Here is a 144,179-nt window from a genome sequence, read left to right on the forward strand (position 1 = left end):
AAATCAGTGGATCTTTAATTGTCCAGATCCAGAGTAGATTTAAAAATTCAATTTTGATCTTTTATTGTCTTGTGAACTTTTTTGCACTATGTGCTTTTACATTACCAAGTTTCCCTGTTGGTTTTTTTTGGGGGGGGGGGGAGGGAGCTGGTTTTTGTTGGGGTTTTTTTGGTAGAAAGTAGAACAGGATGTTAAAGAAGGCTTCAAGCAAGAATTCTAAAGAGAAGAGGAGAGAAAGAGAGGTGGGGGGTTTCAGCAATAACATTTATTCTAACAAATTGTCTTTGTTTAGCACTGAAGAAAACGGAAAGCAATTTTTTCAGTCATACAATGTTATTAAATGTTATTAAAAGAGGAAAAAAAACCCCACACTTCATTGATACTCTGAACTCTTCAAATAAATACTTCACTTGTGATGGCAATGTTTTCTAGATGTGCAAATAAGGGGCTAATTACTAACTTGTTAGATTTTTTTCTGTTTTTCCTACAATATTTAGGTTACTAGTTGCCTCCTCAAAAAGATTTATCAGAAGTTATTTCCAAATGACATTTCAAGTCTATTGAGAGGCATTCAACATTAGTTTAAGGTGAACACCACAAACAAAATGTGAACCAAATTAACCGAGTTCAGCAAGTTCATCCTGTTTTTCTGATTCCCTCCAACAAGCACATAAGTGATTGAAATCCACCTCCCTGAAGGCGGTGAAACATACATGCCTGAGCCTTTTAAATAGGCATTAGAGAGATTAATCGTATTTGATACAGGGTAGGAGACTCATTGACATCGGAAGGGCAGAAAGTTCTCCAAACCCTATGCTATATATTTTACATGCCAGCAATTAAACAAGGGCCAGGAATATTCCTGCAGTGGCTTTTACAAAGTGCTGGCTGATATATTTTATACTAAATTGAGGTTCAACAGTCTTATGTTTAGGTAATATTCTAATAAAATTAATAAAAATAATATTTTTTCTTGTCTTCAAGAATTAAATTGTTACTAACTTCCTCACATTCACTTTGTGATTATAAAATAATTGCTCTAGTCTAACAGAAGAAGGGAAATTAAAAGATTCAACTGAGTAATTGCTACTTACCAGTGTTGTTATTCAAGTTTTGACCAAGTATCGAACATTGCCAAAGGGCATTCATAAATAATATTTTGTTCCTTTTAACCTTGTGTTAAAATAAAATAAAATTAAAAAAATAGATAAACTGTTCATAATGGAAATTACAGGTTGCTCTCCAACAAAATTTGTGACCTGTTTTGTTACATAACAAATCCTTTTATCCTGTCAATACGATGGGCCATAGCAAGTGCATGAGACAAGGGAAATCATGAATCAAGTTAAGTGGATGATACATATTGTAACTGCTCTTGAAACAGATACCCAGTCTATAATTTTAAATATCTTGTTCTTTAACATTGTACGCTACAAGATTAGTGCCTTAACAGCAGGTGTCAGAAGGCAGCTACCATCTCTTGCACATGTGCTGACCATTTGTTTTAAGAAATGGAAGATAGGCATCCACCTACTCATGAAATTTCAGAAATATCCTCTGATTTTGTATCTTTATAAAAATATTTAACTGGGAACAGAAAGAAATAAAGCTGTGTTACATCAGTCTCTGTTCCACAAGGAAACAGGTTGGATAGATATTGAATGTCTAACAGCACATGAAGGAAAAACAAAAAGGCAAGTAAAGTTTTTTACACAGCATTCATTGAGATAGAACTCCTTCTGAAATGCATTCCATTGTAATTTCAAATATGAGAACAATAACAGGAACAGCTATAGAGTTCTAGCCTATACACTCTGAGATTCAGCTAATTTACACGAAGAGGGCCCATGGATTCCTTTTTTCTTATTTCAGTCTGTTTTCTGCTTTCTCATGCTTAGCATATGAAAAAACCAGATTTCTTTAACAATTCCTTACCTTCAAATATTCATATAGAACTTTAAAGAATTTCTGACAATTAATTATAGCAATTCTGTTTTATCCTGCATAAAAAGGAATTTGACATCAACATCAAACAGCTGACAGAATCAGTAAGAAAATGTAGACTCCAGCTTCCAGTTCTGCCTCTAGTCAGAAAACACTGTTTTTTAAACAATAATAGTAATTACTACTTAATAACTAACAACATTTGCTTATTAAGAAAAAAATTCTTTACTGTTTTTGCAATCCAGTTAATGGACAGAATAGTATCAGTTCCCTATTATTCCAGAATTTATGGCTAGACTATGTGAAAATCGGCACCATACTTTACTGAACAAGAAAAATCATGTTGCTTGAAAGTTAAAAGTGATGTTGTCAGAAAAAGCAAACTTTTCTTCTGTTGTAGTTAGTGCTATCACAAGAGCTACAGTGTTGGCTGTCATGAAGCAGACATACCTCATCCAAATTTTAAAACACAAATCCCTTCCAGATTGTGCTATATAACGAGCTGTATTGGTAATTTACTAGATGGATAAAATAGAATAATTACTAACAGTAAAGGAGGACAGATATTTTTCAGTAAATATTTCTATATTGGAAAGCAGAGGTAATAATGCAGCCATAAAATGTAAAGTGAGTGAAACACTATTGACTCCAACCACAACAAACAGTAATATTTAGCACCAGTTACTACAACTGAGGAGTTCAAAATAAGCAACTCCAGATAATACTCCTCTAGGAACTTAAAGCATATTGCCATAAAATTATCTGCATCACAAATGCCCTTTTTCCAGTATATTCTGAAGATCTGGAGATGTTCCAGACTAAAGCCACGCTTTGAAAATACATAACAAACTGTATTTTTTTCATATGGAAACTTATAGATCTGCAGATAGAACAGCATCCCAGACAAAATCATAGAATGGCTAATATAAAACTCAATCAATGAGAATTAAAAGAATGCAGTACTATTAATGGTATTCTACATTTATAGAAAATTAAAGTATATTGGCCACATTTTGCTATGTTTACAACATTGTGTGATGGAAATAATGATGTTGGTGCAGTATATTTCTGTAATACACTTGACTTGAGACCACATGGTATCTTGAGTGATAAAGCTTGAACAATTTAACATTCACATATTAAACAGATTAAAAACTTCTGAAATAATAAGGTTCAGAACACAATTCTAAATCAGAATTATTGTTAACCAGCTGCATCTAAAGTAGAATCCCACTGAGATTTTTGAGTTCTTTTGGGCTCTGTATATCTTAATCTTTTTATCAATGGCTTAGAAACAGATAAATACAGAGTAAAACCACATGTACAAAAGTCACCGATTTTGTTGATGACCAAATGCCTAGGGAGCAGTAAATAAAGGAGGAGGACAGGTCACTGTTGTAACTCTATGCCAGCCAAAACCAGCACATTCTTCCCTATAGCCTGTAAGCAAACCACACACATTTCAAATCTAAACCCACAAATCAATGGCAAGAATATAAGCCATGATAATGCAATGGCAGATTTTATCCTGAAAGCTGTGATCCTGAAACGGTCTGAGGATGACAAAGGCTAATAAACTAAGAGTAACTTCCCAGTACAACTTTGTAACCCAAAGGGTTAATATGATCCTCAGATTATAAACACGGAAATACTCCGCAGGATAAAAAAGACAAACCCGATGTTTGACAAAGTTATAACTCCTGCTGTAATTCTGGCCACAGTTCTGGTATCCATATGTTAAGAAGGATACTAACACCCTTGAAAAAGATTCAGAAAAGAACCACTGAATGACTGGTGGACTGGAAAATATGCAAAAGAGGAAAAATGGTTAAGATCCGTCTAGCTTATTATAGAGACCAGAAGGGAGAGACGCAATCCCCTGCCATACGCATCCATAAGAGAAAGAGAACTTTGACAATAGATAGACCTTCAGTCTAGCAAGTAATATATTTAAAAGGTCTTTTGGAAAATAGATACTTAAAAATAAAGTAAAATAAAATTAACAAGGCAGTATTGCCATAGATGATAGATGTTCAGCCATTAAAACCAATTACAATTGCAGTGCTTATTCAGTGAATTTTTAATACAAAACACTGTTAGCATTGCATCTAGAAAGCTGGAGACCATTACTGTTAACAGCACCCTCTCCCAGGAAAGTGAGTCTCATACCAACGTAACTTCAAGGGGTATTAATTTCTGAGCTATGTGACAGCAATTTGTAGACTTCAGGGCCCACAGAGACTCCTGGAACTGCACCTTCCCATTTTTTACCGGAGGAATTTTTAACATAGATCCCTATTTTATCCTTTTTATGCTCTTCGTGTGTAAACAGTTTGTCTTGTCATGAATACGCAAAGTTATCCAGCCACGATTACCCATCCTGAACAAGGACATTTTTGCTATCTCTTGCCCTTACGATTGCTGCAGAACGTAGCAGCATGATCAAAGTAAAGTAATTCTATGGAAAACTGTAACTTCTACAACTCACTGACTGAGGATTTTACAAGGTGCTATAATATAGAGAGGGAGACAATTTGGCATATCCGGCCATGCAAAAAACTATATATATTAAAATAAATAGAAAACTTTGATTTGAATTCATACGACTTCATGTAACTTACCAAAATATTTAACACTATCAACTCTACCAGACAGAGCAGGTCAGAAGTGAGCATTGATAATTTCTGCTTGGATAATAAGGCCTGTTTTCTGATGCTTGCTGAAGATAAACTAAATCTGTAGGGTCCTTCATTTCTGTAAAAGGCAAAGTCTATTCTGGCCATTATTTTGCTTTCAGTTTTCTGGCAAAAGGATCCAGCAGTGCAGAACGGCAGATTAGAAAACCATTTCCAGTTAATTCCAGTTTCCTGATCTACAAAAGGAGGACAATGAATATAGCACCTGTCAGAAGAAGGACTCTGATTGGCAGCATCAGATCAAATCCTTTAGGGTACTGAATACAGGCAAAACAGATACGTGCTAAGGGAGCACATTGTTGCTATTTCTTAAAATGAATGCAATAAGGAGTAAGAACTTGCTTTTGCTGATTTGGTTTAAAAAGTTGGGGGTTTTCTTAACAGCTGTGGGATCTCCATGTGTAGGAGTGGTTGGACTTGATGATCTTAAAGGTCTTTTCCAAAGTAAGCGATTCTATGGTTCTACATTTTCCTGCCAGTCAGATTCATCCACTTGAACCAGCAATATCCTGTAATCATCTGCTGCATCTCTTGCCACCTTTGAGAATGTGAAGCTATACATACCATCAGCCCACACAAAACACCAGCTGGCTGAGAAGATACTAGGTGGAAAGATGGTTTCTCAATTATTACAGCATGTACGGCATATGATAGAAAACAAAGCCATCATGAAAATAATCTGCATCAGAGTTTGAGAAGTGAGAGAAATTGCTTCTTCTCCATCTTTCTACACATGCAGACAGAGCTTCTCCCTTTTTTTCCTCTCCCAGATTATAATGCAAAAACGTTATATTTCATTTCATGGCCTCATACAGCTAAAAACAAATCCAAAGCCCTAATAGATAAAAGTGTGTAACACCTCTGGACTAAACTTGGCTGCTATGAAAGTACAGTCTGTTCCTCTCTCTATAAAATATTTTTCAAACTCGACTTTAGGGCAGCAACTTTCCTGATACGCTCTAAACTAAGTGGAATTCTCACCTGTCCAACAGTTCTGCTCCAATTACAGTAAGGTTAAACCTGAATATTTACAAGTGTATACAATATTTTGCCCTGATTATTGCAAGACCAGTCCTGAATGGAACTATTTTTCATTTGCTTGGCTCTTGCTTTTGAGGAAAAAGATTTTGAAACCTGTATTTTAGGTTTTCAATTTTCAGATTGCATCATACAGAAGATCACCTTTTCAAGCGTTGCCTCAATGCTCTGAAGGCTCCAAGCATTTTTCCCCAGTGAAACTTGTGATTCATATGTAATGACTTGCCTCCAGGAGTGAATGGTTTAAGTACATGCTCATACATCATGAAACATGGAGTGTCTGATCAGCTAACTCTTGGGAGAAGGGATGTTGACTCTTCTTATGCCTAGAATTGAGCTTAATGGCATCCCCTCTTGGTTTCAAGAAGCTTGGAGATTTCTCAGCAACCACCAGTTCTTCACTCACACTTCTTAGCTATTTCTGAACATTTTTGTTATTTCTTAGTGCCCAGGATCAGGCCTCATAGATTTTAAACTCTTTACCAAAAAGCTCGCTGTCTGCCACTTGTATAAAATCATGTATAGGTCAAAGGAAGCTTTGCTCCTCGTGCCACCCCAAGGTTTCGCAAAAGCGATACTGCAGTGTCATTTCCTGCAAGAGCACACCCAAAAGCTTTCAGTGCTACACCTCCAAGAAATGTTGCTCTCGCTGAGAATCTTGATCAGAACGATGAATTCTGGTTGTCTACATGCACTTGTTTTCTAGTGTTTGAATAGCTGCAGCTGTAGCAGTAGTTGCTGAAATACATGAAACTTTAGGTACCTCTGGATCAATCTGGGTACTTCATTAAAAAAGGTCAAGGTGTCTGAGTAGATATAGCAGCAAATTAACACTTAGCAGTTGTGGACCCTGCTCCTTCTCGTGCCACAGGCAGACACAGCTTTTTTGCAAAATGTCCCACCCCACCACCAGCTTTGCTTTGATGTGAAGCCGAGCTATTAGGAGCGGCACCTCCTGCAAAGCTCCCTGAGACCTCGCCGCAAACATCAAAGTGTAAGTACTAGATATTCATTAATTATTTTATATATCTGAAAGTAAACATACCCATTTAAATTGAACAAGTGTATAAAGGAAGGATAACGAAAATAGCGGAGTGGAATCTACCTTCAGAAAACATCTAGTTTATAGCTGGGACAAGATCCAAGCTCGCTGGAACGAACGGGTAGGGGCCAGTGCCTGCCTCGGACGTTTGTACTACAAGGACTGCAGAGGCAAACGCAGCAGCCATTATTTCCTCAGCAACAGTGCAAATGTAGTCCCAGCTTCATCCAGGGCTAGATTTGCCTGATTTTCTCTCTCTTTGGGATGTCATCATGGAAATGGTCTTGATTACTTAATGTTCCTTAAAATGGTACTAGCTTAGCTAATCAATGTTATTCTGTTGTTAAGCAGGATATTTTTCCTTTCTGAAACAATATTGATTACCTAATTACTGCCATTAAAAGCACCCAAAACCCAACACGCATTTAAGCCAGAGATGGCACGGCTGCTATTAAAGCTCTCACCAGTAATACTATTCTATTTCTACTCAGTTTGCAGAGCTTCCCTATTTTTTAACGTCTTCAACTCTCTCACTATCCTAATATTTAGCAACTTTCTCCCCTCCCCCAGCTTCCAGCAGCAGACTGTAAAATTAATGACAAGCGACAGGATCCAACAGCTTGCTCCAGAAAGCAGTGATACAAGAGAAAAAGAAAGGGATATGGCAGCGGATATGGATGCAGCACCTGTTTCTAATTTTTAAAAGTTAAAACTTAATTCCACCTCATTCAAACTTATTTTAGAAAGCAATTGACAACAGGAAAAATTACAAAATTGGCAGGAAACTAAGACTTGGGTGTTGAGAATTAAGAACTTCAAACTGTGAATTAGAATATATATGTGTATCTATATATTGCTATCGCATCATTAGGAGAATTTGGCTCTACAGCTGTATTTATGATTATTGAAGGATTCTTCTGTTTATATTTAGCCATAAAATTGCACATACTTAAAAACTCTGATACCTTTCTAAAAAGGCAGCAGCCAACCTGTCTGTCTCTGTAGTCACAGGGTGTTTTAACCTGGTACTCTGAATGCTTTTTTGGGATTTGTCCTAGGTGAAAAATCACTCCCTTTTCCTGATTTTTCACTGTGAGTTATGTGTGCTTTGTGAATCATGAATTGTACATACGACTGCATATGTGTTTATGCATATTCTCTCTGTGTGTTCTGTAATGTATAAGCATTACACATATATTCTTTTACAATATTTATATATAGACAATGAAGTTTAGCATCGTTTTTAGTTAATGTATAGCATATATTATAAACAGGATTCACACTTCAGATACAGTATGCATAACATATATACTGTATAACATCAGAGGACTTTTTTAAGCCCCAGCTGTGCAGATGATGCCATATAGGTAGCCCACATCAGCCTCATGAAAGCCAGTAATGTTTAAAACAGGGAAGGGTGATGGTCTGTGAAGAAGCTAGAGCAATACGGTGTTTAGGCTGCAACATCACCACAAAAGGTAAGTATTATTTATACTTTCTTGGTGAGGTGTGACATGCCTTCAAGGGTGTTCAAATTCACGGTGAGAAATGTCAGAAAGAACATGAAGTATGGAAAAATAGAGCCATAGAAACAGTTTTTCCTCCTATGTGGCATACGATGTAGAAGGTGGAGTGAATTCCTGGATGCACCTCAGAGCATACCAGCCAGGGCCCCAGTGGTACAGATACATGGCAACTGACGGTCCTCATCCATCCAGCTACAAAATTCCAGAGCTGCACGAAGTTTTTGTGCCTGAAGGAGACAGAAAGCCCTGCCTACACCATTCTTATTTTGCTGTCTCAGCCTCACACACTTCAGCAAGAGGGACAGATGAGACAGACGTATTCAGGCTTGTAAGCAGTCTGAACATAGACCTGAATGACAAGGTGGACCACAAAAATACAGCGAAACAGGCAAAAAGGGAACAAAAATGGAAAATTTGTAGCCAGGCAGTGTTAGTAGTTACAGGACTCATCCTAACAAGCCTCGACAACAGCTTTCTGTATATTCAGTGGAACTGCTTAGTTGATAAGCAATGTGAAGGTCAGCAAATTGAATTAAATTTTACTTAAATTCCATTAAATGCAAATAAGTTCTTTTGATTTTTGAGTTTTGCTTCTGCTAGAAGACCAGGTTAAGTAAAAACATTGATCTAGCGTAACATGACACTGTTCTCCTATGATAACCCTAAAAATGCTCACATTACTACTGACACCAAACAAGCCAGAGAACCAACCGGGTACCAGAAAAGGGAACAGGAGGAAAGGAGGACAACGAAAGAGGAAACTGTTACATTTATTTCTCCTTGGTAAAGTTTTTCTTGCAAGGAGTGGACTTAAAATCACGTTGCTTTTTGCTGTGTGACCTGTCATAAAGAACCACATACATGTTCCTGCTCACAAGCAGCATCAGCATGCTGGTCACAATTTATTTCAAAAACAAATGAGGTCCAAAAATATCCTCCTCTCTAAACAGGTTGTGTGTGTGTGCGCGCACGCGTGCCTGCATGTGTGATTTATGCAAAAATCCTGTCAAAATATTCTGGTTCATCAAAAGTCTAATTTACATATATTTTTGGGACACTGTAGAGGCTGATTAACATGACGTATCGCAATTCGAAAGGAATGTTGACTGAAGCATTTTAGGAGCCTGGAATGCAAGAGCATGAGGTAGATAAGCATATGGAGCTCAGTGAATGAAACAGGAGGCTGCCTATTCTGCTATGATTTATGTTCCTCAACTTGTGAGAACTTGATGGCTTTCTGTGATAAGAGATTTTGTTTAGAAAAATCTAGTTCAATGAAAAAATTATTACAGAGCTTTCTTTATTCAGCTTTGATATGCCCAGTTATGTCTTCTATCACCTTTTACAGACACGAGGATATGGGCTTTATTAAAGAGGAAAGGAGTCAGTGTTATAGCTGTATTTATAAATAGTAAGTTAAAATATTTAATCAAAAGCATTTTGAAATTATTTTTTATCGCTTGGAGTTAGAGAAACCATAGCAACACTCATCCTGCAAAATAAAATTGAATGACATTTTATATTAGGTCTTTTAAATTTCTGCTATAACTTACCCATGCATCTGAAACTAGATTAATTTTACATTTTCTCATTATTTATTTAATTCCTTTTATTTAATTGGGTACTGACATTTCTCCAGAGTCTCACAATATGAGAGAATCACATAATTGTTCCCTAACTGCTTTCTGTATCACCAAAACAATGTAAACACCACTCTCTTGCCAAGTCCAAATCTCCAACTAGTGGAAATGTTTGCTACTAACATCCTGAAAGGAAATCACCTCATGCATTATTCACACTCTCATAGCTCTGCTTAGTAACTTTACAACAAAAAACAGTACTTTACTGCAATGAATTATTCCTCCTCACCCCCAGCAACATCCACTACAGTTAATTATCGGTTTGCACGGGTTGATAGTCCAGAGCACAGGAGACAAAGAAGAAAGTACTCACCATCCCAGTGCCAAATTATCAGCTGACAGGAGACAGAATTTCACATTATTATAACATAATAGGTTGCTTATTGTTTTATAAACAGGTTTTTATGCTGTTTGGTTTTGGTTTTTTTGTTTTTTGGGGTTGGGGGTTTTTTTGTTGTTTTTTTTTATGCCAGATATTTAATAACTGGTGAGGTCCAGCCATCCTTCCTGGGAATGAGAATTGGTAAACAGGAATAATTCTAATAGGACAGAAAAAATATTTTTTGATCAGTTAAGAGTTACTATTCCTCGGGGGATCCCTGGGACAGAGCTCTGTGTTTCTTCATTTCTGTCAGGATATAATTTTAAAATGACCTTTATTAAAACAGCTTGTGATGCCTTAAATTCTTTTTCACCTGTACAAACCCTTGAGGCATACCCAAGCAGAGGCTCTCTACCCCCACTTAGGCAGTCATTCACAAACGTTTGGGTTGAAAAGCCAGGTGGCTTTTGTAGCATTTCCTGAGACAGTCCTAACACGGATGCTTAATTTAGATATAGACGTACCTGAATGTTAAGCACTGATCCTACCTAAAGTAAGCACTATGATTAGTTGCAAATCAGTGCAGAGAGATAACCTTGCTAACATGGTCCAAGGGAAGATGCATTCAGCCTAAGCTGGCCTTCATGTCTAATAGAGAAGGGTTGGATCTTTGCAAGAAGCAGCTGGTGGCAGGAGCTACTGTCCATTTTTATGTGATCAACCATTAGTGATCATTTCTGTTGCTTAACGTAGAATTCAGTATTACCTAGGATGCTGCAGGATGCTCGCTGTGCCCTCAGGCTTCCACTGCAGAAGGACCCATGTCTCCCATAGGTGCTGCATTACATCATCCCCATGTCTACCTTGAACTAGAAGACTAAGCTCCCATTCTAGCCAATAATGATCTAGTCAATACGGTCAGCAGAGCCTAGAAAACTATTTAGCTGATCAGACAAGATACTTATTTTTAGGATTAATCTAGAGCTGAATCCCACATTTGGCTCCTGGTTATAAGTTAAGCTATCATATAGGTAGCCCAAAGGAACTTCCAGGCTAAGCAGGGAGACATATAATGATTTTAATTACCAGCTTAGGCAGTGCTAGATGGCAGATGAACCATATCACAGTCTGGGACTTCGATGTGTTTTTTTAATTCCCACTTTAGCAAGTTTTGGATATACCCATCAGGCAAGATAAAGGAGTGGGACTTGCTGTTCATTCCCATACGTGTACAGGTTATAAACCTACTTGCAAAGTGGCATCATCTAGGGCAAAATGATCAAGATGTGTTGGAAACACTTAATATTTCTTTTTTAATAATTTGCAGCCAATCTACATCAGGTAGTGACAGAATCTGAGAGTAAAAGGAGGGAGTCATAAGCCTCGAGTTGTCTGAGGCTGACTTTCTGACAGGATCTGCTGAGAAAGAAGCAGACCTTTACTTGCTAAAGGATAGTATAGTGGTTAGTTTCTGGGTGTGATATGAACTTAATATTTCTAACAGCTGCTGGAGTGTTTCCTTAGACTATGCAGATTTATTTCTCCATGAATACAAGTCTCCATGTCTCCATCTCACAGAGGCATAGCAAGGTTGAGTACCGGTTGGCACTCGTTGCAGATGGATGGCAGTGCTCTTCCTATCTGGGGTAGACAGGAGATGAAGTTCCCTGATAAATTATTAAGCTCGCAGGATAGCACTCTTCTTTATCCCCCAGTTTACAGGAAGGCACCCTGGAGGTCCCACTGGCCAGCTCACAGGTGCTCGCTGTCACCACTGGGGGTCTCACCCACCACCTTTTTGAAGAAGATGAGGACAGTGATCCTTGCTGCTGCACAAGGATGGAAGAACAAATTCAAGCACCAATGGCAGCTTATGAAAAGATAGGAACAGATCTGCAAGTTTCAGGGAGAAACACAACTACCTGACATCCAGCCCCCCTCCCAGAAAAAGGTTGGCATGTGGACAAGACTAACGTGGGGTTTGAAACTTCCCTGCGGAAAATTTTGGCCATTATTGAAGCTGCATTACCAAAAATTATTTCTAATGAGAGATGTAGCTCAGAACAGTGAAAACCTGTTCTCCCTCCAACAGGTTAATTCTCTTCCTTTGTATGTAAATCATTTTGGTTTCACGCTTTGCATGGCACTGTGAATGCATGTGGAATATTCCCTGTTCCACTTAAGAGTGCATATTGATACTACTGATCATGCAATCAGTTAATTAGCTCTGAAGGGGTTAACACAGATGAAGGAAAGTTCTGACAGCAGACAATGCCTGAAACCACACATTTTCATGGCATTACCTTGCAAAAAGGCATCACACTGAAATAGCATAAGAAAAATTAAACAGGAGAGTAGTAGCCAGGGGAGTCTTAAAGTTAATCCAGCGTATTGCTGTAAAAGGGCTCGCCATCTGGATCCTAGTTTGCTACAATATTGAAGCTTCATGGCATTTTCTTCCCTTCATCTTCATTTTCAGCTATCATTCATAAGAGAGCTGAAAAACCTGTGCAGTACTTCAGCGTTGCAGCGCGTGTGCGATACAAGATGCTTTCAGAAATCCCTGTCGAAGTGTGTAAACAGGTAACGGTCTTCCACAACTCCGCAGCTGTCTGTGTGTCAGCAGCCTCTGACAGACTGACAGCCGTGGAGCAGCAGCAATAGTAGAAGTGCTGGAGCTCCACAAGTACCCAAAAGCAGACTGCTCTCACTTTCCAGGCAGAAGGGTAGATGCTGTGTCGCCTGTGCCAATCACTTCAGATTCAAGTAACTCCACTAAGCTTTTCTGAGCTGTTTCGAATCCCCCTCCTTACCCCTGGTAAAGACAAGCAACAGCTAAAGGGACCTCTTTGCATAAAATACCTCAAAACACTAGAGGGCCGGTTGGCTTCCTAAGCATAGTGCTGGTGCTGAGAGACCGTAACTTAACAAAATGCTGAGAGACTGGGGATGCCGGCTTTGACTAGCAAGGCAGAAGAGGAACGCATCAGCGATTGCATTTTACACGTTCGACAAATCTGCTTTGAAGGGGCACACGGGCGAGGTGGCCAAGAGTGCGAAATGAATTATCTCTCACCGGCTCCGATGCGTTGGTGGAGGTCGGCAAGGAGCCTGGCACATGTTAGAGCAGAAGAAGAGACCTTATATGTCTTAAAGAGAATTAAACAGAGAGGTTTGGGAGGGTGGTTTTTGCTGGGGTTTTTTGTTGTTTGGTTGGTGTGGGGTTTTGTGTTGTTGTTTTTTGTGGTGTTTTTTTTTTTTCTCCTAGGCTTTGGTAAGGGGAAAGATAAAAGGTGTTTGCTCTCAGATACCTGCAGTTGTCACTGTACACAGGCAGGTTTTCATTCCCAGTGAGTGAAAAGACAAATTCTCCATTTTGGCTACTTTTCCTGGAGTAAACCCAAGCTTTAAAGGAACAGAGCCAGGTCCTCAGGTCACAGAAATTCAAACAGCACCAAGGGAAAGCGGGATTTTACACCAGCTTGCACCCATGTAAACAACTTCTGTTCATGTAAACAACTTCCTACCAATTTCAGGAGGGTAGTCTGACTTCCTCGCCCTGGAAGCAGAATCTGACCCATCAAATTGTTTTTCCTTCTGTGTACTGAAATGTATTTTATGCCTGCAGTCCCTGCATATCACGAGCCACAGCACGCTATGACTAGCCGGGGAGGGGCAGGGGGGAACAACAACAGAAAGTTTACACCCAAGCACCAGGCTGATTCAGCTGTCATTAAAAATGAAGATAGATGGAAGGGACAAATAGGTTTTCCCCATCCCTTGAGGAGGAGACACTAAGTGACAGCCCACCGCAGCTGAGGGCTGGAGCAGCGGGGAAGAGCACCTCGTCAGCCAGGCTGACCTTGCCACCAGTGAGCAGCATGGTCCAGCCCCAGCAAGGACAGGCTGCCCAGGAGGTGCTCCTGGAGGCTAGGAAGCTTAAATTCACTTTGAGCATTCACAAATAGCTCCCACTGTCACACTTCTGACAGGCAGATACTCTGCAGCTCCCGGCACTTCCCAGATACTGGGAGGATTTTTAAGGAAATAATCACAACCAACCTCAAGAGGCTTTCTGAGGTGTTTTTACATGACACAGTTCCTGTCTGGGTGTTTTATTCTGCTGTGCAGTTACAGAGATCTGCAGTATGACCCATTAATAGGATGGGTTTTAGTAACAGAGAAGTCATTGAGATCTACAGGCAGCTAGGATTATTTAAGCCTTTTAGATGAATTATCTCTAGACACACATGCACATGCACACATGCTGCCTCTGTATTTTCAAGACCATTCTACTTCTACCTGCAGGGGAGGACCATCTCTGCTGCTTGTACAATTTTGATAAATTACAAACAGGGGAATTTTCCTAGGGGGAGATTAGTCAAATCACTTTCCATTGCTAAAGCACACTGATCTTGCAGTGGGCTTCTCTGTCCTTAGCAACATCCCGAAATAAGTTTTCATTCTTATACAATCAGCAAATACAGGATGTACCAAGTTAAAATTTAATCATCATAACATTAGCAATGTCTTGGATATGCTCGGAAGAAGCTGTGTAGCACTAGGGAAATAACGTCCCATGAGAGAGCAGTACCTGAGCTGTACTTCTTTTTCATTGCTGATGACCTGTTAGCAAAAGAATCCACAAGTATAAGCAACAGATCTAGTTGGCTGTGAGTAAATAAGAGGAACAGTCAGCTATTTACTGCAGTGCACGCTTATCTGTATTATGTTTATTTGAGGAAACACTTTTATGTGGCTTATCACAATACCTCAACCTGCAGAATTCTTTGATCGAAGATCCCATCCCCTTGAAAAGTCAGAATTATCATAAAAATCTTTGAAGCAAAAATCCAAACACTATGAATATTCATTCTCTTCACAGCTGTTACATTTATGGAAATGCAATAACAGCAAACTTCTTGGATTTGGCAAAGAGTTTTTACCAGATGAATACATGCCAGTAAAAGAACTTAAGTGAAATTAAAAGCCTGGCTCACTCTTCCTTCTGAAAAGAAGTGTGCTGCAGTCCAGAGCATTTTGAAAGTTAATGGAAGAGTCTTTTTTCAAATTTCAAAACATGTATGCAAATTTCAGCTGGCAGTGCATGCACAGACCATATTTAATAAACACATCCATTTGAAAGCAATGTTCCATGTCCCCAGTTAAACAGTCAATGATTGGAAATTTTGCCCTGATAGAAATAACAGCAGCCTATTTGCTTGTGATACGAAATGCAGTCAGAGTTGTCATCTTCCCTGAAAGTTTAATCCAGTCATATAATTTTACCTCTTAACTAACAATCTCCATGGTCAACCGAGAGAGGAGGAAAAACAAAAACAAAAAAACAAAAAAAAAAGGTACCTGTCCATTTATTTCTATTGCTGTGATTTGCTAAAGCCCTGCTCCAGCAGCTCTCAGTGGAAAACTGCATAGACCAGGAATGTCTGCAAGTGAGATGCACAGACAGAAACATTGAGCACAAGACGTAAGGTAAAGAAGACTGCAACATACCTTCAGCAGCGTGCTCCTTCCTTCCCAGCCAGCCAGTTCTCAAGAATGTACACTACTGATGGGACTAGGAAAGTAATTGTAAATGGACTACTAATAAGTAGATTCAGGAAACCAGATGTGACAGCAGGGTGTCACTAGGTCCTTTTTAAACTTGCCTCCAGTGCTGTCTCCTAGTTCTTCCAGACAGAATTAGACAGTTGCTGCTAGGATCTGAGCTGAAGAAGCAAGGGTGCTTTTTGACTGCAGTTGCTAATGCTCCACTTTCAGGAAAGCGCAGAAGTATGTGTGTGCCTGCACTAACTGCACACACTCATCAGCCTGCTACAAGCAGGGAGATGTGATATGCATACTGAAAGAGCTGTGCAGGGAGGAGTAGTTCAGAAGCACACCCAAGCCTTTTCTGCTAGTAATTGCACCCTACTGACCTCGCTGGGCTGGATCACTGCTGTATAATTCATCAATAAGTCAATCGGTCAATAAGCAATGGATCTGAAATAGTGCAGAACGGGAGGGGAGAGGAGGGGACAAATGCAGCTTCAAGCCTTCAAACAACAAACTTTCAAGATGATAGCTGTTTTACATTTCTCTGCCCTTAATGTTCCCACTGCAAATGTCCATAGGTAAATGCAATTGGATCTCATTTTCATTAATAATCTGAAAGAGGATTTCTTTAGCCACGATAAAGCACATTTTTAACAGGATTCCTTAATGAGAACTATTATTATTCCAGGAGTTATAGGGGTACCAACAGATCCCAGTGTGAAGATGGCCCCACAGAGCAAGGTGGTGTACTGACCCTAAAAAATAGAACTTAGAATCAGATTGGATATGAAAAGAGTCAGCTTGGATATGAAAAAGGCAATAAAAAAGTATCTTTACTTTTCATGGGAGAAAATGAGCTTCATAGAGGGAAGAGGTATGCCCAAGGTCACACGTGGAATTTGAACCCAGATCTCCTACATCCTATCCCAGTTTCTTACAAATAAACCCAGACTCCTCCTGTAGGCTCAAATCACCAAAACATGAAGCAGCCCAGGCTGCCACTAACAGCAGTCATCGGTATGAATCAAAGTGGCAACAGTCCATCTTCTGTCTTCATGTCTTCTTTTTAAATGCATCATTTTCATATGAATTTGACCATGTAAACTTGACAGGTAATTCTGATGGAATGTGCTCCACCTTTCTCCCGGAAAAGTGAGCTGTCACAATAACTAGCCCACATTTTAAGCAAAGCTGTAGGTTTAAAATTGCTTTGGATGGTCAAGCCTTACTCTATATATTGAAAGATCCTCTTCTAGATCCCGCAGTGGGGCACTGGCTTCAGAATGGGTTGGAGTGGGGAGGGCAAACATATAACGAGTAATCAGCACTGGGGTCTAGCAACCCTGGAGTGGTTCTAGAGAACATTCATCCCAGAACTGACTGTATCCTGCTTTATTTGTGAGGTGTGACAAGATCACAGCTCAAGGTGGTGTGGCTGCAGGCCATAAAGATAAACAGTAGGACCTGAAAAATCTTCAGAGACTCCACCAGAGTAGCAGCATGTCTGCAGGGAATATTTTCTGAGTTAAGGGAAGAGTTTCTTTTTGGCTGTTGTTATTTACAGACTACTGGACAGAACAAACAGCCTCGAGTCCGTTGTGTTTGAAGCTTTAATGAACAAACAATACCAGACAGACACACTGCAGTAGAGCTTGCAAAATGTAGTAATATTGGAAAAAAACACACTTAAAAATACATTAAAGCCCCCTCACCTCTTTTTTATAAATGTTTTACTCTTAAATACTATTATATTATCTCAGTATCATCTTAGTTAGGGTCTACATTGACATTAATGAGAAGTCTCCATCAGGGAGAAGAATCTGATCCCTGAAAAACAGCTTTGGAAACCCAACAGGAATAGTTCTGCAGAGTGTTTTCAGGGATGCTAAACATGGCTAATTTAATTTGATTCTCTATCAGACTTAGCTGCAAGAAAACATTTCAGTTCTTACCCTGCATCGGACCTGGACATAATGGGCATTTCTGGTTGTTTATATTATTTTTACTCCAGAAAAGGAAGTACCTAAGAAAGCTCCATAACTACAAACAATTAATCAAACAGGCAATACACAAAAGTAGGGAGCGTAAGAGGACTAGTCCTGGGAGCAAAATCACTGCTTATTGAGGAGTGAGCTTTTATAGATACCTGAAATGCTGACATTATATAAAGTTGTTCTTATCTATAGACTAGCATTTACTAAAGACTCTAGAGATGCAAATAAGTGTTGGAAAGAACGAAATGGACAATTCCATAGGTGAGGAAAGACCAGCACAGAAGCATTTGGGACACGTGGGAATGATGCAAGGAGCTAGGATCATATTGTGAATATTGTGGGTGGAATAACAGATGCTTACAACTACTTTGGTACGTGCTACATGGATAGAAGTACGTCTACATGGAACACGGTGGATCTCTCTGTCCTCCAACCTGCCCAGAAGTCACATGAAGGGTGGAAGCCTCGTCCTCCTTCTGAGCTGACTGGCATCTCCAGGAAAATCCGTTCCCAATTAGTGCTGCTAGTCCTGCCTGAACTCAAGATCTGACTTAAATTTATGTGGATTTGTCAGCATAGTACCATGCTTAGGGCAGCAAATGCTGCTTCTCAGTAGCGTAGACTCACCCAGGCTCAGTGCCAGGCTAAACACATCATGAATCATTGTTTTTCTGGTTATTGTTACATCTTTATTGTTACAGCTTAAAAAAAAAAAAGAAAGAAAAAAGGAATAAAGGAGAAAAAAAATCCAAGAATGGGTTTTATTGCATGTTAACTTGGGTTCAGAAAGGATTCTAGGAGTTCTGGGATTTTTGCCAAATCTTTAAGAATCTGACAATACTTACAAGTCATATTAAAGACTAAATAAACTACTAGTGATTTGGAAAAAAACAATCACCAAACAAATCTAAACATTCATTGAATCAAGATCTCTTTACAGAATAAGCAAATCCTCTAAATTTTTTTTTTCTGCAAGATAGGCACTTTTTATGGAAAAAAACCCAAATATCCTCCTACTCTAGAACAAAACCAAGTATAATGCAAATTGTGCTGTGATATGGAAAGCTCACCATAGAATATTTAGCAAACCAGTGAAAACAGCAACTCCCTACAATCTTTCTCCAAAGGATGATGCATTTTCACTTGAAAATACATTATCTGTGATGAGTAAAAGAAAAACCATTTGTTCTCATTGTTTTTAAATAAAAAAACCAAATGCATCAAAAAGCCGAATCATTTGGTGCAGGTTTTCTTTTCAAAACTTATTTCTTTTGGGTGCTTAATTTAGAAATTTTTTGAAACATGAATTTACAGAAACAGCACTTGCCCTGGAAATCAAGTTATTTCAAAATGGTATAAATAGGGCACCCAAAGACAATAGTGGTGTTGAAAATCTTAACTTTTATACTTATTATGTTGGATGATTTCAAGATATTTAAAAAGATAAACACCATTCTATCCTAAATCAACTGATTTTTCTCAAATTTCCTTAATAAATAAGGTCTAGAATTTATATAGGAAGCAAAATAACAAGGTTTCTCCACTCCTGATTTTTAAATAGCATTAGGCTAAATCAATCCTCAGATAAGAACGTTAAGAAAAATGCTTGACCATAAAATAAGTTAATAATTTTAAAAAGAGCAAATTAAAGGTGGCTAGCACTGTTTAATGCCAACCTATTTGTAAATTAATCTACAGTGGGTTCATGAGAAATGACGAAAGGTGTTGTTTAACAGTCATTCAGGGCTTATTTTGTTTCATTTGGAAGATTCAAGGCTAAGGTAGACTTGGAAGATTGTATAGGAATAAACCATTTTCAAAAGACTGAATAAGGAATAAGACAAACCCTTGGAGTTCCTGGAAGTAGGGCTCATATGAAATCAGTATAAGTCTCCTAAAATCCAAAGTCTATTGTTTCCCAAAACTCAGAAACTAATATAAAAAGTGGGGGTGAAAGGCAGCAGTGACCATTTCTATTCCTAATGAATTAATTATATGTGTACATAACGTTCCTGCCTTTCATGTGCACAGAGTCCTGAGGCCACATACAGACACACAGAATTCAACAGAGGATTGCCCATATGGGTAGCCTTGCAGCTACCCAGGTACTGGTATATTGACAGAGAACAGGCTTTCTAGAAAATAGCATTCAGGGAAGAAATTTAAAACAAAAAGTTTGAAGATAAAATTAGGAATTATCTTTTCTTTTTTTTTTTTAAATAGTTATTCCCTAATTGATTATTCCATGGGTTGTGCTAATACCATCTTAGTATAAATCAAAAGAACTAATGTTTCTGAAAAGAATGTGACAAGCAGACAATCTCCAGTTTAAAATATTTTTTGAATGGTGTTGTGGTTTAACCCCAGCCAGCAAGTAAGTACCATGCAGCTGCTTGCTCACTCCCCCTCTCCCCTGGTGGTATGGGGAGGAGACTTGCAGGGCAGGGGGGGAAGTTAAAACCCACTGAACAATTTCATGATTGAAATAAAGTAAAAAATAATGCTAATACTACTAATAATTATTATAATGGAAAGAGGAATAACAAAACCAGAATGATAAATACAACTCAAAGAAAGAAAAAAGACATAAACCAAAATACGTGATGTACAATACAATTTCTCATCACTCACTGATGCTCAGCCAGTCCCTGAGAAAGGATCGTGCCCCTCCAGCTAACTCCCCCCTGTTTATATACTGAGCATGATCTCATATGGTATGGAACACCCCTTTGGCCAGTAGGCCAACTGTCCTGGCTCTGCCCCCTCCCAATTTCTTGCTCCCTTCCAACCTTCTCACCAGCAGGGCATGAGAAGCTGAGAAGTCTTTGACTTAGTACAAACACTACTTAGTAATCACTAAAAACATCAGTGTGTTATCAACATTGTTCTCATCCTAAATCCAAAACACAGCACTGTACCAGCTACTAGGAAGAAAATTAACACCCTCCCAGCCAAAACCAGGACAAATGGCCTTATCTTTAATCATTCCCTACTATCCAGTCTCTTTTTGTCTGTACTGTAGCTCTTTCTCCCTTCCATTCTTTCAACTCCATTGAAAATCCCAGACATCAGGTTTCATTAGTACCCATCAGTGGAACCACAGATGTTCAACAAAAAACCCAAAAGGTTAAGGCCCCCCAGCTAGCAATGTCTCCTTCTTCAACAACAAATCAATGCTTGTCTATACAAACACATTTTTTAATATTAATCAAATACAGAACACATAAAGGAGCCCTGACGCCTTCAGTAGGTCTCAGACGGTCATTTTCTGCAAAGCAATCATTTCCAGAGCCAAAAAGCACAGGACAGGGCCCAGAGTGACAGCAGTCGCTTTAGGTGATAAAGCACCTGGAAGTCACATCTCCCTTAAGGGTGAGAGAAAAACTGTTCTACATGGTACTACCCTTCCTATGTTTGTGTGTATAGATACGTGTATGCATAATATTAATGATCAGTTACAAACATTCCAGAAAGTCAGAGATGACTATATATAGCTATATTTACATATATATATGTTTGTATATGTGTATATATATATATATTTATTCAATATGTATGTGTGTGTTTATGTATGTGTGTGTGTATATATATATATATAACATATGAGTGTATGTGTTCAAATACACTTCTGCACTGACGTTTTGTTAACTTGCCTGACAGCAATATGGAAATATTATTGCCTGAGAATAGATGGTATTTAGGAACTTAAAGCCCATATCTTGATACTATATTGCTGTTAGCATTCCACATTTCACATTCTAAAGATATTGACTTTTTTCTCCTCATACTTTCAGAGCGAGGGTATATGAATGTCATTTGAGCGAGGCTGTGTATTTAACCTAGAAGACACTTTTTTTCTCTAACACTGAACATTAATAATTTACCCTCTAAGATATTAGAATAGCATCAAATTCCACTCATATTTTTACAAGATTTGTATGTGACAGCTGGTCTTCCAGGTTCTTTTTGTGAGCAAAGTTCTTTGACTGTGGTCTATACATAAGAAACTGTGCTTTCTTAAGTTATGAATACTAAGTGTTTTTAATACTATATTTGAGTTTTCAGTAACATTTGTATTTATGAAAATTAGTGCCTGACAACGACCTGTGAATTGGAATTCACACCAAAAGTCAAACATTAAAAAAAAAAAAAAAAAAAAGTGGATAGAATGTGATGTGACTGCTTGATTATTTTGTGATTTTTTCTCTCTGCTTATGATCTATTTTGCAGTCTCCATTTTAAAGTCAAGATGAAAGTCAATTCAGACTGAAGTCACAAGGAGAAAGAGGCTGTAATTTAGAGGATGGATTCTGATCTCGTTCACAACCAGCTCTACAGCAGTATAATTCTTCAGCCTTCCTATATGACACTGTGTCTTCAACAAGAAAGATCAAGTCCCGTTTATCACTAATGAAGGCGGGTCATAGTTCTAACATAGTTGCCCATTTACAAATATCTTTCACATGTTCCTCGTTGTGATTTTGAAGTCATGTCTCTGAAATACCAACTGCAAGAGATTTTGTTTTCCCCATTTGTCCTAGCTAACATGTGCATCAGCATATGTTTTCCTTAGTAAGGCAGCCATTAGAGGCATAAATGTCAGACATGAAGAAGATACTGGGCCATGCATTCTGTTTAACAGCAATGCGCACACCCATCTGTCCCTTCAATCTCTCTGTGAACCTGTTACTGTGCTTCTGAGAAGGAAACCGGACTGCATTGGGCTGTGAAATTCCATGTGTCTAGATATTTAATTAAAAAGGTACAGATAGGAAGGACGTGAGGAGTTTTGGTGTATGTGCAAACTTCCAAAAAAGTCTTTCAAAAAGCTTCATTGATTTGGGAACAGAGATCCCACTGGCATCTAAGGAGATGTGCTCCTGAGTCATGTGGGCTCTGTAACATGCATATCTTCATTACCCATGCTTAAACTAATTATTCAACAGAGATTAAATTTGAACCCTGGCCAAAGTACATGATCTTTCAAAAAATTTTTATTCCATGTGTATCATTCAAACAACAGATTTTAAACCCTTTCTCTCAAGTACCTTTGTGAGAAGGAAAATGTATGTACAAGTTTACCTCCTTATCCATAATAGTCAGAAAGCACTGCTGTCTCCAGTCCCACTACATGAGATAAAAGCAAGCAGATTTTAGTGAACAACCACCTTTACTGCCAATTCTAACTTTTCACTGGAGGTGAATGTGTATGTTTGGAGGGGGGAGTTTCTCCTGACCCAATCTAACTTGAAAAAGTTGGATGAGATCACAACCCCAGGCTTTAAGTAATTCAATATGCTACAGAGCTAAAATCACTTGATCTGTCTCTGCCTTGAACTATAAATAAAAGGTTGACCATACTTATTCTCTAACTTCGTTTCTCAGTAGTGTTCCATGACTCTTTAATCTAATGGGCATTTTCATCCCAAGGGAAAAAAAACATGTAAGCAGAACCTCCTCTCACAAAGCAATAATCACACTCATGGACACTGTTGTTGGAACAGAAATATGGAAATGCTGGCATTGAAACTCATGATATGAAGCCTATCAATCCTATTGCCACAGGCCAAAAAGCAGCAGTAGAATATTTCATATATTGAGAAGGGTCAGTATGGCATACTATTGTAAACTGGGCTGTTTCACTGCAATTGAGTCATTTCATATTCACCATCGTTTATGTATTCAAACAGCACAAATATTCCCAGCATGAACGGGTAACTGTAACATGCTATTTTATTGCTGGGCATTCTAGATTTGGGTTCAGCAAAATATTTTTATGCCCTTGCTTTCCTTTAAGTGAGATATTCCCATTGCCTTCAGTGGAAGAGGGGAGTATCAACAGGAAGCGTAACTGAGCTGGTGTAAATACTGCTGGGTTAGAGGAAAGAGGCAGCCACAGCATAGTTAGTGAGGTGCTAATTGGATAATGTGGTGAGAAACAAAGCTAAGCACAGAGGAAGGGCAAGAGGCTTAGATAACTGGAACAAATGTGAGTGCTGAGCTCTAGGAACAGATATAAGAGGGAAAAAATGGACTCAAAGTTTGTTTGATGTAGTAAATCATTACACTGGAAGAGTCAAAGGAGACAGAACAGAATGAAGGCTGTAGACTAGTGCGGAAACTCCCAGGCTGGACTTGGCTGATGACTCCTTCATTAAAGCCCAGAGAGGAACAACTACGTGGCTTTTCTGAAAAGCAAGCTGAGAAAACCAAGCCTAGTTTTTTTGCTGCCTAAAACGTGAGACTCGTATATGAACCGTTTGATGCACCTTACTAAATAATGCCCCTTTGTTATGTCATTGGTATCAATAATCGCTATTATAAAGATGCCAGAGAGAGTCCAGTCCCTTCTGTTTAGACGTGATGCTTAGACTCCCTGGCTAGGCTTCAGACTCCTGTCTATCAAGAAACTGGGTGGTCAGAGTGCTACCATGCAGAGCATAAAGCCAGTCCCAGTATGCCCATGGCATGCAGCCTAGCAGGTGGGAGGCAGGCTTGGAGTAAAGTTTTCCAGAAGTGGCTCTTGGTGGGGCTTATACTCCCTGTCATGCAGAGATTTCTTCCTTTCTTTTAACTTTGGAATACAAATAGAGATCTCAGTCAAAAAACACTTTTTTTTAAAAAAAGGAAAATATTAAAATATTATGTAAGTTTTTTGTTGTTGTTTTTTTCCTCCTGAGAGTTTGGTAAGACTGTGGATTGTCTCCTGAGAAGAAACATGGAGGCTTCACTGGTCTGAGACACTTCAAACTGAGCTGGAAAGGCATGACCAGGAGGGTTTCTTCAGCCCCAGGGGAAAGACTGGGTAAATGGGTAGGTACTGCCAATCTCCAGTTCCTGTAAATTTATTTCAAAATATCCATGTACATGAAGATTCATGCCCTGTTGCTAGGCAGCAAATCTGCACATTCCTGGTTCTCCCTCGTCTCAGGAGGGACCAGAGCAATGCCCTGTTTGCCATCAAGGAACTCCAGAGATCAATTAGCTTTCTGGTCTGCCCTGGGTGTAGTTTTACAACGCTCACAGTTACAAGCATATCCATGAAATCAGACACTTGTTCCTGTTTGTTTCTACTTGGCAAACAGAGCTTGGCTGAGAGGAAGGAAAAACAAGCTAAAGAAGTGTTGACAGGGGAAGGTTTTTCTTCTCCTTAAGGATGCCACAGTATCTGTCCCTCAAACTACATTTTTTTTCCCCTATGAATCGTAAAAGGAGGTTGTTAAAAGTTATTTTGTACATAGGATGAGGGCTGCTGTTGGATGTACTATGCAGTAGGAGCACAGGCAGTGTAGTGTTGAAAATTCTTCTGGCAAGGAGGTGGAAAGAGCAGCCAGGGTCCTATCCCATTTCCACAGGGAGCAGAGGATACATGCTGGCTCTGCCCAACAAGATCCATCACTGGACTCTCATGTTTCAGGTCCTTACCATTGCGTCTCAGGCTGGGACTGCTTCTTCAGGGTAAGAGTTCTAAGACTTTCACTCAATAACTACATGGAAAAGGGATAGTGCTTTGTCATACTTTCTGGAGGAGCTGCCAAAACGGTATCCTTACTGTTACTATTTGATGCGTGCCCTTTTTCTGAGAAATGTTGAGAAGAAACTCAAATTGGCCCCAGCAAGTATTCATGAATGACCCCAAATTCACCTCTATGTCACCAGGACTCATCCTCTGCATGGCTTTTCATGAAACTGCCTTCTGAGAGGTTTTTAAGGGTCTTTCCCTAACAATGAAAAGCACCAACAAGAGCTCGCTCTCTTTATCTGGGAAAAGGAAACAGAGAGAGGTATAAAAACAAGGTGGCTTGCAGAAGAAATAAAATAATCTCATAAATTTCAAAATATTGCCAGCTTGGTCTGAAGTTCCCAGAAAAGCTCTTAGGTCAGTGATCACAAATAGCAGCATTTGCATCCATAAAAACTGGCAAAGATAAAAAGGAGAATTTTTTTTTTTCATAAGAATAGGAATTAAGGAAGACTGATTTTCCACAACTTTTGTCTGGTGGTCAATTGCTAGACCTGATTGGAGGGTATTTTCCACAGCTGGTCATTTACAGGGGCTCTTGCTCATTTTGATATTTGCTGTTCAATAACACATGAGCTGATGCTGAAGCCTTTCCCTCGGTCAGGTATGTATAGGGACCATTTCTAAAATTTCTTTTCCCTATTCACATATCCATCTTTACAAAACTTGTAATGTCTTCATTATCTTTAATCCCTTCTAAACCACTATCAAATCTGGCTAAAAATAAGCCAATGGAATTCACAGCCCGCAACAAACATAGATGTTTGTACATGTGCACAAATATACTATTTGCAGAGTAAGAAAACATTGAGGAAGCATTAGAGAAGAAGGAGGAGGTGACAAAGACTGCATGTCAACTTACTTGTACACTTACCCATGAAAGTGAGGATGTCCAGGTCTGAGACTGATCTTACGAGAGGCTGAGGATCCATCAGGCTATGAAGGGCTTAGAAGATTTCAGAAATAGGGCGGGGAATGATAGAAAACACAGCAGGTCTTAACAGCAGTTTCTACCAAACAAGAAAACATGGTCCTGACACATATACACAGAGTAGCAGTCCATAACATTGAAAAAATATTAAAATATTTCATCAGACACAGAAATTTCATAGTAGCTACCTGTATATGGTGCAGACAGGAGACTCAGACACTTACAGTTTGTATTTGTCTTATAACAGTGTACATGACTGAAAAGTTTAAAGGTTTCTTTCCAGAAGAGAAAAATGGACGGGAGCCTTCATATGGCAAAATTCCCATGTTATACCTGAGCCAGTGGAATCTTATGACCCAGGGAATAGTCAAAGCTGGGAAATCTATACAGCCATCCACTCCTACACCTGGATGCTGTGTCACTGCTTGTTGCTGTTCCTCTCTGTGCCTAAAGCGCTGGAGGGAAGGGGGAAACAGGTAGAAGGATAAATCCAGTCAGTGGTATTTGCCTTGTGGGCTACAAGTGTGGGAAGGAGTGTGAAGCAACATAAGCATTTCCACATCTGGGAAGACAGAATCCCTTCTAAGATCTGGGAGTGATATAATAGCATCGGACAACAAGGGGATATGTTACATCCAGGTTGCCAGAAATGAAGGTTTTGGCTGCTTTATGCCCAGAAAGATGCACGGTATGTCCTATATAAAGTTGTGTCCTGCCTGGCTGCACCATGTGCTTAGGGCTGAGTCTTCTTCAAGCCCATGCTTGCTTGCCTTTGCAGATGGGATAGTTACTACAGAAGACCTTGTAAGCATGGTTTATTGAAAGGGTTTTACTAGGCATAAGAAATGTTCATATATATCATGCACTGTAGCACCTTTTTCTTCTGCGCTATGTTTGTTTTTCATTAGGGGTTGAATCTCTATGGCTTCATGTCAGAAGCTTAACTTGATGTTACTACTACACTAATGCCTGAAGATCTCAGCTATGGTATACAGGTTTTGTAGCGGGATATTCCTATAATTTATTTTACTTAACTAAGGTACCTAGGAGCTCTCAAAGCTCTGTAGCTTCCCTCTACAGCCAACAGAAAGAGATAGGTTCCTTCAGAGGCTGATTTGGAGTGAATAAATCACACATTTGTCAGGACCTCAGCTGGAGTGCTCTAAATTCTTCCCTGAGAGAAAAGAAGTTTCTGAAAAATTTGGAGTCTTGTCAGAATAGAGGGGGAAGGGCTCAAAACGCCACTGCCTGGCTGGATAAAAAAAAAAAATAAATAAATCAAACAAACAGAAAAAAACACAAAAGAAAAAAAAACCACACCACCAAAAAAACACCTTCCACAAGCATGGAATTTCAGTGACGAATCAAACCATTTCTGCTTAGCTCCCTGAATGTTTTGACTCCAAACCAACCTATTTAGTTCCAATTTATGTATTTGCAGTGTCTTGCAGGAACCATGGTTCAGGCACTTCACATCCCTAATTTCATTCTTGGGATGAACACCCTGACATAATGCTTCATATTTCTCAGTCTTGGTAGGAGGAGGTAATGCATCAAATATGAGCTGAACATCTGTCATGCATTAGGGGGGATGAAGTCCTGGAGATATTCCTGGCTATATAACACAAAGAGAACAAAAGTCACAGGAACTAAAGTTCCTATGACAGATAAGGCTGCATTTATTTAACTTAATTTTAGAGATCTGCAGTGTAGATGGCCACATTTGAACTAGTCTTCTAGACTATTTATAGCCAATAGGACAGAAACAAGCACTTCTAGAGTGCGATTCATTTCATTGTAGACATCTATAACTGGTCAGGTGATTCCTCTATTTCTCATTATTGATTATAAGGAAAAACAAGGGGACTGAACTGAATGACTACACAGTAGGGACATAATCAGGTGAAGTGACTCTCATTCATTGGGACAACATTCACAGAATAATTTCTTTTTCAGAATTGTTCTGCCTGGGAATAATTTTGTAAAGGAAAAGCAAATAACATTCTTTTCAGGAAGAAGTGCATCTAATCATAGACCAACTTTTTCCATTAGAAAGAGTTTTAATAGAAAAAATTCAGCCAGCCCTATTCCTTAGTCTTATACATCTATAAGTGAAAACATGAGGATTTTCTCTTTTTTTTCTCTCTCTAACTGCCAAGCCTACAAACACACAGTTGGGTATGAGATGAGAGTCATGCTGTGTTCTTTCCAGATTGTGCAGCATTATTAGTATTATTAGAAATAAAGGGGATTCTATTTATTTTGTAATTGTACCAGATGACCTTTATTAATAATGCACAATGGGTCAAATATTCTCAGTGTAGGACAGAGCTATATAATCTGCGCCATTGGTTTGGTGGCTGACTTGTCTGTTGATCCCTAGCCCATGGGAAAGACTCTTTTCCTTCACGTGGGTAACCACCTCCATATGGCTATCCTCAGTATTTCCCCAGTTTCTGGGGCAGCGAGTATTTGACATGCCATTAAGAAGTTCTGTCATCTTACATAAGCCATTCATTTTCATTGTGGTGTATGTCTGAAGAAAGCTAGCTGTCTGAAGGCTAATTTGAGGATAAATCTAGCAGAATTTATTGTATAGCTATTTTATTCTAATCTATATCTATTCTATTATATATTTGAAGGCAAACTGGTTTTTTATAAGAAAAATGTTTCCTATTTCATAATGGTGATCCAAAGCAAAATTTCCCAGGATTTAATGCCATTCTTCCTCTTTACATTAGAATCACTTACATTACTTACATTAGAAGTAATCAATTTCTAAATGTCCCTTATTATAAATTCTCATAAATGTTAAGGTTATTCAAATTCAGATTAAATAAGATCCAAAGAGGTGGTCATTGCAATTCAAAAGAAGAGGCCTGCATCCTGTGTACTTCTGTTTCTTCTTAAATCTATAACTATTTATCAAATTTCAGAACCCTAGGCCCTTTTCAGGGATAATGAGCCTCCCTTGCATTAGGGAAATACACTTCAGTATTGTACCTTTCCCCAAGATTTTATTGCAGCACGTGATGAGAAGCAGTATAAGGCAAAATGATCTTAGGAGCTGGAGTGACAAGCTGTGAGTCTACTCAATTTCTGGTATCAGAAGCAGTCCCTATCTAAAATAATTGCAATGTCATAAAGTCACAATTATACTGATGTGATTTATAGTTCTCAAGCCAGAGATTTCATGACACCTCAACCCCTCCGTTTCTGCAGGTTTTTTTCCTAAACATTGATTTTGGGTTAAAGCACTAAACAAATCCTGAAAGAATCACTAAATAAATCTGACATGAGACTTCTCTTTATTAATATATAAATCAATAAGCATAAAGAAGCACATTCAATAAGAACAGGAAAAGTGTTATAAAGCAGATATCTTAATTACAACCTCAATTAAAATTATCCGTCAGCTCTGGATGACCTCTTGCATGTAAATCACTAGATTAACTCTATCCTTCTGTAACTCAGAAAGGACACAAGTCCTTAAAATTACCAGTAATGAGACTGGTATTTTCCATAATCTCTCTGACATACTATCTGGAAGGGAAGGCCATAGAACTGGAAGGGACATCTGAACCATTAAGTTCAGCATCCTGATACTGCAGTAACCATGCTGTACAAACCCTTCATAAAATTAAGATGTGTCATAAAACTAGCTAGGTTTCACCCATATGAGAAAGCTTTTCAGCCTCTCATGGCTCTGTTTCATGTCAGGCTATGTCTATTTATTTTTGTTTCAGACCAGTATTGAGACCTTGATCTTAAATCACTTGCCTCCCCTTGTTTTTATTCCTCTGATACGTTGAAATGATTTTCCCAACCTGAAATCAGCCAATACGGCTGTTATATCAAATATCTCTTTCTCTTGTGTTGTTAATTTTATCATCACAGGGACCTGTAAGAACAGGCTTTTTGTCTTTGAGACCCTCTCCACAGGGTTTAGATTCTCCCTGTTCATGTTTATTAGTATCCTTTCATCATTTGTTCACAGTCACATGCAAAGCTGGTCTAGTCAAGTCTTGGACTCTTTTTTATTCTTTCCTTCATTAATCTTTACTAGGAGATTTTGTTGGACATGTTGATCTAGGTGTTGCAATAAACACTTTTTATAGAATACTCACAGTGAATAAATGAAGAGACACTTGTGGCTACAGGTATTGTGGCACAGTATTAACCCTGCGGGTTTAGAACACCACACAAACAGCTGTGAAGGCATCTTCCTCTTTCCAGAGCTCAAAAATATTCAGTGCACCTGAAGACTGCCAGGTTAAAAGTATTATACTGTTGATTCATGCCATTTAAACTTTATTTCTACTTTTGTAATGAAGTGTATGCATGCTTGTAGGAGATAAGCCAGGATTCAGAATACAAACTTATTTATGCATTTATGTGCAGGAGTATCTCAGAACTCCAGTGTTTTAGGAGCTATATGAACTAAGAAAAACAGACCAAAAAAAAAAAAAAAAAAAGAAGCTCAGACAGCAATGTTTCTAATTATCTGAGTATGGCAATCACAAGGAAACGGTACGACAAAAACAAGTAGTATGCCATCCTCTGTGCTCTGCTCATTTGCTCTTTAACAGATCTTAAAGTTTGATGCAGACATCATTCTAATAAAAGACTGGAGGAGCATAATAAAATTGATTTTATGACCATAATGAGCCATATAGAAAAAAGCACAGGAGTATTTCTGGGGAGTCACTTTTCTCTTCCCCAGCTTTGCAGACCGAAGGGCTGGAAATTTGGTTCAGTTACACCCTTGCACTATGCTCATTGCTACATGAAAATCACACACAGACTTGTGTGTTACGTGCAGTTGTTTAAGTCCTTTGAACTGAGGATGCTACTTTATACATTGTGCAGCCCTATCATTTATTAATATTGTATGAAACCCACTGGGAGCTCTTAGCACTCAGTGTTGCTTGTATTATTACGTAGTCTTCTTTACTGAACTGCTTTTTCCTTGCTGCTTGACTTTTCTCATCATTCTTGTAATTAAAATCTCTTGATTCTATTTGGCATTTCACCATCTGCACACAAGGAAATACCTTGGAAATGGCCTGCCTGTGACTTCACACTGTCCACTAATTAAACTGGGGTTTAATCGGAAATTCTTAATCACCCTTAATTTTCTGACTACAAGGTGGTTGTGTCTGCATTCATTTCCCCAGTGACTTCTTAAAGGATGGATGTACAAATGAAAACTGACTGTATAAATGAGATTGCAGGGTTCCATATTTATTCCTTCGCAGTGATTCTTGATCAGATTTGCTCCATTTACAAAAATAGTCATTATTTTTCTAGCTGCTACTTGGGCAGATTTTACCTGGAATCCAGCAGTCAAGCTGTGTCCTTTGCAGATGCACTTTCCAAACAGAAAACTTGGAAGCAAGCAAAACAAAGCAAAACAAAACCTCTTCAAGAGAACATGTGGAGAAAAAAAAATCCCCTTTGTGCTGTTTTTTGTGTTAACATGGAAATTTTTGTCAAAAAACTTCTGGATTTGAGCAGAAACACCCTGCAATTTTTCTCTTGGATTTTTGGAGACTGAAAACTTAAAAAGCTGAAAAGTGGCGCTGAAAAATGTTGTCATAAAAACTTTTTTTATCACATTATCACATGAAAAGACATTTTTCTCAAGTACCTCATTTTTACTTACAAGATTTAGAGTTTAATCCACTGAAGTGAGGGTAACTTTATACTGTACTAAGAAAGCTCCTTGACAGACAATTTGATCAGGGTGGAATCTTACTGTAGCTGCTTTAATGTTACAGACAAGGGAAAATTATAAACGGAATAGTACATTGGATATGTTCTTGGTTGAGAGGTATCAGTATCAGGAGAAAGCACTACATACGTGGGTTGTCTCCTCAGCTGTGTGATGCTGAATAAATAATTTTAATTCTATTCCCACTGTTTTCCCCTTTCTGCCCTGTCTTCATCTTGTATTTTGGACTGTGAGCTCCTCAATGTGAGTAGTTTCTTTTAGCTTGTTTACACATTCGGTTTATTATAAAGAGACACAATTAATTTTTCAAGTTCTTAGTAACTGCTGTTTAGCAAATCATTATTATTTTCTATTTCCATTTCTTTCTAGAACTGCATTTCAAAAGGCTATAAAGAAAATAAAATTCTAGGAATGTTTAAACCACTCTGTAATTGATTAGTTTGTCTGTCTATACTCTTCTGGCTCATTTGTCCATGTAAGAACTCTTGGTATATTTAAAAGTTTTTTGCCAGCTCTTTCCAGCACATTGCATGATCAATGTATAGGCAAATCATTCTCCACTTTTTCAGTACTCACTGTTTTCATAAATGATGTGAATGCATTAAAGTCCTCTTGAGAGTTTCAGAGATTCTGTCGTGAAAAGACATTTTTCAGCCTTCCCATCTCTTCTTTGTAATGGAGCCTTCTCTGATGCCACCAGATGAAAGAAATGCATTTCCCTCTCCTGACCTTTACTTCAGGCCTGAGATACCGGCTGTTATATTCCAGCTAATTCTTGTTGTCTTTCCACCTGCCAGTGGGAAAATGCTGAAACCCACCCCTCTGTGTTACACACAACATGACATTAAAGGCACAGTAAATACCAGCAATCTGATTGCTGTGGCTCAGCTTCCATCCTTCAGTCCCAAAGTTCCTGCATTTGAAACTCTGGCAGTGGTAGTGTAAAACCTTCAGGTAATAAATTTGAGCAACTAAGACTCAAGGATAAGAGGGAGATAATGTTCTTAGGATTCAGACTTGGATTCAGTCCCCTGCCATGCCCAAAATTTCATTTTGTGAGACCGAGACTCACAGAGGGGCCAGGACAGGTGCTTGTGTCTAGCTGGTTAAATAAGTAATCATAGAACCATAAAACCATAGAATAGCTCAGGTTGGAAGGGACCTTGAAAAATCATCCAGTCAAAACTTTCACGGTAAAGGCAGCCTAGATAAGATTATATATCACCCTTTCCAATTGCATCTTGAAAACCTCCAATGATAGGGACTCCACCATGTCCCTGGACATCTTATTCCAGTGAATGATTGTTTGTACTGTAAAAAATTTCTTTCTTATGTTGAGAATAAACTTCTCCTGGTACAACTTGTACTCATTGCCCCTTGTCTTCTCCATGTGGTTCTTTGTGAAGAGAGAGACTTCATCCTCTTTGTGGCTGCCCTTTACGTACTGGAATACTGTGATGAGGTCCCCTTGAGCCTTCTCCTCTCCATGGAGAAAAGACCTAACTCCTTCAGTCTTCCCTCACAGGCACCCATCCTAGCTGTATCTTCTCTGTACCAGGCAGTCACCCTGTACCAGGGTCTAAATACATCCCTAATTACAAAGGGCTTGTATATACTACTCTAGAGATGAAAGAGTTCATTTAAACTCTGGTCCTAGCTGCTGTGCCTGGCAAGGCACTTATACCATGCAGGAGCCTTGCACCTCAACCACACCCGAGATACCTCTGCCTTAATCTCCTTCCATTCTGGTCTGTTCTTCAGGGTTATCAATTATTGACTATGGATTAGCAGTTTGAGGTCAGGAGCCCTGTTATGTGGGGCACGACCTTTAAGAGCTGCTTCCCATGGTGCCCTGAGCTGTCAGGGGGGAGGAAGGTGTTTAAGGAATGCTCGTTTCATTACCACATTGCTGTAGGTGGTGGGGGAAAGTATGTGCATTGATACAGCCTTATATCAGCACATTTAATGGGGGGCAGCTGGAAAAACGAAAAAAGAAAGCAAGTTCAAAACCAGTGGGAAGTATACAGATGTCAGAAAAATTCTGCCCTCATTCTGTCCCCGGACAGGGAGGAGATGTGAAATGTGGGTAACACAGCTTATTGCACATGTCAGTGGTAGAATTAACACTGAACTGCACATCATAAAGCTACGGCTCATTGGCAGGATACTCAAAGAATACTGGTGGCTTTATTGATGTCATTGTTCTCCTCCTCCTATTTCCCCAATGTCTAAACCCAGGAATATCTCATTAAACCAAGTCTTTTCAGGGAACACCAGGGAGCATGGGAGTATAAAAAATTGCTAGTAAAACAAGAACTGCCAACTGAAACCATCAAGATCATTATCAGGAAAGGCTTCAAATACTGCAAGTGTAACAGGGACGGTTCTGAGTGCTAATGAGCATCCAGACAGGACAGGCATTTTCTTACCCCCTGAGGCAGGGTCAAAACTAAACTGACAAACTCAGTGTGCCTCAGCACTGGAGGAAGAATACTCCTGAAAAGGTCCATAAGTGTCAGAGAAAGAAAATCTTTAAAACGACACATAAACCAGACAACTCAGATAAAGGCAGGTCTGGGCTGTGAATACACACACATGCAAGCACATATATGTATATGTATGTATATATACGCAAACACGCTATAAGTTTGCACATAATGTTTCATGTAATACACATGAAGAAAGACCACACTTTATAACCTAAGAGTTTAGGGTAATTATATGAAAAGAGTAAAAATAAAAAGTACCTTCTCTCCCACTGCTGACAGCCTACTTATAACTTCTCCTTCTGTATTTTCAATACTTACTGATTGCATTATCATACTGTGGGAATCATCTGCCCAGATGTGGCTGTTCGCTGTGTTTACATCAGTATAGCAGTCCCAGCCATCAGATCTCCACGTCACAGGGTCTTCCCACTCTTACTGCAACAACTGCTCTGGGGAAGGACTCAACTCAGCAAACCAAAAACCCTGTTCATCTCCCACTACAGCAAAGGCTCCTCTCTCCCCTTTACCCTATACCTATTCAAGGTCCTGCTGCTGTGGCTTTTGCCATCTGGCATTCCCACTTGGTGACTAAAGCTGTTGACTGCTGGCCATTATTTCTCATGATGGTCTTTCGTCATGAAGCTACAAGGCATGTATGTCCTTAGGAAGGTCTTCCCAGTGCTGGGGGAAGACACTTTGGGGCAGTTGTGTGTCAGCACTACCTTCTTTTTAGCTTCCCACTTCTCTTCCCCCTACACACACACTCTGATATGGGATTCATAGTGGGGCATGGTACACTACAATCTCTCTAAGCATCTTCTACACTCTTCACCCTGTTCCATCACCCTCTACTTTCCTCTCTGCAGCTCATGTAGGCTGGGATCAGCAGTGACTGCTTTACCTGCACTGAAGTCACAGGTGCTGTCACTTCCTTTGTACCCCAGGCCCTTTAAATTCTCCCATCCTAATCGTAAAGACACAAGGAAAACATACAGACACGTGACTGACCTAGCACTTCTGCCAGGAATATGTACCACTACCCAAACGTATTGACTGACCCACAGGCTTCTAAGGATCAAATAGTCCTGTTCAAATCAAAAAGGATTATTCACACACTTTAGATTTCCAAAGCTTTTTGTATGCTATTAATGATTAGGATAGTGTTCCTGATTCTTGTGACTTAAAATGCAGCTTACCCCCAAAGTTTATGGCATGCTAAAATGATTTGCTGGGGTTAGGGGGAGGCAAACAAAATCAACAACAACAAAAAAAACCCAACAAACAAAAAACAACAACAAAAAAAACCCTACACCCTAAGAAAAAAGGAAAAGAAAAAATACAAACAAGATTTGAGAATTGAATGCAGTGAACATGTACTTTAATATTTTTATTTAGTATTCACCCAGTTCCCATACCAACAAGGGAAAATAGCTACTTTCACTACAAAATGTAGTGTACAAACACCAGCTTTCCCGGTACTTGAAGAATAGATTTTATTCTGGAGAATAATGAAGGTCTGTTAGAACTATTAGCTATACTTGAGCTTACTTTTCTCAAACACTACTTCAGATAAAAGGATAAATTCTAAATAGTAAATTCTTCTATTAGCCAGTATCTTCCCAGCTGATAATTCACACAAATCTGCTTGTCAAAACTACCATAACTTCTCTTTATCTGAAGAGTACTGGCATAAACGTCAGAAACATACCCCTCAAAACCTTTGCTTTTACCATCCATTTTATAAACTATTATCATCTTCTATAAAGAGTAAGTGTTATTCCTGTAATTTCTTGTAAGACAGTCTTCCCATTTGCAGGAGAAAGCGTGGTATCTTTGAAAAATGTTTACTATATGTGCTTGTCTAAATGCTAAATTATTGTTGAAACCTCTTTATACTGCTCCAATAAGTTTGGCAATGATAACACAGATGCTTTCTACACTTGCCTTATTAAGATGTAAGATCTGGCTGAAATGGGTATAATTTCCAGTTATTTTATTGCTCTTTTGTTAAATCCTAATTATTCTTATTGTAAAATAGAAGTCAGGTCATGCTTTTATAACAGCGAATGGTGAGTTGAAATCGGAGGATATTTTTCCAAGGAGTGAGCTTGCTCACAAGAATCACTTTAGTCTCATGTGTGATTAATTTGTGTCTCAAAGTAGCCAGCAAAAATGCATTTTATTTCAATTTTATGATGAAATCACAGGCTGAAATGTATTCCCCATGTTTCTTATGACACTCAACATTTAGATACCGTGAGCAACAAGGGGACTGGCAGATTTGCACAACATGGATATGGAAAACATGTTGACAAAGCAAAGTTTTCAATATTTTTACTTGAAACCTGCACTGCAACAGCTGCAGCTATCAGCCAGAAATCTTGTGGAACCCACTCTAAGTGTTCATGTATTATTTGTGCCTGTCATGTTCCATCAGATGTTTTATCTGATGTTGTTGATGCACCAAATGTTGTGTACTTAAGATTGGGATCATGTCTTCATATGTCTCCTGCTCTTTTTCTTAGTACTTCTTAACACATACAGAAATCCATGAGTCTTTATTTTGTCATGTAACTGCTTGATTTTTACTAAACTTGCCTTCCCACGCAGAAGTTTTGATATGTGTTTCTCTGCTGGATTAAGGTCACTGTTTTTCTGTCTTTTGATATAGTTGATATCACTTTTTCAAGCATGGCTCTTCTTTCAGTCAAAAAAGGCTGACCTCTCTATTTTGACAGACCTGTTCTTGCATCTAAGAACTTCAAATAGTGGAAGAGTACTCCTGCCAATGAGAGGAAATTGGAATACAATCTAAATCCTGCAGAGGACTGAAAGTGCACAATAAACAGGCATGAAGCATCCCTTGATGTCCCCTCCAAGAGCGCACTTCATGGGCATCAGTCAGACTTCCCTCAACCCACAGAGCCCTAACGGTGGTAAATAAATGTGCCATTACGCTGTGAGAAGCAGAAGCTCAGAGCTATTAAGTAGCTGCACAGGAACTCTGCCCCTGTGTTAAAAACTGAAGCTGTGCTTCCACATGGCAGTCAGTGGCTTCAGCTTTCCTCTCCAATACAGCAGGATAAGGTGCTTTAGCTGACACTAGTCCACAAGGTGGATGCCACGTAGAATTAAAAAGACTGCTAGCAAGGTATAAAATTCCCATCCCAGAAACTCAGAGTACTTCTCCACAGTTTTGAGGAGCAGAGGAAGCAGGGAATGACTGGGAGTTTTAATGGACGATGCTGACAGCACCTACTGAGAGGGGAAGCAATGCTCTGAATCTGAATGCCACTGCAGAGTGAACAGTCTTGGTATCAAATGATTAACAAACCAGAGTGCAAATGTGCACAGTAACAAAAAGTTGCTTACCTGGTGAGTATCTCATCAGGAGACACATGGTTATGCTGTGACAAAAGGGCTGGGATTTCTTAATCTCTCCTGTTTCTCCCTCCTCTTTACCCCTCATCTCCTTTTACCTCAAAAGTCCTTTTTGGTTCTTCTATTCTCCCTGCCTCAAGAAAAAGTACATAGATATTCCCGGGGTGTAATTAAGAGAACCTCTGAATCTTAGAAAGTGTTCTAGAGATAAAATATTTGCTTTTCAATCAGGTTTTCACAGTTTTTTTAAAAAAAAAATAACTAGTGTGGAAACATCATCATTTACCCAGAAAGAGTGGTGAGGAATACGAAAGACCTACCTGAGTTGACTTCTGATGTGTGAAAAACTGCAGATAGTCCTGTCCATTGGATAACAAGTACCGCACAGGGAAACAGACCCCTCACAGAACCATTCCCCACAACAAGCTGTTAAAATGCCAAAGCAGATGCCCACCTCAGAGGAGACGCCAAACCTGTCTCAGCTCCTTCCTGAAGATCGAAGAGCCACCAGGAGCAATAAGGCAGCATTGAGCCAGGACTGCGTGAACTCAGCTCAGTGTAAAAAGTGTTCAAAGAACACAACAGTCCAAGCAGATGTCGTGGAATTAAGAAATTACCAGCCTGATCCAAAGTGGTTTAAAGTCGATACAAACCTCTGTAGTGACTTGAAAGGCCTGAGGACAAAGCCTTCAATGTATAATTTCTGCTGGAGGTATTTGAAGATTTAGGAGCTCTGTAGGGAAGGCAAGGCTGAAAAGGATCTCTTAGGTCATCAAATCCAGTCACACATTATTTCCGATATCTCATCCTCTACTCCCTTTCATTACCGTATCCGTCTCTATCTGTGAATGTCAGAACAAAGGTGCAACAGCCCAATATTTCTCTGATGAACAGGAAAAGGCACAAGAGATAATAGAACTGGTTTCTTTAAAACCTGAAGTTACATATTTAACCTACAGTGAAACTGAAAACAAGATGCTTATAATCACTCCTGCGAGGCTCATTGTATTCGTACTAAGCCCCTACTGACAGCTGGGAAACCTGGAAAAAGAAGCCATTTACACTGAATTTACTGATTGAAACTTTGTAAATAATTACACAACTCAGGATGCAAAAGACAGGAGACAAAAAAGATCAATCTTTCTTTGATATGTCAGTGCTGCACAGTTAAAGACATGGAAAGCAAAGGAAAACGTGTCCAAAGTCAGCTGATTTGACTCTGAACTCAGAAAAGGGAATAGGACTGCTGAGTAAGAAGGAGCTATTTTTAGTCTTTTTTTTCACCGTAGAACCTTAAGTTAAAGGACTTGAGCAAAGTTTAGGAGCATATAAGTGTTATTTTCAGCTTTGTGTCTTCGCATTTAAAAAAAAAAAACAACGGCTAATATATGTTATATAATGTATTTATTAGCAGAGAAATCTAATCCTTCTTCTAAGAACAAAGGCATAATTTAACACATCTTACTTCAAAAAGAATATATCTTGTATGGAGTTGGGTGGAGGTTTTTTAAAACCTCTTTTCTCCAGAAGGTTTCCTTTTTCTATAACTCTCTTCTTTGGAAAGATACTACTGTCCTGATAGAAGGCAAATGGAAGATTCATAATGGATCATTTATAGAACCACATTTTCTTCTTCTCTTTGCAGTTGGATATGAAACTTCATTTCCTAAATTTTCTTGGACAATTCTCGGGAAGGTATTTTGTTTGTCACTTTTATCATGCAGATATCTGGCACTTAAAATTCATCTTCTGATGGTGAGTTACAAGACTGTATCCTGTCACTGAAGCAATGAAGCTCTGAGAGTTAGATTTTCAGTGCATGACTACTAATTTTAAATTTTCCCATTAACAATGTATTTTTTTTTTTATCCAGGCATTTTGGCAAATGTTCTTGTAACGTTTTGGGGAGTCACCAGATGGCACTAAAACATTGTAAGGTACCAAAAATCATTACATTTCTTGCCAACAGATGCATTACTTTGCAATAATACCATTTTCTCTCTACTTCAGCTGCAGCTTGGACTAATATCTCCTTTACATTCCACAGAACTAGAAACATTGGCACATGCTCACTGAGGCAGAAAGCACCAAGATGAATTTAAAGACACATCATCAAAGCCATTACACCCCCAAGAATATTATTATAATAATTTTAACCTTGAGGTTCCTTTTCTGGAAATCTGAGTCTATCAAAGAAAATTTTACACGGCCTGCTTACTATATCAGTAGAGATTCAACCTGTTCCTAATGTTCCTAAGAAAGCTCTAGCCCTTTCCTTGTTGCCATCAGTTTCCAATCTATCTTTCCCTCATCTCCACTGTGCAAGGGAAATACTGAATACTTAAGATACTGCTATCATATTTAATATGAAGATGTAGTCTGCTTTATATGTATAGTTCTCAGTAACTGACAAAGAATTTCTCTGTCCCAGTTTCCTGTATTCAACAGTGACCAAAATCCCCTACTGAAAGATGGATATAAGAAAAATTAAAATAATTTAAGTTCTATTTAGAGATCTTAGAATATCCTAGAAATCTTTGGGAAAACATTACATTTTAGATTTATCTAATGTAATTTAGTATATCTATCCTATGCTGTAATTTGCTTACTGTTTTGCAAACCCTTTCACTGGCATATAAATTTAATTCTTAATCTGCCTGGATTCATATGGTACTCTCCCCATGTTAAGAAAACAGAATATTTACATCATTTTCTTATTCTCCAAATTGATGTAACTGGCCATAGTTGTTTTTTTTAACCAATGACTGAAACCTTGACAAATGAGTTTTACAAATATTGAAAGAATCTGTCCAGGTCTACTTCAGAGGAAACTACTCAAGCCAAGGTACTATATCACGTGTATAGTCCTCCTAGGGCAACTCAGAGAACAAATGCAGTAGTATAAGTCATATTAAAATTTAGAGGAAAAAAAATCTAAAAGCCTAAAAAACTTTACTGAATTACAGACTCAATGAAATCACCATTATGCTTGGAAGGAAGAATGTCCTATTCATCTATTTACTTTTTAAAGATAGAGACAATTAAGAATACAAAGAGCTTTCATGGAAATTTTGACAAAAAAAAAAGTACACCCTTTTGAAAGCTATGGGCAGAATGGTTCAGTTCCACTTGGCCTGCTGAAGAAGACTCCCAGCCAAGTAACATTGATTTTGATAAAATATTTGCTTTACCTTCTCCCCTTCTGAGCATGGCAGGAAGGACAGAGCAGAAAGTAGAACAAGCACAGTAGTTCAGCCTAAAGTTCCTGTTTTGATAGTCTAAAGTGGAGAGAAGTTTTTTTGAGTTAACATTTTTTCACTGAAACCTGCCTGAAAATTTCAATGTGAGGATTTTTCAAAAGGCAAGGAGAGTAGCTGGAATAGTTATTGCTGCAATCACTGTTTTTTGACTCTGTGTGAGTCAGCATACTCCAAAGGTTCAAAGAACATGCTTGAAATTGTGGCCTGGGGATAGTAACAGTGCCCCTGAAACAACTAACTGTGTGGCTACCTATAGAGAAATTTCATCTTTATGATTCATGCCAGCATGGACCCTGCCCTGGAGCTCTCAGCGCACTTGCTCGGAAACAGTCCCATAAAGCTAAAGTGTCCCAGAGCCATTCCCTGATCCCCCTGTTTTCATCCCAGGGTGAATACAAGGCCATAAGCTGGCCACACTCTCATATCCATTCATCACATTCTGAGTTTCTGCATTACCTTATGAGCAAAGTAAGGAGGCAACACATTTTTCTCCAGAGAAAATCCACTGTGTGATAGATGAAGCTTCACAAATACACGCTCCAGAAAGCATCCAATCATTTAAAGAACTCCCACGACCAACCACAGTAACCTTGAAATATTTTGGAATATTTGATAAATCTCTCTCCCACCCTAAGCTTATTCCTTTTACATGAAAAATCATGACTAAACACTTTGGTTGAAGTCAGGTAAATGCTTTGCAGACCTTCCATCATGTACTTGAAAGTTTCTGCTAGCCTGGGTTTCTTTAGAGCAGAGATTGCCTTTGAAGGGCTGTCATCTCCAGCAGTGTTTTTCCAGTGTGGAAAAACCAACTCCTAGGAGAAACCCACTCTGTGGCCCTCTGTTTCATCTTCCCATTTGTGCTTTCTATTGCAGGTAGAATTACTGATTACTGTTTTGCTCCTACAGATGCAACTCTAACAGTCTAAATATGGCAGCACTGAAGCAGTTCATAAACATTAATTAATGTATCCTCATTACATCCCTCTGAGGAGAGTGATGATAGAGCGGTGAAGGTGTCTTGGTATGGATCCAGAGGTGTGAGTTCATACCTCTCCCTGGACTCGTTCCAAGCATCACTCCCGGTCAGCTTTGCTATAAATGAGTACCACAGCACTGGGGCTGAGGAAATCAAAGGCATCTAGATGGGATATTAGCCACATCACTCCCCTGCGGGAGATTAGCAACAGAAACTGTTGTCCTTGCCCAAAGGAGCACAATTAGCCCCTGTGATGGTTTGTTTCCTCTATGTACAGAGGTGCTTTTATAAGCCTTCTGAGGAGAACTGGGGCAGAGAGGGATAAAGACCCAGATCTTCAAAGACACTTTGAGCTCTAAATCCCTGTAAACTCCACGGGCGTTAGTGACACCAACTCTTCGACTATTTGTGTCTAAGTGATGTGTCTCAGTTCTGCAGCAGAACAGAAAATTGACCCTTACTCTTACCTCCCTTCAGTCAACTGGGATATTTGTTTCCTCTTCTGCAAATCTTTGCTGGTAAAAGTAATAATTACTCAAGAGATCCATCCTACTGTGTTAAAGAAGAATGTCTTGAAAATACATATGCCTTGTCACACAACTGGGAATAAAGTTTGTTTAGTCATAGGAGATGAAAGCTAATAAATACTGCTTTGCATTCACTGCCTGTCATATACATTATTCTTATTAAAAGATCCAACATTTTTTTCAGCATGGGACAAGACAATCACTGCCTTGAAGAGCTTATATAAAACTTTTCGTTCAAGAAACTCACAAGGTGTTTAGAAACAGTAAGTCATTGGAAATGATAACGTCTCCTTATAGATGGGAAACTGAGGTACAGAATTCACTGTACCACTCAGAGCATCACTTAACTGATGCCCAAATGGAAATAAAAAGCAGCATTACTGATTTCTTGTCCTGTGCTCTAATCACCAAAGCCATTTCCTCCTAATACATTATTCAAATTGTTTTCATTTTAATGAACTATAAAGAAATAAAAATTTGTTTAGATTGCCCCAAGGTGAGTGAAGATAAAAAGGCAATACAGATACATGGCCTCCTCCTTTTCCTCTAAGCGCTTCATTGTATTGTACAAACAATACAATGAAAATTTTGAAAATTAAATGCTCCATCATTAGCTAAATAGGCAGAAGTAACTGTCTAAGTGATAAATTACAGGTTCTTGCAGCATCATTTAAAGACCAAACTACACTGAAAAGTAGCCACTTTTATCAGATATTTTTTGGACTCTGCTAGATGCATTGGAACCAGTGAAGCAATAAATACATCAAAATATGGAGGTAAACAAAATCATAAAACATCCAACGCAACAACTGAAACACCCACAAATACATAAATATTTATGAACCAAGAGGTACTTCTGAAACACCCAGCAGGTTTGATAGGATTGAACAGTCCAATCAAAGCATTATGTGTTCACATGATTGAGGAAATAGGAATTACATGGCAGGGAAAGGAAACAGTGGATTTGCAATGTATTTCAACTAGCTTTATTGTTTTTAAACTTCCCAGTGCCAAAAAAAGATAGCCTTCAGTGTGAGTTGAACATGGAATTATGAGTTTCCAGATACAGAGTATACCATGGGGAATTTCAAGCAACTCAATACACTTCTGAAGCTGTCACCTAAAATGTTTATTCACATTTAGAATATTTTTTTCTAGCTTACGCTCCCTAGACAAATCTGTGCTTTGAGGCTCTAAACATGATGGTTTTGAATGGCAGCAGGAGCAGCAGCCCTTCAAAGAAATGGAAATCAAACACACCCATTGAAAATGATCCTTTTTCAGTGTTGGCTCAAAAAAAAGGGCCATCCACAGCATTTGTTTGACATCCATAGCTTTGTCCATCTGGATGGAGATCCTCAGTCCCTTCTTTCTACCAGATGTTTGTGTAGATTGTCCAAAGACACGATGCTGGGACATCTTGCCCTTGTTGTGTATAAAATAAGGCAACAGCAGCATTTGTAAGCTTTTAAAGGCTTTATACAATCAGATTCCTATGGGATAGACTTGAAAGGTGAACAGAAACGGATAGACCTGTATGCTTTTTTTCATAATTTTCTGAACATTTGTTATTTTTTCTAATTTAAAGACCATACGGGTCATCAAAACAGACTATCTAGTAGGATCTTGTAGGTACTACACATATAAGATGTTATACATCCTTTCTCTGGTGACCAATGATATAGGATACCAGGAAATGGAATGAAGCGGTGTCAAGGGAAGTTCAGATTGGACATTCAGAAAGATTTCTTCACTGAGAGGGTAGTCAGTCACTGGAACAGGCTCCCCAGGGATGTGGTCACAGCACCAAGCCTGTCAGAGTTCAACGGGCATCTAGATGACGTCATATGATTTAGTTTTAGGTAGTCTTGCAAGGAGGAGGGAGTTGGACTTGATCCTTTTGGGTCCTCTCCAACCTGAGATATTCTATGATTCTGTGCTACACCATGTCTTGTAGGGACCCCAGGAACTTGTGTCTGAAGCACATTTTTCAGAAAGATACCAGCCTTATTCAAAGATACTAAAGGATGAAGAATTCAGTACTTTCCTTTGTAGCTTGATGTCATCAAACTAAAATTAGTCATCTCTTTAGTGCCCCCTCAGTAGCAGGAACAACGCTGTTGAGGGTTGCCTAAGGAACTGAACAAAATAGAATAAAGCAGCGAAAAATGGATATGGCTCCTATATTGCTGCACTTTCAACTTAGTTTTCCTAAAATCTACTGCTTAGTGCTAATAATAAGGTTCTTTCTTAGGACCTAAACCTTTTTTACTAAGAATACGAGCCCATATATTTTGGTGCAGACCTGTAGCTTCAAAGCTGCAGCAGATTTTACATGTAATAGGTATTACGATAAAAACATGAAAAGCTAGTTGGGGTACACAGGTTGAGATCTACTGATCTTTTCCTCTCCCCAAAATCACTGTGACCCAGCATTGTGATTCAAGATTTCTAAATCCTTTATCTATATATGCAATTGTGTTACTTTTTACGTATCCTCTTCCAGACAGGGATGTCAAAGGAAGCACCACTCCTAAAATTAGCTGTAATCAATGCACGTTGTAGCATTCTGTAAATATCTGATGTTTTCCAGCCAATGTGGAATACATTTAGAGTTACACACATTTTTCATTCAGAATTCCTTTCCATCACAGGAACCAGATAAAGTACGGTAGGAGATTTACTTGTGTAAAATGACAACTTGTACCTAGTTTTTTTTTGTTAAATATTAATTAAATTTCTAGATAAAACACACAACAAATAACTAGTCTTACTGTGTTTTGCCTGAATGGACAAATTAGTCGATGAATAACAGCAAAATCTGTGAATTAGTTTTCTCTGGTATTCAACCAGGTATTTCATGTTAGATCTGAATATACAGGGACAGAGCTTGCAGCCCTTATTTGTACCGTGTAGCCTTTGCAGAACTAGTATTGGCATTGTGTCTTTCTATGATGTCCCAGTGGCATTATCTGTACACTCATTCCACTACAATTTGGGCTTCGTTTCAATGAAATCAAGGGAAGGAAACTATTGTCGTTATAGTTCTCCACTTCAGTAAACAGAGAACATCATGAATGAAGGCTTTCAGATTCTGGTATTTTCTATAGATTTCAGAATTTGGATGAAAATTATGAATCTAACTGAGCCACCACATGAAATTAGCCCTTCACCAGGCATTTTTGTCTCAGCAGGTTGGTTCTGAGCCTTTATTCTCGCCACACACTCTGCAGGATGCTTCACCTTGGGTCATTTTGTTTTGAAGGGCTCTAGTTACTATATCACCATGGGTTTAGCTAAACACTATCTTTAGCCCTGTAGATCACTTGCAGCAGCAGGAGGCCTCCATGCTCCCCAGCCTGGCTGAATACAGTATTTTTAACATTGCAGCAAGCACTTCAAGGAGACTTCCAAAGGCAAACAAACTAGTGTGGGAGACGAGACCACTGAATGCAAGTGTCTGTAGTAATAAACTATGCTTCCATGGGACTGATCCTGCCTGGCACCATGTACCTGAAAATAAATTTTAGGGTGTTTGGGGCAGGTCATCTTGTGTCTCTGTGCAGAAGCTAAGAAGCAAACTACTGATGTATGTGACTCCCATTATAATTATCCCTTTAAGTATTGTCTGAGAGACTCATCGTGTCTGCCAGCTCCTGTGAACTTCACTAAACAAAGGACTGCAGAAGAAGGTTAGATTCAGGACCTCCACGTGTAGATTTAGTGTTGAATAAATTATATGGCCAAATGTTGCTGGTCTCTTTCTAGGGTGCGTAACCAGCAAGAAAAAATAACTTGTCTCTATAGTCACGAGTGTGTAGACCAGCAAAGCTACAGGTCATGTTAACCAGACCTTAGCTGGCATAATGGCAGGCACTAAATTCCATGAAAGGGCTGTGAATGGAGGACAGAGGGAACAGCCTCCATCCCACACTTCTGCACTGCACAGCATATTTGCCTGGGCTGCAGGGAGAAGGGGTCCTCACGCTAGGGACTGCTCATGGGCTGTACCTCCTGGAAAGAGTGACAGTGGAATCAAATCTCTGGAAGCACAATGATGTACAATAGAATAGAATAGAATAGAATAGAATAGAATAGAATAGAATAGAATAGAATAGAATAGAATAGAATAGAATAGAATAGATCTGACATATCAAGGTCCTGCACTGGCCTATATACATCTTCACTAAAAATGCTGGCCCACATCCTTCTGGAAGAATATATACTCTTCATAGTCGTTTCTTTTTCCTAGAGAAAACCACTAGAAAATATCTCTCCTTTCAGATATAAAAATGAAATCTGTCAATCCACTAAAATCTGTCTGCCCTAAAACAGCTCCTGTCTTACACGTTTACAACTCTGATCACCTCCCTCTGATCAGCAGCAGCTCTCCTGTGTGAAGCTCAGGATGCTTGGCTTGAGAGAGTGGGGTTGTCAAAAAAGCGGGCAGTGATCTTTGTATGTGTTACTGCTGCCTTTTTAATTTTTATTTTTTTTTCTTATTGTGTAGTCACAGGAATGACATCTGGCCAAATATGAAATGAAACATCCAGGGATACAAATTGTTTGCAAGTGAAATCTTTGGGGGAAGGGGAAAAAGGGGTCCACAGAGACTTGCTTGTTTATATAAGCAGTGACTCCTCTAAGTCAGTGTCATCTCAGCTGTGGAATTTAAAATGGAAGTGCTGCTTCATGTTTATATATACTGCTTAAATGTCACCTTTTATTCATCATGCTTTATTTTACATCTAAACTAGTACTAGGTCTTCTGCATAAAGGGAAAAAAAGAAAAGCATTTAAAAAAGGAAAGTTTGGGGCTACATGTTGACAGATTAAATGGAGAATGAGTAAATATTCTTTGGCAGAGTATGTACTTGATCTTACTAAAATCTTATAGTAATAAAACACTTCTATTCTGAGAGCTCCTTGAACATCTTTTATCTAGAAAAAAAGTTAAATTACAGTGCACTGAAGCTGCATCTGAGAAGGCAAGATGAATGTACAGTTGCTTCAGGATTAATGCAGCTTTAAAAACAATTTACAGTCCAAGAAACTATTAGCACACACTAAAGATTCTATTAAAAGCTAAACAAGACAGTAATATCATAGAGAGTACAAAGGAAAACAAGACCTTTGAAGAGAAAAGCAGGTTTTGGTTTTAATAAAAAAATATTTGATGTTTTGAAGCAGTGATTTCCAGATTGTTGAACTTTTGCAATATCCTGATAGCTTATCCAGTCACGCTTAGGATCTTCTTGGTTTCCTGGTCATCAGTATAGCAACAACGTTGTAATGCAGTGGCCTTCCCACAGGCTAGGATCTCTGCTGGACTGTAGAAGACCTCAAACCTGCTTTGGTATATTTTGGTCCATGTTAAATTTAGAAGTAGTGGTCTACTGACATCAAAATAAAAATAAAATAAACCCTTTTCCTAGATGATGACATAAAATGAAGGTAAGTTACAAAATACAATACTTTACTTAATAGGTACATTCTGTTCAGCCTTTGAAGAAAAGGGAACTGCAGGGGGTCCATATCACCTAAATAGGGGATTTGTGCAGTGTAGACAACCAGATGTGAATCAGTCAGTCTCACTCCCCTTTGCATTCAGAGAAAAGGAACATGCACAAGTGGAATGGCTCACTTGGATGTCAATTTTAGGATGAGATAAAAAGTGTTTTAAAGATCCTCCATCGGCTATGTTGGGAATCTAGACAACTAATTCAGTTATACAGCTATGACTTCCAACCTAAATGTATCTATAATGAATCTAAACAAATTTTTGTAAGCTCTCTACTATAAATCCAGCCAACCATCCTGCCATCCTGTTATTTATATCTGTCTATGAGACATAAAGGTTTTTTTATGGTACAGCAAGGAAGATAACTCAGCCAGTATTCACCTCTATCCCCTAGGATATTACTTCAAACTGCTTGTTCATAATATTCAAATTAGTCATTTCAGATAACAATAAATACAGGGGGAAATTCTATGGAACTGATGGAATTCTTTTAAAATATTGCATAATGGGAAACATTTTGTGTTCTCCTAGACAGAAACTTTATCTCTACTTACAAAAAAACAACCAACCAACCAACCAACAAAAAAACCCAAAACCCAAAAAACAAACAAACAACAAAAAAAACTAGCTAATTCTTTAGTATTTAATTAAATAAGTCACTGATCATTTTTTGCACAACCTGGAATTCACTGGTCATGTTTCTCAATTATAAACTAGTTTATACTGGTCAGTCTCTAACAGTCAGCACTCAGAAGTCAAGGAAAATCAGACCTATGGCTGAACAAACAGCCAAAATGTGTAATGATTCAAGTCTGAGGTCATTACTGCTGCAGTAGCTTTAGTTCCTATTACACACATGGTTAATTGGCCAACAAGCAGGGAATAGAGTGGGAGTGAGCAAACACTCTTCTACGTGGCTCACAATCCCATCTGAGCAAGGCTGCCATGGATGCACTGATTCATCTAGGACATCTAGCTGCAAGTGTCCACTCATCCAAAGGGCTCTCCTGCCCACAGTTTTATTTTCCCTTGCAGCAGGTTGGGTCAAGGCCAACACAGCTGGTATCTCTGCCTAGTCCTGGTGGCACGACAGTACTACGAGGACAGATGGGTTACACCATCACTGCAGGGTTGGTCATGCCAGGCCTGACCTGTCCTTACTACTGGTAGGTGCATGCTGGCATCCTCACTCAGAGGTTGAGTGGATCCAGACTTCCTCAGCTAGTCTCAAGGTTGCACCTCAATATGACCTTGTGTACGTAATCTGTACTTATGAAAGGAGTATTTAGGATGCAGCAAAGGCCCAGAAAACCTTTCTAGAATGCACACATATATATTGAAAATGCCAAACAATTAAAATAACATTAGCTAGTGTGAAAAATTAATAACATCTCATGATTTTGGTGATGCAGTGTGAAAGGGATTTTACTTGTGGAACAGTAAATCCATTATGAAGTAGTTTCCAATTTCCTCAAAACCATACGGTGTTGACCATTTTTTGAAAGAAGGTTCTAGGGCACATATGGCCTGATAGAACACCTTTGATGGACTTGGTGTATAGAACATGACTATATTATTTCTCAAATGAAGATTGGGGCAAATTATTTGTACTGTCTGAGAAGGCTTGATTTGCATTGTTGATACTTTTTTTACACAGCAGATAAGAATCCCCCAATCAAGATCTCATAACTGGACCTTCTGCCATTTATTTGCACCTCATTTCACTCAGTTAAATTTAGGACCACTTTCATATTCCTTCTGCCATCTTTGCTATACATACAAAACATCATGCAGTTTTTTCTTTAGTCTGTGTTCCTGTGAGTTTCATTGTAACCATGGTCCAGTATATGAGAATTGGCTCAGATGTCTATTTGATAAAGTCTTTTCTCTCCGAGGTATTTAATTTAATAATTTTATTGGCACCTTCATGCAACATATTTATTAGGATTTTATTCCTCCAAAGAACACAGCTTTTTCTCTAAGGAGTAATTTGTTGCTGTAGTAGTTTATCAGAGGTTTATCGTGCCTAAAGATTTCTGTTAACAGTCCATATTTTGTAGGGCAGTTCCATGCAGAGACTCACTAAGGAGAACTGAGGAGAAAGCAAGGAGAGTTTACTCAGCTATACATGAGCAAAGTACATGGATTAACAAAAGAGAATTACTATTGCTAGATTTCAACCCACTCGTTGTAGCTTTATAGAAAGGTTTAATGAAGAACCAAAGCTGCACCCTATCTAATATTTCATTTGACCTGATTCATGTTTCCAAGTGGAGCTTGAAGTTAATGGTTAATAGTTAATGGTTATCAGAGGGTGCCAACCCTTAAAAGTTTATGTAGCCACATTCTTTGAAACCAAAATTTTCCCAAGGCTAAGAATAATCACAAGATCTATGTGCTTCTTAGGGTGCTCGCCACAGGTATTTTCTCTATATGGGTCCCTCTCCTTTTATCTCTGTTGATTTTTGTTTCAAAGTTTTATGCAATAGATTTTCAGTCTTGCAGTTTTCAACAACATACTGTAGCAAGGATGTCCACAGCTTGATTGCAAGCTATGCAAACAGCTACCTGCTTTTATTAATTTTAAATCTGCCACTTGCTATCTTATTTGATGTCCCAGGTTCTTATTGTGGAAGGGAAAATGAGCAGTCATTTACATGTTACATCCCCTTCATTTTGTAGACCTCTGCCATATTCTCTCAAAGGTCTCTTTCCATGGCTGAAGAGCTCAAGTGTACTTGGCCATCCTTCATACAAAAGTTGTTACACTCTTTTGATAATCTGAGAAGGAAATCCTTTCTTAAAACCTTTTTCAGCTTTACCAAATCCTCGGCAAATAATTTTTCATTTATCCTTTCTGAAAATAAGGAAGGGGAAAGGAGGAATAACTTTACATAGTGTTTTTGTACACAAATGCATCATAGATTTCTACCTTTGTCTTGTCCCCTGATCTTCTCCTAGGGTTCAGTTTGGTGGTTAACAGCTGATACATAGAAGTGCTTGTCTATTGCACCTCCAAGATCATGCTCCTGAATGATCAACAGTTTGTAGCCCATTACCATGGGTATAAAGTCAGGATTGTTTTCGTTGGTTGAATTATTTTACATCTACCTACACTGTAGAGGGCAGCGCAGATTCTTTCGGTCATGCAACCACCTGGTCTCATCTTCTTTATCCTTTTAACCATTCCTTTACTCGTGCAAGGGCCTTCTCTGCCTGCCTGGGTTCTCTGAACGCCTCTGGCAGGAGACCTTGTTGACAACTCTCCTGGAAATCCACCTAAGCTGGAGACAGCTACTGCTGCACATGAAGCCTATTAGTAGGATTTAATATGTAGGACTTAAAATGATTCTTCTTCTAGGGAATGCTGACCTCACAGCTACTATACATATAGGATAAACATTCATAGCACACTCTGCTCTGAGAATACTTGCAATTTTATTTACATTGAGGAAGACAAAACACCAGTTTCAATGAAGCTGTTCCTAGTACAGGAGCTGATACTGCAGAGATACTGACAAGGAAGTCTTCATTTACTTTCTAGAACATGCTTAAGCTAGTGTTCATAAATACAGCAGTTATCGTTATAAAAGCCCATACGCATAAGAGTTTTGAGTGAAGCTCACCTTAGATGAAATCAGTCCTTGCTCTAGGTATGGCCAGTAGGCTCTGCAGAGCAGTATGCTTTCAAGGGTGAAAGAGGAGGCTCCTGGTTCCAGGGAAAAAAAGAGGGAAAACCAAGGTTTTCAATATACTGTTGAGGAGATCTTCATCTCTTCATACCCAATTAATGAGTCATGAGGTAAAGGGCTAGCTCAGATCTGCCAGGACAGATCCTCATTACACCAGCCTGGTCTGTGCACATGATCTTTGGGTCATCTGGCCATACACCACTGCCAGCCGGGAAAGAAGACGGCGCTGGCTTCATGACACCCACCAGGACATCCACCTGGCTGTCAAGTTCCTTCTCTTCATTATAAGGCTGAGATTACATTACAAGGACAAGATAAAACACAGCATGTAGTTCTGAATATCTACCCCACTCCGTTGCAGCCTGATAAAAAATGAAATAGATATGTTTCAGCACTATGTAGAAGCCAAGGTTCTGCAGTCTGCATTCCTATGACAACCTAGAATGAATGTTTTGATCAACAAATTTTATTTCAGTTCTCACACTTAAAAATTCCATTGGTTTCACAAATGCAGAATGTAAGAGACAGCAATCAGAAAACTTAAATGCAATAAACATAAAATAAGAGACCTCACAATACAAGCATCCTTGCAAATCTGCATTTGACAGCAAAAGAAAAAAAGGTGCAGGATTCTTAGATTCAAAATACTAGAGCCAGACAACTCTCATCTCTCTCCCAGTTTTATCTGGTACTGTGCTGACCATTGCTGTGAACTCTTCACTACTGTCACTCTGTCTTATCCAGATGATAGACACATACTCTGTTCTTTCACTGCAGAAGGATCTTCATGACAAAAGAGAACACTTGGTGTTATGTACAAAATAAGGGCAACTCTTCTCATCTCTTTGAACATTCTCCCACTATCAAAAGACACAGTTAAGATAAATAACATAAATCTCTTTGTAGTTATTTTTTTTCTTCTTCTGTAATGCAAGAGCAAAATATATTCCCTGGGTTTCTTCTTCTGTTTCATTGTAAGAGAAATTGCCTGTGGTTCAAACTGGGGTGCGGATAAGTTTGGATAGAGATTCCAGCCTCAGAGAAATGAATCAGAACTTAAAATGAATTAGAGGTAAGCTAACATATGTTATTCTCCCGGTTTGGTTTAAAATGGCAAAAAAAATTTCTTGTGATCACTTTGGAGGTGTAACTTGTCATTCATGTCTGGTTTCAGCACACTGTAACTGGATTATGAAATCACTCCTAGCTGATACAGATTTATAAAGGGTATATATTGCAGCGTGATGGGGCTTGATGGGCTTTTTGAAGGCTCATGAGCATGTATTAGCCCTAAACCCTCTAGAATCTTTGGAATTATGTTGTTTCTTTGTCCACCATATTAAGCAAAAGGTGATTAGCTTTCAAATGAGAAGGTAGGAAATAAACAGAGATTTGATGGTAGCCTCACAGGAAAGGGACAGAAACTAAAGAGGAAGGAACAGAGCAGAAGAACGTTTAAGGGTAAATGAGAATTGGGGGGAATTTTAGTAGAAGACAGTATGAGAGGAACAGAAGGTCTGCAATCCTCTTGGTGCATGTTACTAGAAAAACTTGGAGTTACGCCCAGGAATCCTGAATCTTTCCCACTTTTTCATGACAAAAAAAAGGAGAGATTCTGGAGAAGAAAACAATATGTGCCCAGGAAGTTAAAACTGTATGAGAACATATATACGTACAAGTTCGCAATATATATTTATGGGGCTTAGTTATATTTCAGCATTCATGAAGGAAAATGTGGAAAGATTATAAAAATATAAGAAATAAGTGATTTACGGAATTTTCTGTTCTCTATGATTAAAACAAGAATAAGGGGATATTTGATTATAATATTGTGAGAAAATATCTATTCACTATTGTCCTAGACTGAAGAAATTGATTCTACAGGACATTGCTGTAGCACATCCCAAAGAAGGCTATATTTTTCAATAGATTTTGGAAGAATACTCAAGGACTACAGGAATGCACGAGAAATACCTCAGTATTCCTCAAGCAATCACTCCATATCTTAGCTCTTGCTATGTAATTAATGTCATATTTACTTCCTGTAGAACTCTGTCTTTCTTTTCTTCTTCCCCTTGATGCTGGCCACTACCAATGGGAAAGAGTTTATTTTCTTAGAAATAATTAGACAAATTATTTCCTCTCTTTGGCCAGCTGGTACTACTGGAAAATTATTACGAGTCAAATCTCAAAAAGTCCATTTCAGAGGAATTGCTGATCTTTCCTTTTTTTTTATCAGTAATTTGTGTTATAACAAATAAATTAAATTTTCTTATGCAAAAACATCAAGAAACAAAATAACTTGGTCTCATTCATATTGCAAACTTTACCTTACCTTGCAATCTATGAAAGATATCACAGAATCACACAATGGTCAGGGTTGGAAAGGACCTCTGTAGACAATTGACTCCAACCCCATGCCAAAACAGGTTCTCCTACAGCAGGTTGCAGAGTCACGTCCAGGTGGGTTCAGAATGTCTCCAGAGAAGGAGACTCCCCAGCCTCTCTGGGCAGCCTGTGCCAGGGCTCTGTCATCTCAGGATAGAGAAGTTTTTCCTCATATTCAGGTGGAAGCCTCCTGTGCCCATTGCCCCTTGTCTTGTGTCTGGGCACCACTGAAAAGAGCCTTGCCCCATCCTCCTGACACTCGCCCTTGAGATGTTTGTATGCCTTGATAAGATCCCCTCTCAGTCTTTTCTCCTCCAGGCTGAACAGCCCCAGCTCCCTCAGCCTTCCCTCACCAGGGAGATGCTCCAGTCCCCTCATCATCTCTGTAGCCTCCGCTGGCCCCTCCCCAGTAGCTCCCTGTCTCTCTGGAACTGGGGAGCCCAGCACTGGACCCAGCACTCCAGGTGCGGCCCCACCAGGGCAGAGCAGAGGGGGAGGACCCCCTCCCTCGACCTGCTGGCCACCACGCTCCTCCTGGTGCCCCCCAGGGTCCCACTGGCCCCTTGGCCACAGGACACACCGCTGGCCCACGGGCACCTTGCTGCCCACCAGCACTCCCGGGCCCTTCCCCGCAGAGCTGCCCCCCAGCAGGTCACCCCCAGCCCCTGCTGGTGCCTGGGGCTGTCCCTCCCCAGGGGCAGGACCCTGCTCTGGCCTTTGCTGAAGGTCACTCGGTCCCTCTCCGCCGGCTCTCCGGCCTGCCCAGGCCTCGCTGGATGGCAGCGCAGCCCCTGGGGCACCAGCCGCCCCTCCCAGTGGGGTGTCACCAGCACATGTGCCGAGGGGACACCCTGTCCCCTCATCCAGGTCACTGGTGACTCAGTTGAAGAGGACTGGACCCAGTGCTACACCGCGAGCTAACGGCCTCCAGCTCAGCTCTGCTAAACTCTGCATATAAAAATGTTAATTTTTTTACTTTTTATGTCACTGTATGTTTTGTGTAATTGGATGTGACATATCATATCCACTCTGCTAATAATTGTTGCTCTAAATGGTAATTAGTTTTGAAATTCATATTCTAGTAGATAAATTGGTGATCTAACTGGCCATTTGTCATTGGTTTTAGTATCCAATGTTTCCTTATCATGAGCAGTATAAAAAACAGACCACAAGAAAATTGTATGTTTAAACTGAAAGAATTAAACCTTTTAACTTATTTATGTCATAACTAATTTCTTTAAAATAAAATTTTACCAAAATTAATCTGTTAGTGTTGATGAACCAACAATTTCTATTTAGAAAATCGTTCCATAGTCCAGTTCAGCTTCAGTTGCCAAGTTATAAATACAATATACTGAAGTAATTTCTGCTGCTGCAAAACCAATATTGAAGATAAGTTTTGATTGCAAGTTTTTAATTAATGATAGAAGTAATAAAAGTCCACATTCTCAATAAAACTATAGAACATAGCCATGTAAGACCTGTATAACTTTGCTGATTTTTTTTCCAAACCTTTTTCTTCTCTAAACAGGTATTTGCTTTCTGTGGACTAATAGCTACTGGAATACAAATTTTAGTACCACAGTTAACAAAATTAGGACTATACTCACGTAGTAGTGAAGGCTTTATTGTAATTATCACTGCAATCCTCAGCTTAGAATGTTTTTGTACAAATGAGTGACAGTTAGCCATCATGTCAAAGGACAGATAACCAAATAACCCTTTGTCATAAGTCTTCAAACTTTAACTTTTAATAACAAGTATTAATAGAGAAGTTGGAGGAAAAAAATGGAACTTGAAAAACATTAGAAAGAGGGAGCTATTATTTATAGAGAAGTTGGAGGGAAAAATGGAACCTGAAAAACATTAGAGAGAGGGAGTTATCACAGGAAAAGTGATAACCATGGTAGCTACAGTGCTCATTAATTTAAATGAATGTTCTAATTCAGATGGCAGAGCACCTAAGATAGAGATAGATATATGATGAAGTATAACAAAGGAAATGCCTCTGTATTGTTATGTGCAGAGTAACAGAAACACATTTTATGAGAACAAATGTGAGGGGTTAGGGATATGGGAATTTGGGAAAGGAAATCCCTGAAACTATCACCAATTCTTGCTGTCTCAACTACTCTTATCTTCCCAAAAGAGATCATGTAAATAGTTCAAGCTTTCTCTTCTTTCTCTGCCTTTTGTCAAATCAAGATTTTTGTTGTTTTACTTGGCTTTGAAATGAAAAAAAAAATGTATGAAGTTATATTATCAAGTTTTTTATTTATGTAATAACATCTTCTACAAACTATAACAAGAAAGCTGAACTTACCAGACTACATTTTATTAATTCTAGTATGTTGCTTAATTAATGCATGTCAGGTTAGACTGCACAAACACAGGGTTTTTTTAAATGGTGTCATCATGCTTATAAAAGAAAATACTTCTACAGTTTAATGAGGTACAATCCACTTATAAAGATATTAAAAAGATATTTGATGTCATATACTAGCAATTAATTCTCATCCTCTACCATCCCAAATAGAACAGAAATTGTCTCACACCAGCATTCAACAGTACAAATCCCCAGATATGTATATCATCCCATCAGAGATTCATGCAGTTATTACCTGCCAAAAATACATTCATTCTGTATTATCTACTAGCATTACCACGAGTAAGCTCCTTCTGATGTATATGAAAGCCACAGACTATACGTCTGTTCATTGCCTTCTATCTCCTCTTTCCAGTGATGTACTATGTAATGCATCATTCATCCACAATACCAAGCTTAGCTTTTTTCACAGGTCTTATTATTTTACAAGGCAGAAATTGCTCTCTTCCCCACTTCATATATTTGTTGGGGAAATTTCATAATATTAATCTTTCCTACGACTGGGATAATATTTCACATTAATACCTTGTATTAATATTTGGGAAGGAATTGAAGCTGATTTTATATCTCCTCTGGAAATCATATAGGTTTGAGTAATTCTTATACCACAGTTTAGGTCCACTGACCTCAATACAGATACATGAGATTTACATCATTGTTATATCTCTGTATTCCATAAAGAAGCAAGGCCAGGGGATTAATTATAGGGAAGAAGTAGACTGTTAATAAACAAGGAGTTAAGGAAGCTTATGTTCTTAAGACTCAGGTGAGTCAATCTTCTTGGGCAAAAAGGTTAAAAGGAATTAACGTGATCCCTCTCCTTTACAGTTAGTGAACAAGAACAAATAAGATGTTGCAACCTCTTTTGGGGGGGGGGGTGTCGAGGTTTTTATTAATTTGTACACACTGGTTTCTCACATTTTCCATTTCGTTTTCTTTAAAATACAACAAAGAACAAGAAAAATAAAGTAGAAGCTCTTAAATTTCCTTTGTCACGTACACACAGTTTTTACAGTGGTTGCCATTAGTAGCTATTGTTATTGTTGAAGGAGTACAAGGAGATAGCTTGTTTATAATGTTTCTATTTTTAAATGTTACAGGTATTGCAGATAGTCATTGACAAGAACAGGAATTAAATTGTTGTGTTAATAGGCTTAAGTAAAGCATGATGGGACAAAATGGGCACAAGGCTCTCCATAAAAAGACTTTTTTTATTGTGCTTCAGTGTTTACCAAAAGCAGTTCTCACCAGAAAGCAAGGTGAGGACAAGCAAAAGGAGAGGCATTATGGAATTAAAAATACTATAGTGTAAGAATTCTTAAGGTGACAGTTTACTCTGGGTGCTAATTTTATGATGTTATTTATTTATGTCATGTTATTTATGATGTTAAAGAGAGATCCACACAGATCCTGTCACTGAGCTACGTATTACCTCTTATATTTGTAACTTCTGATGGTATGGACTTTAGTTCACAACCCTAATTGGGCTGCATAAAGATCTCAAACACCTTGATTCCTGGAGCATGATGGTTAAAACCAGCAGATGGAGCGAGAGTGAGCCAACAAACTTCTTGTGAATAAGTCATTGTATGGGTCTCTCTTCCATCCTCAGTCCTTTAATCCTCGTCAATTCATCTATTGTACCAAAGTTGTACTGGAGTTTCAGGGTCCTGTCTTAATGTTGCCAATAATCTGCATTGAAAGGAGGACCTGTAAAAATATCAAAGAAAGGCCCAAGTTTGTCCAGCAAATGCTACCCTCCGTTTCCCAGTGTTGTGTTTGAACTGCTTTTCCTTTCCATCACCATGGGGCCAGAGACTTGGGTTACAACAGGGTTCTGGCTCCTCCCTCCTGCTTTTCCTTATTCCAAGCAAATTAGATACTGCCATTCAAGGTATGCCGTTACCCATTACACCACAACCCAGAAGCGCAATGGGGACAGAACAAGGCTGTCTTTAACAGGAGTAACTGAGTTATAGGTAATATCCTAGGCTTGTCTTATTTATGTAAATGAATTCTACACTTATGGTTTAGAATACATCCAGAACTATATCCCATTTTCTTCCAGTTAATAAAAAATCCGGAGTCTGTTTTTGTGACTGAGTAACACCTAATCATCAGGGTTTTACACATAGCAGCTCTGAGGTCTAATGCTGGAAAAGTTGGGAGATACAGAGTCACGCTTGGACAAAAAGTTAAATGGAGGAGCAGGAGTGTTGTACCTGGTGTGCCTGACAGTTACAGCTACCGTTGTCTCAGACCCAAACACTGAGAGCTTGCAACTCCAACCAGAACAGAATGGAAGCTGGTAGTGCTGCTTAGGTTCCACATAATTCAGGATAACTTTAAGCGTCATCACAAATCACAGTCTTATTCTGTTCTTCTGCCCCCAGCTGCAGGTTGTGTGGGATTTAATAGCTGTTCAGCTGCAAGGTGAGTCGGTTGAGCTTGATGCTCAAACACAAAACCTATTTTTGGCTGACTATTTTTTCATCGTATCAGTGAGTTGAAGTAACTCATTCCATTCTTGGTCTTTCAAAAATTAAACGAGGTTTACAAGAAGCATGGAGAAAAATTTTTTACCAAGGCCTATGGCCATAGAACAGGGAGTAATTTTTTTTTTTTAAATGAAAGGGAGTAGATTTACACTAGATTTAAGGAACAAATTTTTTACAATGAGGGTGGTGAAACATTAGAATAGGCTTCCCAGAGAAGGGGTAGATGCCCCATCCTTTCTATTTGAAGAATTCTGTATCATCAGCAAATTTTGTCACAACATATCCCCTTTTCCAAGTAATTCATGACTATCTTAAACAGCAGGTCAAAGAACAGCACCTTGTGCGACTTCACTGCTGACCTTCTTCCATGGAGAGGGTTGATCACTTAACTTAGCCCTGTTTAGTCTTCCAGAACTTAGGACCCTTTCTGTTTTCTTCTTTTGGATGCAATTTCAGTTTTTTTATTAATACCTGCTTAATTCTAAAGAAGTCCCTTTTAACTTTGCTGCTTAGCCATTGCTACTTTTTCTCAAGTCCGTTGCAACAGCTGGTACACATGGGCACTGCATTTTCCCTGCAGTGTCCCTATATCTCTGTAACGATAAGTCTCTATATCATCTGCTAAGTTTTAATTACTAAGTTTTAATTTAATTTATTTGCAGCAAACTTTTTCCAGAAGAAAATATGATTGTTATGGGAAAAAAAAAAAAAAGGGTTTTAATGATCTGCCTACAAGAGCTCAGGGAGAAGTGGCGATGACAGACCTCAGCAAGCTAACTAGGGAAGGGCGATGAATGAAGGAGGGTTAAAAAGTACACAAATACACACAGCAGGCAAAGGCAAGAGCAGATGGATGGAGGTACCTGCAGCACCCTGTGGACCAGAGGATAAGTGAAACAGGAGTTCCTACCCTTCAAATATCATATCAAGCCTGGAAACAAAACTATTATGTGAATACTGCATATATTAAAAAAAATGATAAAAAGGAGTCTTGTTGAGTCCCTGAGAGCTCTGATGCCCCACAGAAATTTCCCTTTTTTATTATTCAATCCTATCTTTGCCACAGAGAACCAACCAGTTCTTCTGCATGACAAGTCCATACCCTTTTGATGATGATCAATATCCATCTGTTGTCTGTCTTATCCTAAGATCATCAACCCTTTTCTCAGGGATTGTTTGTTTGTTTGTTTGTTTTTTTAAACTATTTTTAATTGTATGTTTCCATTGTAAGGATCCAAGTCATGACTGATTTCAGCAGACACTACAACGACAACAACAACAATAATAATATTAATATGAAAATAAAAATAATTATGTGGGCCAGAGTTGTGGGTCTCCTGAGGTGTGGGCCCCAATGCTGCCTGGGAGACCTACCTTCATTGGAATATACATTTTTATCCTTCCTTCAAAGAACAGGATCTATACATAATGCAAGTAATTTTTTTTTATTACTACAGGAAAACACCTGTATCTCCCACCCCCCCCGCACTTGAACAAAAGGGGAACCACTGTTATTAAAAGCTGTATTACGATAATATACAATCATGGCATTAAGTATTATTCCTTCCACTTTCAGTTAGCCAAAGTCATTTATGCTCCAGATGTGTTCCCTTTCAGAAGAATGTAACGGGCTCCAATTCCATCTGTTCCTGTTGCTGTGGATGTAAAACCCATTTTAATGATGAAAACATAGCCCAAAATAAAAGCAAAATACAGAGTACAAAAAAATTATTTGGCCTTAAAGGAACTGTCTGCTTTAAAATCCTCATACTGAGCAAACAAAAGCAAAAGTATCTGTTGATGTAATATTTATCACTCAAATCAGTAATGTTGCAATGATCAAAGAAAATATATTTACCAGTAGGGTGCTGGGTATAGATGTTAGAGTTTGAAAGCAGCAACAGTAAAATATTGAATCCTGAATACTATTTTAATACATTAGACTCTTTTGACAACAGCTCTGCCCTGTTATAATTCTAGTAGAAATGAAAATATTAATGTAAGGACCAAAAGAATAACTTCTGAAAGAATATTCTTGTCTTAAAAAAAAAAAAAAAAGAGGAGATAAGGCTTTGCAATATTATGCTTTCATGAAAATTCAGCAATTCCTGTGCTGTGACAAAACAACAAAAAAGAAATATCTTTCCTTTGAACTGTTGCTTTCATTTTATGCAATCAGAATGTATCAACATTTAGTAAAGAACAAGGAACTCTTTCTGAAGGACACATTCAGTTTCTGACCCACCATAGTAGATAAGCCTCAACCAACTCTTGATTTAGTTTTTTCTTTGCTTCAAACACCTTTTCCAGAGAGTGTAAGTGAACATTCCTTTACATCAGCTTTTACATTGTTGGATATGAGGCCTTGATGGTAAAGAAAACTGGAAGAGTCAAGGGGAAATAGCAGGTTTGCTTCTATTTATCTTAAAGTATTTAACCCAAAGATTACTCCGAACCTACAGTTCTGGGTTTTGGGGTTTTTTTTAGCTAAATTGTTTATAATCTTAAGGCTGGTACTCAGTGAGAGTAAGAGGCAGAGGCTGTGGATGAGAATGTGAACTTGCTCTGAACAATATCTTTTTTTTCCCCACTAAAAAATAGATTATGTATGGCAATCTTACTATTTTGACTACCTTCACTTCTAGTTGAACCCAAATAGTAAACTGAGAATGTCTCCTCTGGATCATTATTTTCCAGCTCTCTTTCCAGCTTCATGTCATGCAGTCACTGTGCCTTTGTCTTTTCAGAAGTTTTAACTTTGTTGTCGTTGTGGGAGTCTCTTGTTTCAGCCTCCAAGTTGCCATTGTTCTGTTTCTCTGAGTTTGATCACTGAATGGAACAAGTATTGCATTCATTTGATAGCGATTGATTAATTTTTTTTCACAGTACATTGATGTCCTAGAATCATAACCTTACAGAGAAAATTTGGGGGCAGATTTGACCCTCAGGGTCTAGGCCACAAATTGAAAATACTGAGGTAGCTGCAGTGGAAATACCCAGAGGTCCTAACTGTGAACAGATTGTACTTTCTACAGTTCCAGCAGGTGCTTACCAACTGCAAGGCTGAATGTCCCAATATCTCCTCTTCACACTTCCATTTACACAGGTTGTAGCGAAGCTAGGCACTAGTTCAGTGCTGCAAAGACCTCAGACTTCATCTTGGGATTTTTTGAATCAGAGAACATCTTAAAATCATGACACCTCTAATTCTTTTTTTTTTTTCTATTCCCAGTAAGTCAATAATTTATTGCTGATTTTGCTTAGCAGCAAACTGTGATCTGGCTTTATTATTACTGCAATTTATGGCAGAGTCAAGACAGCTGGAGCCAGGAATTTGGTCTTACTTTGTCTCTTCTCATTCTCATTTCAGGTAAACAGTAAGGATGCTGGCACACTTGCCAAACAAGGACCCAAGATATGTACAGGATTTTTACAAGGATTTCTTGTTCCCGCTGGTTTCCTTGACAGAGTTTATTTCTGCAGTCACAAGCAAAGACAGCTTCCAAGTGCTGCCTGGGGTATCCAAGTTTCAGTGCAACTTTCCCATAGATCCTTGATTCCATCATTACTGAGAAAGTTGTATGACTTCCATTCGAAATGCCATCACAGTCTAGAGGAGTTGAAACAATTTCATCTCCCTTTAGAGCGGAAATTCACTTAATTTGTCCTGGGTTTACATGTTTAATATAACTTTCACTTTTACCCTAATAGTTGTATCTTGCTTGATGTTGCCACCTTTGTTTGGATGAATTACAGCCTTCTTATTTCAAGTATTTGAAAACGCTTCTATGTCTTGTAATTGTTCCTGTCCTAATCCTAGTCCTTCTCCTTTTTTACTCTGTCTTCCAGATAATTCCAGAAATTAATGTTTGACCATGCACTTTTCTTTACAGTACTCCTGAGGAGCAGCATTGTCTTCAGTTTATGGAGGCACCACTCCTGAAAAGCTAAACACTCTCCCAACATTACACAGGAAGCCTGCGGTACAAGGGCGTACTTCATTCCTTAAATCTTTAACCTGAATTAGAAAACTAACCATCCTTTCCATCATAGCATACATGGCATGGCTAAGGAAAATGATCTGTCATGACATTTCCAAGGTTACAGCAAATAATGTTTTTTGTTACAGCAAATTGTGTGTGTGTGCATATGTGTAATTTCAATTTGTTCCTTAAGACCAAGACTGTGAGACTCTTAACCTTACTGTAACTAAGGAATGGATAAGTAGATGAGCCAGAAGATGTTAAGAGAGGGAGAAAAGCACTATTGGGTCACTCCGGGAGCACAGACTTACCCTTTTGGAGCAACGAGCACCAAGCCTGTATGTCCCTCTTTAGCACTTGATGACATCACAACCACCATAATTGGGGGTGTGGGGGTGTGGCAGTAACTTATGCTGAGTTCGTTGTAATTGGCATCAAGTCCTCTACAGTTTTTTGCCTTTTTATGGGGAGGCTTCCCTTTGTCCAAGCAAACAAAACCCTAGCAAATGGTTTTAAGGGGGTTTGGATGCCATTGTGTCTCTAGGAAAGGCACCTGAAACAAAGAAACCTCTTTATCTGAATACTTTTTAATGTTACAGCACTTGCACTGGGGATATGATTACATGCCTTCTGTTCACCACCCCAGGAATGTCAGGGAGGTTCACACTGTCTTCTCATCACAGCAGTCGTGGCAGTTTTCCCACAATGCACAGTAGATGCTGCCTTGCCCAGCACCTAGATGGTGTGATTGCTGTTTAATATGGCAGCCTGCTGTGGACCACTCCCACTGTTACCTTGGCTAAAGTCTATGAAGCATGCATTTTGCCAAAGTTAAAGAAAGTGGCAATCTCAGCCTCACAGATAGGGCTCTGTTATCTCCAATCTCTATCACAGCAGTTGACCTATCAGACGACTTTTTTTTTTTTTTCTCTTTAAGGAAAAAAAAATATTAGAAGTATCATGCTGTTAGATTGAACACAAAAATTCAATGAAATGTTCAAAGGCAGAGTACACAATTTGCTCTTCCAGCTCTTGCTGTTTTAAAAATAAAATGTGTTTTTGGTATAACTTCCTTAATGTTATGTTAAACCTAACAATGCTTCTAAATGTCGGCTTGGCAAAACCATACAAAGTTATAAAATAAAAGTGGAACTGAGCAGGATCATAATCAAAAAGCTTAACATATTTATTTGTAAATGCACCTTTTTTGTATGATTTTCCACAGCTAGACAGTAGCCATTTCAGTCATCAAGATGGAACACGACTTGCTATTCTGCTATGCTGTTATCTCCTGTCCTTTGATGCTCCAAGTCTAATGAAGAGTCCTGAACATCCTTGAGCAGTTTGGTTTCCATGTTTCTCCACTGTACTCACAGCAGGTCTTCAAAAGCCTATGGCCATCATTGGTGTTTTCTACAGCTCCTACTGTTGTTATCACTCACATAGCTGGAACCACAGTTTTTGGGAGAAGGTGCAGTGAAAAAAGAAGAAATGGGGACTTCACATGGAGATACCCTGAATTGCAATGCCTGATGTGTTACTCGTTCATATTGTCTGCTGAAGCACCAGAGAAAAGCTATCTGCATTTATCCAGGATGCAGGAACACAGTAATGGGTAGGTATCATTACTACTATGGGTAGGTAGGTAGTAATGGGTCATACTAAGTACAGAAACACTATTATGCAGTTGTGTTTTTTAAAAAATACAGCCATAGTAATGGGTTTCGCTTTTTAACTGCTCAAGTTTTTATTTTTATTTCTTCTTTATATTACCATGAGTTTATTAAAAGTTGGTCACTCATCTGTAAAACTCATTTCTATTTATGATATTTTCAGTGTGCTTTGAAAGAACTACCACAAGAGCGTCCAGGTAGGTTCTGAAGCAGTGTCTACTTACAGAGCTTCTTCCTTTTTCATATTGATGGCTTCAATTTATTCATTTCTTCTCCTATCCCATGTTCAACAAGTAAAATCCCATTCCTAAAATGTTGTTAAATGAAAGAACTGGCAGTTTAAGAAGGCTTAGAATCTGAAAACTGCGTGCACAGCCAGTAGCATTTGGCTAATGTCTTCAAAAGAGAAGCACAAGGCAGTGAAGAAAGAATCTACTTACCGGACCATTCTTTGAAAGGGACCTCAGTACTCTCTTTCTCAGCCAGCAAGCTCTTGCCAATGCATGGAAAAGAGTGTTAAGAATGTATCATAATGCATATATACAAAGGGATAAGGGCTCTTTTAATGACCTGTGGTAGTGACAAATTACTTCAGCCTAAGCTCCAACTCAGCTTTTTCAGTCGCCGCATTGGAGAATATCATCAAAGCTTCAGGCATTTCATGATGCACACTTCACTGCTGAGGAAGCAGTGGCCTTCTGAAAACCATATTCCCCCTTGATCTCTGATGTCCAAAAAGGGAACTTTTTATAAATCCCTGAACAGGGCTTAGAGTAAGGCATGGAGTTTAGAGATATATATATATATATATATATATAAAAAGTCTTCTATCGTTTTAACCTCCAAAAATGCAATTTAAAATCCAATGGGACTTGTTGTGAATCACAAATTTTAGTGATGTGATGTGAAATTTTACAAATAACACAGTTAAATTTCTTTTCTTTAAGAGAAAATTTTATTTAAAAAAAATGCACTGTAAACGATGCAAAAAGCATATAAAGGAACAAGAGATTCTTTGCATTTTGATGAGTTAAACTGAAAAAAATCATTCATGGTCAGCTAGAAATAAATTAGAGTATTTTGCTGTGTATCCCATCTCTATCTCTGAACACAAAAGACTAGTGAGCTCAGTAATTTTTGTGTTATATAGGTATATCCTCTGCTTCTTTTCTCTCCCTTTTTTCATTTCCTTCCATTTTACATTTCTTCCAGATTTGTCCCTTTTGCTGCTTTTTCTGCCTCCACACTCACACTCTTTCTGCTTTTTCTGTGCAAATATAAACTAAGCAATGCCTCAGTCCATCCTTTTGAACTCCCAGTTCAATCTAGGCTAGATATCAGGAAAAAATAAGCCCTCCATCCCATCCCTCTTCAAGCACTGCATTGCTGCTGCAGTACAATTACATTATGTAACTGGGATTGGTAAAAAGCAGTTAACACTGGAAAAGAAGTTTCTGAATAATAACACAGACATAATAACATTGTGCTGACAGATCCTGATTGACAGAAAGAGATGAGTCTTCCCATTAAGAGAAAACATGAAAGCTAGTGAGGATGACAGTGGTAATAATATCGTAAAGCTCAGTTTCTGCCCCTCTGCATCTTAAAGATGATAATATTCTGTGACTTTATATATATATATATATATATATATTTCAGAGGTGAAACACTTAATCTAATTAACTACTTGCCCTCAAAGGAACTCACTTAGCATGTGTATTAAAGCTTTTTCACTCCATTTTCACCTGCTTTTCTGGAGTGTCAGAAGATTCTGGGAAGAGGCAAGGGACAAAAAGGCCAGTTAATCCCTTGACAGTCTTCCAGCATCAAAGCAGGATATCTTACGTGGCCTCAAAAGAAACCTAACAGGACACATATCAAGAAGCCCAAACCTAGGCTAGTGCCAAATGCTTTAAGTAGACATATACACATGTATATACATATATAGATTAAAAAGCATCATGTCTCTGATCATTTGAATGCTCACATTTGCACCTAAACTGTTGTCTTCATGTGATCATATCTACTGATGATAGGTGGAAATGGTTAGCTGCTGGAAAAATGCCATTTTCCCACTTCCTAAATGGAATATTTTGATTTTTTTGTGTTGAAGCAACACTTCATTCCTAAATTGAGCTAATTTTAGACAACCAATTGACAAATTGGATGCCTTCTGCACTCCATTGACAAATTGCAATCACACCTGCCCATATTTTGTGCACAGTATTATTTTTATCAAGGCATGGAGGCATTGTGTATATTAAATGGTGTCTTTAGGCTGGTTTTAGGCACACCAGGATCCACTTCTGTCCCTATCAACAGCAGAACTAAAATACTATTCCTTTCTGCCTCAGTTTCTCCTTTCCCTATTCAGAGTATGATCCTGAGAGTGCAGATTACCTCTCAATATGTATTTGAATAACACTTGCCACCAAAATGGCTCACTTTTGGCTGACTGACTACTTCCTGGTATCCTCAGAATATTCTGATATCCTCAGAATATTCTGAATCTCCAAAAATACAGCTATTGGCAACTAGGCCTCAAATATTTCTTCCATGAATCAAAATCATAACACAAGCAAAGGGCTTGCCATAAATATACACATCTCTGCTTCCCTCCTTCCACAACAAAAGATGATGGAAGAAAAGATTGTCTTTGCAGTATGCTCAGAGTGCCAATAAATCTGGGTTATACAGTTCCAGCTGGGGTCTGAATTGCAAACTTGAAAATGCCCCTCCAACAGCTGCACCTTGTTAGTACTGATGGAGTACCAACATTTCCTTGATCTTAGCTGGCCCCTCATGCAACTGCAGCTGAGTATCTCTCCTGCTGCGATGCTTTAAATTGCACTTGCACAACTCATTTAAGCAAGGTACAGCCCTCCGTTTTTCTGCAGAGGATCTAAAGAATTAGAAATATTAGTTTGAAACCTGGCTTGCAGAGTGGGATCTGCTGCTCTGTTAGTGCTTGGTAATTCACCCAAGTTGTGCCCTCAAATTGTTTCCGAACATATTTTAAGCTTAGTCTCTCTTCTGCCAGGTTAAACGGTACCTCTGAAGGGATGCAGGAAACAGTCTAAAGTCCAAAATAGGAGCTCCTCTCTTCATGTGCCGTAGGTCACATAAGTGCATCAATTAGGTGGTGTGGCACTGCAGCCACTCTATCCCTGATACAGGAGATAGGCTCTGGGGCTGAAACATCCAGCATCCCATGAAAAGGCTGAAGGAGGGAACGCGCACGGCACTATACAGACTTTCAAAGCTCTTTGCACGCTTCATTAGCAAATCTTTACACATTGTTATTGTTTGTAAGGTTAAAGCAGAAGAAAACAAAGCCAGGAGCAGGCCAACAGTTTGGTTTCTGCATAAAAGCACACCACAAGACTGAAGTCTTTTATCTCCCATTCTTCTGCAGCCCAGAGTCTCTCACTGCAAGCTGCAATTCTTCAGTGTGAAAGATTATAGAGGGTGTCTCAAATAAAAACCCATGATTAGGAAGCTCTCTTGTGGTGTGAAGCTCTAGATCCAAACCCCCCTCACTGCAAAGAGCCTACACCTTCTTCTTCCTGGGCAAACGTCCATGGGCACTGCCATGTGTAAGGGTGTCACATGGCGGTCTGAGACCGGAGCGTGGTTCTGTTTGTATTGTCAGGAACAGAATTAAGATTCAAAGCGGAGTCAAGAGCCAAGGAACTTTATTTGCCCCACAATAAATCTATGAATGCAAAGGGGGAGAGAGCAAGAGAGAAAGAGAGAGAAAGGAAGGAAATAAAGAAGGAAAAAAAGGAAAGAGTTCAGAGCAATAGCTACCACCCTGGAGCTGCAGCGTCCTGACAGTCTGATTTATTTCCAAGTCCGGTGGGGGAATGTTCCGTCCGATGTTAGTTGGTTCCATTTTTTATAGAGTTGTTACAAACTGTTCTGCTTAACCACACCTTCCACCCAGCAACGGTGTATGCGCCAAACATTCCTCAGGGGCCTCCAGGCACCTTGACCCCCCTGACCCCAAGTCTGGGCACATGCACAGGGGTTTGATGAAGTTTTGCAGGATCAGCCTCCCCCATGGCTCCATGGCGTCACTCGGTTTCCTTCTTTAACAAGGTATAAATAAGTCTCTGCGGTGGCAGTGGTGTTATCTTCCTGCCTTAACAATGTATAGATCATTTGCTGTGGGGATGGCATGTTTCCTGCCATAGCACTGTTGAGACAACACATCTGCTGTGGCGATGGTGGGTCTCACTGGCGCAGTCTCTTACAGAGGGGCTAGTGGCCCACTAGGTATTTGGATAATTTCAGTATGCCCTGACAACAGGCAAGCAGAGACAGAGTGCAGGACACTTTAAAGTTTTTTTTCAGTGTGCTAGATGAAGTTCAAGTGCACTTCAGACCAGGGAATTTATGACACTTTGTTTAGGGCTGAGGAAACTGAACTCCAAGCAGAGAATATGTTTGTCACTAAAGAACAAGTGATATTGGAAATGTTTTCTGAGACATAAACACTTAGCAGAGTTTTCTCCTAACACAAACAGGGCTCACGTTAGCTTTTAAAGTGCGGCTAGAGTCATCAGAGCCATAAGAACTGCATAACTGGTACTGACCTGGAAATAAAACCATGGTTCTCCAGACACGAGAGGAGCTTGGACCTCTCATTGCATGACTCAATGAAGACTTCCCAGGTAGAAAGGCAAAGTGCAGAGACAAGGCCTGACCCTAAAAAGAACAGAGAGCTTGTAAAATACATGTGGCATAGCCATATGCTTCTGCATTGGGATAGCTGAGGTACTCCCCTTTGAGGCAATGCGGCAGTGCTGATAAAGAATTCATTTATTTTCCCTAAATACTATCAAATCTTATCTCTCAGATCTTCACCTCAGAGTGAAGTGGAAAGAAGTGCTGTGCTGCTCACAAGGGCCTTCCAAGCCTGATCTTCTAGACATTTTTCCCTCTTTTTCAATTTGGCCAGTATCAACTTAAAGGGGGATGGGGGTAGAACCAAACCTTTAATTAGTTGCCTCCTTCTTGTTGCAACAGGAGTCACCAAGCCTAAAGAACACATTCTGGCTGCCCCTCTTGCCTCCTTCCCTTGTGAATATTTCAGGGCTGAACTGGCAGCAAATAATTGATAGCTACTCATATGAGTAAAGCTACTGCTTCTAATCAGGAACTTGAAGTTCCTCCAGGAACTTGTGCTGGATGCCTGGCAATTAATTTGTTGTTCAGTGAAAAATTTGGGATTAACAAAAAGTGAGTATGCAAAATGTTTTTGGAATTTCTCATTCTTCTCTCCATTGTCATCAAAATGTTACTTCATCTGTTCAGTTTCATACACTTCTCATTTTGGGGAGCTGAAGGACTGTAGCGCTAGCTCCCAAATTCAAAGGATTAAATGTGTCAGAACCTTGCAGGGAGGTTGAACATCTTGACTATGAAACATAGTTCAGTATGTTTCACAAGATTAATATGAATTTAATTGAACCAGCAGAAGGTATGGCAGAAGAGTAATGCACAGAATGGCACAGCTGTTAATTCTTACTCTTCTATGTCTGATCCAATTCTCACTCAAAAGGAGTCTTTCCAATTAGTTTAACAGAAGATGGATTGGACCCACAGGGTTGATTCAAATTGCAATGAAGCACCCAGGAAACCTTTGCTAATTTCTGTAAGCAGTAAAAAAGCTCCTTATTTAGTATAAATAAAATTGATACTGAAATGGACTGAAGTGGTGGACAGGCTTTCTGTTGGTCTTTGGAGAAAAATGAATTTTATTCTAGATTTCTCTTTCCAGATTGATCAGAGTTACATGAAAACAAGCATCATTATTCAGAGGTCAACGCATTTTGTAGCAAAACCTATTAAAGTTTCCATTATTTGTCAGAAAGAAAATCCATTTTCCAAGTTTGAAAGAGCAAAATGTTACAATAATTACACAGATTGGTGAAAATATGAGGGAAAAAAATCTCAGTGAAACTTCCCTTACATATCCATCAGTCTAAAACTAATTAGATAAACTATATTTTGCACCTTTGCTTTATACCTGAGAGAACCTAGAATGACAATTCGTAACAGAAGCAGAAAAGAGGATGATAACAGTTAGAAGGATCAGTGAGTGGGAAGCTGGACTCTGTTCACATCTCTGGCTTTGATTCATGAAGCCTTGAGCAAGAATCAGCCTGTGATAGACTTAGATGTCTACAGATGCCTATGTGTGTCTTCTTGGTCTGTTTGCCTAGATGCTTTTTATAGGCAGTGGAAAGACAGAGGCATTTGTTGAACACTGGTTATTTGAGCTGTTTTTTACATTTACCTTAGAGCTGAGTCATATCTCCAAAGTGCCTAATTCTCTCTCATGACTATAAAGACTTTCTAGACAAGCAGCTTCAGTTTAGACATCCATATCTGCATGTGTAAACCCCACACAGTGTAGACTCTTCCGCTTTTTTTTTCTTGCTGTTGTTTTTTGCTGTATTCTTGCTGTATTCTTCCCTCTGCTCAGAAATTCATCTCTTCAAGAATATATTTAGTTGAAGAGAAACATTGTCTTGCTGAACATTACAGAGGCAATATTAATATACTCCATGCTTTGAAATGGCTGCAGAGAGATTCAGTGGCAACATTATTTCTTTCTGCAAGGGACATTCCACAATTTTTCCAGTTGTGTGACTTGGATACCACTGTTGCTAGATTTTAAGCTTTCCTTTAACTTCACTATGATCAGAGCGTTATATTGTGTTTCCTCAGGATTCAGTCATATTGAGGCTGTCCGTCTTTGCTCTATTACACTCCTGGAATTGTACAGATGAGCTCTGTCCCTAAATTATGTACAGTCTACTGAGAAGTATGCAGCCCCTCATGGTCCGTACATTTGTCCTTTTGCTCACTTTTCCAGGGTGCTCACATCAGCTGAGCTCTTCTGCTGGTGGACAGATACGGTGCCATTCATCTTCTCAGCTATTTCTGTCTCCATTGATCTATAACACACTTGCTTTTGCTTTCCCAAGCCTTTATCAAAATAGTTCCAGCAATCCCCCCAACACACAAGAGTGTTAATATATATGAAAAATGCCTCATTAAAGATCAGATTGTGTACAGTACAAAGCCACACAGGAGAGGGTGTACCTCCTGAAGCATTCCTATTTCTTAGGTCTGGATGGTTGTAGCGTGCTATGTACCCTTTACTACGTCATAAAAAGGTATAGATCACCCCTGCACCATCAAGGTTTGCTTGCTTCCTTCCAGCAGAAGCAGCTACAACCCTGGTTCCTCTGGCTTTTTACACATACTCATCTTTACCTTAAGCTCTACACCAAAAATCTTCATGGATAATTAAGGCTAACTCAGTGATATTGTCTAGAAGTTAGAGATGGCAACAATGTAGATTGTGCAAGTGTCTGCTTGAGTTCTATATGTGATTAACCGTTATGGTGAGGAAGGAGTTATTCTTATAGCTCCTTCCCTATCAAGCAATTTTATAGGTAAAGAATCTATTTCTTCAGCCTCGTTCACAGCACATCAACTTAAACCTTCCCTGACCACGTAATAGATCTTTTCCACCTCTAATTTCTGAGATTTATTTGCTGATGCCTATGGCAAAGGAGGAGCAAAGCAGTAAGAACAATATATGACTGTTAAAAAGCCAGATTTCAATGCTAGTCATGTCTGAGCATACTATTGCTGGATAATAACAACTTTTTATGAATGTTTGGAGATAACATATGTCTCATCACCCTGCTCCTCACAGGGTGGAACTGTAAACAAAACATTTTATATGAGCACTTGCTATAAAATTTAAAATAAATCATGTCCCTCTCTTACCCTGGTTAAGTGTACCCTTACCACAAGTTGGTTTCAGTGCTCCAGGATGAAGATCCCTGATCAACTGCCAGTTGCATAGACTTCACACCCACTCTTAGCCCTTATATTGTAACAACTGTGCAGCCTTAAAGCTGCAGAGAGTTGTCTGGGGAAGTAGGGCTTATTAATGCAGGCACAGAAATGTACTAACAGGTAGGTCTTTCACTGTAGATGGCTTAGAGTGTGTGCAAAGGAGGTCTTATCTTCTTGCACCTGCCTGAGTAGCCATCTGTGATCAGAATTCATTTTCTGGCCTGGCCATCAGGTGTTGAAGCAAAGCAAATTGAACCTCAAGTCAATTACAAAATGACAGTGTAGCCAAAAGATCCCGATCCAAAGCTCTTTGAAGTCCAAATTCAGTATACGTTGGCTTTGATGGCATCTTAATCGAATCTCTATTTCACTGCTTTTACTTATCCCAAGATCCCTTGGATCCTGAATTTAACTCTGTTAGAATGCAGATATAAACAAAGGCATAATTCACTGCTACCCTGCTACCAGTGCAAACTCTGTTTAGTTCCTAATTACAAGCACATCAAAATGATTTTGACTGACCTGTTTCAGCTGGAAAAGAGTTGACTTTGGGGACTGCCATGTTGGTCCAAAGTCCAGGAAAGCAGAAGTAACTTGATTTAGTTTGTGCAAAGTCAGTACCTGAAAGTTCTTAAATTAAAGGTTTTGCCGGCTCAGGTTAAACCTATTTAACTTTAGGCATGTATCTAAAGAAGCCTAATTCCTATAGGTTCCACACATAAGCTTTTCATAAATACAAACTCCTCTAGAGGGCAAAAAAGACCTGTAAAGATACTAATTGCCTAATTGTCTAAATTAACTATATGAAGTTAGTTAAGTGATGATCCTTCTTCATGCTTCAGGACTTCAAGCTGATGCACATTCTTGTGGGAAAATCCTGGCTGTAATTTTAAGGCTTATCACCACCATATATTAGCTGGGATTCAAGCTGTTTCTGAGGGAGCAGCAACAAGGGGTTGGATTGAATAAAACTACAAAATCAAGCAACATTTGAGACATTCCTTCCGTACACTAGAAAAAAAATTCTGACAAAATCATAGAATCATACAATGGTTTAGGTTGGAAGCGACCTTAAAGATCATCTAGTCCCAAGCCCCTGCCAGGGGCAAGGACCTTCCACCAGCCCAGGCTGCTCCCAGCCCCGTCCAGCCTGGCCTTGAGCCCTGCCAGGGATGGGGCACCCACAGCTGCTCTGGGCAGCCTGGGCCAGCGCCTCGCCACCCCCACAGTAAAGAATTTCTTCCCAACATCTAATCTAAATTTACCACCTTTCGGTTGATAACTATTCCCCTTGTCCTATCACTATAGACCCTACTAAAATGTCTGTCCCCACCTTTCTTATGAGCCCCCTTTAGTCACTGGCAGCTGCTCTAAGGTCTCCCGGGAGCCTTCTCCAGGCTGAACAACCCCAACTCTCCCAGCCTGTCTCCAGAGACAGAGGTGCTCCAGCCCTCTGATCATCTCCGTGGCCTCCTCTGGGCACACTCCAACAGGTCCATGCCCTTCTTATGTTGGGGGCCCCAGAGCTGGACGCAGCACTGCAGGTGGGGTCTCCTGAAGGTGGAGGAGAGGGGGATAATCCCCTCCCTCGACCTGCTGGCCACGCTGCTTTTGACGCAGCCCAGGATACAACTGGCTACCTGTGCTGCAAGCGCACATTGCCAGGTCATGTTCAACTTCTCATCCGCCAGCACCTCCAAGTCCTTCTCCTCAGGGCTGCTCTCAATTTGTTCTCTGCCCAGCCCGTGTTTGTGCTTGGGATCACCCTGGCCCATTTGTCAGGCATCATTTGCCCGTAGTGAAGCCACGTTGGCTGTCACCAATCACCTCCCTAACTTCCATGTGCCTTAGCATACTTTCCAGAAGGATTTGCTCCATCATCTTGCCAGGCACGGAGGTGAGACTGACTGGCCTGTAGTCGCCCAGGTCTTCCTTTTTTCCCTTTCTAAACATGGGAGGCATCTTCCCCCTTTTCCAGTCAGTGGGAGCTTCACTGAACTGCCACGACTTCTCAAGCATGATGGATGCAGCTTAGCCACATCATCCACCAGTTCCCTCATGACCTGGGGGTGCCTCTCATCAGATCACGTGGACCTGTGCACCTTCAAGTCCCTTTAGATGGTCTCAGACCTGATCTCCTACAGCAGGTCGTTCTTCATTCTCCCAGTCCCCACCTTTGCCTTCTGTGACTTGAGAAGCGTGACTGGAGCACTCACCGTTGGAGACTGAGGTGAAAAAGTCATTGAGGACCTCAGCCTTCTCCATATCCTGGGTAACCCAGCCTCCTGTTTCCTCCAGGAGAGGGCCCGTGTTTTCCCTAGTCTTCCTTTTATCAAAGATGCACCTATAGAAGGCTTTCTTGCTGCCCTTGATGTCTCTGCCCAGATGGTATTCTATCAGGGCTTTAGCTTTCCTAAGCTGATTCCTGGCTGCTCAGACAATTTCTCTGTATTCCTCCCAGGCTACCTGTCCACCTCCGTCCACCCCCTGTAGGCTTCCTCTTGTGCTGGAGTTTGCCCAGGAGCTCCTTGTTCATCCATGCAGCCTCCTGGCATTTTTTGCCTGACTTCCCCTTTGTTCGGATCCATCCCTCCTGGGCTTGGAGGAGGTGATCCTTGAATATGAAGCAGCTTTCTTGGGCCACTCATCCCTCCAGGGCTTTATCCCATGCTACTCCACCAAGCAGATCCCTGAAGAGGCCAAAGCCTGCTCTCCTCAGGTCCTGTATAGAGAGCTTGCTGTGCACCCTCCTCACTGCCCTAAGGATCTTCAGCTCCACCATTTCATGGTCACTGCAGCCAAGGCTGCCCTTGAGCTTCCCATTCGCCACCAGCCCCTCCTTGTTGCTGAGAGCAAGGTCCAGCATGGCACCTCTCCTCTGGCACTTGGAGAAGGAAGTTACCGTCAATGCATTCCAGGAACCTCCTGGATTACTCATGCCTTGCTGTGTTTTCCCTCCAACAGATGCCAGGGTGGCTGAAGCCCCTCATGAGGACCAGGGCTTGTGACCGTGAGGCTGCTCCTATCTGTTTATAAAGGGCCTTATCCACTTGGTCTTCCTAGTTGGGCAGCCTGTAGCAGACCTTCACTATGAAGTCACCTGTCCCTGCCCTCCCTTTAATCCTGACTCATAAACTCTTGGTTGCTCCTCATCCACCCCCAGGCTGAGCTTCATGCACTCCAGCTGTTCATTGACACGGAAGGCAGCCCCTGCCTATCATTCCTAAAGAGCCTGTATCCTTCCATCCCAGCTCTCCAGTCACAGGATCCATCGCACCACATCTCCGTGATGCCAATAAGATCACAGCCCTGGAGGTGTGTGCATGTCTCTAGCTCCTCTTGTTTATTCCCCATGCTATGTGCATTTGCATAGTGGCATTTAAATTGGGCCTCTTATGAAGCTGACTTACTAGTTGGAGCTGGAATTCCTCTGTGCTGCTCTTCTGGTGCTCTTCTGCATATTGTCCTAAAACAACTTTCCAATGAGCTCCTACAAGCCAGGACTCCTTCATGAAATCCTAAACTGTCAATAGTTGAAGAGAAGGTAGAGCATCATAACCTGTAAGGCATCTGTAAATAAGGCATGCAGAGTAGGGCAAGACACCCTGGCTGCAATTCATAAGAAGCTAAGTAGACCAATTAAACACTGGGGTTTGTTCAATTTTTATATCTTATTTTTTGCTAGTTCTCTCAAATGTGAAATATTCTGTCACTTTTTCATTTTATTTTTATTCTTGCTGTGAACTGTATATCTATACTGAGAAAATCCTTGCTGTCGATTTTGTTGAAAGAATTCCTGTAGCAAAAGAAACATTTTTGTTGTTCCTTACCCTCACTCAGAGCATTAACAAGAGCAGAATAATAGATTCCTATGTACGTGCAATGCCATTCTTCCAATAAAAATGCATATACAGTACAGTGCTTCTAGCTTGCTAACAGCTACAAAATGTTTCTATATCAATATCCTAATATATCTGCAGCATTTTTCATCAATCCTCAACAATAAGCTGTGTCCTGCACTGATATTGTTATTTTTTAATCTCCACTGGGAGCAGAATAACATGAAGTGCAGAGAAGATGTGAGGTGTCTGCTATGTCCATTTTTACATTAAAATCCCATTGCAATGCTGCCAAATATCTATGAAAATTGTGGGAAGCTATATACTGAAAGACTGGAAATTTAAGGATAAGGTAGGTGGAAGGAGAGAAATTGTGTTTCCTGAACGTCATGCTTAGCTCTTTTCTTTAATCATACCTAGAATTCTGGTATTTGTGATGTTTTGATGTCACATGTAGTTTAACTGTAGGAAATTCAAGACCAAACCTATCAGGGTAAGAACATGTGGATATACTATTTATTTAAGCCTCAGCTGTGCAATTTGGAACAAGTAAAACATTCAAGAATACCTATCAAAATTAATATCAGTAAGTGTTCACTAATATGAAATAAAGATTGCAAAATCTGCATCTCATTTTCTTTTCTCACTAGACACAGAATCGTAAAACCAAGGAACTTTGGATAAACACCAAATTGGTTGTCCTAGTCATTTCCTATGGTATTCCAGACCCTGTTTTCTAAAGGGTTCTAAAGCTACCATGTTCTGTACATCTGAAAAAAACAAATTTATAATCCCCTCAGGTAGTTTAACCTGCTGGAAAACAAAACCTCTCCCTGTGGCTGGCAACGCTGTTCTACATGGTAACCTCTGAGGTACTCTGAGGGGCTTTGCATTTTCCCCACTGAATTCTTCCATTTGCCCAAAGCTTCCCCCATCTAATTATTATAATGAGAGCACTTGAAGTGGAAGAAACAACCCCCTAATTTATTTGCCTAAGGTTATTGCTCTATTTTCCCCCAAAGTTTTGAAAGTTTTTTCAATAGTGAGCATGGGCATCTCTTCATCATGCTGCTAAGAATATAGCTTAAAATACATTAAATACATGAAAATACATTTAAAACTACACATCTAGGAAACCTGAGTGATAATGTGGTAATAAAAAATATTTTCAAGGAAGACAGTCTAGCTTCACTGACATCAGTGCAACTGTGCTGATTTACATCCACAAAGGGACTGGACCAATATGTTAAGTCCAAACATGACACAAATTTAATATGTATGTGGTCAAAATATTACTCTGTACCACCACAGTGCTTGTGCTCCAGTATATACATATGTAGTTCTTATTTGATTGCACAACAGTCATACCAGCTCACAATATTTTAGCAGACTTTATTATGCAATGACAAGCATGAATTTGAAACTATATGCTGTATTTTTGAGTTAAAAGTTACTGATGATTCAGCTCAGGTTTTCTACTTCTATTGCTGTTGTGAGAAGAATGAGAAAAAAAATCAACAGATCTTATTCCAGAAGGAAACAGAAATATCTTTACTGCTCACTAAACTGTGCTTATAAGAACTGATACTGCTGTGAAGCTTATAACTGATCATAATAAGCAACCTTTGTTGCTAGAATTTCACATCAAAGTCAAAGAATGGGATTCATGAAGCTAACAATTTTCAGATCACTCCATCCCCTCTTGGGTGAATGTTATAAATGACCTTTCAGGGAGACTCCTGTGACTCTGTGACAATCACACCAGCCAGAGAACATTTCTCCTGTGTTTGAGTTGAGCAATATCAGGTTACTGCCTAATCCTGACCTATCATTAATCACCGCAGAGCCAGCCACAGGAAAAAAAAAATATTAGCAATCCGATAGAAAAGTCTGGAAGGAAAGAGGCTCCATTGCCTGACAGAAGCAGAAGAGAGTGCTCTGGCAGGCTGTTCAGATTTGGAAAACCCTCTTTGTCTAGCCACGCTCTCACAGCAAAGAGGATCAATAGAAAGAAATCAAATGCATTATCTTTGTTTACATCCCAGGCACAACAGTGTGAAAATCCTCACTAGGCTAAGGAGCTTGACGGCCTGTGATGGATGCCCTGTTTAAATGATGCCTTTGAAAGCTTTCACAATGATCTGACAGAGGACTCACTGGAGAATAAATGACTTTCCTTTAAATTACAAGAGCCTGGGTTGAGAAGACAGACAGTGTGAATGTTGCACTATAAATTCAATATATTCAATGGCTTCTGGTGCTAAGGAGCAATTGTTAATGGTGAAAACACATCCAAGATTGTCTTTGACCCAGGGAAGTTTTGGTTATCAGTAATGAGAAAGCTACGACATTTTATTTTGAATTATTTCTTCTACTTACAGAGTATGCTTGCAATAAACAATAGAAATGTGCTTCGGGCTTGAATTTGCTATGCTGGCAATCCATATAAAAATAATACATAAAAATCCAATGGAAGCACTCAAGTGTGCATTGTGTATTATTCTTAAGTGCATACTGAGAGTGTACCAGTATAGCTATTTGGGATATTAAGTGTGTTATGAAGCTTTGGAATAATACGTGAAGGTGGCAATATTACACAAAAATAGCCTTTCTTTAGATGAAGTACCTATATTTCATGCAAAGTGTGTGGGGTTACTGGTAAAGAAAAGTTCAATCTTTTTGTAAAATGTGCACACTCATGCTTTTCTCCATATATTACTAAGTTAAGAGTAAAGAAAACTTATTTGTAATAAAGTAGATGGACTAGCAGAAACACTTACTCTTGTGGGTCTCCAGTGGATAAGTAAACCCACGCTAAGCAAGCAAAGTTTTTTCACCTCCAGGCTGGACCTAGATACACTTGCATTTGGATTACTAGATACCATGCCTGGAAAATTAATTTCAAGACATTTCAGCCACCATGTGCACATCAAAATAAAAAGCCTAGTTAGGACCTGAGCCCTAAATGTAATATTTTTGGCAACATATTTATGTTCCCTGCTGAGGTGGCTACATGCTTCTCAATGACACTGTACTGAACCACATTTGAAACAATGCCTCATGTTGTGGTGGCTTTCCAAAGACCAGACTCAGTAAAGGGCTACGAAGGACTTCATTACGGAGAAGACAGCAAGCCAGACAGAAATTACTGACTTTCAGGACTCCCTAAACTCTCTAGGAGCACTAACCTTTTTACCATTAAAACAATCCACATTTCCAAATTCCTACAGCTTTTTCTCTAAAGGTAGCTTGCTAGTAGCTTGTGTAACTGAAAGATTTAGAAGCTCTTCTAAAGCATCATAATCCATGCAACAAATATCCACATCCCAATCTATCATGTATCACTCTTGTTGCCATTTTGTATAAGGGAAACTGAAGAAGAAAGACAGAGAACTTGTGCGCATTGCATAAAATCAGGAAATACTAGTTCAACATGTGAAACAAAAGTGAATTACACCCGTAGATAGATCATTCAGCACTAATGTGACCTTATGCCTCTGTAATCTGCTGGAAAAAGGAACAAACTACAGTGACCTGAAGTTACTTTATTGCCACATTACAAGGTGCACACCCAGGTTTCCATGTTTGCTTCTTGTTGGATTTTCATTGATTGCCCAAATAAATTGCTCAGAGTCACCGCAGGAAGATCTCATAATAGGAAACCCCAAAAGACATGGGGAATGTCTTGTTTTCTTTTTGGATGGTGATTTTGCTTTTGTTGTTGTTTAGTTTATTATTGTTGTTTTGGTTAGTGGGGTGGGTTTTTTCCACTCAGTGTCATGAAGTTTGACAAAAAAATACTTTGTTAAAATTTGGTTAAAGATTGCCAAGGTGCTCTGTGGAAAATGACTATTAGGTACCCAAGAAAGACGGAGATTCAGGAGATTCAGTCCTTCCTTTGACCTCTTCTTTACTTCTCTCCTCTTACTTTTTGGGACACTTCCAGGTGTTTGCTCTCTGTGCACTCTCTTTCTCCGTATGGAGAAGCGTTCCAAGTAGACTGTGATTCACAGAGCTCCTGCTGCTGTACTGCTTGCTGTAATCTGAATTGAATAGTGGCTGGTATAAACTAACTGAATTTAATTCAGTTTGAACATTCTTTGACCAGTAATCAATTTTGCCCTGAGAAAAAGCCTTAGTAAACACACCTTTTTTCAATTGTCTCTAATCACTTTGCACCTTGCCTGAAACCACACAAGCAAAAATAAAAATGTTTAGTGGATTTTGGAGATTCTATGAATATACTCAAAAATCTCTGACTCTTTTTGAAAATATCAGTCTAAATGGGTAAACCTCAGTTCATCATAAGGCTCACAAACAATAGTCAGTCACTAGCTTTATATATGTTAAAAATTTTTTCTTCAGTTACGCATGTCAGGGTGCACTTCAGTTAAGTTCAGAAATTCACCTCAGCCAAACACATGCCCTGAAGACCAGAAATGTTTCCCTGAACTTCAGTATTCAGTTAGGTCACAGGATGGGCCAGAACTCCAATCCCAAATTCTAAAATTCTCTATTAGACCTCACAGCCCACTTTAAAGTTGACATCAGTATCCTCAGCCTACATATGAGTAAGCCTAACTACATGATGTGCTGACAATGGCAACCCTTTATACCTTGCTATTCCAATAGTGTTATTGAAAATGGAATTGGGTTGTCTTCACTTTAATCGAGGGTGAAAGCAAGAGAAGTTGGAAAGGAGTGGGAATGAGCTATGCAATTTGTTGACTACGGCAAATCCTGCTCCATAATTATATTTCTTTCTATGGTAGTTATTTGAATTGATTTAGTAGTCAGAGCACATCATTTCTAAAAAAAAAAAGGAAATTTACAATTGAAGGTAATGGGGTGTTAATAAAATATAAATCTGCTGGCTGTTGAGGCTCATGGATAGTAAAACAGACAATTATTGCTCTGAATGTTCCACAGAAAAATAAAAAGCTGTTGTCTTTGGAAGTATTTGCTTAAAACATATTATTTGGTTCGCTCAAAATTTTGCAGAGCTCTGTTATTGGAAAAGGTTTTTTTGCAGCAGAGAATTCAAACAGTCTGAGTCCTGAATTATGGGATAAGAAAAAAAAGACCGCCATCAAGCAGTACAAATTAATGATCTTAGATGATGGTCTGCTGAGACACTATGTCCTTTCTAGCTCTATGTGACATTGTGATCATAGTTGTGTTAGCCAGTAAGTACCTTTTCAAACTGGTTTGTGAAAATTTAACTGAGGTTTTAAAGAAAAAGTGAGGAAATTAAAGTTACTATTAAGCTGTTTGTTCTCAGTTTGGTTTGGGGTTTTTTTGCTGTTTTTCTTTTTGGCCAGGGATGTGGTGCTTAGGGTTGAAAAACTGAGTGATGCTTGAATCTGAGAATGTTGCCCATGACTTTTTCTCCCAACCGTCAGGGAGCCCTTTTATGATCTTGAGTATTCTTCAGTTCCTCACCCAATTTGTACCACACTGGCAAATTGAATTTTCATTCGGATTTGTTTCAAAGTGCATTAAAGCCTCCACAAACTGAAACAGCAGATGTATTTCTTCATACACAATTGGTAGTTTTGTAGGGTTTTTTAAGCTTGGTTTGCTTATAATAATCTCTAAAAATAATCTTTGCAAACTCAGTATTTGAGAATAAGGAGCCATACCAAGGATATTTCCACCCTAAGAATTCTTGTATGCTGCTGTTTTGGTGTATATTAGCAACTGTAACAGGAAGGATTCATCATAAGACTGTGTAAAAGTGCTACACTGTCAAATGTTTTATGGAGTATGAAATTGTAAGTGTCAACACAGTAATAGGAAAATGGGGATTGTAGTATAGTTAAGAGTGATCAAAATCAACACATACACACAACTGTCTGGATGCATCATAAAAGCAGAGCGTTCATAATGGTTGCCTCTCCACGCCAAAATGAAAATAAACCAGAGAATAGAAAATGAACAGCTATGATATTTTAGGGTCTAATATCAACATCCAAGTGGTGTCCTTCGGTACTGGAGAGTTGCCTACAGCAATGCCCGGACTGAAAGCTCTCCAAAGACAATGGTATTCTTCCTTTTGGCCTACATGATAAAAAAAAAGAAACCAAATGTGAGACAGTCTACACCAATTTTACCCTTTAAGTCAGTCTTAAAATTCAAAGTCTCATTCTAATGATGCATTCACCAGTCTACCGAAACAGTGGATCCAAAACAAGTCTTTGTTTCCTCCCTAAATAAATACAGGTTGTGCTGTGGCACTGTGGTTCATTGCCATGGCACAGAGCATTAACATTGCACAGTGCAGAGGAACTATTCAAAACCTTTTTTTATTATCCTTTATTACTTACATGATTAGGGTCTTCAGGAAAAGTGATTTAGAATCACATAAAGATAAATTTGCAAAATTTGGAGTCTAGACTTCTGCAACTGAGAAGTAACTGCAACCTCCCTCCCCCCAACAAGCACATGACACTGTATGTAATGATTTTGTAATATGTGTAAATTTTTCACATACAATGTATGTTCTATGTATATTCATAATGTGTAATACATGATATTTTTTGAAACAAAAAGTTACTTCCCATGCTTCCATTTTTGCGTGCCCAGTTTCAGATGGCAAAAATGCAGGTCTTCAAGTGAAATGACTACTTGTGAAAATGCTGCTTTTTAGGATCCCTAATAGCAACACTTTTTGGCACAAATTTAATTCAAATGAAGAGCAATGCCAGTATCTGCTGAGTCAAAGTTGGATATATGCACAAATATTTTGCTATGTGCCACGTTTTTCAGTTCTGTGCCAGGGATCTAACACACATTCAAAGGACAGAATATCCTAAGGTGTGCAATGGTCCAAAGTAATTTTCATTTTAAAGGATATATTCACGCACTTAATTTAAACAAATCTCACCCCATGAGCGAGGTCTTCTAGAAAATTACTTCAATGGGTTAAATTTGGAATAATAGGAGCTAAAGATATCCTCAGTGTGCAGAGGCTCATTTCTTAATGTGGGATGGTTATAATTAAACTTCCATAGGCAATTGTTTCATTCCATTTCCTCCATCTCACTACTGCCCTTAGATAAATTGAAGGTCTCTTTGCATATGAGTTTAGAATTCAAACATGGTGTAAGTTGAGAAATCTTTCCCCTCTGGTGCATAAGAATGGAGGAATGATAGTCATCCATTGCTTTCAACAAAATTAATTTTAGGATGAATTTAGAACACAGAAACTAAAATCTGTGCCACATTCTTGACTCTGGTTTTCTAAACCCTGTGCAGAAAAATTCTTATTATTCAGAACTGTGAAAAATCACATTCACAGCTATTGCACTTATAGTGCCAAAATAAATAACAAATATTTTCCTCACTAAAGAATTCAAAGCAGAATTGCAAATATCCTGCACAGGACTGTACAAATGACACTGCTCAGTTCAGAATCTACCACTGGTGATTTCTGTCTTTGCATCTGGGCAGGAGCTGTTAAGGTTTGTTTAATTATTACTTACACTATGATATAGTCCACAGAGAAAAATTAATTGCAAAATGTATCCATCTTACAGGGAAAGTAATATCAGCTAGGATAAAAGCTGAAGCTTTTCCAATTAAAGCTGCTGTCAGTAAAGTGCAGAATGTGATTGCAAATGCAAAAAAGCAGTTTAACTTTAGCTCTCCTGCAAATACACCATGGATTGGGTATGTGAACGCCATCTGTCCAAATACTGGCCAAACTGATCTTTGTAATAATTATATAGATTCAAACACAGCCACCATGACATGTAGCAAAGTGTTGCTTCAAGGGTCTTTGAAGACAAGCAAAACCTCTGTTTATCCATGGAGGACTAAATCATGACTGACTTTCTAAGTATTTATTCAACCCGCTTCCATTGCATTCATTGGTGCCATGTCTGAATTTGGGCTTAATAGAGCTGAGGTCAGAAGAACAGCAGAGTTATATCCACAATCCTGTTAAACACTATTACCATTTTAGTCCCAAGAAAGAACAGACTCCATGTTCAACTGATATTAATTGCTTTAGCCGCCATATTGTCATTTCAACCTTAAAAATGTGACACGATTAATTAGTTAGTAGATTTGTTAGATTTTAATCAATTCTTTCCTAAAGAAATAAGCTACTGGACCAAATGGAAAGTTATTGGCTCTTTTAACACAAACATTATTCAGAAATGGTTATGAAAAACAGCTCCTGTTTTTTTTAGAAAAGTAACAAGCTGATTGATCCTATTACTTTAAAATATCTTCCTATGTTGATTAAGAAAAGTTTTAAAGATGTTCTGGAGAGAGTGTTGGCATATGTTCAAGTGCTTTTCTGAATATGGGCCTTGCTGAGGCTAAGTGGGGCTAAGTGCAGTTGATATGCCTGGGGGACAGGATGCCATCCAGAGGGATCCGGACAAGCTCAAGAAGTGGGCCCATGTGAACCTCATGAGGTTCAACAAGGCCAAGTGCAAGGTCCTACACCTGGGTTGGGGCAACCCCCATGATAAGTACAGGCTGGGGGATAAAGGGATGGAGAGCAGCTCTGCAAAGAAGGACTTGGGGATGCTGATGGATGAAAAACTGGACATGAGCCAGCAAAGTACACTCACGGCCCAGAAAGCCAACCAGCTCCTGGGCTGCATCAAAAGAAGCTTGGTCAGCAGGTCAAAGGAACTGATTCTGCCCTTATGGTCTGCTCTCATGAGACCTCACCTGCAGTACTGTGTCCAGCTGTGGGGTCCTCAGCAAAGGAAAGATATGGACCTGGTGGAGCAAATCCCAAGGAGGGCCAGAAAAATGTTCAGAGGGCTGGAGCACTTCTCCTATGAAAGAAGTCTGGGAGAGTTGGGGTTGTTCAGCCTGGAGGAAAGAAGGCTCTGGGGGGAACTTATTGTGGCTTTTCAGCACTTAAAGAGGGCTTTTAAGAAAGATGGGGACAGACTTTTTAGCAGGGTGTGTTGCAATAGGGGTAATGATTTTAAACCATTAAAAGAGGGTACATTTGGAGTAGATATAAGGAAGCAATTTTTTTGCAATGAGGGTGGTGAGACACTGTCACAGGTTGCCCAGCGAGGTGGTAGATGCTCCATCCCTGGAAACATTCAAGGTCAGGTTGGATGGGGCTTCAAGCAACCTTATCTAGCTGAAGATGTCCCTGTTTACTGTGGGGGGCAGGGGGTGGGGGTGTAACTAGATGACCTTCAAAGGTCCCTTCCAACCTAAACCATTCTGTGATTCCACGATTCCTTGTATGTAAAGGACCTGACTTCTGGTTATGTAGGAGTCTGCTGTAAGTAATGGATGCTACTAGTAGGTGAACATTTCTAGATGGGAAATCTTGGTCCTGTGTAAGTTTTACTGACCCAGGATTTCATCCAAGATTTTGAAGTATGGAACTAGGGTTGAATCAGATATCACAGGCAACACAATATTTTAAGTCAGAATCAGAAGTTTTATAGAAAAGATGCAGGATTTCCAGTTTGGATCCACTACTGCAAACATGATTCCTCTAAGCAAGCAAATATTGTCAAGCACAGATCATGAAGGGCAGATATGCTTTCATTCACACAGAGTTATTGTCTCAATTCACCTATTAAGCAGAGTTCTACCTTTTGAAAAAAAAATGTGAGTTTGTTTAGTGTTATACGCTTTGTGCTATTCTATTTCATTGCAAACTATAGCAGTATCTAAATAATCTAAAGTTATTTTGTACCACCTGAGGATTTACACCACCAGATTTGTAAAAACTTTAGTTTATGAAAACAAAGCGTAGGGTTTTTGGCATTTTACCGATGGAAACAGCAAAAGCTGGGGCTCAGAAGACACATACCAATGCAGGATTCATTTCCATTCCATAGGAGATTCACACACGCTTCATTACAGTTAAGTTCGTGTAATCACAAAAAGGAAGGGAGCAATGCCAGAGACAATCCTGATATAAAACCCTTATCAGTCTCTCCCACAGAGGTGTAATGTCTAAGACTATAAAGCCTACCATAGTAGGTAGGAACCAAAGGCCCCTCTAGCCCAAAGGTATTCTTCCAACAGTAGCCAAAAACAGCACCTATTGCTGCAGAAAAGGTGTAATAAAAAAGGCATAAGAAAATACTTCCCTAGAACACTCTTTCAACTCCAACAAACTGTGGCTCAGGGAAGTTCTGAGCCAGGGGTACTATCTCTCTACTCAATACCTTGTGATGGATTTTTCTTCCATGATTTTTTCCAGTGACTTTTTGAATTTGTGTAAAAAAAAAAAAGACCCACAGACATGAATTTCACAGCCTTTTACATGCTGTATAAATATTATTTTATTAACTTTCTAGCTACTATCGGTAACAAATGCTGGAAGCTCATTACCATAGCTTCCTTTATCTGTTAGGTTTCTTTCAGAAGTCAGTACTTAAGAGAAGTAGAAGCAGAGACCTCTTCCTGGAGCTCCCTTAGTGTTCAACAACTGGATGTGGTTTCCCCAGTCCAGTTAAAAGACACCTGCACAACATCCCAGTCATCTTTACAAACTCAACAGTATAAATTTCAAAACAAATCCATTTTAATGAAAATGAGACATTTCAGACACACCTCTGATTTATGTACAATTGTAAATGGGCAAGTAGAAGAATTATTGGTATCACTCTCTAAGGTGGGAGCAGCAGCTTTGGATTAAGATAGTCTGTATTCAAAGGATCATTTTAAGATAGAAAAGTGATGAAAAGGAGAATGCAAACCTGAAGTTGTTACTAACCTACCTGCTGTCTTCATATATCCTTTAAAGAGAAAACTATAAAGCTGCTGCAGTAAAGAACCTTTTTTTGCTAATGCTGTAAATACAGGGCATGCACCTGTTGAAAGAGTATTCTTTTGTATTAAATCAAGGAAATGCAAGTAATCTGACATCATCATTTGCCTGGTGGGGCCATTGTCCAGTTGCAAAAAGCAGCTGTGATATCTCTTGATCATTATACTGTAGAATAAGGAAAGAAACGCTTTCCAAAGGACTTCATGCCATTTACTACTTGCTGTTCATCCGTTATCTTGATTACATTATTAAAATAATCATGATGTAATGCTGACATTGCTTTTGCAACAATTTTAAGGCTTATAGTGTATCCATTGCTCTTCTGTATTATCATGACATTTAAGCAGTAACGCACATCTTCCTTCCCAATACCATTATGTTATTTTGTGAAAATAAATTAACAAAAATGGCCAGGGCATAACCTCCATTCTTATGCATAATTTAGACGGCTCCATAATTAATAGCTGTGTCCGAGACACAAATTAGTCATTCTAAGTAATGAGACTTTTCTTAAGAAAAATGTGTTTCATCTCACACCAATGCATGGGTTATTTGGAGATATTTATTCCTTCTAAATGACCAGTATGTAAAAATATTTCATAAGCAACATCATTTTTTCATAATCTTTTAAGATAATTTTTATATGCTTGTTTTCATGTGTGATGGTTCTATTTTTCTTTTGTTGGTTATTCTCTCTTTTATTGCAAACAAAAATATGTTTGGATAAATTGCACATAAAGTTGTTTATTGCTGCTTAAATCTGCTGGAGGTTTAAAAGGAACATACCCTGCAGCAATTCTCATTCAAATTGGGTAAAGATCCCACCTCTTGTTAAATTCTGTGCTTTATTTCTTCTACACCAACATTCTGCAGAACAGACAATAAACAGGATGACCCTGGAACTCAGGAGAGGCGCTGCGTTGTAACTGGTGTTCACTGACATAGATCCAGCAGCCACGGGACTATGTTTGTTTACAGGTCATGAAGGCTGAAGACACTACCGAATTCTTTATTTTCAGCTCCTTTTTTCATTTACAGTTCCTGATACGATAATGCCCCCTGGAAAGGTACATGCCTGAGGCACAGGAGCAATATATAGACTAGTAAATAAAGCAAGCTGCAGGCAGTCCTTTGACCTGAAGCCACTTGGTGTGGTACAGCTTATGTACATATGTCTAAAACTAGGGAGGACTCTCTCTGCTTGCTCATGGGGAAAGTTGTTGCCCCTGGATTGTGCTTGAAGAAGTGGTGAGAGACTATTAGTCATCATCAGCTAAAATCATGCCAGAGAGCACATTAATAATTGAACAGTATGGACAATCGCAGGCCAGTGCTCACACCCCACTCGTGTTTTATTAATTAGTATAGAAGTTAGTCAAAGATTTTGGGGTTGGAACCTGACTGACATGCTAGGGTAGCAAGAACAGCAATTCTTGCCCCGAAGAGCAGAAGGCTGAATATGAATGCAGTTCCTTTCCCAGTGCAGGAGCTGCAGATTCTTTGCTTGCAGGAGTGAGAAAAGGCAGGAACAGATATGCGCCCTGCTGAGGAAGTTTCAGCCCCATGTCTCCAGAGGGAGGTAATTGCATATAGTCTCAAACAGAACAGTATAGTTAGTGCAAATTTTGTTTGATGAAAGTGAAGTATGCATACACTTCTATAGGTTTTCATTTCCAAAGCACATCTGAGAAAACATTTCTGCTTGGAAAAAGCTAAACTACGGTTATGGCGGATTGATCTCTGGTCTCTGTCATCACTTACAAAATACTGCTTTAGCTCATGAAATGGCAAAATGTTATGACTAGTGATTGGGGTTAGTTTCTGGGTGTGCACCACAAACACATGAGAATTTACACATTTTCTGAAAAATAAATCATGCCTATGGGAAGTGGCTGAGCTGTGTCACTGAGATCAGCAATCACTTTGGAAAATGCCAGACAATAAGACAGCTAACTAACACTAAATATTTGTACATAACCATTTGGTGACCTTCTAAATACCTTGCTCTACAACTGCTGACTGTTAAAAAAATCAGCAATGCCAAACAAATAGAGTAACTTCTTTCAAGAGTTTTTTCCATTATGCCTCATTTTTGCCCATTGAAGTCAATGGCATTGGATTTAAAGGGCACAGGATTAGGTCATTAAGTGTCTCCTAATCCATTTGTCCTAAACCTCCTAGAGAGAGACAAGCACTGGAAGTGTAGAAGAGAAGACATTTGTTTTAATTTTGCTTATTTGAGGTAACAAAATCTGGCACCAAATGCATTTGTGTGTCTGGGTGTAATTATTCTCCTTTCAAAGAACTGCTATTTCTCTCTCGCCTCAGGACCATTAAGGTGTTAAATACGAAGACACTGCTTGATGGAAGCAGGCTCCAGACAGTCTGAGATGTTAAGAGTCAGCCTGGTGAGAGTTACCACATCAGACTGTTGATTAAACAAAGGTAACTCAGTACCTATGACCAACAAGGAGTGTGAGGAGGGGTGGGAGGCAGAGAAAAAAAAAAAGAAGGTGGTAAGAGTAGAAAGCTATAGAAAATCCTACCCCTCCTAGTCTTCACAAAGTTGTTTCACATTCATTTTCTTCTCCCTTAACCTCTCTCAAGTCTGAGGTTTAATATTTCTATTGAATGTAATCACAGCTTTGTTGTCTGCAACAATTTCCAAGGTAGAGATAGGCAAAGACAGAAGCCGGAGGATCATGGATTTGCAGCACTGCTGCCCATTCCCTCCACCTACCCTCCTGTTAGTTGACAAGAACAATCATCTCATCACAGAAACAAACTTAAGAAAGATGCCTCTACCTTCACAATAAATTGACCTGGATATTAAAATGTAAATCCATCATCATAAACCTCTGGAAATTCATTTGGATAACAACAACAAATTTGAAGCTAGCTTAAGGCTTTGAATAATGATTTGAAAAAAATATATATAAGTTTTTTCCCCCTTGTTTACCTGCTTTTGGTTAATTTCATGAACCCAATGTTTTTCTGTATTCTCCAACAACATCTGCAGACTAACCTGTGGCAAGTGGGAAGAAAGAAAAGTCAGATGCCCTGGAGCTATAAATCAGCATATGACCAGATAGTTGCAATTGGAGCAGTCTAACTTGGTCTTGCACGCTCATATTGGACATTTGCATTGTCATCTCCAGTGATATCTTACCTGGGGTATTTTTCTGGCTTGAACATGGCAGTATTCACAGCTGGACATGCATGATGCTGTGTGCAGCCCAGTTATCAGCTCTGGAAGGTCTCAGTCAGTCTGTGCAGAAGGTCTAAACAGAAGTGTATAAAATATATTGAACCGGAAGGAAAATTTTTAATTTCCCCAGGGGCTTGAGGTTTAGAAAGAAAAACCCATAGTTTGAAAAGACAGGCTTTTTACTTATAAACGTCAGGGATGATACTGGCCCAAAACCAGTATCTGACCCAAAACCAAAACTACTAAAGTTTTGTCTCAGAAACACACTGGGAGGGGATTCAGTCATCCTCCGTGCTTGAGCTTGTTTGTTGTTCTGTGTATGTTTATGGCCACAAAAGGTGACTTTGGGCTAAAATATCTGCTGTGGTTGTGAGGGGTTGGGGTAAGCATCTGTGTCTCTTCCTTTACAGGAACTGATAAAAGAGAAAGCACGTATCAGCAGAGGTCACAAGGCTATTGCCAAGATCATGATAGATCTTCTATTAAAAAGTTTATAACCCAGATAAAATCTATTTTTGCCATGATAAAGCCCAGCCAGCCAGATCTCATACCTATAGCTCCTTTCTGATATCTGTTGGAAACAATTGTCCATCTGGAATAATTTTAGCAGGCAAGGAATATTGCAAGAATCCATATCCATGGAGTGGCTTTCAGGATTTGTCTCCAAATCAATCAAGTTCCTTTGATTCCTTCTCTCTTTCACTGGAAACTGTATTACAGTCAACAATGCAATAAATTCTGAAGACACACCAAGAGATAAGTAACCCCTTTCTGGTTGTTTTTCATATCAACACTGCAGATCCTCAATTTCTCTGTAATCGTGGTACATAAAAGGCTCATCAGTAATGGTACAAGATATGCAAACAAACCCTCTTCATTCTAACTATATAAGAGAATATATCATTCACCGTAGCAAGTCAACCTTGACCTCATCAGATTATAGTTTCTCTTAATTCAGAGACACTCTTAAAAGTGAGAAAATAGGAGAATGGCCCAGGCATAACAGAGTATGTGCGAGACATCCACTGTGAGAATGGCAGCAGGAAGCATCCTCCAAGGTCACCACTTCCCCAGCTGAACCCACTGAGCCTCCAAAAATATCTAAGGTCTTCCTTGCAGTTACAAAGTTTGTTTCCCAAAGGAAGTGAAGTGAGGATTTATGGGAAAGTATGGACCTGAAGAAACAAGAGATCACGATGAGAGGGAAAAGAAGGATAAGTCAGGGAGGGAGCTCTGGCATGTAAATGTTTCCAAAATGTGGGCCTTGACTGTGATTGACAGCGATGAATATTGTCATTCTCACCCAGCAGCTGTCCTTTTTAACAGCAATTTTAGAATAAGGAAAACAATAAAGATTTTACTTCACAAAATTTTACTCTTTTTGGTTCCTCAGGAAGGCAATTCTACAAAAAAAATGCATGGTTTCCCATGAAAATAGATCTCTGTAGGTTTCTATCAAGTAAAAGCCATCTTTTCTCCTTAGCACTCTACATCATTAAATCATCAGCCCATCATAACAAGGACAATGTGAAGTGCTGAAATGATGGGATGCAGACTGGGATCTCACAAATAAGAAGTGTATTTTCAACATGCTGTTGAGTGAGCCAGTGGAGCAAAGACTGGCAGCATACCTGTCCTGCTGAAAGCCGATTGATAACAGGGGTAGATTATTTATAGCAAGCCTTATGATACAACTTTTTATAGAACTTCATATGAACTTAGCTCGTTATTTCTTTTCATCCTGAACATAGCTCCACATCTAAAATGCTATTGTTAGTACGGATAAAGACCCTATTATGAAGTAGCATCTTCTACTGAACCTGTTTCTCTTTCTGCAAGTGAGATCTTATTTCATTTGACTTGTGAAGAGTCATCAATGCCCAATCATGAAGGAAGAAGGGGCAGGCAACTCAGGAGAACTACAAGGATGTTGTGAGGTTATGCAGAGAGAAAATTAGAAGGGCCAAAGTCCAACTAGAACTTAATCAGGCTACGGCCATAAAAGACAATAAAAAATGTTTCTATAAATACATTAGTGGCAGAAGGAGAACTATGGAGAATCTCCATCCTTTATGGGGTGCTGGAGGAAACATAGAGACAAAGGTTGGGAAAAGGCTGAGGTACTTGATGCCTTCTTTGCCCCAGTCGTTAGTTGTAAGACCAGTTCCTCTCAGTTAGTCCCTGAGCCAGAAGAGAGGGATGAGGAGCAGAATGAAGCCTCCATAATCCATGGGGAAATGGTCAGCAGCCTGCTACACCACTTAGACACACACAACTCTATGGGGATTTATGAGATCCACTTGAGGGTACTGAGGGATCTGCTGAAAGACCTCATCAAGCCATTTTCCATCATCTATCAACAGTCCTGGCTAAACCAGGGAGGTCCCAGAAGGCTGGAAGTTATCACATGTGACACCCATCTACAAGAAGAGCCAGAAGGAGGATCCAGGGAACTACCGGCTCGTCAGCCTGACCTGAGTGCCGGGGAAGGTGATGGAGCAGATCATCCTGACTGCCATCATGTAGCACGTGCAGGACAACCAGGGGATCAGGCCCAGACAGCGTGGGGTTATAAAAGGCAGGTCCTGCTTGATGAACCTGATCTCCTTCTATGACAAGATGACCTGTCTAGTGGATGCAGGAAAGGCTGTGGATGGTGCCTACCCGGACCTTAGCAAAGCCCTTGACACCATTCCCCACAGCATCTCCTGGAGGAACTGGTGCCCAGGGCTGGGACGGGTGTGCTCTGCGCTGGGTAACAAGCTGGCTGGGTGGCCGGGCCCAGAGCGTGGTGGGGAATGGAGTCACATCCCGCTGGCACCGGGCACAGGTGGTGTCCCCAGGGACCAGCGCTGGGGCCAGTCCTGTTTGATGTCTTCATCAGGGACCTGGACGAGGGGCTGGAGCGCACCCGCAGTGGGTTTGCAGAGGACACGAGCTGGGGGCAGTGTGACCTGCTGGGGGGCAGGGGGCTCTGCAGGGGGTCTGGGCAGGCCGGGCCGAGGGGCCGAGGCCAGTTGTATGAGGCCCAACAGGGCTGAGTGCCGGGCCCTGCCCGTGGGTCACACCAGCCCCCCACAGCGCTGCGGGCTGGGGGCAGGGGGCTGGGAACTGCCCGGCGGGGAAGGGCCTGGAGAAAAGGTGGATTTCTATAGTCTTTGCTAAGCAAAAAAGATAACTAGGTGAAGTTTAAGAAAGGTTGGAAAGAGTAGTTAAAAGGCTATTTTATTATTCCCTGATTACTAATAAGATTCCTTGAGCTGTCTCTGAAAAAATATTTGAAGAAATTTAAATACTTATTACTAGACCAGATTGTTAAGAACCTAAGAAAATCTTTATCAGAAGCTTGGAAAATGTGCAGGATTGAATTGAAGAAAGCCTTAAGTACCAAGGACTTGGCTAAAGTTATCATCTGGTTGATACAGAGGAGTACAATTAATAATATTTATGAGTAAATTACCAGGTTAGATAACTAAATAAAGCCCCAGACTCCTAAATGTAATTTGCTTAGCTCATGCATTTGCTTTCAGTGCTTCCTAAAGATATAACCTAATGTGTATGACTCACCTCTAGAGCAATGCAAAACCATGCTCATAAAGACAAGTCTAAATAATTACAAGAAGCAGTGCCACTGAATATCTTAATTGTTACGGGCATACAGCTAGGTTATCCTTTTCACTTGGTCCTAGTGTAAACCCAGGGATACACATAGGTTTAAGGAATCAGTCCTGCTTTCCCTTTTCTCTGCTAGTCCACTGCCTACCTTTAGGAAAAAAAAAAAATCATATTTCAGTGCAAGAAGCATGTGATTGGTAAAAGTAATGACAAAAAGAAGGAAGAATCTGAATACAAATCTTATGGTTTGTATTTCCTTCGAAGCCATGTGAGTTTTGTGAAGTTTGCAGTACATGGAGATGGGGTCACTTGCAGTAAGCTTGAAACAGAACAAGGGCTTAAAAAAAAAAAAAAAAAGATTAGTCAGGATGAGTTTGGTACAGTACTCTGGGTGATGCTGTTTGTGTTGAGAAAGGAATGTACTCTGAATAATTAGAAAATGTTCCACTGAATGTACTCTGAATAATTAGAAAAGATGAGTTGGCACCTGAAGGAGATAAGGAGACCATCAAGTCAGGAAATCATTGAACAAAGGAAATTGAAAGGTCTACTCCACCTAGATCTGACCTATTGTGAATGGAATGATTAGGTGTCAAAATCGAATGAATATGTATGTAAAGATGTTATGTAACCTCTCACGAAAACTTTATAAAACACCTAATTTTTCACTGAAAACTTTGGAGCTAGCTTGTCCCATGCGAATCTGCTAGCTCCCCAACGCTGCACAAAATAAATACCTTTGCTGCTTAAAGACAAAATTCGTCTCTGAGCAGTTACTCTGTGCCGTTTGGGCATCAAGCTGTTCTGCCATTCAGCCTCCCTGGGTGCATCGCCATAGAGAATTCCAAATAGTCTCACTTTCCTTATAAACAAAGCAGATAAAATCTTTCTAGAGAGGAAGCTATGCTTTCTTACATCTACAACTGTAGGATAATAGTGTGCCCTTTGTTGTTTCTGTTTTTCTACCCCCCCACCCCACCCCCCCCCCACCCCCCCCCACCCCTCCCCCCACCCCACCCACCCCCGCCTGCACTTTCTAGTTAAGAGACACTGCAGTTCTACAAATCATGAAAAGACTAAAATCTTGTTTATCCTTTTTCTTCCCAAACTGTGCATGTCTATGCATGCAGAATTTATACAGAATAAGTGTTACCAGTGTTCCTTCTGTATGAATTACAATGGGGTCATTTTGCTCCCAAAAAGTGATTGTGCCAGATAGTGTACAATATTACGATGGACTCACTTGAAGATATATAGATAATAGAAAGCTTTGGAGAAAGAAAGAATTCTTGGTAGCGTATTTAGAGGACAGAGACAAAGCCATGAGGAGAGTAAGTGATTTGGCCACCTTTACCCAGGGAATCTAGGGTCCATCTGGGAGCTGATTCCCAGATGTGTATCTAGATCCTGAGCTTGAGAAATGCTTCCATCCTAAAGTCCATCTCTATTTCTCTTACCTCTGTCTAAACTTCTGTACCATTTGTTAGTCTATCTGAAAATAGCTAATTAAGTTTTGAAAGGTGCCTTGGCCTGCTGAGCTGGCACCACTTCAGTAATTATGCTGATGCTAGAGGCCCACAGTTTGACTTTCAGAACGTTTTTTATGTTAGGGATGTAACTGTTGTTAGATAAAGCACAATTAGACAGCTATTATTTAAAACAACCAAAAAACCCGACACCTAAAAAAACCCCTATAAATAAAACCTTAAGGGTATAAAAAATAAAAATGCCACAAACCCAAACACATAACTGATAGAAATAGGAGAACTAAAATGCTACGAGAGTATTTGCCCAGCAACTCATTACAGCAATATATGAGTGACACCTCAGGGCCATCCACCAACCAGTAAATATCAAACCATTTGGGAGATGCTTTTCAACTCATATGCCCCATCCACCTTTGCCCAAGGCAGTGGTGGCATGACCCTACTGGTGGGGACACCTGTAGCATGGAGGACCTCCAGTGAAGCCTGGGACTGAGCTGGCATGGTCAGAGCCGACAAGCTCAGCATCTTGCTCTTCCTGACCTCCATCACCACTCCAGCAAACCATGAAAGGGGAATTAGAGGTAACCATATTTCTGCAACTATGCATTGTTCTACGCATTAATAATCACTCTGTCACAGAGGCAATAAATACTCAAAAACTCCTTCACATGGATGCTGTTGTTGCACAGTAATTAATGCATGTGCATAGTCTGTCCTGACCTAAACCATGACAAATGGATGTGAGTGATCAAAATTTTGACTGGCTTACTCAGCATTCCTCACCAAAGATATGCACAAATGTTTAATTAAATATTGAAATTAAATTAATGAATTAGAACATATCACCTGAGAAACACCTCCCTCTCAGAAAGGGAGATTTCATTCTGAAACAATGATATGTCTGATTATTGAAAACCACAGGAAAGGGAGGAAAAAATGTTATTTTGGGAAAAAAAATATTGCCCCATAAAAACTGTGAGACAACATTACTGGTTTTGGACAAACAAAATTAGTTGGTGTGGTTTAGATTACATGAATTTTTCTTGAACTGGAAATGAGACTTAACCATATATCTGTGCATTAAAATTATATGTACAATGGGTCTATGATTTTTAGAACTTTCTCTCTAGCACTCACAAATCTGGAGTATTTTTACCAATATTTTGCCCAATATTTCCCAATATTTTATGTAACAGATTTTGGCAAGCTGGAGAAAGCTTGGTGGTTTTTTATTAGTAGATCTAGCCTTACTCTCACTGCATGAGAGAGAACAGCAAGAGGTTATCTCTGCAGTGATGCCTCAGTTCAAATAAACGTAGGCAATGAATCAAGCTTTTTCCTTACAGGAAATTCTTCTCTGCAAGCTGCCTGTCCAAACCCAATACCTTCTGATTCATCAGTAAGACATTCTTTCTATTCACATAAAGGGCTCAGAGCACATAAATCATCCAAGACTGAAATTTCACCTAACTTTAGCTACTTAAGACTTCAGCATGAAGTCTAAGACAATGAGCTAAGCTTTTCCAAAACTCAGTAGGAAGGCTGAGACACTTGTAAAAGATGCTTCACCCCTCGCTAAAATAGGTATGCAGCTCTGGAAGTACTCTCATTGGCTAAGGACTAGTCTATGGACCTATCTATGTAGTAAACGTATAGCTGAAGTCAGGTGCAATAATCCTACCCTTAAAACAATTTAATACTCCTACCTGAAGACCTCTACTGCTGGGGATGATTCGTGGCATAAAAACATAATTCTTGGGGTCTCTGGTGGTGTCTGCACAGCTCCCATTTGGAAAACTAAATGCATCTTTTTACTGGAAAACAGAATGTTTGATATGTAAATTATTGAAATTATTGACAATGGACTTCCTCATTACCATTTTTACCAAGCAACATTTTCAGAGTAGACCATGCTTTAGCATTAAGTTTTCCAAGTAAATAGATCACAGGCTGAAATTAAAGATGTTGCAGATATATTTGTACATGAAGAAGCCTGATAAGCACAAACATATAGGGTTTGCGGCCTGCAGGTATTCTGATAAGCTCAGCTGTGCCTCCACAAGAGTATCAACTTGCTTTTCTAGTCAATTCCTTCAAATATTGCCTCTCCTATTTTGAAATAACATTATGTCAGTACCACAGTAGCTTTATGAAAAGAGCTGTAAATGGAAGAGTTCTTATTATGAAGAGATAGCCTAAACGATGCCGAGTTCTGAGTCATCAGTCAACTGCTTCAGCAGTCTGCAAAAACTGAAGGCACATCCTAGTGGTTAAATCCTTTTTACAAGCGAAAACTTCACCTTCGTCATATATACAACTGCTTCAATCTGAACATTTGCCATTTGCACAACTGTTTCTGAAGGCCACCATTAACTTCCTAGAGAGGCAGGTAAAGGCACTTCTGCTACCCTAAGAATGAGGGACTGAGGTAAAGCTGCCTTTGCCAGCAGAAGTGGGTGAGAAAGGACAGAGTTGGGGTAGAAAGACAGTGGCAAAAACTTGCTTGGAGCACCTCTCCACTGCCAGGGTGATCAAGAAGACAGTGGAGGGATCAAGAAGATAGAGGATGGAAAGGTGAGGGACACAACAACTGTGAGGAGATTTAGTCCCATTTCCTTCTTTATGGGGTTTGGACATCTTCTAATTAGCCTCTGATACTGAATCTTCTTAAAAGTAGGAGAAAGTGGATACTTTCTGGAAGGTTTCTATCTGGGCATGGACAACGTGCTTTCAGAATCTGGAATCCTGTCTCTCCTGGTTCCTCCACAATTTTAAACATTAAACTAGCATAGATTGCTAATTTAATTAAAAACATTAAAAAACTGTGTAGATAGCAAACAGAGTACTATCCAAAAGCTAAATCCATTAAACCCCCTATATTTAAGTGGGTCAGTAAATGTATCACTCTGCTGGGCTTGTGTGCTAAGTAAGTTAAGATCCCTTTTAAATATATGGCCCTTTGAATACACAGCTATAAGAGACAGCTGATGTTTGGTAATCTTTTTATTAAAATAATGTCTTGGGATTTGTAATAAAATTTAGCTCAGTTGTTGATATATGTAGGCATGATTAAAACTTTGAGATTACAAACATCTTGATAAATTTAATAGAGTTCATTCACAAGTTCATTCACAAGCTTAACACAATTGCAAGTCTTAACCCCAAAACACCTACTGAAATCCCTGCCATAGATTAGTACAAAATCAGTGTAACTAAAAGTAACTAAATAGAATTTTAGCATAAAGTCTGCACAAGCACTAAAACTGATGCTAGACCTTCAATATTAATTATGTTGGTAGAAATAAAAATCTATAGGTCAGAAGTGATGAAAGGAGTTTATATCATTTTGCTGCCTGCATACATATTTTAAAAGTGCTTTGTATGTAAAGCTGGATGATACATGGAACTAAATCTAATAGCACCATCTCATTTTTCATAACCAATTTGGAGTTAATGTGGTAAATAATATGTACATATGCAAATCAGAGCTCTTGTAAATGAAAAAATACCCAATAATCTTTACTTAAATAAGTTTTTTAACCAAAAAAACCCTCATGCTGTTTTCCTACACATGGGTTTTTGCTGCAAAATTAGACAATTAAATTGTTTCTGCTAGTACTGCATTTAACAGACAATTTATTTTCCAAGGGTTAGTGCCAAGACCCAGCAAGATCTTTTATCTTATATGTGTTATCCATTGCCATTTCTATTCAGGTTTTTTCCTCTCACCACAAGCACCTTAATCATGAAGAATGCTTGCCACCACACCCCCACACCCCCCCACAAGTTATCATTGGATTTGTATATAAATGTTTCAAAGTACTCCGTCAATCATATATAAGCTGCCATTTTAATAAGTTTGCAACAATTGCATGTCCTTATTGATCTCTCATAATACTAACAATGTATTTAAGTCCTTTATTTCCCCATTATTCACCGCAGATGCTCATTATCTAACATATCATTCTGAAATATCAGAATCAAGACACATAGCAAATGAAGATAAAAAATACCAGGAAATATAAAAATTAGAAAGTGTCGTGAAGATGAAAGAGTAAAGCTTTCCAGACATTTTTCAATTAAAAAATCTAAGATAAACCTAAAAGTGCCAATTTGCTGAAGCTGAAACATTTCATTTGACATGTCTATATTTTGACAGAATTTCACTGAGCTCAAAATGGTGTATGGAGGGTTTTCATTTTGCCTTCCTGGTGTTTCTGTTCCAGCACTTGAAGACCTTGAAACTCTTTAACATTGATAGTCTTGTCAATTGTTCAAGCTGTGAAATTTGTGATGAAAAAATCAATTTTCCTGAAGAGCTGCAGGATCCAGGAAGTTTCTAATTCACCAGAAATTTAAAAGATATTCCAATCCAGACTGAAACCGAACAAATCCCAAGTATTTATTTTTTAGCAGACTGGAAATCTAGATCTTCATCTGTCCTGATTTCAGCTGTAATAGAGTTGATTTTCTTCTCAGTAGCTGATACAATGCTGTTTTGGATTTAGTGTGAGAATAATTTTGATAACACACTGATATTTTAGTCATTGCTAAGTAATGCTTACTCTAAATCAAGAACTTTTCAAGTTCCCTGTGCTCTGCCAGTAAGCAGGTGCACGAGAAGCCGGGAGGGAGCTGAGTCAGGATGGCTGACCTGAACTAGCTGAAGGATATGCTGTACCATAGAACATCGTGCTTAGTATATGAACTGGGGGAAGAAGAAGGAAGAGGGGGACATTTGAAGTGACAATGTTTGTCTTCCCAAGTCCCCGTTGCGCGTGATGGAGCCCGGCTGCCCTGGGGATGGCTGAGCCCCTGCCTGCCCGTGGGAAGTGGTGAGTGAATCCCTTGGGTTGCTTAGCTTGCATGTGTGGCTTTTGCTTCACCCATTAAACTGTCTTTATCTCAGTCCACAAACTTTCTCACTTTTATTCTTCCAATTCTCTCACCCATCCCACCAGGGGGGAGTGAGTGAGTGGCTATGTGGGGCTTAGTTGCCAGCCAAGGTTAAACCACAACACCATCTCATTCTCGTCTGAGAAGAAAAAGAATTGTATAGTAGTATTCAGCTGAACACAGGAAATCTTACTGCAGCCTTTGGAACCATAGCATTTGATAGAGGCTAGAGAGAAATAAACAGGAAAAAAGGATTAGCTGAAAGACAAGTTGATGGTTTTACTGATTTCAACTAAAAGTTCTTCCCCATGTTCCTTTAAATAGAAAGTAAAGTAGAGATACTACTAGGACATACAGTCTACTAAATTATACAAGAAAGAAAGGCCATAGATACAAAATTTGGATTTGATATGAAAAAGTAATAGGTGGGGCTGATGTAAATGATGAAAGTCTTCAAAGGCAAAGACAAAAGACATAACAGAGTATGGTGCTGATAACGAGAACATATCCTGTACTGAGGACTTGAGGGAGCAAATGTTGAAAGGGACAAATTGAGGGCAATGATCCATTCATACAAAAGTAGATCATTCTGCAATAGCAGTCAGATAAGAAAGGTTTATATGAAAAAGGTGAAAAGCAGACATAAAGAAAGAGATTTTGTTCCATTTTCAAAACCTGGTGCCTCTGTGAAGAATGCTAACACAAAGTTTCAGAAATATGGCTCTGAAACGTTCTTCAAGGTGTGAAAGAACAGTCTCAAAACCAGAATACTTTTACATATGATCACAGTGAAGCTCTGTTGTGAGCTAATAGCATCCTTGCAACTAAGAAACAGAGTATCAGAGCTCAGTCAGTCAAAAATCTGGCTCAAATTATGCATTCACATAAAGTGGTCTAGCCAAGGAGGGTGCAATTGCTCACCCTCCCCAGGTCTGTTATCCATTCCGATAAACTGTTATAGAAGTGAGTATATGTGAAATGACTTACAAGATTCAAGGCAATGCCTCACATCTTTCTATGTGTTTTAAATATTAATATTGGCAGTAACTATGAGATATAAAATGCAGGAAAATCATCTTAATTATAAGCCTCTGGAAATATTTTATGAGATAGTCCCATGAACCTATGCTAAACCATTGACTTCTCTGCATTTAATAAGGTTAGGTTATTTTTCTGGTGTGAGATAGGAAGTGTTGTCTAAGGAAAGAAGGAAAAATCTCTTGCATATTTTAAATTAAAGACATAAAGATATGGAGAAAACAATTGAGAAATGGTGGTTTATTAAGTTTACACTTGACATCTGAGCTTCTGTCACTCACTGCACATGCTCTCATGGACTACTCCACTGCTGAGGTAAAGGTGTTTAATGTCATGTGTTTTACCTTGCAACTGAGTTTCATTAAGCATAAAGATAATTACAATGATCTATCCAATGGGGGATAAGCTAGCATGTCACCGTAGCTGTATCAGTTTAGACTTCTATATTATTTAATGAGCAAAAATAAACAGGTAAAAGACCTGTTACTCCATTTGTCATAGATCCATGTTGTTCTAGTTCTAGGGAATGAAAGAGTTTGATGTCTTGTCTAATAACCTCTAGCATCTCCAGTAATGAACATCTGAAGTGTTAGAACCATTTACAATGTGTGGCTGGCCATTCTTGGACTTTTTCTGGCTCCATATGCAATTTGTGTGTCCCTTTTGCAAATTCAGTTTCTCTAATTTTAAATTCTTCTAGCTAATTCCTCCTTCCCTCTTAATGCTTCCTTTGTATGTTGACATTAGTGAAGAAATGTGAGCATAAAACTGGGGTAGCAAAGTAGGGAATTAAAACCAGTGAAGATCAGCTGAAGACTAATTATACACATTTTACTAGGCTGAAACTTGTGTGAGCCAAAAATGCAAAATCAGTCCATTTCCCTGGAAGACACTTTATTATACACAGGAGATAAGGATTTTCACGTACACTTTCCATATATTACTACTCAAAGCTTTATCTAACCAAGGCACGCAATTGTATTCAACAGGCATCTGAAAAAATATATAGGAGTTAAAGTTTGACTAAGTGAAAAATTGATTATTCTTCTAGAAGAAGGTTTCACTTTTTCCCTTTTTTTCTCTGAGTCTTCATAGTAAAATCTCTCAGGACGGCTGATAAAAAGAACTTGAAGTGTCTAATCTATAGACTTATAAAGAACTGCAAATAACCTGCACAAGAAGTCATAACTCACAGAGGACAAAGAAACTGGTCTACTTTTCAAGTGATGCATCAGGCTCTTCTCTTTTTTTTTTTTTTAAATTTTCATTTTTATTTAAGTTTGGCAGATTTACAGAGTTTTGAAACATTATGCAATTGATTTGGTCTTTTTATTTGATTTTCTTTTTATTTTTTAGAAATTGTGATTTAGTCTAATATATTGTCATGATCCCCAGCAGAATGATATATGTCCATTACTGCTTCTCTATAATGTTCAATAGTGGGGGGTCATTTATTTTCAAAAGATGACAAGCCATTTTGAAGAAAGGAATAGAGTGTCTTCCATGCCAAGCTGATATTTTTCAATATTTCTTGAGGTTTCTTTTCTTCTGTTCAAGTCATTGACTTAGAAAACAATTGTGCTTTCAACAGAAACATTTATTTTTTATGAATCCTAAGATTAATTTTCATAGCTCACAGTGTCAGCTTAAATCCAGATTTTCCAAGAGACTCGCTTAGGTACCATGACACTCAGCATTGCCACACTAGATTTTAGACACTCAGCTCTGGAAATTGAATTCATAATCTCAAGTGTAGACCTTAATTCCTTGTATACAGGAGTCAGGCAGAGTTCAGTGCTCAGTTTTGCAATCTTCTAGACACTGAACTGACAACACCCAACAGTAAACACCAAAAGGAAGGCTTTGCCTGGTGGTCAGCACCATTCCCAACTTGGTGGCTCAGGGCAAGGACCATCCTTCCATTACCCCACAAAACTACATGGCATTTCTTTTTGCACAGGTGACTGACGCAGGTCGTCATCACCACTTCAGTCCCCCTTGAGTTCTAGCCCTGGAGTTGACAATGTAGATTCAGTTCCCTCTGCAGCCTAACATTGTGTGAACCATGCATCCTCTCTTCCTACAAGTTTTTTAATCACACCCCATTAAAGCATACTGGGATAGTGAACCTTCTATCCCTCTTGACATTCTAAAGTCATAATAACCATCTGGATCAAACAAGAAATTTGACAAGAAGGACCCAAATTAGAAATAGATAACAAAACATCAACCATCTTTAATTTCCAGTAAAACATCAGATACTAGATGTAGCTCCATCATTCCTTACTTTCCTTTGACCTATAGTGGGAAAAAAAGCAATGTAGCCTAGTAAGAATCTTTATTTTTATTTATCTTGTATACATACATTTTGACTTTGAATATATATATTCTGAATTTGATCAATGTGATTTTATATTGGCTGTATTTCAAGATCCCAACTATTAACTTTTATGAATTCCAGTGCCATAAAAAACATATTCAGAATAATTCTGGCATTGGTATTTCCAACCCAAAGCATTCTGGTTTTATTGTATATTTCTGGGAGATTTGCTGGTTACGATTTCTCTTTTGCTTACGTTCACAATATGACTTTGCTAGCACCCTGTAGGGTCATCTCAAATAGTTAACTCCTAGTCAAATAATACCCTGCTCTGAAAGCCTTTGATATGCTAATACAGCAATGTAATTTCAGACTTGAATTCAGATTAATGTACAGTAATTACTCACAAATACAGGTGAGGCTCTTTCAATTTTACTTCCCCTATTTACAGATCAAAGGCATGGCTTAGTCCTGACATCAAAGATGTGATTTAACCTTTTGAATTTTATCACAAAGAACAAAGATGAGTTAAAATTAAAATAATTTTTAATTGTCAATTAAAAAAAAAACAAACAAAATCGTCATGGTCAAGTAGTCAAAGGCAGAAACTCTGCAGATTAGACGTAGCAACAAGAGTAAATCCTGGCCTACAAGTAGAAAAACAAAAGCTAGATTCTTAGTAGAGTTAGTCAAGCTCTACTATGGTTGGTGGACTAAATTCTCCAACCTGTATCATAAAGAGCACCCCAGTAAACAAATCCACTGACTTAACGAGCATTGACTTCAAAGGAAAAAATTTACTATTATAATGTTGGCAGAACCCCATCTGGAATGTATTATTTTAGAGTATCACCTTAAACATTTTTATGGATACACATTACTATGCTAAAGAGCATTTTCATAGGCATAAATGCAGATTACTCTTATGAGTAATACTGTACAATGTGTAAATGCAAGATCAGAGACTTAGTTCCCCTTTCAAGTTAATAAGAAATTCAAGAACAAGTCCTGTGTTCTGTATGTGTTAACCAGTCTTCAGTGATGAGTAGTTTCAGGAAATAATCCTTTTTACTTTTCCATCAATCCTTCACTTAAAATGTTCAACACTTATATTCAGGTTGCATACAGTCATACAGCAAAACTATATTGTTTCTATTCTTCAGTCAAGTCTCAAAGACTTTAAGTAAAAAATCAATGAATTGTCAGTAAAAATTATTCATTTGCAGCAGGCTTCAAATACATTTGAATAAGTATTTGAATAAATATTATTCAAGGTGAAAATTAATTACCTCAATAATGAACAACAAACGATGCTACAATGGATTTACTCCTCTCTTATAAGTCACTCTGCTTTATAAATTGGGGCATTTTATTCTGCTTTTTATGTCTTGTTCCTTATAGTCACATAATATATAAGTTTGCAGATTTTTTTTCTGTATGGCGTGGGGCCTGGGAGCACAAAAGAGTACACAAAGCATCTTTTGTATCCCACCCCATCAGTCAGCAGTTTCTAGTACAGCATCAGTTGATCTACCGCAATTAAGTCGCATGGCTGGGTGGCAGTCAGATACCTGCAACTTCTCCATCCAGCTGCAGTTGTGTCCTCCTGGAACATGTTTGGGCCTTGACTTTGCCCATCCTAATCACACACATAAAACATTCAGCAAGTTACCATCAGCTCACCATTTGATCCTTGCAACCTCCTTTTCTCTGGCCCTTGAAGGCCCTCAGCTTTTAAGAAGTCTGAAAAAAAGATTCTTTTCCTTAGTCTGTTTCTTTTCAGAAGCAGCCCCTTTACACAACTCTATCAATTTCCATTTCCCATCACAGCAAACAGAAATTATTTTCATCCCATTCCAAGTTTCTCATCTTTTAGCCCACTTGATCTTGAAAAAAAATTCCTCAGCCTGTACTGCAGTGTTGGCTCCCATCACAAACTGGCCTATAATGCCAGCCTCTCTCATTTGCTTTGCATGTCTTTACCCTTTTCCCCGCTAACATTCATCCATATCTTTCCAACCGCTTAATCCCTGACACCTTCAAACTCCTTCCAGAAAATGATCTTTAACTCTATGTGGTATAATGAACAGTGTCCCTGCTTTGCATATGCTGCCTCATCTCTGTACAGCCACATTTCTCCTGCCCTACACTCTGAGCCAGCTGTGATGAAGAGGAGTTGCTTGATCTTTTTTTTTAACTGGACTTAATGCAGTGAGGTCCTGGCCAACGACTAAGACCCCGGCATACTACCCTACTAATTGCAATGCATTCTAGTAACCAGTCATAATATTTGGGGCTTTTAGAGAGCTGTGCTTTATTTTCAAACCAAAGGACTGCATTCTGCTTCCACCAGTTAGTAGCTTTGGGACAGAGCAGTTAGCTTTATCTGAGACAGTTTATTTTCCCACTTTGGGAATATTTCCCACATAATATTTCCTACATAATACGCAAAAGTTCTCGTTTGTTGGCAAGAAAATAGTTCAGAAATCTTTCTTTTCCAGGACAAATGTTTTTTTATTTCACCCTAGAAACATATAGTAAATAACATGCCCAGATCATCTTGGCAAGGCATCATTTTTATCTTTGTCATTCACTGAGGAGCTAGAAAGCCAGTACATATTTCTCATTCAGCTTGTGTCAAAGATATTGGCATTGCTACAGAAGATGCCAGCCACTATTTGTTGCATTGGCATTCAGAGTAATAACATTGGTTGTGATTAACTCAGTTTGTATGGCCGCATTATCCTCTGCATGTACTTTACTTGGAAGCTTTGTACAGTAATATTATCTGTCATATTCCCCATTTTTGCCTGCAGTTAATATTGATGAACAAGAAGAACAATGTAACTTAAACTCAGCAAGTCAGGAAAGACACCAAGACCCTTTAGATTTATATTTCCAAGTGAAAGAATACCTCTCAGTGCTGCAAAACCTGCTAGATGAAATCCCGTCTTGTATTCAAAAGACATTTCTTGAGCCTTCAATAGGATTCTCAGGTACTGAAACATATACCCTGTTACAGGACCTCAAGATCCAAAGTGGCACTCTCCTGTCACCTATGGGAATTTTTGTGCATAGTCTTTTCATAAGGCAACTAGTAAGGTCTAGACTGAAGTTAATCTCTGCATTCTAGGACAAGCCTTTAAATAATAATATTAAGTCCTCTTCTAACATGAGGGTATCAACTCTGTGCTGCTGAAGTGTGTACCAAACCAGTGAAGACTGATGTAGAACTGAAAACAAAGAGGTAAGTTCAGATAACACAATGCAAAATGTCTCTATTATGGCAAGGATCTTTACCAGGATGTCAATGGGAATTCACCCCTGACAAAATTAGGAGCTGGATCAACCTTTTTTGTATAAGGATCAACTGAACTCCTGATCACCCAAACCTGTAGTGGAAGAAGCCCTCTGAAACAGCTCTGTATTGGTTAGTATGTTGTCCATGAGGGGGATAGTTAATACTGGTAATTCCAGTGATCCCCTGTGTCAGAACATGCTGGCATGACTTAAAAAGCATCAGTCCCTTATTTAATTTTCAATTCTCAGAGCAGAGTAGCAATTTGGTAAAGGCTGAGCTGAAACCCTAAGAAACATTCTCACCTGCTCCATGGGTTATTCAGCTCCCATGCAAGCCCTTACAGGTGCCATTAAAAAAAAATAATAAAAAAACCAGTCAAAGTTGGATTTCATTTGTCTCTGTTCTAACCCCCCTCCTTCCAAATAGTCTCGTGACAACGGTCACCTAGGCTGGAAATAACTCTTCAGCTGTACTGGCTTTGTAAGCAAGCAAAAAACTAATTACATGTCAATGAGCATAAAATAGAGGCAAAATCTTTTTACATAAAGTTGAGAATTTCTGCAAAAGAAATGCCAGATGTTCCTTGGGGACAGGCTATAGGGTGATTTCTTATCAGGAAGAGGATAAGAGACATGACACATGGATTAATCTGAATAAGAAATTATCCACCGTGCTAAGAGAAGCAATGAAAGTAAGTATGAGTGTGACTTGTTTTGCCATACTTATTTTGTGGGCCAGTTTTCTTTAATGCAATGTATGTATGTTATTAATGCTTATTTTCTTGTCCAGTTGAACTGAAATGGTGACATTATCAGGAATATGCTAATAAAACTGTCTTTTAACTAGTGCACACTTATGACAGGTAATCTAATTTGACAGATTTAGCAATTTAGCAGAAGATCATAAAAATAGCCAGATTTTCTTCAGATGCTTTTTAAGCTTTTAAACACCAAGATTTCATACCCTGATGAGACTTCAGAAGAAGACAAATATTTATGGTAATTTGAGAACAGCTTTTATAATAAAGTTTAGGTCCAAAACTTTTACTATTTATCTATTTATTTATTTAGTGAAATCTTCCCCAAGACAAGATAATAATATCCAGTCAAAACAAAAAAAACCCAACCCAAACCAAAAAAAACCACACACACACAAAAAAAAGAGAGAGATAGAGAGAAAACTAAAAAGTTAAAGCACTTAATTAGACTGGCAAGAAAAATCTCTTCAGAGTTACTGTAATACAGGGGATGCATCAATTCTTGTTTCTAGTTTTAGGTCACATTGCCTGTGATTTGTATTTGTCACATGGAGTTTGCATAAAATGTAAAACTCATCAACAAGAAGAAGCATTCACAGTGGGAAAAATAATTTCAGCCCACAAAGTACGAAAACTGTTTCCACCATAACAGGATAACCTCAAAGAGCCATCAAGGAGACTGCAATTTTATTCTACAGCACCAGTTGCTCACAAGTGAGAGTTTGATCGTATAAACCAGATCTTGGGAGCACATTATTTTTAGACTATGTGTCAAATCCTCCAGCTCAGATACAGTGAAGACATAGGACTGGGAAGAATGAAACCTAAATCAATCGCTCAGTGATTAATATCACTTAACCCATGTACCTCTTCTCTCCTAGCTGAATGTGTACCAGCTTATCATTCTATTACTGCTTTTAGGCCAGCTCTACCCAGATCTATAGTATGTAGGGTAGCAACAAGGGTTCCAACTCCACCAACTTTACAAAAGCTTGCAGTCCTGAGGAAATTAGCCCCCAACATTTTCTGTGAGCTACACTATGCTTTATATTGGCCTATATAAACACTTTGACCACATCAAATACAAGGTCATTTAACTTCACCCAGGAGACCTACTTAATCTAAATTGGTATGATGCAAGACTCATAATGTAAATCAGATACCTAAAGTGCTGTCACATATGGTCTTCTGTGAAATTTAGCTCTTATTCCATGGAACGCAAAAGACTGGATTATGTCCAACACCTCTTGGTAGAGCAGTGAGAAAGGAGAAGAAAGATTGTTCTGCTTTCCACATGTGAGTTCAGGTACAATCTAGAACATTTCTAACAAAAAAAAAAAAAAAAAAAAATCAGCAATAGAAAGAACTAGGCAAAAAAGTCTCTTCACGACATTCCTAGTATGCTTCCAGTTTCTTGTGTGACCTTTAGCAATTTCAGCCTCCCTCAGTTTCTCCTCAGTTTCACCTCAGTTGTCATCCATAAAAATAGCATTAAATTATTTTCTTCACAGAGGCATGGTAAGACTTCTAAAGCAGATAAGAAAGCATTAGAGAAAAAGTGGCAGAAACATGCAAATTGCTGTTAGCAGAGCTGTTTTCATTTCTAGCTCCCTTCCCCTTCACTGCTTCTGCCATTGTTTTCTGTTTTCCTCATCAGAATGAAAGCACAGAGCACAAGAAGAAATCTTCCCTCACCAGCTACATCTCATGACTTTGTAGTGTTTCATTTGTTTGTTTATTCTCTTGCACCGAGTCATTCTGATGGAAATCAAGACCAGGCTTTTCCTCCCAGACAAGGTAGCACCGCAGTGCATTTTTTAGTGTCTTTGTTATGCAAGAAATGTGGGCTTGAAAAGAGCTGCCATTGGGCTGATTGAATTGTCTGGAAGAGAGTTAAAATGTGCCCTGAGCTGATTAGGCCAGCCTGTGTCAATGACAGAGTAAGAGCAAAGGATTTAGCATCCGAGAAATTGCAAGGTTTATTTGGGAGAAGTGGAATGCTCAGCACTATTTGCTTTTAAGCAACAAATATTTTGCTCTAACACTGCTGAGCACATCATACATTTATGGTTGTACTATGCTGGGGCATGCACATGTATTTTTCATGCTGCACGCTCTAACTGACTTGCAATGTTTGTAATAACCTGAATTTTCTGGTTAGATTGAAACAAAGCCACAAGATTGAAAAGCAGACAGCCCAGGAAAAGAATAACTCATGGATCTTGGAATAGCTTCTGTCCTCACAGAGGTCACCGGTCTCAAAGAACACAACCTCAGAGCATCTCTTTGGCAGGACATAGTAAGAAATGCTGTGGCAGTAAGGAAAACCATTTTTATGCCATAATGCAATAATAGCTCAGACAAATGCCCCTGAGTCTGCAGAGTTTGCTGAAAACTTTCATGCTAAGCAGAAAGCCGACACAACAGGGAATATTCTCACCATCTAACTTTAGGTTCCTGGAGTCATTGGGGAAGGTTATGCTCCCTATATGTGTGCTCTGAATCATGCCCTGGAGGACAGTACTGTTGGCTTTAGAGGGATCGTGGAGTATCTTCTTGGGCATTTTGCTAGGACAGCAATTTTTATTGGAATCATTATCCACAAAATGGATGTCAATAACCTCAGAAATGCCTGGGTTTTTTTATGTCCAGTAGTTAACTGGATTTCACCTCTACCCCCTTGCAAAGGCACTGCAGCAGGCTGCCTGCAAAGATCCACCACCCAGCAGCAGGAACCAAGAGGTCTGTGGGACAATACACTCAATCAGATAACATTCAACAGCAGGACAACACACGGCCACCTCTAGGGCTCCCACATTGCTGGTCTCACTGCTCCCAGTCACCTCCTTTCCCAGAGCTAATTTGAGGATTTTTACACATGGAGGCAAAAGCAAATTTTGGGTCCTCAGAATTGCTGAAAAAGGTGGCTAATGCACCACTTACCAGCCAAGGGGCAAGATTGCTGAGTGCTAGCTCTGCAGCCTGCTACCACAACCTGATGCCAATTACCAGTAATCAACAGAGGGATGATCACTTACAGTCACTCAGAGCATTCACTGCAAGTCTGTGTGTGGCTGGTGACCAGAACCACTTCTGAAACTGTGGGCAAGGAAGAAGGCAGAGTCATAAGGGCAAGGTGGATATGGATAGAGGAAGTGGCAGCAGCATTTTCAGATGCAGGAACACTGTTAACTCAGATTCCTTCAGCCCAGCTCCTCTTTTAGTTTTACCGCTGTACATGAGGCGAAGTTATTCCACTAGCACTGAAGTTGGAAGATGGTTTGGTCAATAATCATGTTCTACTTTTCATTATGTAGTAAACTTCCCTGTGATGGATTGTACTTTATTATTATTATTATTATCATCACCATCATCATCATTTTATATATTATATATAATATAATATAATATATATTATTATTACAAAAATAATTTGAAAGGTACCACACTTGTCTTCCTTTAATTGTACACCATTTCTGGTTCCTTGTTTTTCTCAGGGCTCAAATTTCACAATAGCAAAAGCAGAAAAATGGTATTTTCAAGGCAAAGTTGATAGAGACTCAGGTTCTTTCTTAGCAACATTTGTGATTGCAGGGACTGAAGACTGGTGGTGTCTCAATCACTGCTCTTGTAGCACATTCTAGGTTGTGGGTTTTTGTGCTGTATCATCACCTGCAAGTTTGTTATAGGGTGATGGAAAGTATTTTACACTCTCTGGTGCAGAAAAGACATCCTGTGGCTCCACCTAAACCACTCTTTCCTACTTGTTCACATACCAGTTTGGGATTGCTACTTCCTACTCCCATGAGTCTCTGTCTCTGTCTGCTTAGACGTGACATGGTGAGCTAGGCTTATATATTATCAAAATCCATTTCACAAGTGTGCATAGGTTTGACAGATGTTCAGAAAATAACATATCTGTGTTCAAAAATATTTGCATGAAGATAACTTACCTTATCACAACATTCCTGAGTTTTAGGATAGACAGATCATAGAATTTCTAATTATAGCTTTCACAGTTAGTGTTACGTGCACTTGCAATTGTTGTTTTTAATGTTATTACATTAACACATGGGAAGGGGACGGTACACTTCACTTCTGCAAGCTTTAAATGAAAAGACTGCAGCTGCGAGTCAGGCTGAAGACTGCATGTCATTAGTTATGGTATGAATTCATAATACCCTGGATAGTTAACAAATTAAATGGACAGAACAGACCAACAATAGAATAGGTATCACAAAGAGGTGGTAGGTGTTTTTCAGAATGATGTCTAGAGTTAGTGGTTGAGCCAGAAACAGAACTGGGCTTCAAACCTACTTGGAGAAGGCCATGGAATTACAGAGCCTATAACCCCTTCTTCTCCCTGCTGCCTTTAGGACTGTTCAGCTTACCATGCCATAGCAGCTCCTCAGCTTCCCCTCACCCCAAAAGCAGATTGCAACCAAGGTCTCAAGCACCCCAGATCAGCCTCCCATCAGACGAAATATTGATTGTTCCATTTCTGTAATGCTTAGCCTGCCTGGGAGCATCTTGAACATAATAGGGATGATACTTGGGGCAGGGTGTTGTATTAAGACATTTGGACCACTCCCCAGTTCCTGATGTAGCTTGAGAAAACCACACAGCACTGACACTATGCTGCACACATATCCTAAATAACAACTCTGAGATGTGCTTGAAATTAAGAGTGACAGAATAATTTAGTAGCAATGTGGGATGCGATTAACTGTAATGAGATGACACTGACCAAAATGAAATTCTGAATTGAATGATTTCCTAATAGCAGCAAGGCTATTGGAATGCAGGACTAACCCTCCTTATGAAATGCTTCACTTTTTCAGTCATTTATCTCATTGCAATCACCTGAATGAAAGTTGGGGCTGGACTAGAGGCTGCGAAAGGAGTGTTTGCTGTGTGTGCATGGCTGGTATTCACAGTGGAGAGACTGAATGTCTTAAATAATTTTTTAAATAAATAACCAGCATGTGTTTAAAAACATAGTTCCTTCTTATTCCCCAGCCATACAATTCATAAAATGCAGTGGCAACAGCCAGTCTAAGTAAGTGAGAACAAACAAAAGGAGGCATTATCAGAAACCGGTGGCATAGATAGAACCTGGGCATTGCAACCAAGTTTTATTTTTTTAAAATTTCTCTTCAAAAGAAATAAACATGAGGCAAAGGGAGTGGACGGGGTGGCACTGCCTCCAAAAATGGCAACATTCCTAGAAGAGTGATAAGGGGTGTCCAAGGCTTTTATGGATGACAGTATGAGATTTCAAAGAGATATACTGTGGGTCTTTTTTATTCCAGAACCAAAAGCCAATGAAAGAAATTGAATCTCCAGCATCTACATGTAAATTTGGAAATGTTAGATATTCTCCATTAATTGACAGGATGGGCTGTGGGACGTCTGACCTTACATGACTGGAGAGATTGCTGAGAGAAAGATTTCACCCTGGAGAAATGCATCTTAATAGTAAGGACAGCAAAACTGTCTGCAAAAAAGCTTCAAATAACGCCAATCATTGGTTCAGAACAAATATGGTCAAACAAAAGGTCAGAGACAAAGTAATAAGCAGAAGCAAACTGACCAAGAGGACGGCTGTCCAGTTTATGTATAATGGAAAGCAATGCAAAGGCAGAAAGTGTCCAGACAGAGGGCAGCCATGGGAGGGAAGGGACCACAGCAGCCTGGACAAAGCAAGCAGGAGTATGTCACCATTCAGAATGAAAAGCTTCCTGGGGAAGAGAAGGGTGGTGTCAGTGCGTGAGGAAGTGCTTGCTACAGTGTGATGAGATGGATGGCAAGTTTGATTCGCAGAAGATAATAGAAATGAGAGCAGCATCAGAGATGGAAATGCAGCAATATTTGTTAGGAGAAATCTGATTAGCTGTTAATGACCTACTGACAAGCTTTCTGAGACAACAAATTTGGAAACAGAAAAAGCTAGCAAAAAAAGCTAGCTTCTCCCCCCCCCCCCCCCCCCCCTTTTCTTTTAAAGAGCAATGGAATAATGAAAGCTGATTCTGTGTCTGCAGAGCAACAACTGAAATACACCTGTTCAGCTTCTTTTGACACAAAGAGGCTGATCTGGTCTACTTTGAAATCTTTATGACCATTAAGGGTTGCTGAATTTGAACTAACAGTGGTAAAATAAAAACTTTTTCTGGAAAACTAGAATAGACATGGAAGAATACATTTGAAAAGGTAGGAAAATCTAGGAGGAGATACTTCTGGTTTAGCACAGAAGATTGAAAAACTAGTTAAAAGTAAATACAATGTCTGATCCCAGAATTTGATGTATTTTCCTTACACAGAAAAATAAAGCCGCAACTGAAGTGTCACCTGCTACATCTTCTACTTGTTAAATTGAAAAAGCAAACCATTTCTACTGTCTAGTAGAAAGTGCAAAAAGAAAGAACAAAGAATGATGAAAGTATTTACTGATAAAACAGGTTCACCTTAAACCTAAAAATGTCAGTATTCTGTGTTAATTAAATCCTTAAATGTAATTTGTTTTTAAATACATTATTAATTAGAGAACCCTCATGAACGAAGACACTGAGAGTTGTACCTTTAATTACAGAGGTTTTCATTGTACAGCTGATTCTCCCTGACACAATGAACCCAAGGCAAAACATCCTCCAAAAGAGCCTTACTCCAACGATCCTACTAAAACCAGGGACATCATTTCTCAAACTACATATACAAGATTGGAAGAATGGGAAGATGGGAAAGGTGCAGAAAGAAAGTGTCACGTAATTTCACCACACCCATCAGCCTGGCTCCCCAGGACCCTTACGGTACAGACATGGTATGTATTGCAGACATACATCCAGGATTATTCAGCTGCTGCAGGCAACCTGCTGCTGTAGGTTCCTGCTGTTTATGTGATCTGCAGCTGCAGCTCCTTCTCCTGTTTTCCTTTTTCCCTTTTCCTGTTTTATCTGACTTTGAGTAAGCAGTTGTAATCTATAGGTTTTGCAAATGAGATCATGTCCTCTAAAAGACAATGATATCTGCTGCCTCATAATTTTTCCTACAGAGGCATTTTTGGCTCCCAGTAGTGGTATCTTTGGCTTCTTGTATTAGTAGATGCAACCACGTGAGTGTGAGCTTTATGTATTTGTTTATATATGGTCTTTATATTTGACAGCTTCAGCTGGGTGGGTGATGTAGGTGAGCAGTTATGTCTTTCTTTTATGAGTAGTTACAAACCTCCTGGGTGGTCTTGTTTGTCTGCTACTGAAAGGATACCTTTACTACAAAATATTTTGGAAATTGCTTTTGGATCAAGCAATCTTATTTTTCCAGAAAACTTATTTGTCCAGGAAATTCCATGTAAACACAATACAACAATTCCTATGTACTTATGCTGTTGTCTTCCATAGCCTCTTTTTTTTTTTTTTTTTTACTGCAGGATTAAAACACATTTTGGAGAGTACTTGGCACTCTTTCTCCTTTTTCTTTTTAAATTTTCCAGGACATAGGAAACAATGCCCTATAATACTATTGACACTTGCCCTCAGCAGAGTCTTTCTTGTCACCCTCACTATATTTCTTGTTCTGGTGGTGATACATTTATTTTCACCCCTAGTGACTATTGTATAATTGACATTTAGTCCATAGCACAAAGCACTATCCACCCTTAACTCAGTGCCTCCGATGAAAATTGGTTAAAAACAGGTCACCCAGATTCAGTTCAGACACAAAGTCTTCTGGTGCCCAGGCATACCTCTGTTTATCTAGATTTAGAAGGTCATCTTTCTCACATCAGTCATGCAAGACATGTTAGCAATTCGACATACCTAGCTGGGATGAACACACTCTTGACCCTCCTTTACATTTCTGGAAACACATTCATTTAAATAATTTTTGACTTAGCAATGGAAGACACCTTAATGTGAACAAATTGTGTACTCCCACTCCTACTGAAAATGCATAGCTAGATCTTTAGATCTAAATCTTCCAAGACATTTAGACTTATTCCTACTAAGCGTAATAGGAATTTTTATCTTAACCATATTTTAAAACCTTCGATGTTTCTTTCAGAGGAAAGGAGATGCCTAAATGGGATACAAGTACCTAAGAGCCTTCTGAGGACTTGGAGTTTAAAATTTGTTTCTCACTTATCCACGTATAAGATGGGCATAATATTACAGTATTATAGTGTGCTAAGTTACAAAAAGTTTATGAGGTGCCCAGGTATAACATCTATGGGGATTCAATAAATAAACAGCAGTTAAACTCATTCAGAGTATTTCGATAGGCTTTAGCTGACCTGAGTAGAGATTGCATCTGTGAACAGCTTTTGTCTCCTGTGAGTGGGTTTTGAGTTTGTCCCCCTACAAAACCCCTACACTTGCTCACTGCCAGTAACCCACAATTTGCTAATCAAGTCATGTATGTTATCCACCACCTCATTTGTACACCATACTTGCACTTTTCAGACTACTTCCCTTACACATTAAAAGGCCTTTGCCTGCAACACAAAACAGGTGCTAGCAATTTTCAAAGGACAGTGGTTTTTTACTCAGAGATTTTTTGAGAATTTACCTTAACAGCTAGACAATGAAAATTCACTGGTGGGGAGAGAAAAAAAAAGGCAAGACCTGAGCCGGAGATGGATCAGACCTCAGATTTTATGTTTTAATTTTTTTTTTTTTTTCACCAAACTCAGAAATTAGGCAATGCTTATTTCAATGTGAAATCAGTTTTAATCAAGATATTCTAGAACCTTGAAAAGGAGGGTCTATAATGATTTGACTGGCAGATCTTTAACATGGCAAAGCAGACACCTGACACTGAAATATATTTTTGTTTAGGTTGAAGGTAAACTGGTCACAATTGGTTTCCAGCAGCCCCTTTACTTTACCTATTTATTTACTGTATTTTAATTTTTCCTGGTGTTTCATAGGTTCAGTTTCACACTTGCCTCCATCAGCTTTGTGTTCTGCTTGTAATTTCAAATTCCAGTAATGTTTTTCTACTTCCTTCCTTGGATACCAATAAAAGCTCCATCTGTGTTAAAAAATTAATATTGATGTGAAGATTGAGTATAAAAATGTACCTAGACCAGCTTCAAACAAGTCCTGGTGATTTCATTAAATCTTTTTAATAGCCACTGTCAGTGGGAACTCTGTGTTCTCAGAGAAAATGACTTGCTGTATTTCTTCAAAATCAGTTTGATTTTTAAGCCAAAACAGCCCCAAGCTAAAATAATAGGCAATTAGTTTGCCCACAGTCAAATTAAGATTTGTCAGCCAAAATCCTTTATGGGACATGCAATAGAAGTAGCATGTTTTACTTTAAAAAAAAAGAAATTACACTTTGTAGGTTAGTTTTACTGATTGTCCTATTACAAAAGGCTTGTGTGTTAACTGATTCAGTTACTGCTTTAACAGTTTTATCTCAGAGTAGGAAAAGGATTATACTGGCCCAAGGACTTTTATGACTTTTTTTTTTTATTATTATTATTATTAGGAATACTAACTGAACTGTGATTGCAGCAATCAAACATTACAAACACAGTAGTTAGGCCACCATAAAATGTAATCTGGAAAACTCATGATTTATTCAGGGTGCTTCCCACGATCTGTGCATTTGATCAGGAGGTAAATTCGGATTGCCTCCTCTCCATTTCAGGTTGGGAAATATAAGTAATAGATTCCAGTAGAGAAGTGAGTAAGTAATATATCAGGCTGCAGGTCAGGCAGGAAATTCATAAAGTTTCCTCAGAAGTTTTCAGGATAACACAAATGCATGGATTTCCTGTCTCCTAACGGGGACGTTTTCTCTCCACTAGGACTGTATATGTAAGTTATCGTAAGATGAAGTAGGTTGCAGATTTATAAGTACGTTAGCTGCTCTGTGAGTAGCAGTTCCCTGAAAGCACACTTTTATCCCACAATGAGCCAGCGTGGCTTGCTCCGCAGAGAAAGTGAGATGTTGCTTAGGGTCGTTGTCATGGAGTAAATCTCCTGGCTTTCTTCACGGCAGCTTGTTTGGGTTGCTACAGACCAGTTTACCAATCAGAAACAATAGGCATAATTTTTTTTATTATTATTTATTTCTACTGATTTTATTTCAGACAACTCCTTTCACTGCGATAAAGCCACTTTGGTGAATATCTCTCTCTTCTTTTTATGTGACTCATCATAGGCTTAACACCAAGCGTATGTTTAAGGTCTTGTTAAGTGTTGTGCTGAATGGGCTGCTAAAAGTAAGAATTCTCTCATGTAATCTTATGTATTTACAAGTTAGGCAATTTGTTTAAACCAGGCACCAAGGATTCCTGTATCATCAGTAGACAAGTGAGATCCCATAACAGGTCATAACAGAAGTCTACCTACCTTAGTATCTTAGCTTTACCAGTGCTTACAGCAGAGTACTGTGAGTACAGAGAACCTGTAGCAACATTTCCCAAACATATTCTCCCACTTTCCAACCCTTCGGCTCAGTGGCTAATGTCTTTACGTTTATATCCTGCATGGGGTTTTCTTCAAGTAAAACATCCAGTATGTCCTTGACCCCACATCAGCTTTTAGCATCCTAAATGTCACATGGGGTAGAGTTCCTGTGTGTAACCCCCTTTCATGTGAAGAATCAAAATCTCCATGTCATAAAGGTCAAAGGCTCGTGAGACATCTCTTTTCCTGGCTTGATATATTTAGCTCTTCCAGTGGAAGTCACTCCAAACCACCATCACACATCTGCATTGTCCTTCTCTGAATTTTCCCCAGTTCTCATCATAGAATCATAGAATGGTTTTGGTTGGAAGGAACTTTAAGATCATCTACTTCCACCCCCACTGCCATGGTCAGGGACATCTTCCACTAGACCAGGTTGATCAGAGCCCCAGTATCTCTCATACCTGTTTGGAGAAGGGAAGCAAGACTATAAACTATAAAACTATAGAAGATAGAGATGAAGGGTGGATACATACACGAACAACTGAACCATCTGTCTGTCAAGACGTTATCTTGGTTATTGTGTTTCTAACACATATGTTGCAATCAGGCTCTGTTCTACTGTTGTTCTTCTGACAACACACGCTATTGTAGTATAAGTAATAATAATAAAACGTAACAGAGTTCTCATGATACACACCTCAAACAGGGTGCTCTGGTACTGAACTTAGATTTGTAAACATCAGTGAAAATATTAGATAGATATATTGTGAAAGGCACATACACTTTAATTAAGCTTATTAATTAATTAATATATATGATATAACATTAATTATCAATATGATATATATTATAATATATAAAAATTATATTAAAAAGTGGTTGGGCCACGTTTATAAACACTACTTTTATCAGTTTCAAAGGATTATTTTAAAGAGTTTCCTGCTACTGAAGGGATTATTTTTGTCTTCTGTTCCTAGGTGTGTCAGTGGCAGATGACTCTGTCTCAGGACTGCAAAGGAGTTTTGCAGTCACCTCTCCAGTACAGGACCTGGTTACTCCTGAGGGCCCTCTACGGCACTCTAATACAAGCCACAACTGTCAATACATCATTGATAATGCATAGAATCCAAGGGTAAGCCTCAAGGTTTCGTTGCGTGAAAAGCATAACAAATTTGCACTCTGTGTGTGCATGAGTGCACCTGGCTTCTCCTAGACACGTCTCAGCAAGATTTTCTTGTGAAACAAGGAGATAATGAGAAGCACAGAGCTGACACACAAAACCCACCAGGTCGTTCATGAGTGTTCCCCATCCCTCTGAAGTTAAAGCAAAACACTTACCCTGTTCAGGAACACTAGCACTATGGAAATCTGAAGCAGAAGTATACTGAGAAATACGGCAGCTATAATAAGACTGTAAATGGCATATCAGAAAGGAGAAAGACAGAAGCACTGAAACTTCATGTTGCTGGACAGCAATGTTTGCATCATTTTTGAGGGTGGCTCAAGAAGCAGTTTTAATCTCTGTTTGCTGTGTTTTAGCCAGGAAAACTGTGTCGCTTTTGAAACCACGAAGACTACATTACTGAAACAGCAAAAATCTCATTTACACATAATTTACAACCACAAAAAATTTCCAGGGTGTCCCTCTTTCAGTTCTGACAAACAGAAGTATGGGTACTCTCCAAGAATACAGTACAGACCTATGTATACCCATATATCACCTCGTAGCAGACAGTTTTTCGTTTACTTAGCTAGGTTGCTGAAGTAACTTACTAAGCACAGTTTGCAAATTGTGTGTTGCTCTTCATCAGCGATGAGGTTGTTGTAAAGTTACAAGGGTTAATTCCAGTAGACCAAATGCTTGGAGAGGATATTTATTGCACAGTTGTCAGTGTTTTATTGTCTAGTGATGTTGGAAAAAACTTATCACTTAGGCAGCTAAGGGAGCTCCTTCATTGCCTTGGGGGAAAAAAAAAGGCTCATATTTTATGACAAATATCGTAACTGTTCCACATTTTATCACCACGTTATACACCAAGGAGTATTCTGCTCCAAGCTATCACATCTGTCTCCCATGTTGGCTGTCCTTACTCAGCAGGCTGAATTCATCTGCAAGAGCATGATATTTTCACACTAAGATTTTCAACTTTTTCTTCAGGAAGATGAGGCAACGGATCATGATGTTTTATATTAATTCTACAGTCCCAGAAGAATATGCCCAAGTTTTTATGAGGTTCATGAGTTCTTGGGGCTTTGAGCAACCTGATCTAGTGGAACGTGCCCCTGCCTATGGTAGGGAGCAAAACAATCTTAAAGGTCCCTTCCAATCCAAACCATTTTATGATTCTATGATTCTACAGTTCTTATGAAGTTAAACATTTCTTAATAAGCAGAAGAGAAGGATGTATTATTCACAATGTGGCTCCTCTGTCTTTCCAAAAAAATTTGAAATATTCCAAGATTCCTCTAAGCATCTGAATTCAAATGTGGAGATTTCTTTTATCTATTTAATTGATTTGTTACTTTTAGAAGCTGGTAAAAAATATTTTCCAGAAAAAGTGAGAAGTTGGTGTTGATACTTCAGTCTTAAAAATAGATGACTGGAAAAAGCTAGCCAAAAATTAGTAATAAACAATTCCAAAGAAAGTGTGGAACAACTAGCTAGAGCTGTCTTTTTTAAGAGCGAGCTGAATAAAGAGGAAACTGGACAAAGACTCCCTTGCCAACATACATGAACTGGGAAATGCAGTGTGTGTTTAGTTCTTCATAAGAAGAACTCCCCAGGGGACGGGAACCTCAGTCCATCCCACTCCTACCAGTTTAATGCCAGTGCCAGCAAGAGATGCCCAGGCCCTGGAGAGGAATCACGGGTCAGCAGAGGAGTGCCTGAAGAGCAGCACAGAGGAATTCCAATCACTCCAGCCGGGAAGTCAACTCTATCGGGGGCCCAAATTAAATGCTGCTATGCAAATGCACATAGCATGGGAATAAACAAGAGGAATTTGAGATGTGCACATGCTTGCACCATGATCTTATGGGCATCACAGAGATGTGGTGGGATGGATCCTGTGACTGGAGGGCTGGGATGGAAGGATACAGGCTCTTTAGGAATGATAGGCAGGGGCTGCCTTCCGTGTCAATGAACAGCTGGAGTGCATGAAGCTCAGCCTGGGGGTGGATGAGGAGCAACCAAGAGTTTACGGGTCAGGATCAAAGGGAGGGCAGGGACAGGTGACTTCATAGTGAAGGTCTGCTACAGGCTGCCCAACTAGGAAGACCAAGTGGATAAGGCCCTTTATAAACAGATAGGAGCAGCCTCATGGTCACAAGCCCTGGTCCTCATGAGGGGCTTCAGCCACCCCAGCATCTGTTGGAGGGAAAACACAGCAAGGCATGAGTAATCCAGGAGGTTCCTGGAATGCATTGATAACTTCCTTCTCCAAGTGCCAGAGGAGAGGTGCCATGCTGGACCTTGCTCTCAGCAACAAGGAGGGGCTGGTGGGGAATGGGAAGCTCAAGGGCAGCCTTGGCTGCAGTGACCATGAAATGGTGGAGTTGAAGATCCTTAGGGCAGTGAGGAGGGTGCACAGCAAGCTCTCTATACAGGACCTGAGGAGAGCAGGCTTTGGCCTCTTCAGGGATCTGCTTGGTGGAGTAGCATGGGATAAAGCCCCGGAGGGATGAGGGGCCCAAGAAAGCTGCTTCATATTCAAGGATCACCTCCTCCAAGCCCAGGAGGGATGGATCCGAACAAAGGGGAAGTCAGGCAAAAATGCCAGGAGGCTGCATGGATGAACAAGGAGCTCCTGGGCAAACTCCAGCACAAGAGGAAGCCTACAGGGGGTGGACAGAGGTGGACAGGTAGCCTGGGAGGAATACAGAGAAATTGTCTGAGCAGCCAGGAATCAGCTTAGGAAAGCTAAAGCCCTGATAGAATACCATCTGGGCAGAGACATCAAGGGCAGCAAGAAAGCCTTCTATAGGTGCATCTTTGGTAAAAGGAAGACTAGGGAAAACACGGGCCCTCTCCTGGCGGAAACAGGAGGCTTGGTTACCCAGGATATGGAGAAGGCTGAGGTCCTCAATGACTTTTTCACCTCAGTCTCCAACGGTGAGTGCTCCAGTCACGCTTCTCAAGTCACAGAAGGCAAAGGTGGGGACTGGGAGAATGAAGAACGACCTGCTGTAGGAGATCAGGTCTGAGACCATCTAAAGGGACTTGAAGGTGCACAGGTCCACGTGATCTGATGAGAGGCACCCCCAGGTCATGAGGGAACTGGTGGATGATGTGGCTAAGCTGCTATCCATCATGCTTGAGAAGTCGTGGCAGTTCAGTGAAGCTCCCACTGACTGGAAAAGGGGGAAGATGCCTCCCATGTTTAGAAAGGGAAAAAAGGAAGACCTGGGCGACTACAGGCCAGTCAGTCTCACCTCCGTGCCTGGCAAGATGATGGAGCAAATCCTTCTGGAAAGTATGCTAAGGCACATGGAAGTTAGGGAGGTGATTGGTGACAGCCAACGTGGCTTCACTACAGGCAAATGATGCCTGACAAATGGGCCAGGGTGATCCCAAGCACAAACACGGGCTGGGCAGAGAACAAATTGAGAGCAGCCCTGAGGAGAAGGACTTGGAGGTGCTGGCGGATGAGAAGTTGAACATGACCTGGCAATGTGCGCTTGCAGCACAGGTAGCCAGTTGTATCCTGGGCTGCGTCAAAAGCAGCGTGGCCAGCAGGTCGAGGGAGGGGATTATCCCCCTCTCCTCCACCTTCAGGAGACCCCACCTGCAGTGCTGCATCCAGCTCTGGGGCCCCCAACATAAGAAGGACATGGACCTGTTGGAGTGTGCCCAGAGGAGGCCACGGAGATGATCAGAGGGCTGGAGCACCTCTGTCTCTGGAGACAGGCTGGGAGAGTTGGGGTTGTTCAGCCTGGAGAAGGCTCCCGGGAGACCTTAGAGCGGCTGCCAGTGACTAAAGGGGGCTCATAAGAAAGGTGGGGACAGACATTTTAGTACGTCTATAGTGATAGGACAAGGGGAATAGTTTTCAACCGAAAGGTGGTAAATTTAGATTACATGTTGGGAAGAAATTCTTTACTGTGAGGGTGGAGAGGTGCTGGCCCAGGCTGCCCAGAGCAGCTGTGGGTGCCCCATCCCTGGCAGGGCTCAAGGCCAGGCTGGACGGGGCTGGGAGCAGCCTGGGCTGGTGGAAGGTCCTTGCCCCTGGCAGGGGCTTGGGACTAGATGATCTTTAAGGTCCCTTCCAACCCAAGCCATTCTATATTTCTAAACGTCTGTGATGTTTATTTCAGAATTTACTAACACCTTCAAGATCTCACCAAGTGATGTGTGTTACTTGCTTCCTGCTAATCTAAAATATCAGGTTTTATATGAAATCTCTAAATTTTAAAAAAAAACCACACTATAAGCACTGAAAGCTGTGCTTAAAATGCAAGAAACTATTGAAAGGAAAAATAATTCTAAACTGTAGGGAAAAAGTCTATTTAAGAATGTAAAACAGCAAAGCTTAATGAAAACCAAGATAACAACTTATGTTTTTTTTAGTCACGACTCATTTACAGTCACTGGAGCCTCCTTCCCAAACAGGTATTATACTAGACACCTATTTTAGCATACAATGAATCTGAGCAACTCAGAGTTCAGGTGAGTCTCAAATGTTGCTGAACTGGAATCTGGGACATTGGATAATGAATGTAATATTAAAGAAAACGTGTCCATGCATTCATAGTTTGGCAGTTTATATTTTTGATTAATTTATCATATTGTAACCTCATTCCTTTATTACCACCAGGAAAGTAAGAAATTCAAAACTTTATTGAAAGGTGCTCTGTTCTGCCTGCTCCATAGAGAACCGACATTGTTAGATGTCTTACATGAACTTGCTTCTACTAAAAGTAAATTGAAATTAAGAATCAATTTTATTCCTTTATTAGAAGCAATTACCTTTTCACAATAGCTACCATATCAACTACAAATTCAGTCCTGCAGTCTTTCAGGTATGTGACTTATTATGATTTAGTTAACTCAGTCAATCAGGAAATAAACATTGTTTGATATAAACAAGGTGGAAATTTATTACAGATTTTCAGTACAGCAACACAGATTCTTAAATCTACTTGTAACAGCCAGAATGCAAACCATGTGCTGCAAGTCACCAAGATTAGTCCAAGTAGACATCTGGTAGATCTTTCTTAGTATATAGACATTTTCTTATTACCTATTTATCTCCCTAGACCACTCTAGCACCACCACCCCAGTCATCTTTAAGTGTCTTTGAGGCAAAAGTATTGTGATGTTTTCTGTCTTTTTTTTCACAAGCATATTGGACATCCATTTTTGCTCACAACCAGTTCTGAGGGGCATTTGTAGATACTCATAAAGTGAGCTGTACAGTCAAGGAAATAACTTCCTTACCTAGGCTTCCAACATGGAATACCAGGAGGAAAGCAGTCAACAATAGGCTTTAAGTCTTATGCATGTGATTGGGAAGATATTCATATACAATGAAAGCTGATGGAGATTATTCACCTTCTCTAGCCCTAAAGAAGGGATGAACAGGAAGACTGTCCAGTCAAGGTAAATTGTAATTTTAAAGAGGCTATATTAAACAACAAAAAGGTAACTATAACTGTCCGCCTTTGTACCTTAGAAGGTCTAATAAAGTGCAGCTACCATCTCCATCCATATATATATATATATATATATATATAAAAAAAAATATAAATATAAATATTTTGCTTTAGGATATGCATCTATAAGTAAATATAAAGGTTCAAATTCACAGATAATTTTCTCAGAGAAGTCCTGTTCTGCAGGACATTGCACAGACTCCTAACAAGAGACCGACCATGCCACAGGGAGCTTATATTTAATTGAACAAGACAGACTGTGTTAGAGTAGACACAGTGATTTCCCTCTTATGTTTCTGTATAGTATAAGTGGGTCTAAGAATAACACCCAGGATATCTGGAAGGACATATTTCAACTGCCTCTATTCAATAGCTTTAAATACATCTACCCCAGTACTCAAGGTCTTTCTTTCCCTATTTTACTTCTACTATAGCATTCATTGTTTAATACAGTGGAGAAGATTAAGAGCTTTCCTAGTGTTACCAGGGTGTCTTTTTGTCTGGATTGGTGTAGTTCATTTAAATGATGCTTACAGTACAAGAAAGAAACCATTTAGCCTGAAAACAAGAATCTTACATAATATTTGTACAGGAGATTTAAAGTGACAGACTGAAACAACAAGCTTTGCCATCTAATATCCTTCTATTTATTTAGTCTTTAATAGAACATACAAAGGCATTATTGCAATCCAAATGAAAAACTTTTGGAGTCAGCATGAGCCCTCAGTAATGGGTAAAGCATTATTGCTTGTTGAAGTCCCCAGACAGGGTCAAAATTTAATATGAAAACTAAAACTGAAAATTGGTCTTTCTCCCCACCCTTCTCTAAGCAACAGAGTAGAGGAAACCCATGCTTGCTACACATCTCAGTGCTTTCTCTCCAATCATCCAAGTCTTCAGTCACCTTAGGACCTAGGAGCAACCTCAAAATCCAAAGCAACATTAAAGAAAGAATTTTCCTTATTTAAAGAAGGCAACAGATAGGTTTATCAGCAGGCACTAGTGAAGTACATTTAAAAGCTGTTTAGTACAAAATTATCTAACTGGCATAAGGGCCTCATTTATGTATTTGGTCAAAACTTCTTTGTTAGATCTTTGCTTTTACTAGAAAGCACAAAAGATATTACATGCACTCTTTTACTGAGCATCAAGATCTCTTAAATTTCTTATTTTCATATTTATCTTTCATGGCACTTAGTCTGAAATGATACTTTTTTTCTTGGTTTTAATTTGAAAAAACAAGTAATTCTGCCTGCCTTTCATAATTGGATTATTTTAGCTATGCCATCTGAGAGATTTTATTTTCCAGAGAGTAAGTGTTTAATTTACCCGTAGTGCAATTTAATTTCTTATAAATCCTTGAGGATCTAGTGCTTTTGTGAGTCTTATCTGAAGAAGATACATCAATCAGTATGGCATCACTAAGTAGACTATGATATTTTCAAAAAATTATTAGTGGTCAGGGAAATCAAATGCTCTCTATCTTTTTGAGGGCATCCCGTCTTCTATTAGGAGTATCATTAGGTTTATTAAATGGCTTCTCCAAACTTTTGACGTGAAGAATGTCCTTCATTAAGAAAGGGTTAGAGTGTCCTTTATCAGAGGAAGCACAGTCTTGTAGATTATATGATAAAAATTGCATGTGATCTGACCGCACTGAATGATCAAAAATTTCCTTAGTTTAAAGACATGACTTTTTTATAACTAAAAAATACTCTGTTCGTAGGTCAGTATTGGGGGTTTGGTTCAGTGGTGCTGCAATGGAGTGGGCATAAAGCCAACACACAGAAAGGGTATCTCTACTCCTAGGAAGTGCAGTTTATGGCAAATACAATGTTCCCTTTAAGGAAATTTGCATGAAGTTTCAATAAAGCTGAGATCTGACTGACAGTGTTTCATATTGAAGACAAAACTACAACTTCTAATAAGGTTTCTACAAAAGTGTTTTTTCAAACTCTGGACAAAAATCTGTTTCTGAATTTTTACCTTGTAAATTCCAAGTTTATCCAATGTTACCTTAGCATGAAATGTATAGTTGCTTTGGAGCTCCTTGTTAGCATGTGAAAAACTTTTATAGTCTCTCACTCAAAATGATTTGCTGTGCATCACACAGGAAGGTCCCACTCAGGCAGCATGGGCTTAAACTGTGTTTCCAAACTCCGGATGAGCGCTTGCATTATCAAACTGGCAACCTGACCCTCCAAATCAGGTTTCTTCGCGGACATTTATCTCTATAGCTTTAGTGACTAGTAATGCAGATTTCCACATTTGAGATAGTCACTTTGGACTCCCTCCAAGAGAGGAGGAGACTCAACACGCTTTAAAGACATGATTCATTTGAACCATTTTACACATTTCAGTTTGGGTAAGTGAAAACACATTCTGCAAGTGCTCATTTTTTCTCCATTCTACATAAAGTAGTTCTACTGATTTCAGTTCTTGAAAGCTGAATAAACATCTAACAACAGATGCCTACATTTCCCCATAGGATTTAAAGGGGGAACATCAACCTTTTTTCATTCTCATACAGTGTTTGTTTGGTAGAAGGGCAGGTTTGCAGTACCATTTGCATAAAATCATATCTCACATTCTCACTTGCAGAATTGTAATTTGCAGAAATGTGTGAGGAAATTCTCCACAGACAAATCCAGGCAAATACTTGATGGACATCCCTGTTCAAATTAAAAACAAATGTATTGCTACATCAGACACGCAAAGCACAATCTTCACATTTCCAGTAATGTCACAGGAAGGATGAAAGGAACAGCAGGATGCCAAATCCGAATTCCTTGCATATCTTAATGTAGTTAACTCATTAACGTGGATATTTAAGTAATTTTCCATGTCAATATGGATATTAATTAAGTAGGTACAACAGAAGTAATGCAGGAAGCAGGGGTAGATGTAAGCCTTAATTGTTTGGCTCTGTCAAAAATACAGAATCTTTTTCAAGGTGGCGTGAAATTAGGAGGTCAATATTAGGTGGGACATGAGCTTCCTTACAGAGACCAAGTAGTCATAAAGATTACATACAGGCATCAGCTTTTTCCCTGAATATTTTCATTTCACCCAAAATATCCCCCATCAAACCGTATCATTTAAATTAATTAATTGTTGGTGGCTTTGATTTCTGCATGCTGGAGGTGGTTGGTTTTTTTTCAATTTTACTTCTCTCTGGAACACAAAATTTCTTATTTTTCCACCAGGCAACAAGAACTGGCTTTGAAATAATTGCACAAAAAAAGCTAAGCTATTGAAAAGAAGCATCTTAAATACAAAAGTTCTGCAAAGGAGGATCTCTGCTAATGGAAACAAGCACTGCACACGATTAAAAGCTGAAAGCATCTGGGAAAAAGCAAATTAACTGAGCTTCTGGAGTGAACAGACGTGATCTTTAGAGTTTAGAAATATGATTTCCCCCTTCTCATTCCCTAATGAAACACAGAGGCAGGACATTATAGCCTACTTATTTTTCACATCTTTTGTTCTGAGGTACAGTTGCTTCTTTCTGGGGTTTATATTGAAGATATCCAAAGCCTTATCCAGAAAAAAATAGACTGTTCTGAGTACCCTTGACATGGTTAGGACTAAAACCCAAGAGAAAATAATTCACTTTGTTCAATCATTATGATTGATTAAAAATAAAATACAATGATTAGAGCATACAAAACTCAGTGAAAATACTTCCTCTGGTTGCTCAGCTGTAATATTGTCATCAAACAATTTCATCAACAGAAGGGGTTTAGCCAGCTCATCTTCCATAAGCCTTATAGCAAACGTTGATCTGAAACCAAGGAGAAAAAGGGATGGAACTTCTTAGCCTGGAGGTAGAGGTTGTTTATATTATTGCCTTTATTATTGCCTTCAGTTAAGCTTGAGCAATTCACTATGTAGTACAAGTGCAGACCAAAAGGTCACGTTAACTCCCAGATCTTACTAGCCTATATTTGCAAAGAAAGAAAAGTGAACATTCAGGAAGTTAAAAGTTCTAAAAACTAAGCTAGGTCAAGGTTATATGTCCAGTAAAGTATACTTGGAAGTAAGTTTGTATTTTATTATTCTCAGCCTAGTAATATACATTATAGCACCTCTGCTGAAAAGGACCTGGAAGTCCTGGAGGATGAAAGGTTAATCATGAGATAGCCCTGTGCCCTGGCAGTGATGATGACCAACAGCATCCTGGTCCATAGCAGCAGGAACAGGGTCAGGATGCTGAGTCACCACCACCCCCCCCCCCCTCTACTCAGTACTTGTTAAACCACTGCAAGATATGGCATCCAGCTTCGGCACTTCGGTACGAAAAGGGTGGTGACAAACAACAAGAAGATTGAGGAGGGACGACTGGAGCACTTGCAGCTGTGAGGATAGAGACCTGGTTTTATTGAGCCAGGAGGCACCTCACAGCCGTCCCCCAGGATCCGTGGAGAAGATACCATTGAGGTAGATCCAGGCTCTTGACCATGGTGTATAGTGGGAGGATGAGATACAACATGCTTAAGTTGAAACAAGAAAGGTTCAGGCTGGATAGAAGGAAAAGCTTTTCACTCTGAGGATAGTCAGGTTGCCCAGAGAAGTTTTGTCATCTCCATCACTGGAGATTTTCAAGACCAGACTGAATAAAACCCTGAGCTACCTGGTCTGATCTTACCACTGACCCTGCTTGGGAGAAGAGATTGGACTACAAACCTCCTGAGACACCTTCCCACATGAGTTTTCCTGTGATCCTGTGACCCTAGAAGAAAAAACAACATATGTGGTTAAGTTCTGAATTCAAGGTGTAAACAAAGGGAATTTCTCCCGCAGTTTGTTCTTAATTATGTTTTTGGAAATAGGTTGTAGCTTAAATTCACTCTGAGCAACAGCATTACATCAAAGAAATGCTTTGATGACATTTGATCCTTAGCAGAAACAGCTTTCAAGATGTTAAAGAACAATTAGTCATTAATACCAAGAACAAGAATGAAAATAGTTCAATATTAAGTTCTAGAATAATCTTTATAACTGGCATAATCTTTACACAAGTGCTTTAGCACTTGCTCGTAAGCACGGTAATTTACGATCCGTGATTTTCTCTGTCCTGACTGTGATACACAATGTTTTTCTTCTGGGTAGGGTAGGATCAGCTTACCAAGTGTAAGTGTCTGTCAGTGAGATAATCATCCTGGGATGCTTCTATGGTTGTTGGAAAGAAACTGGCACCTTTAGCTTACAAGTCTTTACATCCCATGTCTGAAATAAATCAACACTCTCACACTCAAATGGCTGATTATTTTATCTGTATTGACTATAAAAGGCATTTCTCTGAACTGAGGTGAAAGAAATCTTCTTTGTGGTGCACTTTCCAAATGCTGGCACTTAGACCTCCATCTACACATGTGCACATGACATAGGTAATTCCTTACCCCAAAAAAGAGTTAGAAATGGATTTTAGTGTGAAGACAGAACAGGCTACACTCACCGGCACAACGCACGGCCAAATACAGCGACTAGCCCTGTTTAGGCACAACCCTCTCCTTTTATCCCATTATCTGTTTTCCCATGCTTGTTCCTCCCCCAGCTGCCTTGATCTTCCCTTTTTGCCACCTTTGGCTTCTTCCCCCAACAGCCCTCAGTAAGCTGTGTAATCCTGAAATGCTCTTCCCAGCACCACACAGTGTCTCACCCCCATAAGCAGTGACACCCCCCCAGTCTGTTAGGGTGCTCTCCCATTGACCTGTAGTGCTGAGTGTCACTCCTGCCCCGCGGGGCTGAGGTTCCTCTGGGACAGCTAGGACTGTGTCTCTGAAGGCTTTGGGGGCTCCTCCAGCTGCCCCCTGCGAGGGCATCTCCTCCTGGGAGGAGATGGGCCTTTCATCTTGTAACTTAACAATACATATTTGCAAGGGTGAGAGCTAGAAGCACGCAATTTATCAATCAAATTTTGCAGGCTTTTCCAAAACAACACTAAAATCTAAGGACTGAATCCCCAGCTAATACAAATCAGAGCAGCTCTCATCTGGTTTTTAATGATTTCAGCGTATCATTATTTAGTGTGCATTTTCTTCAGCTCTTCCACACTGTGAAACTTTCATTTTATATTCCATTTTTCAGGCATTAGACATGGCTACATGGCAATATTGTCAATATATATAAAACTGTGTGAAAGTTATTTCTTTTCAACTCACTTGTTAAAAACTTTCTGGAATACTGCATGGCAGAACAGTTACATGAATATCAGGTTAGATATGTTATGTTGGCATGTGGCATCCATAAAATCCTCACAAGGTTTTAGCTATTTCCCCCCAATATTTCACAATAAAGAATACTATTTTGTTTCAGATTCCCATGAGATCATAAAGACAAAAAAGAGAGAAAAAGACATGCTTTTTATGAAAAGACAATAAAATGTGTCTGGGAAGCTTTAAACTTTACTATTTTTTTGGCAGCTTTTTTTTTTCCTTCCATTTACAACCAGTTCAATACATCACTTCTGAAGATGACATTTCTCTTTTCCCCACCAAAGAAAACCAGAAAACTCCAAGCACCTAAATCAGAAATTTATTTTTCTCTTTATCTTCAACTTCACTTGAAACTTTGTTTGTCTGACAGTTGCATCTCCCTCATTACCAATGATTTTGTGGTATCGCTTTACAGCTGACTTTGTTCTGACACAAGATCAGAAAAGCCAGAGCCTAAATGCCTAAGCCATAAATTTTAACTGTCCTTCAGTTTAAACGCTTCCTGAAGACTGTTCTCCATTTGGTGATTTGTAGACGCTGGTTTTTCCCCGCACTGTTATTACATTGCCCTCTAGAAATGCTGACGAAGATTGGCTGCGTGAGTTCACCCTGTGTCAGCCTTTCATACTCTTCCAAGTTGAAATGTTTCTATTGTCATTACCAAGAAAGATTCAACATATGTAGATGCATATTCTGCACACCATTATGCTGCCAGCAGCCAAATAATTTCTTTTGCCGTGCTGTCAGCTTTTTCAAGGCCACTAAGAAGCACAAGCCTTTGCATGGAAGACCCAGACCACTGTGCGTGACACGGAGGCTGTAGGAAATGCACTGGCTAGAGGGTCAGTAGGTAGCTGTTGACCTCTAGACACTGCATGGAGCAGGGAGAAGGGACTTCCAAGCCCCAGAGTATTCATGGTTACTGAGGATCTACTGTCCACATTTTATAAAAGGCACGTGTGGACAAGTGTGCTGCATAAATTCCCCATTTTTTTAGTCTGTAAGAGAACTACACGCTACATGCAAAGCATGACTGTGAAAAACCACCCCAATGAAACGGGCTTTCAAAGTTGATAATCACACCAATGACAACTTCTTCTCAGATTTGTCTAGGATCGTGCTCTAAAACACATGCTGAGATGTGCATGGAGAGCAAGAGGACAGGCAAAAAGCCAGTCTGAGCCTCTCCTGCCCAAACCAAGCAAACGGGGTGACCAGGGTGTGGTGCTATGGTGGTGAACCTATGCAGAAGATGGATCTAAGGCAAAAGTCCCTGCGTCTGACTGAGTAGTCTCATGGCAGGAACCTACTGTGCTATCAGTGCTTGCTGTCATTACCCTCTGGGAGGACATCAAGGTTAGTCCAGGATTACACCTATGTGGAGCTTCCTTAACTCAGTGATATACATCACTTGTGGTGGGAAGTGCAGTCTACTCGGTTCTTGGTCCTGCTATGGGATTCACTTGTATCAGGACAATGATTATTTAAATACAGGACAAAATAAATGCAACAATCACAAATCGCTCTTTAAAGTGATAAGGTAGGGACAGGAGAAGAGAGCCAGAGACCTGTACAGGAATGATGGGATTAATGGGGATATTTGAGAGAGGGATGTTTAGACAATGAAAAGGTTCAGGAAAAAAAACAGCAAGAATAGTAAGGGTCAACAATATGGAAAGCAAGAATTAAGGGACATGTGAGACAATCAGAGGTGGAGTGCAAGGAGATCAGCAGGAGTCCTTAACTTGGTAAAAAAAAAAAAAAAATGAATAGAAAAGGGAGACAAGGAGAGGCAAGTAAAGAGGAATGATGACTGAAGCTATCGCTCACATATAGTAACGCTTATCTGTCTTTGTGAAATATTTTTTGCAGACTAGGGAAATGGAGGCTGTGGAATGCAGAAATGGCCTCCCAGCTGACTAGTAGGAGTAGTGCTAATATGAATATTACAACTATTTCTGGTGTGGCAGCAGTCAAGAGCATAACTGAGAATCACTGACTATCTGATTCTATGAATAATGCAGATAAAGTAGTAAAACAGGCACTACTGCCATAGATAGCTCCTGGCTGGCCCAGATACAGCAGACACCAAGATAACATAACAAATAAAACTAGGAGAATTGAGCAGGAAAGCAGCAGTCACAGCTACTTATGGGTCCAGTGACACAAGCAAATTCTGCTCACTCTGGAAAACTTTCGCAAGGGGGTGTAGGAATGGATGTTATGTTTCCTTAGCATCTTACCATCTGCAAATTAATGGCAAAATTTCTTTTAACCTATTAATAATTTCTGACCTGTAACTGAAAAAAACAAGAACTTTTGACAATTCTGTAACAACCCGGATGACTTCCCAAGCAGGTTCTGCCCTGCTCTCTCTGACATAATTTCTCTACCTGTTCAAGTTCTTATGGTGCTACAAGCTACATGAAATTAACTTCTTAAAACAGAAAATATGGGAAAACAAGCATTCCTTATACTTCTGCAAGAATAGAAATGAATGACATATTAGGCATTTTCAGCCCCATACAAAAACTCCTGGGTTTGCACACATCTATTTGCTTAAACCCAGTTCATGTAGAAATAGTATAGAATTTTGACAAGTTTTAAAGCATTTTACTTTGAATTTAAGAACAACACCACCCCCACCCCCCACCCCACCCCCCAATGGAATAATTGAAATCATAGAGGAAAAAAATTACCCCCTTTGGACATCATAAACAAAATTCCTTTAATCACCCACATGTTATTAGCCATTAAAAGCAATACACTAAATCAGAGCAGTACTTTACAAGAGGGAGATACTGCTTCTGTTGTCACCTAATGCACCATTTAAACCACTGCTTGGTGGTTTATCATTAAAGCATCGCTTGTCATATTGCCTCTGAACAAATGATCCCCGTGCCTGATTTACAACCAGGCACATTAGCCTTAGACCTCATCTTACCTTATAGAACCTTCTTCATTTCCTCTAAAAAGCACAGGAACCTCTCAAGGACACTTGGGTTTATACTGTCACTTTCCATTGTAAAATTACTTGCATGAAAACTGTTTTCACTAGGGAGAAATAGATGCCTTTTTGGCTTTTTGCAATGCCTTGGTATCGTGCAAAGCTCATGGAGATCAGTGGCTTTTCTTTAGAAAAGTGCATTAAGGCAGATTCTCAGTTGATGTAAAGTGACAGTTTGAATGTCAAGGGTTACCACTTTCAGAGCTGGTCAAGTAGGCTTCCTTTCTGTCAAATAGAAAGGAGGATGTAAACTCTTAACTATCTAAATATTTACAGAGTGTTTATCACCAGAAATCTGGGACAACTAACTGCCTGGTTTACGTATTCAGAAATACAAGCCTGCAATTTCCTGAGACCTGTAGCATTGCTTTCAGATGAGTTTCTTTGGTATCATACAGCATGCTGTCTTTAAACAAAACTTACACACGTCTAGTTTCCTTATTTGCCAATTAAAGTAAACTGGTGAGTTTTCAGGCTGTGTTGTGATACAAATAGACATGCCAGTTAAGGGTGAAGCTGTGTGACAGAAGGAGCCCTTTGATGAACGGAAAGGCACGTATTTCATGTGGACTATTGTGACACACTTGCAAAACGACAGGTTAGGATCTCATCCAGAGGGTGATGCAGGAGGTGAACTTTTCTGGTGAAAAGTTATACAAGAAAGACAAGGTGTAAGTAGTTATTTGAAAGAAGACATTAGATATAGGCAGGTTTATACTACAAAAAAAAAAGAATCTATGACCTTTCATCCATGCCCTAATATTCAGACCTGAGATTAGGTGCCTAAATTAGTATCATGCATGTCCAAGCTCCTTCTAGAGACAAGGGGAAGAGAAAAGCACCTGCTGGGCTGATTCAGTCCACTGCCCTTCACAGCTCTGGGTAAGTGAGGTCTAAGGTCTCAGCTAGGATCACAAGAACAATGTTTTCATGTTTGGAGAATCTTCCTGTGCTATTGATGAAGGAAGATGAAAACCAGATAGTGGTAAAGGATCACACGGCATCATCTGAGTAGAGACCATGCAGCATACTCCTGGCAGCTTGGATTATTACTCCAGAAATCTGGCATTACATTGCATCTGATATCTTTTAAATAGATGTCTAGGACTGGAAAAAATCCTCTTGTTACCCTATTCCTAGACCTTATCCTGACTTAGGTGCCTCAATTAAATGTCCAGTACAGTAAATGTTATTTAAGAGGCAGAAAGCATGAGATGTGTTCTTTGTTAAACCAAGTACAAACCTAAATTTGTTTCCAAAGGCAGAAATTCAGTGCTGTCAAAAAAAAATTGTGCTTATGTTTTCAAGCACAGGGGTACTTAATACTCACCTTTGTGAAGTTGCATCTCCGTAATATAGGGCTTCTCAATTGCCTCCCTAAGCTCAAGATGTAGGTGCAACAAGGACATAACCCGAAGCACACTATCAACTCCACAGGGGCCAAACAAAGCATCACAGTAAAATGTAGCAGTGGTATTTCTTCTTATATATTTACTCCTTCTGATTTAACTTCAGCTACAGGATATGTTGACACCTTTCAAAAATTTAGGTAACCAGAGTTTGTCCAGCACTTCTGTGTATGCTTTTGAAATTTGCACTGAAATATGAAGATGCTGTCCCCCATATGAAAGAAATTATCATCTAATTCATTGTGAAACAGTTCCTTATTTAAAAGAAAGCTCTAAGGTTGAGTGCTTATGTCTTTCATCAGAGCAAATTCCCATGGAAGTCAAGGGAAATTCTGCCAGATGAAGGACTAAATTAAAAAACTTAGGCTCTGACCCCTACTACTCATAACTTGTGATTTATGCACTGTTTTTACCAAATGATGCATTTCATGGTTTCTTTGATTCAGTGCTGCATGCCATCTTATTCCAGTTATTTTAAGAAGTGATCTGTGTAGTGTTAGCATGATGAACCTAAATTGCAAAAAACATTGGCTGTCTGCCAAGAATTTGAAAAGGAAGGCACTCATTTTCAGAAGTGCTTGACAGCAACTAGATCTTTTCTAAGTACCCCTGAAGGGCCATGTGTACCCTGGCTTAAAGACTGTGAAGGACTGAAATGGGGCTAAAAGGCAGAAGGTTCACTCTCATCAGAATATGCTCTACATAAGAAATATGTCTAAAGGTCTCAAGGTGACTTAGGACATGTCTCAGGATTGTCTCCTTACATCTTAGACATCTGCTGTTTTAATCAGATCTTTGGGCTTCTCAGAGGGGTTCAGTTTAGCAGAAATAAAATGAATCTATAAAAAAATGTATCCGGTTACTTGAAAGTAATTTCTAGCTACTTCTCATTTCCCATCGGCCTACATTTATAAAGTCATCAAAAGTCACATGTTGTGTATTTCCGTTTTTGTATGATACACCTTGATCTGGTTGGCAAGGGCCGGAGCATCCACAGGTCTCCTGGAAATCCGGTGACTTGCTGGGGAGCAGGGTATCTCACTCTTTTTCATTTCATCACTTTGGAAGAATTTTTCTTACTAGGAACATTATTCAGTACCTTCCAACTTCTGAGTATCTTGTTCTTTCTTCTGAAGGATCTAGTACTGCATGTAGTATTGCCGAGTGTTGGGGAAAGATTGCCAGAGCTGGCCATGGCTCCAATCCAGTCTGGCAGTTCCTGTGATCCTACCAAATAAATAAGGATATATTCGATAATCTGGCACTTGGAGTCATCTCATATCAGACTGTGTCATTTTTAGATGAAGATGAGTATTACAAGAGCACTTCTCTCACTAGTGGTCATCAAGATGTCAGATTGTGCCATGCAACATCAATTTTTGTTGGTTTGTGGCTTGTTTTTTTTTTTGTTTTGTTTGTTTTTTTGTTGGGTTTTTTTTTTTTTAAAGTTGAAGGCTAGGAAAGTTTAGCATTCGTAGTATTTGATTTTTACAAAAAAGAGAAAAAATCAGAATGTTCTATTAGGACCTCCTGTTATTTTGAATAGTTAAGAACGTTGGAAAAAGTGTTCTTTTGAAAAATCTTGTGATGTAGTCTGTAGAAAAAAAAATTATATAATATATTTCCTTTGATTCTCCTTAAACCTAAAAATGGAACATCTTATATAACATATATATCTGCAGAAGTAGATTATCCTCTCTTTTTTTCCTCATAGGCTGTTTGGAGGAGAGCTCCATTTTCTTCATAATTAACTACTGAAAAGTGGAACACTGGATGATTAAAAACATTTCTTTTTTTTAAAATGAAATTATTTATCGCCAGAGGCTAAACACAAACATGATCTGTATATACAGATTTTTCTGCAGGTCATGTTTAGCTATTCATGTATAGATTCCAAGTAATTGATCTAGCCAGAATGAACATTCTGATCAGAGGTATGTGGTAAAGGAAAACCTCAGAACTAAATATATGTTAAGCTGAATCTTCTTATTCGTTTTTAAAATTACATTAGTGAAGATTGTTCTGCTATTCTTTAAGTTATAATATTTTAAAACTTAAATCTTCTCACTACCTCCTCTGGATTATTAAAAGCTGATGACAATCTACACAAGGTACTTTCTTAATAAAAATTCAAGTGCATGCAGCAATAGCTTGTATTTCATTTTAAAATATGACAAAAAATACTGATGTAAACTACATGAACTAATTAATTCTTAAAATTTACACATTCCTGTAAGGATACATAGACAGCTGACACTAGTCTTTAGTCTTAATTTGATAAAGGAAATCTCTTACCTTATAGCAAATTAAGCAAAGTAGGTTTGGGTTGTTTTTTTTTAATTATTGTTTTCTGCTGCATTATTAATAGTTTCTACTGAGTTTGCACTTAGAAGACACAGTCAGAGACTTAGACTTGTTTCATTAGATATGTTACAAAAGAGTGAATGAAAGGTAGACTGTATCTGCAACAGCTTGTGGTAGGAAAGCAAGCATTGCTCTCATGTTTTCATGTTCATACTGTTCCATATGCAAATTATTTCTCATGTAAGAGGGCATTATTTTTTATCAATTTATTGAAGTAAAGAACTGGCAAAACAAATATATTTGATTTGTTTCCAGCAAGTGTAATTTTAGAGAGACATAGATTTCATTTTTGTTTAACTTCAAATATAGATAAAATAGTTACCAATAAGTAACGAACATGTAACAAACAAAATCTTATTAATATTTGCTGTTTTCAAAGGCTAAGATCAACACCATCTATTAAAAAAAAGTTAGCAGATAATGAGATATTTTGATAAATTTTTTGTTTCTTTCAAAATGTCACAAAATTACCAAACTCAAAACATTTTGTAAAACAAAAAATCCCAGATAAATCCTTTCTGTACTGTTATAATAAAATCTTTGTCACAATAACATGAAAATGTATCATCCAATTCAAATAGGCAAGATTATTATGCCTTAAAACAATAAATTTGAAGAGACAGTGACCTGAAATAGAAGTTAGCCAACAGGAGATCCATATTCACATCTGGCTCTTTAACTGGACAACCTTGAGTAAGACAGTTCTCCCACCTTTCTCCATCTGCAAAGGGATAGTGATGCTGATATTCATTTCATAGTGCCTTGCATTTTAGACAAAACATGCTGTACAAAGTCTAAAGTTTGAGGGTGTTCCCTTTTGGGTCAAATTCCAGTGACAATGGAAATACAGGACACCCCCCCAAGGTCATTAATGTTAATTTGTAGAATATGCATTACAGATAGCAGAATCTGCCTCATAGTAACACTAAGCAGTAAATTGCATAAACATAATACTGCTTTCCTACAATTGGTGTAGGAAATTTTATATTTTAAAATTAAATCTTATTTTAAGAGCAGTATATACAGTGCTCGTTTAGAGCTTTGAAAGAAGAGCCTATTGAAATTCTTCTCCAGTTACCACTGAGAGTTTTATCCAGTCTTATCTGTTACATCTTCATGAGAAGATTTAAATAACATGGCTGAATAGAATAACGAAATTTCTCTGAATACATTGACATTTCATAAACGTGACCTATGCTAAAATCAAGACAGTGGCCGGAGAACTGAGATGACATTAGAAACTGGAGTCTTTGTTCTATAAATAAAGAGACAGTAGACATGTTAAAAAAATGCTTTTAATTAACACCATTTAAATATCAACTTTTTTAAAGCTTGCTGACATTAAACAAAAAAATTTGTTTGGTCTTCTAGGGCAAATGAAAAATAAAATCATTTGCTACTGCGATCCAGTCAGGGAGATGAAGTGTAGGGAAAACCCACCTGCAGAACTGCAGGAGGTCTTTGAATGAGCAATTACAAAAAATGCACTAAACTTCCAGTGGTTCTTGAAGGAGAACACATATTTAGAGTAGCAGATGACTAAACAGCTACACTTCTCTTGGAAAACCATTCCAATGACTTTCAAAACCATGGCCAACAAACACGAAAACAGAAGGACAATACTGAGCAATTCCTAGGAGCTTAATTAATGTAAATCATGAAGAATGGGAAAAAACTGCTCTTTTCAGGAAAAAAAAAAAAAACGAAACAACAAACAAATCCAAAACTGCCAGGTTTTGAGAATGGACAAATTGAGAGTCTGAGATGTTACTGTTGCTATTACAAGCAGCTAATCAGTTACTGCCATCTACAGAGCTAATCTCACAGATCCACATTGATGAGGACGTTTTATGTATATAATGTCACAGCGGTCCTCTGAAGGTCAGCACTTGTTTCTTCTAATACCAGAGGGAATCTTACCACTGAGTTTAACAAATGCAGAAACATTCTGCCAAATTTATGACCCATTAGTCTGGCCCTGCACAGGAGAGTTAGCCTGCTGTATTATTATTCCTGTGCCAGACATCATTGAAAAAAGATACAAAGTACTTTTCACATTTATACAAATATTTATTTTAATTTGATATTTTTTTTAAAAAATAGAAAATACTCTAGGAACCTCACTTGCAAATAACATCATCCAAAAATAGCCACTCAGAAACAGTGAAGTTTGCTTGAATTTTCAGACAGCCTGAAACAACAGCTCTGATAACTAGGTGTTAGTGTCAGTAGTAGTGACAATAACATCAACGCCATTGTTACAGCTCATTACAGCATGCAAGAAAGGACTAAGAAGAACTGAATTTGCATTTTCAGTATTTTAGGCAAAATTGTTTGGGAGGGGGAAACAAAGAATACCTTTCTCACAGATGGTTTAGAAATAAAATTGGATAATAACACCCCTGAAGACTGAAAGATCGAAGACAGGGACACAGAATAATAATTTTCATTTTTCTCAAAGAGCCATATTCAAATTTTTGTTGAAGTGATTCCAATCAATATTAAACACCTACAACGTATTTCTCCTGATGCCTGTACTATAGTGAAATACATGGCACAGAATTGTAACCATGTTTGGAGACGAGCCGTCTGGGTACAGCAGCGCTCTACAATGGAATTTTCTTCCTGGAAGGGGACTTGAAGAATTTCTTTTCTGCCAACCATGACCTCTGATTATGACAAGGTTGGGAAACCTGCCATACAACTTCCAAAGCAGATATTTGATTAAGATACTGGACCTGACATTGCTGGAAAGGACTTTGTCAATTTAAGTTGCAGAGCAAAGAACTCTTGCATTGCTCCCTTTAGCCCAGAAAATGCACTTCAGCACAACACAGAAGCAGAGGTGGTTGCCAGTTCACTCAGGGGCACTGAGCTTCACGGTGGCACCTGCCGGCACAGCAGAGCCATACACCCCACTGAACAGAGCCGTAGAAAAGACAGGGAGATGAAGGGCTGAACTCCCCTGAATGTCCACTTGTAAATCTCTTTGCAAAACCAAACCCAACAACAATAGCATTTCTTGCCAAGAGTAAGCAGTTATTTGCCCGCTAAAGAAAAAGAGCATGAAATATATGTATACCAGCACCATCTAGTGATGTCTGCCAAATTCTTGGTTCCTTGACATCCAGAACTCAGAAGAAAGCTCCCTAGCTGTTTGCACACCTGCACCAGCATGTCCACAAACAATACTGTACCATCTTTGAAATTTTTTTCATAATCTCATTTTTATACACTAAAGGTTTGCATGTTTTCAGCAAAGATCTTTCATCAAAATACAAGCAAAGATATCTGAACTTACTGAAACATATGTGATTGACAAGAGTACAGCTTAAAGTTGTGTAGCATTGTACTATCTCAATATTTTAAAAGTGTTGGCTGTGTATCTCAGAGGATTTTGCCTGAAAGAAAATTGTTGAAACATTTATTCACGAGTTATTAATTAGGAAAAGGCTGATGATGACATTGAAAGATGTTTCAGGTTTATGAAGACCTTAAGCTTTCACACTGATCAATAACAAAAATTTGCACTTCTATTTTGATTCACCTGAATTTTCTGTTACAAAAACAGCTGTGTTGCTATCTGGAGCAATCTTCATTTATTTTTATCCAACAGTGACATTACATGACAAGAAGGGGGGTGGGGTGGGGGGGCGGAGTGGGACACAACATGGACACAGGGACAGAAATATATGAAGTATTTAAAAGCATTGTCTTATAATAAAGGCAGGCACTGGATTCAACATTTTAGAAGGCTCACCAGGCATGACAACAACAGAAGCGGTGATACGTGTAGATCAGAGCTGATACATCAAAGTAAGTATTGCAAGCAAAACTCTTCTGGTTGAGACAAACATTGAAATGTAAGTTTTCCTCAGGTATGAAAGAGTTTTGCAAGGGGAATAACATTACCTTAGAAAATGAAATATAAAGCATTTCATGATAGCAGCATCTAGCCCAAACACAAGACTTAACAAGACTACAGCAGCAGAGAAAAAAACATACTAATTTTGAAACCAGCATGGTGCCAACTCCTAATCTACTTTAGGCTGCACTCATTGCAAGGATAAAGAGAGCAAACAGGTGTTGGTTGCCTTGGAAGAAGGGAAAGCAAGCTCACACACAGCCTCAGGGTAGGTCACACTAGTAGGCACAGATGACCACAGCTTCTCTTATTACATGGCTACAGAAAGAGGATGTGGAGACTGTAGCAGTCCCCTTCTTTTGGAGACAGCTCTAATGCAATAATCTGCACTCTTTGCATTCACTCAGGGTTGTTGTTTTCACCTAAGATACTTCTATCCTCCAATGTGCTCCTTGTATGGGAATTTTGGCTTCTGTCTTCTGCTATTTTTGAGCATGCATATGTATATGTGTATGATCTACTTTGCAGATGATTACAGCTGCTGCTACACATACATTAAAACTAAGATTTTTCAACTTTGGTCTTAAAAAGTCTTACAAATGTATCAGCCTAAGCTCATAATATCCACTGAAATCACGAAGAGAAGGAAAGCTTTGTAATGTATTGTCCTTGGCAATCCACCTCCTTTTTGTTTCCACGCCTCCGCTGTCTCAGACTGCCTAGAGTTCCTGTGATATGTGAATGCTTTGCTGAAATCCACTGACTGGTTGGTTGGTGTGTTGATTAGACACCTAGCATGCAAGGTCTTAGCTGATCAGTCTTACATCGCAAGCATCTTTTCAGATGCTGCAAGATATCCAACACATGATTTGTACTGAAGAAAAAACTGACAGCAACACCAGCAACAAGCATTAATCATTTCTTCTTTTTATCCCATGCTCAGGGTTCTACTTAACAAAGATCTACTTGGTTTCACTTGCATAAGTCACGGGTCCTAACACCACAGATACAGATATGTCAAATAAAGTATGTAACATACACGGAATGTGAAGTTTGAGTTATTGCTATTTGTTGCTCCAAGGGCAGATAAAATGTAAAATGAGAGTAGTGACCCTAGACGGCAGTATGCAAGTTGGCTCTTTTCTTAAAGATGAATATGAGGAAGCAAAAGATCAGAAGGAGCCGTAACTGTTAGGATATTATTGCACATTCTAGCCTGAATCACCATTACAGCCTCACTAACTCAGTAGCTGTGCTGCCCACTAGCATTCTCTTTGCTAATGGTGATTCACCATCACAGCCTTTTCTTTGCACTGTATTTGTCTAGAGCAATCCACCTGGTTGAGCAGCTTAAGGTGACAAAGATGTTTGTTTGCCACCTAAGTATTCAAGCCACCCTAATTTAAATGCTAACGTTATCCTGTTGAGGTCTGTAGCTCCCTGTGCAATCAATGGTGAGACATACATTCTTCTGGAAGATGATTCAGAGCATGTACATTAACTAGCTATAATATGAACCTAAACGTAGGTGGAGAAAATGAAGGTCTGTCTCTATGAAACAGCTGCTTTTGGAAAATACTGGATCCATGTGAAAAGTCTTACTCTCTAAATAAAACGGCTACAAGGCAAAAACTTGAGAACAGTCTTGAAGGATAAGGATAGTGTTATGGAAAGCTGAAGGTTCCACCTTTTCTTTACATGTGTGTTCATTCAAATTGTTATGTACCCATGGCTCCCTGGGCTGGCCTGAGGAGTCACGAAGATCACAAGGCTGTAACTCGTTGCTCACTCTGCCCAGGTTTGTGTCTGCCATGGAGCACAAGCTCTATTTTTCCAAAGAAGAGCAGGAAAGGGAGGTAGATATTGGGGTTACCTTAATTTTTTCTCTCCTATGCAGTGAGCATTATTAATATTATTGTTGTTGTTGTTATTCAGAGGGGAAGAAGTGATTTTCACCTTTGCATCTTTGTCAACACAGCATTTTTCCCCAGATACCTGCATAACTTGGAAGGCAAAGGGTTTTGTAAGGGGGAAGTATCACTACATGCCTAATATTATTTGCTATGCATCTAGCCACATTTGAAGACATGATAGTGGGCTAAGTGGACATGCTATCTGATCCTGTAGGTCTGTTCACATCATTACACAACCCCTAACCTTTCCCTCTGAGTGTCTTGCCCTTTGGTGCAGCAATGAGGGAGAAGAGGGTCACCAAAGAATGGTACTACCTATACACCCTTGTACGGATTTATTCAACAGCAAAGAAAGGAGAGACTTTGGGATTTTAAACTTTTTTTATTATTATTCTTTCTGTGAAAGTAGCTAGAAACCAGATGGTATCATAAAGATAAAAGAAGTTCCATTAAGTACTAGCAGAGATGCTATTAGTATGCTAATGGACAGATGTTTTCT

This window comes from Falco biarmicus, chromosome 2 (genome assembly GCF_023638135.1).
Source record: "Falco biarmicus isolate bFalBia1 chromosome 2, bFalBia1.pri, whole genome shotgun sequence".
Lineage (NCBI taxonomy): Eukaryota > Metazoa > Chordata > Aves > Falconiformes > Falconidae > Falco > Falco biarmicus.